The sequence below is a fragment of the Cannabis sativa genome, chromosome 1 (assembly GCF_029168945.1).
Source record: "Cannabis sativa cultivar Pink pepper isolate KNU-18-1 chromosome 1, ASM2916894v1, whole genome shotgun sequence".
Lineage (NCBI taxonomy): Eukaryota > Viridiplantae > Streptophyta > Magnoliopsida > Rosales > Cannabaceae > Cannabis > Cannabis sativa.
This window is the reverse complement of record NC_083601.1, coordinates 57,593,199-57,737,377: the sequence shown is the minus strand read 5'-3', so window position 1 is coordinate 57,737,377 and position 144,179 is coordinate 57,593,199. Positions and strand designations below refer to the sequence as shown.

Here is a 144,179-nt window from a genome sequence, read left to right as displayed (position 1 = left end):
TTGAGGGAGTGTTTTGCTTCAGCCAACATCAACTTTCAGAGCTAAACTCCATCTCCAAGTTAACCTTGCACCCTAGGTAAGTTCATCCTTTTAGTTTTGGTGTTTTCTTAGGTTTTCAAGCTAGGTTTTGTTATTTTTTTGAAAATTTTCAAAGCTGTAGGTTTGGTGAAGGTGTAGGTTTGTTATCCAAGTTAAATAAGGTCTGTTAATGCATGTTTGGATTGAATTCATGGCTGTTGGGATTGATTGGTGAGTGAGAAAGCTAAAAGAAACTTGATTTCTTCACTTGAGTGTGTGATTTCAAGCTAGAGATTGAACCATTGTGTTTTGCAGCTTAGGTTATGTCATATGTATGTTAATAAACTGTTCTGGAAAGTTTGGATAGGTTTGGAGGGGTTTTGGTTCGATTTTGGTGAAAAGGAACTTTTGTTCCTGGTCTGCCAGAACCGGTCGACCGGATGGGTTCTGGTATACCAGAACCGGTCGACCGGTTACTGCAGGGGAGATTTTCTTCGGGTTTGTTTTATGTTCAGTTTTGACCCGGGGAGTTGTGTACTATCTGTTTTAAATTAAATATGGGATGATTGACCTAAATTGGGGTTGTTGGGAGTTAGGTTGCATTTGATTTCTAAATTAGGGTTTTAATCCGGAATATTATGTTAAGGTATTTATTGTGTTTCAATTGTCGTGACATAGGACCGGGATTGCCTAGCTTGTTTTTCCACCCAGGTCGGCCATATTCTTGACTTCTGAATTAAGGTAAGAAAAGTGGTAAGCACCATATGTGGTTAAAAATCAATGAATGAATGGAGGTGATCTTGATTATTATCATGATGTTGATTAAAGCTTATTAAGCCTAGGTTATTACCTAGGGTTGGAAACGGTTATTACCGTTATGAGTAATTACTCTTGAAACCGCGGTTAGGTTTCTTACTTATCGTTTGCGTTATCGGGCAACGATAGTGACATATTCAGCTCGTATGTAACGAGTGGTAAAAGTGGTACTTTATTAAGTACCAGGAATGTATGATGTTTAAGGAAATGCTTATTATTATTGAATAGTGAGTAAACATAATGGCATGAGAATAAGTTGATAATTATTTTCTTTCGATTACTGTTTTGATCACTTTCTTGCTGAGTCTCTGTGACTCACTGGTGCTTTATGGTGCAGGTAAAGGAAAAGCTAAAGTCGAACAACCATGAGTTATGGTCACAAGAAGAATGTACATACCAGGCCCCGCAAAATTTCAAATTTTTACAGGATGCTCTATTTTGATTGTATTTTGGAAAAATATAAAGTTTATGTTGTAAAATACTTTGAAACCAGTTTGTAAATATTTTGGAAACAGGGGGATCCCATAAATCATGTTACTTATCTTTTGTTAAACAATTTAAAGGTTGAGTTTTAACTATCAAAATTTTAATTACCCACACTTTTAGTATAATTACATCTTATATAATTATTGGTATTTTAAATAAAGTGCACACACGTGGCGTCCCTGTTGGACAGGGCGTTACAGGTACAAAAAAATTACCAAGGGTGCTATTCAGACTGCTTTTATTGCTGACAATCTTAAGGATAACGACGATCTTGCAGTCAAGTTGGTTGTATTGTATTTTGTGCAGTGTTATTTGTTAGGTGGTCCCCCGGGTAAAGTTGTTTCGTCTGAGGAAATAGATGTTGTCGATAGTGGTCGATATAATAAATTTGGTTGGGGCAAGCATTGTTTTGATATCACTATGCATTCTTTGAAGGGTAAGATAGATTCTGGTTATAAGAGGGTAGTTCGTAGTGACGAGGATGGTGGGTATTACAGGTTATTGGGTTTTCCTTTGGCTATTCAATTCTGGTTTTTCGAGTGTTGCCCGTATGTTATTCGGAAACTGGCGTTGTACTCAAATGTTGGCATTCCAAGGATTTTGAATTGGCCTAAATTACCCAAGGACAAGGAGGGTCAGGTGAAAATGGATGTCATGAACACCCTCATTTTCGATCGGTCTTTGAAAGAGGTAATTCTGTTGTTTTTTACACTATTTCCACTGTTGTTTTAATGTTGTTTTTGTGTACATTATTTATACTTTATGTTTTGATTGTTGTTGTTATTTTATAATTTCAGTTTCATGTGGATATTGTTTTTTGTTGGTTTTTGTTGTTTCAGTTAAAATTAAGAAACATCACTCCAACTTCCGTTGAGAGATTGAGTTTGAGCCTCACTGATTTTTTCTCTGGTGAGACTACTCTCGAAGCTGTAAAATTCAAAATTAAAGGTGGTTCCAAGCCTGCTGGTCAACCTGGCTTGATGGGTGCTTCTTCATCATCTGCTCATGAGAATGTCTCCCGAGTTGAGTTTGAGGAATTTAAAAAGTGTTTATCTGTTGTTGTCAGCCAGCAAGGGATACTTATGAAATCTGTTGCTGAGATGAACAAGAAGCTGGACATTCTTATTGAGGTGTTTTTTTTAATTGTCATTACTTTTTCTGTTATTTTTTTAGTAGTGTTTTTATGTTGTTTTATACAGTAAATTAATTTTTTAAGTTTTTTTTGTTCTCAGTCATCCCAAGGTGGTCTTACTCACAATGGATCTCAGTCTGAAGATGCTCTTCGTACTTCAAAAAATGAGGATGATGAAGATTCCACTTCGGAGGAAGACGAGGATGATAAATTCGACGATGACAAAGGAGATGATCATCATGACGATGAAACTGATGATGATGATGATGATCTGGGTGGAGATGGTGTTGGTGCTGGTCAGGATGAGGCTCACACGGGCAATGTTCGTAACGATGAGGGTGTTGTTGTCCCCGAGGTTGTTTCGAGGGATGATGATATCGGCAAGGTGGATGATGCCAAGAATTCTGACCCTGTGGAACCTCTTGCAGAGATCAAACAGGTGTATTTCTTGTTTGGACATCATTTTTTTTGTGCTTTTTGTGTGGATTTCTGTGTTTTGTGTTTGTTTTAATAGTTTTTTACTGTTTTTTTTGTTGTCAGCCTGAACAGTCTCAAGGTGGGGAGGAGAACATTGATGTTGATGCAACAATTGCATCTGCTGTTAAAGCTGTGGAGAATTTGGTTTGTGTTTCTGTTTTTGTTCCTTTGTAATTTGTATTTATATGGTATTCTATTGTTGTTTTTATGGTGTTTTGATTGTACTATTTGAAATTTAAAAAAAATCTTTTTTTTTTCCTTTTTCTTTTTTAGATTGGTTCCTCAACTCATGCCCCTGCTTCTGTTGAGACTTCTGAGAAGACTGATCTTGAAATGGTTGTTTTTCAAGAGACTCCTATTTTACGTCCTCAAAAAAGGGATCAGAAGAAAGGAGCTGTTTTGAAATCCCCATTCATTGAGATTGCTTCTGGTGCATCTAAATAAGGTTCATCCTCAGTTTCTCCTGACGATTCTGTGTATAAGGTCGTTAAATATGTGCGTGGTTTGTGCCCGTTGTACAACAAGATTGGTGAACCTGTCGATCCGCAATTGGAAGCTGAGTTTGTCAAGTGGGTTGATACAGGTCTTAGAAAGCATAAATCTAAGTAAGTATTTTTGTAGGTGTTTTCAGTTATATATCTCTTATCGTTTTCCATTTATTTTTTATTTTTTTATTTGTGTTTTGATATTTTTTTATTTGTTTTTTTTTTAGCACAACAACTAATGTGTATTGTAAGGGTAAGGACACAATATTTCCGCCTTTTCGTTTTGGTGTTGAGGACATTAGCAACAAGATGTGGTTTCACAACCTTGCCTACCCTAATTGTTTCCTTACCAATTCTGTAAGTTTTTTATTATTATTATTATTTACATATTGTTTTTTTTTATTTATTTTTTTTAATGTTTTTAAGTGTTGTTCTGTTAGTTTTTTTATAAGTTTGAATGTTTTTTTACTTATTATTTTTTTTTTGTTCAGCACATTGACATCATTTTCTATTATCTCCGTAAGAAAATAATGTACTCAGCCGAGCCGAAAATCAAAGTCACCACAACTGATTGCCTCTTTTGTTCTAGCATAACAAGTTTGTATGAGAAGTTTGTTGAGAAAAACAACGATATATCTGTGTTGTCTCTTTCTCACAATGTGGCCCAGTACATTCAAGGTGGTAAGATATTATGTGCCACTCCTTGGCATTTGGTTGATCATATTGTTATGCCTATCAATGTAAAATTACAGGATCATTGGATTTGTGGTCGTCTAAACATAGTTGACAGGCGGATATATCTGTACAATTCATTGCGTTCTGGAAGGTATATGACAGCTGCAAAAGAGGCTTGCAAGCCTTTTTCTGTTATTTTACCATATTACTTCTCTATGTTAGACTTCAAAGGCCTTCGCAACGAAGCTAAGTTTAGCACTATGGAACCGTTCCCTATTGTTGCTGTTGATGGTTTACCCGAGCAGGTCACAGCGTAAGTTTTATGTTTAGTGTTCAATGTTTTTCACTGGTTTTTTGTATTTTTATTTTATTGTTATGTGACTTTGTTTTTTATTAGTGTTCTCATAGTGTCTGTTTTTGTGTTTTCTTGTTGTTTTTTTTCCAGTGATTGTGGTGTTTTTGTAGCATCATTTGCTGAGTATTTCATTGATGGCAAACCCATCCCATCCTCTGATTTTGATGTGGAAATTCACCGCGATCGTTTGGCTGTGTTATTTTATCAATATGGCATGAAGAAGCAAACTGAGAACATTGAAAGTGAATCCGAGGCCCCTCCCAGCCTTCCCAAGAAGTGATTTGTTTTTTCAATCAGACTGTCATTGTTCTTATAGTTTTTTAATGTTGTTTTTATGTTTTTTTATGTTGTTTTTCGTAAACAAACATAGGTGTTCTGTTATGTTTCCTTACGTTTTGTGTGGACAATATGTAATCTTTATTTTTGTATGTTTTTTCTTATTCTTCTTATGTACAAACAAGTTGGTATGTTAAAGTTGTTAGTTTTTTCATTTCACATCCCTTCTTTTTTTGTTTTTTTTTTCTTATAGTTTCTCTGTTTTTTTGAATACAGATATTCATTTCAGTATTAAAAACACAAACTGTTTCAATAACAAACTTCATATATATATTCAATTTAGTATCCAACATCTTTTAATATCCAATCTAAAGTATCAACAATTCCCAATGTAATCAAAGTTTTTTAAATAAAAACTGTATTCCCTTTGTATTTCAGAAATTTAAATTCCTCAATATATCATTCTCAAAACGTATGTGTAGTTTTCTTTTGTTTTTCCACTGTTGTTCTGTTGTTGTTTTTATTCCCTTCTACGTCTTCTGCTGCATGTTCTTTTGTTATGCCCCAGTTCACCACATTTGCTGCACTTGTTGTGTTGATCTTTTTCCCATCCAGCCTTCCTTCTTAATGTTTTTGGTCTTCCTGATTTTACTCTTTCATGTGGAGGCAAGACTATAATATTCTTCACTTCTTCCGGTACCTCCCACTCACTTTGGTGTCCTATTGGGTAAACTGTCCCTGAATAAGTTGCCAGCCAATTTTTTTTTGTGTAGTAATCTGAACAGTAGGTGTACGGGTCCATGTTCATCTCCTCATCACGGCCACGCGTGCTCCGCATGGCATTTCATCTATTTGGAACCTGTTGCACGTGCATGTTCTTTTTTCGAGGTCTACTTCCCACGATTCTTTCATTCTTGTTACCTCAAACAAGTAATCTGTTGTTGCTTTAACCTGTTTTAAATTTTATTACAAAAAAAAAAAAACAAACATAGCTGTAATTCCTACAACAACAATACAAAACTATTAAAACAACACTACAACAACACCTTCTACTTACTGTTTGTTTTTTTTTTTTTTACAAAAAAAAAAAAAGAAGCATAATTAATATTTTACCTCCAGATTCAATGAGTATGTGTAATTTTTCAACAGTATGTCTTCTCCAGTTGGTGATAGCTTAGTGAAGGTGTTTTGTGCTTTTGTCCTATTAGTATGGGTCCATTGTTGCACCAATGCTCTCAAGCATTCTAGCAGCGTTGTAATTGGTAGCTCCCTTGCTGCCAAATTTGCAGCGTTCAGTGATTCTGATATGTTTGAGGTCATTGTGGAATACCTCTTGTTTTGGCTATGAATTCTTGACCACTTTTCATAACCGATTTTTTTTAGGTAAGGTCTTATGCGTTTGTCCAATCCATCCAATTCAGCCATGTGGAACTCGAATTGCTTTTCTGTGTAGGCTTTGACTGCTCCAAAGAATAGCAGATTGTATTTGGCAGCATGTTGTTTGAAGCTTGTTTTAAGGTTGCTCAAAATGTGGTAACCGCAGTAACTGTGTGCAATTTCTGGATAGATTTCTCTTGCTGCTTTGATGAGGCTTTCATTCCTGTCTGAAATTAGGCATTGGTGTTCCCGTACCCCATACGCTTCTTTAAATTTTTTGAAGAACCATTTCCAAGATTGGTCATTCTCAGAATCTGCAACACAAAACGCTAGTGGAAAAATATGACCTGCTGCATCTTGTGTGCATGCGCACAACAAAGTTCCCCATAAGCCGCTTTGAGGAACGTTCCGTCCACAACAACTATCGGTCTGCATGCTCCCCACCCTTTTATGGATGCATCCAACGCCATGAAAACAAAGAGCAAGCTGTTGTCTTCTGCCGTTTTCAGATCGACAAATGATCCAGGGTTTGTTTTTTCCACCATGTGTAAGAAACTCGGTATTAGGCTGTACGAGTCACTAGCATTACCTCTCAAGTCGTTTACTGCATGTTCCTTACTTCTCCAAGCTTTCATATAGTTCATTTTGATGCCAAATCTGTATTTCAACTCCCCTTTTATGTCCATCGCTGTTGCCTTGGTCTTTATGTTCAAGAACTTCGGTTTTATGCATTCCCCTATCAGTTTCGATGTTGCTTGCCTTTGGTCTTCATGCCTAATATTTATGGGGCATGTGTGCATATTTGAGAACCTATTGAAACAAAAAAACAACAAAAACAACATTAAAAAACTATTAAAACAAACCTGTTGCAGATATCAAACATGTGTATTTCAGTACAAATTGTGGAAAAAGGGCATTTGTTCAGGCTGACAACAAAAACAACATTAAAAAACTATTAAAAACAAACCTCCTGATTATGAATGTGTTTGTTGGGCCATTTCTCGATGCTCTTAGTGACCAATTGCAGCTTTCGTAAACACATTTCAGACTGTACTCTTGAGAGCACGACTTCCACACTTTGTACTGAAAGTTGTTTTTGATTGCGTAGTAGCTGAGGACATTTTTTAGAGTTTCTTTGTCTTTGTATGCCTGTCCTTTTTCCACTTCGGGGTGTTGCTTGTCTGTTATTAACTTTGCATTGTTGATGTCGATTTCTGGATCCAGTTTTTTACTGGTGTTTTCAAGTTGTTCTACCATTTCTTCAGCAACCAGATTTGCATAGTCAATTATGTCGAATTTGTCCTCCTCATCTTCTATTGTTTCTGACTGTTCCCCTTCTTCTGTTTGCTGTCCCGTTGTGTATGATTCTGTTGTTGTTATGTTATTTTCAAGCGTTGTTGTGTTGTTTTCGATCATTGCAACATTATATTCATACGGTGTTGTTGTGGATATCGAATTTGGTGTTGCAGCAGGTGTTGTGTTGCTGTTTTGCTGGTTGACACATAGTGGATATGTAGTGAAATGTGTTTCCTTCATTTTCAATTCCAAGTAAAAGTAGAGGCTTCGATCGTTGCATATTTTGATCGGTGGTATTCCTTCTTTAGCTTGGTACTGTATTTGTAGTGTTGTGCTGCTGTTTTCGCACCCCAATGAAGTAAGCAGTATTTGCAGTAGCTCTTCGTACTTGCATTTTGTTGGTATGAATTCTCCACTAGCCACATAGTTCACATAATTGTGATCTTCATTCCATTGTCCATTGCTCTTGATGAGTACTGGTAGACGTTCCATTACCTGTCATTCCAGGGTCTTATTTAATGTTAAAACAATAGTACAACAACAATAAAACAATAGCAAAACAACAAAAAAATAAAACAACAACAATAAAACAACACAAAAACAACCAAACAGAAATACCCATTATATTTTTTGTTAGTTTTTATTATTATATTTGTCTGATACATATATGTAGGAATGTTTTTGCATTACTAACCGCAAAACAACATTAGAACAACCCTAATTTTTTGTTTGAATAATTGTAATAATTTATCAAATATTTTTTTCGAATCATTTTGTGTTACAAACGTCAAATTAACAATAGAACAACCCTCATTTATCTTTTTGCATCATAAATTAAAGAATATCACATTTGTGTTTTCGTTTTTTTTTTTAAACTTCAGATCTAAATCTGTTTTTTTTTTATTATTTTTTTTTGGTTTCTTAAGAATTAAATTATTTTTTGGGTTTTGTTGTGTTTACCTCTGTTATTTTGGGGGGACAGTTTTCTGTACGTCTTGTTCTTCAATTCTGATTCCTTTACAAAAAACTCTTCGCCGGATTTAATGGTTTTTTTTGGTGATGTCCGTCTCCGGCGACTCCCCACACACGAAGCAGGTTGTTTTCCCGTGTGTTTTACTGTTCACAATATAAATGTTATGTTGTTGGGCTTGGGCAGTACAAAAGTAAAGAAATTGGGCTGGGGCAGTAAAAATGTTGTTTTTGCCGTGTCCCAGTATATTTGTAAAGTTTTGGTCCAAAAACAGTATTTTTGTAAAATTCCCTTTTATTTTAGCAACCTAGTCCATGTACTTAGTAAAACTTAAATGGGCTTCCTATATGCATCTAAGCCCAATAGCAAACATATAGGCTCACACAGGTCAAATGATTTGGATGGGCCCTATCATGTTACTAGGTTTACACAAATGAAAGAAGTACAAAATTTACCTGTTACAAATTATTCATAAGATCTATTCACAATTGGACTATGATTAAAATCAGATCATTGGATATATCAACAAGTTAATCATAGCAATTTAGATCAAATAAATAATAGGTTTGTTAAAAAAAATTGAATAAAAAATATAAATAAATAAACAAACATTGTCCATGTAACAGATGTGAAATAAGATATTAATATAATTAAATTATTATACTTAAACTAACCAATTAAATTTTGAAAATTTAGGGTTGTTAAAAACAAACCTCAAAATCTCAAAATGAAGAAACTACTTTTAAAGTATCTAGGTTTATTTGAATCAAATTAAATTAAATATCAAATAAGATCAATTATTTGAAAGAAAGAATCTTCAATATCACTTTCAAATCTTATAATTTAATAAAATAAACCAATTTTAAAATAGATTTGGTTAGATAATTATTATTTTAGAAATAAAATAATAAATAAATAATAATTACCACAATTATATGTCAAAATATCTCAAATTAAGCAATATTCAAATTTCTATAAAAATATCTAAATTATTTAAATATTTAAGATATGATTTATAAATTTTCAATAAGGAAAAAATGATATATATATATATAGAAAAATATCATTTTTAATTAACAAAATAACAAATTTTGAATTTGAAAATATTATGGTAAGTATATCAATAAAAATATCTATGTTAATTTCAAATTTATTAATTATTTAATTTGTCATATAAGATAATTTTAATATAATATTTCAAATAAAAAGATAAAGTTATCTTTTAATTTAAAATATGTTAAATATCAAAATATCTAATCTTATAATTAAATAATATATAAATATTAAAAAAGTTAACAAATTTTTAAATCTGACCATAATAGGAAATATTTAAAATTTGAAATATTCCAAATCAGAAATATTTGAAAAAAGAAAATCTTTAAAATTGAAAATATTTCAAATTGGAAAAATATGATTTTGGGAAGTAATCCCATAAAAAATTGGATTTTTGGGGAAAAACACCAAAAAAAAACGCAATTTGTGGGGACACCATTGAACCCCGATTTTCCAAAAATCATAACTCTTTCAATTTTTATCGGAATCGAGTTCCGTAAAAATGAAAATTGCTCATTTTTTCACAAGAAATCCAAATAAAATATTTTCAAAAATGGAAAAACTATTTTTCATGGAAAAAATTCATACAACATATACATTCATCACATAAGCACATAAACCAACATGAAACCATCCAAATCAACACAAAACATATAAAACATCGTTTTAATTCATATTACATGAAAGTAAATCATTACCATGGCTCTGGTGCCAGTTGTTGGAAATATTTTACCAGGATCTAGATTTACTACCAAGCATGTTTTATTAACACCCTAATATGAATTCTAAAACAATAAAATAAATACATAAGAGTTTAAGAAAACCTTACATTGGGTGCAACGGAATATTATGACTCCTTCCATTCAGATCTCTAGCCCTTGATTCCTTTCAGTAGCAGAGCATAATCAAGATCTGAATCTGGATCTCTTTCTCTCCTTCTTGTTGGTGCTGATTTTCCATAGTCTTACATACTATGATTGAGGTACCACTTGATGTGTGTGGGCACTACTCATTCACTCAAGAGATTTCGAAAACAGAGAAGAAAAGAGAGAGGAAAGTGGTGGCTCAGGAATTCACTCTGAAAAGAATGAGATCTAATTCTGTGTGAAACCTGAAGCCTTTACCTTCTATTTATAGAATACCACACAGGGTTAAGGTTGAATTACTTCACATTTAAAAATGAAAAATAAAATGATAAAAGGGAAGCAAAGTGGCCGGCCATAGAAAAATGGAAACAAACCTCTCACTTTTGCAACTTTCCTATTTTATCATTCCTAGTTTCCCATTCTCTAAAATTACCAATTTTCTCATTCAACCACATAAATGTCAAATCTAATTATTTAATAACTATAATTAATTATTAAATAATATATTGTCATTTATTTTATTTATTAATAAAAACTAATCAAAGTTTCCCAATTAATAAATATACCTATAAACTCTCTATTTACTGTTTTACCCTTAATAAGTGATAAATTCACAAATAGACATAGTCTAATTTGAGAATTATAATTGATTAATTAAAACCAATTAAATGAGTCTTACAAGCAGTATGGTCTCAACTAGTATGGGGACCATGGGTCTATATAATCGAGCTTCCAATAAGTTGAATCGAATTTACCAAGTAAATTCCCTAACTTATTAATTCCTTATTGAATCCACTCTTAGAACTTGGAATTGCACTCTCAGTCATATAGAACGCTCTATATGTTCCACGATATAGTTGTTGGAAATTATTTTACCAGGATCTTAGATCTACTCACAAGTATGTTGTTTAAACACCCTAAATATGAACTTTCTAAAACGATAAATTAAACACATATAAAGTTAAGAAAACCTTACATTGATGCAACGGAATTAATGTCTCCTTCCACTCAGATCTCTAACCCTTGTATCCTTTCTGTAGCAGAGTATAATCAAGATCTGAGCCCGAATGTCCTTCTTCTTCAAGTTTGATCCTTCACAGTCTTCCAATCTATGATTGAGTTACTGCTTGCTGTGTGTGGGCACTTACTCTTTCACTAGGGTCGAAAAAGATGAAGGAGAAAAGAGAATAAAGGGTTTCGGCCAAGGTATAGAAAGTAGGGAAGGCTCAGTTTTTCTGAAGAGAGAAATTTCTGTCAGATTACTAATGAAAGCATGTTTTGTGACTGAGCCATCACTTTCTATTTATAGGCAATTACTAGGTTTAGGTTAGGATTTATTTGGCATTAAAATAATGAAAATATTAATTTGAAAAACCAACTTAAGTGGCCGGCCATGGTGTAGTATTGGGCCTCACTTAATTTTGCAGTTTTACCAAATTTTATCTCTATTTTCTCAAAAACGCCAATTTTCTAATTCTAACCTTTTAAATGCCAAAACTAATTATTTAATAACTAAAATAGATTATTAAATAATATTGTCATTTAATTTAATTATTAATTAGACATATAAAGTCCATTAATAAATAAATAAACCTAGAAACTCTATTCTTTACAATTTCACCCCTGCTTAGTGAAAATTCATAAAATTAGACATAGTCTAACTTTAGAATTATAATTGATCAATCACGAATCAATTAATGAGTCTTACAAGCAGAATGTTCTCAACTAGAATGGGGACCATGGATCTATATGCTGAGCTTCCAATAAGTGAACCAAATTTACCAAGTAAATTCCTACTTATTAATTCTTCGTTGAATCCACTCTTAGAACTTAAAATTGCACTCTCATACTTATATAGAGCATATTGTATGTTTCACGATATCAATACACTATCTCATTTAACCATTGTTATAATCTTATTGTGATTTAAAGATCCTCTATATAGATGATCTACATCGAGATGGGATTTCTTTACCGTTCTCACCCCTCAATGTATTTTGCCCCTTAAAACACTTAGCTACCTGTAAATGGTGTTTAGTGATCTAATAATTAGTCAGTTAAACAAGAGCTCATCCATTTACTTCTATTTGCTAAGCTCGAAGGGAATCATCACTTGACTTCTATACACCAGTAGAAGCTATAGATTCCATATTTATGTTCAGCACTCCCACTCAATCATACTATCATGTTCCCAAAATATACGTATCACCCTGACCCAAAAGTAGGCTTAACTAATAAATCAAAGAACATGAATAGCACTCCTGAGTTGAGCCCAAGCATATCAGGATTTAGATTCTTTTAATCTTAAGATCAACTACTGATATTGACTTGGAAAGATATGTATAACGGTAAGTTTGTAATATCTTAACTTAGTTGCAATATCGGTCCAGTCCAATGTATACTCCATACATTCGAAACTAGTATACTTTACTAATGTCCTGGAAAGAACATAACACTTACTCCAAGTGTAAGTACACATCATCGTTGATTATCACATTAGTGTAAATCCAATAACACTGATGAAACAGGGACCAAAACTTTTGATTCATATGATCACAATCACATTCCACTGTGTTGACGATACTGTAATTGTGAATAAACATATGATCTGGATTTAACTGATTTTGTGTGTATGAATGTAATAAACATATTAAACATATTAAACCATTAGCATGTAAAATTCATGCAAACATCAATCACTTCAAATTTCTTATATTGATAACTAATCAGATTGTAAAGAGTTTTATTTAGGGCATAAAACCCAACAGACACATCATTAGTTATCCATTGTTATAATCCTAATGTGATCAATGATCCTTTATATAGATGATTTACACTGTAAAGGGATTAAATTACCGTAACACCCTACAATGTATTTTATCCTTAAAACACTTAACCCTGTATAAATGATATTTCAGCTAAGTGAAATGAGTACTCCACCATTTATTTTCGTTTGGTTAAGCTCGAAGGAAATCATCCTTTACTTTCTATTCGCCAGATAGAAGCTATAGATTCTATATTTATGTTAGCGCTCCCACTCAATTCCACTACCGTGTTCCCAAAATGTACGTATCACCCTGATCCAAAAGTAGGCTTAACTAACAAATCAAAGAACACTAATAACATTCTTGAGATTGAACCTAATCATATCAGGATTAAGATCATTTGATCTAGGATCAACAGGTGATATTGAATTGAATAGATATTACGGTAAATTCTAATATATCTAATCAAAGTTCAATATCGGTCCCTTCCGATGTATACTCCATACGTCCAATACTGGTAAACTTTGCCAATGTCCTGGAAAGGACATAACACTTTTCCAAGGTGTAAGAATACCTATCGCTGATTATGCCATGTCAGTCTAAATCCAGTGTTCTGACTGTTGGATATCATTTTGCCAGGATCTAGATTTACTACCAAGTATGTTTCATTAACATCCTAATGTGAATTTTAAAACAATGAAATAAACACATATAAAGTTTAGTAAACCTTACATTGGGTGCAGCGGAATATAATGACTCCTTCCGTTCAGATCTGTAGCCCTTGATTCCTTTCTGTAGCAGAGCATCACCAAGATCTGAACCTGGATCTCTTTCTCTCCTTCCTTTGATGCTGATTCTCCTTCTTGTTGGTTGATTTTCCACAGTTTTACACACTATGATTGAGATACCACTAAAAAGTGTTACACACTGTGATCGTATATGGAAACTCATGAATCAATGGCATGCTAAGCTCTTTTCTATTGGTGGCAGGGAAGTGCTTTTAAAAGCGGTTGTTCAGTCAATTCCAACTTATGCCATGAGTTGTTTCAGTCTTCCGAAGAAATTTTGTAACCAATTAGAGTCTATGATGGCTAACTTTTGGTGGGTTTCTAATACAAATAATTCCAAAATACATTGGAAGAAATGGAAAGTCATGTGCTCCTCAAAAGCTGATGGTGGCATGGGCTTTCGATCATTCATTCACTTTAATCAGGCCCTTTTAGCGAAGCAAGCATGGCGAATATTGGATATCCCTGACTCTCTTCTAGCAAGAGTGCTTAAAGCCCGGTGTTATCCCAATTTTTGCACTCTAACGTGGCATCACATGATGGTGACACGTGGAATCGACTTCGAGTATCTGCTCAGAAAATACAGTCCGAACAGGATGCCTCATATGCATGCCTGAAGCAAAGCGATCACCAATTCGCGCAGAGCGACCAACACTTAGCGAATTCAGCTTTCGCATCGTGAGTCATCAAAGAAATCCCTATAACTTGGGGATCAGATTGCAGAGATATGGCAAGCTGTCTAAATCCCACGATTAGTGTATTCTGTATTTATTATGCAATCTTTATGCTTATATCCATTGTAACGAGAAGGGAAATACTTCTTCTCCAAGCTCATAGCTTTATAAATAGTGATGCGTGTTCACTGGGCAAAGGGTCGAAAACATTCTGGTAGAGAGATATAATCTAAGAATTCATATTCAGAGATACTGTTGTAAGAGCTATAAGAAAAAGAATCTTTCTCCTTGTTCTTGAGTTAATACTAATAACGAGGATTAGGCTATTACCGAACTGCTCGAGATTGAACCTCTATAAAATTCATGTGTCTTTATATTGCATTACTATATATCAATCATTATAAACTACTTATCGCTTACTAAATAAGACTCACTGTCGTTGGCTAAAAGCGAGGTCAACACCTGGTATTTTAAAAATGGTGATTTCCTCTCGGCTCAGAAAGGCACTTTACCATCTCTCACTTGGCAGAGTATATGTGATGGTAAAGAGTTGTTGTTGAAAGGTCTAAGATGGAAAATTGGTGATGGGCGAAATGTTAGATGTGCAACGGATCCTTGGTTACCTGGGAATACTTCTTTTACTCCCTATTATTATGGTGGTGATCACCTCTTCACTGTTGAACACTATATCTCTACGAATAGGCAATGGGATATTCAGATTTTAGAGCAACATTTTGGAACTATAGACATTGAGCGTATCCTCTCTATTCCGCTTAGTCCTTTTCCCAAAGATGACAAGATTATTTGGCACCATTCTGATACTAGTTTTTATACGGTGAAATCAGGATATCACCTTGCTGTAAGTTCAGATTTAATGGATGATCATTCATCATCATCCACAAATAGACGATGGTGGAACCGGTTATGGTCTCTAAAGCTCCCTAAAAAAGTCAAAAAATTTCGTTTGGAGACTAGTTAATGATGAACTCCCTACCTCTGTTAATCTTGCTCATAGGAAAATCACTCCCTCTACTGCTTGTGCTCTTTGTAAATGTAGCTGGGAATCAGTCGGTTATGCCATTTTTCGTTGTGAGAGAGATAAGTCGGTGTGGAACAAGCTTCATTTTAATGTGTATATCCCGAACATTGGTAACATCAAAGGTTTTGATATTTATTCCCACCTTGCTGCTGCCCACAATGACTGATTTAGAACTAATTACATGTCTCATGTGGTGTATTTGGTCTGAACGAAACAAGGAGATCCATGGTACTAAACCGAAACCAGCAGCCATTCTCTGTTCCTTTGCTGCCCCTTATTTGTCACAATATCATAAGGCTACAACACAGCAGCCTGTTGATTCTGGCGTTACATCCAGTAGCAACAATCCTCAGGCTCATCAGGGGTCTCCACTTGCGAAGACAAGGCCTAAATGGCATCCACCTGATGCAGGGTGCTTCAAATTAAATGTGGACGCAGCTTGTAATAATGCAGGAGCAGTAATTGGTTTTGGAGCTTTAATCCGAGATCATTACGGCAATGTCCTTGCTGGTCTCTCAAAGCCTTTCCAAGAGTGTTTTTCTCCTAAAGAAATGGAAGTTGTAACATTGTTGCATAGTGTTCAATGGGCTCTTCATCATCAACTACCAATTAATATTATTGAGACAGATGATCTTGTGGTAGTTAATGCACTTAATAAGACATCTTCTACTAGATTTGTATCTCCTTTCTTTGATTTAGTAGATGATATTTCCTATCTTTTATCCTATTTTCCTGGAGTGAAAGTATCTCATGTTAAAAGAGATGCTAATGAAGCAGTTCATGCTTTAGCTAAATTTGCTCTTCGATTGGATGAAGATAACATTTGGTTGGGGGAAATTCCTTCTCCAATTTCTTCTGTTGTTATTAATGACTCTTATATTTAATAATAAAAGTTTCTTCTAAAAAAAAATAAATAAATAAAATATGAAAATGTCTCTAAACTATTGGAGGACTTTCAATTTATATGTATAGTAGTTAATTTTTAAAAAAATAAATAAAAATATCACAAAATTTTAAAAATACAAAAATTATGGTGGCGTTTTGTAACACTTTTTTAATCAGTTTTCTGTTTTTAAAAGTAGAAAAGTGAAAATATTTTTCAAAAACATGTTCTATAAAACTGTTTTTACTTTTCAATTTTATAATTAGAAATCAAAATTTTAAAAACAAAAAAAAATCACTTTCAATATTTTTTTAAACAGTTTCTTTTCTTAATCAATCTTTTAGATTACGACCAGACCCGGACCCAAATCCCCTCCCCACGGCCCTGGCGTTGAACCCGTCTTCTGACTTGAACTTGAATCCGACCCTGGACTTAGACCCGACTTAAATAAAATCAAAACATAAAAATAAAAATGAACTTTACAGAACACACTTTTGTTTTCTGTTTTTAAAATTGAAAAACAAAAGTGGTTATAGAACGCATTTTTGTTTTTCAAAAATAATTTTTTAAAAACAAAAATTTTACTTTCATTTTGTGATTAAAAAATTAAAAAACAAAAGTGTTACCAAACGGCACCTATATAAGCAACTTTAAGTTTGTATGTTTAGTAGTAATTTTTTTTCAAAAAAAAAAAATATGAAAATGTAATAAAATTTTAAAAATACAAAAAAAAAAAAAAAAAAAAAAATCTTTTCCTTTATATTTTTATACATATAGAGATGCTTATTGTTTTTGGCAAAGAGTTTCTCGTCATTTAGCACATAAACCCTAGCAGAGTTAAGCACGGAGAAATGGGGAAGAAAGCTAAGACGTCTAGAAAGGGGAAGAAGGCATGGAGAGCCAATATAAGCACGGAAGACATTCATGATTTCTTCGACAAGTCTACTAAAGACGCTCTCTCCGGTGGCTCTCTTGCCTCCGCTCCCGCCGAATCCCTCTTCTTCGTCGACAAGTCTAAAGGTATCTATTTCTCTTTCCATAGTATACATATGGGTACATACTTTAAATTTTAAGCGACAATAGATATATGCTCATTTGGTTTGTTTCTTCTTAATTGAGTTATTTGTTTTGTAACTGGGTTTATTGAAGTTCATTTAAATTGATTTTCATAATTAAAATAATGGTTGTGATTGTTAATGTAAGAAACATTGTGATATTCTGTGTACAATAATCCGATGCTATGGATGATAATGAAGGAACATTGGTAATGTGCACGGATATTGAACCGGTGGGTTAAGATGTCTGTCCCCACCGATGCCACCCGGCTTTTATCTGAGGGCCTGGTTAAGACCCACATCTCTATATTTTTTCCATTATGAAGGAACAACGAAGTTTTTTAAGCTAATGATGCTGAGTTTTGAGGGTTCTTTGTTTGTTGGATTGTCTCTTTGCATTTCTGTTATTGTTCATGTTCACATTCATTATCTTAAAATAAGCTACTTAACTAAGACTAATGAGAAAATTTGGTAGCATTTGTTTCATGGGAATAATGGCTTTGATATTAGAGGGCAATTAGATAATCATTTTATAGCCATCTAGAGTGTTTTATTTCTTTGTTCAGTTTCCATTAAATGACTGAACAAACCGGAATCTGTTCTGAAATGTTAGTCGGTCTTCAGAAAAAGAATGCAAAACCCAATAAATAAGAAGAACAGAATGACCTTCTGGGAATTAATCTTTTCCTGGATGGATTTCTAGCATATTAACCCCCAGCCCTAAATCATTTTTATTTTCTATGATCAGATCTCTCAGTGAAGCGCAAGATTGAAAAACAAAGGGACAGAGTACTTCGCCATGAAAGTTTGCTACAGAAGAACCCATTTGTTAAACCTGTATCATCTTCAATACCTAAGAAATTCAATAAAAAGCTTAAAAAGATACCAAATGCAAAGGAAGCTTTGAAGGTTAGCTAGAACTTCTGAGATTTATACATGAACATCTAATTTTCTTCTGGCTATTTGTTTTTTTAAAAACAAAGTGTTGATTTATTAACTTTTTTTTGGCATCTCAGGAAGAGTCTGCCACAGCTTCCGACATTATTGACATATGGGACAAGAAAGGTTTTCTCCACATAAATTGTTTTGCAATGTTACTTACTTACTACAATGAGTACATCAGTAGTTTTGTATTCCTTTTCACAGATCTGATAGTTTGTCTTTTAATGTACTTGCAGGTGATAACCATGGCAAGGTCAAAAAGGTAATTTCATGTAGTTCATATATGGACCTGGTTAAGTTCATAAAGATGATCTTGTATGTCCTGTTGGCCATTGCTCTGACTTTGATATCAAAAGAGGATTTTGACATTCCTTCAGGGTTGTTTATCTTGCATGCCAAGCAGGGTTTTGTTAATTTTCGTTTACTGTACTCGTTGTGCTTATTAGTGAACTTTTTTGCAGGTAGTAATGCCTTCTCTTATACCTGCTGTAGAGGTTGATCATCCAGGGTGCTCATTTAATCCCTCCTTTGACAGTCATCAGGTATTCTTTTGATATGATTGCCTCCACAATTTTTCCATGGGAGGACTCTTAAGTCATTTGTACATATTTGACCATCTTTTTCTTTTTTTTTTTTCCTATTCAATCCAGGATGTGTTGGCTTCTGCTGTTGCAGAAGAAATGCAGAAAGTCTACAAAAAGGAGTTGGGACCTCAACCAGTTCCATTGACAGTTTTAGGAGAAGCTGTGAATGAAGAAGATGTGAGTCCCTTTTTTCTTTTTTTAATGATGCTAAGTAGGCCCCCTTTTGCTTATTTTGGTGGATACGTTTTCCCACGACCCTTATAATTTATTATTGCATGTCTATATAATATTTTAGATGTAAATAACCACATTTTTTTCAAGGTCTTTGTTATTTATTGTTGCATTTTCTAGTTTTGTTTAGATATGAATACCCACATTTTTCTTAGACTTTTTTTTTTTTCTTAGATGTATTTTATTGATGCTGATGATGGGAGTGATGATGATATGGATCCAGAGAATGACGGTGAGACTGAGGATGGTGCAGCTGAGAAAAGGTTAACTTCATCTTCTTGAAAGGGATGTCATTGCTCACATTTGTTTACTACTGCTCTTGAAAGTTTGATCATGCAAATTGATTTCCTAATAATTGCATAGAGGATTGTGCTGATGAAGATTGTTCCTTAGATGTTGCTCATGTGGTTATTTTATGCTATATTTGAAAGTCTTCTGGAACAGTGCTCATTTAAATTTCTTTTGCGTCTTGTTTTCCCTTTCTATTTGTCATCTATGGCACAGTACTCCTGTACTCATCTTTTTGAATTCACCCTGCTATAGGTCTGCTAAATCTAAGAAGGTGACACAGGTTGAGCTAAATAAGAGGGCTAGACGTAAAGAACAGCTTAAAAAGGATGCAGAGTCAGCAAAAGTTGTGAATCTTTCTCGAGAAATTGACAGGTGATTCTATAGACAGTTTGTCAAGTAGCCTTGTGAAGAGTACATATTAATACTGTTTGCTCTTTTGATCAGTGTACAAGATATCCTTCAAGAAATAGCCAAAGAAGATGAAGAGAAGCAAAAAAGACATACCAGGCGTGTTGTAGCTAAACAAGAAAGATTAAAGTCATGTCCACCCCGCTTGGGGAAGCACAAGTATGTAGTTTCTTGTGGGAAATTTTGAATATTTTGAAATTTAAGTAGTGGATGGACTTCTTCTTCCATTAACTTATGCAGATCTACATTTTCTTCGGGTGCTTGGATTGTAAAGTTTAAGTGTAATTTGATTGTTTATTTCCATTTTTCTTACTATCTTCTCAGTCACAGATAAGATTTTTTCAAACTAGTTTCTGCATGAACACATGAAATTTGTAATGGTCTGAAGATTGCTGTGCTTAATACTGAGATTTTAACTCTCTTGGTATTTCCTTTGCTGCAGATTTCAGCCTGCCCAAACGCAAGTCTTATTATCTGAAGAAATAACTGGATCTCTTCGCAAGATCAAGGTACATTAGATTTAGGGCTTCAATAAATATGTACAATCAAATTGCAATACTAGTTGAAGAATTCTGATTTTTTTTTTTCTTTTGCACAAGGCGTGTTCCAACCTTGCTAAGGATCGCTACAAAAGCCTGGAGAAAAGGGGTCTGATTCCTCCAAGAGCCAATAACGGAAGGTTAGTAACATAGCTGAATCTTCTCTTCTCTCTTGATTTTTTTTTTTCAGAATTCTTTATAAAACACATTCAAGCCTCTGAAGTCAACATTGATATTGTTCTTCAATGAGCTTTGTTTACACACATAAATGTACACATATATCAGTGGAACCTGTGCTTGGATTTTGATTAATGACTTGTTCTTGGACAGGAAATAGAGTGGTCTTGCTTCAGCTTACAACAACATTTCTTTGTTTTCGGAACCTACTGATATCTTCAGATGATTCATGCTTTAATATTTTTTTCACTTTTTTACAGCTTCTCATATCTACTATAGGTGGTATGAGACAAATTTTGGAATTACCTTTCTTCCTTCTAAATGTTTCTATTTCTTCCTTAAAAAGAAGCATAGTGTAATTTTATTTTATTTCCAATGATAATTTCTTTTACATCTTAAATCACTGATTAAAATATCATGTCCTATAATTATAATATATTTCAGAATATTGTCATTATAAATGTATTTTTAATTGTTGCTGTAAAATTTTGTTATTTTTGACGGCCTCTACTTTAAAGTGTAGTTGGTACTTATTGATTGTTAAATGTTAAATAGATTATTGAAAAACTAGTAAATGTCGTTTTTTTTTTTCGCCCGGCGGATATATAAAATATTTTAAATTAAATATAAAAAAGAAATTGTGTATTTTAATTAATAATGATAATTACTTAATAAAATTATATTAAAATTTTAACTTTACTACTAAAAAATTTGTGACATAAATACTTAAAATATTAAATTTGTTGTTAATAAATACTGATATTCAAAAAAAATAGTAATATAAATTCTCATTTATGGTTTAATTTTTATTCTGATGTGTGTGTTAAGTCATGCTTCAAATTTTATTGTATTTTTAATGTTTGAGTTTTAGTATTTTATTGGGGTTCAAATTTTATTGTGTTTTCAAGTAATAATTCTTTGATATGAGTATATTGTTTATTAATTTTTATAACATCTAAAGTAATTGGAGAAAAGAAATCAAAGTGTATAGACAACTATACTGTTGAGGTGTAACTCAAATATCTATCATATAAAATAAAATTTTTAAATAATTGGGGTTTTAAAATAATCTTCTATGACATGTTATAGGTTTTCAAAAATAGTTATGTCTTTTTTTTAAAGTTGGTAATAGGTTAATTTATAGAATTACAAGTTGAAAATACGAGTTTTTGTGTTAGAATGTCTTGATAAATTTAAAATTAAAGGGGTGGGTTTGAATAAAAAAGAGGATGAATCTTATAATATTATTAATAAGTATGTGGATAGGTATAGTTTAGAATTAATACCAAAATTATTTTCTATTAAATGTGAACTTAAGTTCGGTCAGTTCGTTTTTTAATTTTGTATTTTATGAAGTCATTCTTGTAATTGGTGTAACAAGTACTTGAAAACTAGCATAACTCTTTTCAATAGAAAAAACATGCTAAACTAAATCATGGGCTATAGAATTAATTAATTAAATAATATTTTAAAGTTAAAGTTTGTATCTAGGGGTTAATATTTATAGTATAAAATTAAAGAGGAAAATTTTTTAATTATATGCAGGCATATACACAATTTTGATAAAATTGAATACAACTATTAAAAAAATAAATAAAATAAAAAATAATTTTCTACAAATTGATAAAGCTTGTGTAATCATAACACTAGTTATTGGATCTAAAATGTTAGATCTAGTTGTATTATAAATTAATGTTTTTAAAATTTGTTTCAATGGGTATTATTTTACAAATTATAACACCAGTATGTGTTTCTACTCTAAACACATAAAAAACCAAATTAAATTTTCCTAGAAAAATTTTATTGCCACAAGATTAAATTTTTTGTGAATTTAATTCAAATTGTCTTTGAAATTTTAAAGATTATTTTTACTAATAAAAATTCAATGAAGAATAATGTAAATAAATTACATAGTATATTTTGGTAGGATTCTCGGATAGTATATAGTTTTGGCGTTTGTGAATTGAGAAAGTTTTTTAAAAACTATGTAACATTAATTTTGTTTCCTTAAGTGTTAATATTTGTTTTCATGGTAGGCCTTTTAAATAGGGATAATGAATTGTGCTCGAAAGTTAAAGATATGATCAAGATTATCACAGGTTTTTATGGACAGTTATTCACAATGGGAACCCCATCTTTACCAAAGTTTGAGGAGTTACTGTTGGGTTTTATGCCCTAAATAAAACTCATTTCAATATAATCAGATTTGTTTATTAATATAGATCAGAAATAACATTTAATGTTGCATGGTTCACATGATTTATTTCATGATTATATGTACATAATGTATAAATTCATCTGAAACCCTTTTCACATACTTGATCCTGTTTATTGTGCCGTCAACACATTGGAAAGTAAACATGACTATGTGAATAAAGTTTCCTAGATTTATCAGACACAGGGTTTTACTGATATGATAATCTACAACAAGAGTTTACTTGTATTTGGAGAAATACTATGTTCTTTCCAGAACATTGGTTAAAGTAAAGCTCAGGTTGGATGCGTGGAGTATGCATCGGAAGGGACCGATATTGAACTTTGACTTAGATTTATTAAACTTACCGTAATATCTATTCAAGTCAATATCGCCTAGTTGATCCTAGATCAAATGATCTTAATCCTGATATGATTAGGCTCAATCTTGAAAGGCTATTCGTGTTCTTTGATTTGTTAGTTAAGCCTACTTTTAGGTCAGGGTGATACGTACATTTTGGGAACACGGTAGTGCAATTGAGTGGGAGCGCTATCATAAACATGGAATCTATAGCTTCTATCTGGCGAGTAGTAAGCAAAGGATGATCTCCTTCGAGCTTGACCAAAAGAACATAAATGGTGGAGTACTCATTTCACATTAGCTGAAATATCATTTATACGGGGTCAAGTGTTTTAAGGAATAAATACATTGTAGGGTGTAACGGTAATTTAATCCCTTTACAGTGTAGATCATTCATATAGAGGATCATTGATCACATTAGGATTATAACAATGGATAACTAATGATGTGTCTATATGGTGGAACATATAGAGCATTCTATATACTGAGAGTGCAATTCTAAGTTCTATGCGTGGATTCAACGAAGAATTAATAAGTTAGTGAATTTTAGTGCTAAATTCTTGATCTACTTATTGGAAGCTCGGTTATATAGACCCATGGTCCCCCCACTAGTTGAGATAATATTGCTTGTAAGACTCATGTAATTGGTTTTGATTAATCAATTATAATTCTCAAATTAGACTATGTCTATTTGTGAATTTTTCACTAAGTAAGGGCGAAATTGTAAAGAAAGAGTTTATAGGGGCATATTTGTTAATTATGATACTTTGTATGGTTCAATTAATAAATATGATAAATGACAATATTATTTAATAATTATTTATAGTTATTAAATAGTTAGAATTGGCATTTAAATGGTTGAATTAGAAAATTGGCGTTTTTGAGAAAATCAGATGCAGAAAAGATAAAACTGCAAAATTGCAAAAAGTGAGGCCCAAATCCACTAAGCATGGCCTAGCCACTTTTGTAGGCAATTTAATCTGATATTTTCATTATTTTAATGCCAAATAATTCAAATCTAACCCTAGTGGAATGCTATAAATAGATAGTGAAGGCTTCAGAAAAATTACACTTAAATTTTCTATTTTTCCTTCAGAGAAAAACCTGAGCCTTTCTCTCTCCCTATCTTTAGCTGCCACTTCTTCTTTCTCTTCCATCTTGATAATTTCGAAATCCTTAGTGTATGAGTAGTGCCCACACACATCAAGTGATACCTCAATCATAGTGAGGAAGATCGTGAAGAAAGATCATCAGCAAAGGAGATTCAGCATCAAAGATTCAGAGAAAGAGATCCAGGTTCAGATATTGATAATGCTCTGCTACAGAAAGGAATCAAGGGCTAGATATCTGAACGGAAGGAGTCATTATGTTCCGCTGCACCCAATGTAAGGTTTCTTAAACTTTATATGTGTTTAATTTATCGTTTTAGAAAGTTCTTATTTAGGATGTTAATAAACATACTTGTGAGTAGATCTAAGATCCTGGTAAAATAATTTCCAACAACTGGCCTCAGAGCCATGGTAATTGATTTACTTGCAAGAAATTTGGACTTTAAAACGATTGTTTGTATGTTCTTTGGATGGTATCATGTTGTATTGAGTGTTATTTGATGATTGATTGATGATTGTGAAATTTTCGTGAAAAATAATTGTTATTTCGTTTCTGGAATTATTTTTATTGGATAGTATGGAAAAAATTAAGCAAGTTAGCCTTTTACAGAACTCAATTTGGATTTTATTTGAATTAGTTATGATTTTTTGAAGATTTGACAAAATCGGGGGAAATTTTGTCTTGATAGTTTTCTGCGATCGCAGAACTGTCCGTACAGTTTCGAATTTTTCCTATTTTCTTCAATTTTTCATACTTTTTCATGGAATTAGCTTCCAATTTTTTGTATGGTTTTGTATATATACTATTACTATTCCTAATTCAATTCTAATTATCATTTTGAATTAATTTAATTTTTTTTTAATTTAATTCAAGATATTAGTGTAATTTGAATTTGAATAGAATTAGTATTTATCTTTTTGCTTAAAAATCTATCTTATTTTTAAATTTGATTATATTTTTTTTAAATTTAAGGTCAGATATTTTAAGATATTTATAATATCTTTTAAGATATTTATAATATCTTTTAAGATATTTAAAAATATCTTATCTTTTAAGATATTTATAATATCTTTTAAGATATTTTAAAAATATCTTATCTTTTAAGATTTTTTAATTAAATCTTTTTAGATATTTTGACCTTATTTAAATTTAAAATAAGATATTTATAATCATGTAATTTTAAATAGATGTAAGATATTTTGCTAATTTTTTTTAAATTTTGTTATTTTATTTATTTAAATTACATTTAAAATTTGAAAAAGATATTTATTTATCTTTTCTAATTTTTTATTTAATTTTTATTTATAAAATAACATTTAAAATTTAAAAGTAGTTAGCAAATTTTTGAAATGATATTTAGGTTGGTTGAAACCTAATTTTTCAAAAATTGTAGGTTTAATTTTAAATTTAAATTTTTTTAAAAAAAAAATTCGAAATTTTTTTTAATTAATTAATTATTTCGAAATTAAAAATTTAATTTAAAATTAAATAAATCCTACATCCAACTATCCAGCTAACCTTGTTGCAGGAGTATGTGGTTTTAGCTTGTATGTAAGTTTTTTAAAACCTATTATTACTTGATTGCAAATAGCCATGGTTACCTTTTGCCAGATCTAATGATCTGATGGCTCCCTTGGTCAAGATAATAATTTGTAACAGGTATATTTACAATCTTCTTTCATCTGTGTATAACCTAGCAACATGATAGGACCCATCCAAAGTGTGCCTGTGTGAGCCTATGTGTTTAATTTTATTATAGATACATATAGGTTGTTGTTGCTAAAATAAATTATCATAGTTGATTTTATCATCATACTTAAATATTTCTTTTTCATGACATTTAATTAAATAGAAAATTATTTTTAGTTGAAATTTAATTTTTCAACTAAATTTAAATAATTTTCAAAATATATTTTTTCTTTATTTTATTAATCAATTTTCGAAATTGCATTTCTTAAATGCTAGAATTTCGAATTTTATCTTGAAAAATAGATTAAGTTGTAAATTAATTATTTTAATTAATTCTTGGATCAACTTAAATCAATGATTTTTTCATTTATTGATTAATTTAAAATAAATTGAATTAAAGTATATTATTAGAAATTGAATTAATTAGTCAAAGAAAAATCTAGATAGATGATATTTTTGCTTGAAGTATTTTTCTAGTGTATTTAATTAAATAGAAAATTAATATTTAAGTTGATTTTCATCATCATACTTAAATATTTGAAATTTTTCTTATATATTTAATTAAATAGGAAAATTATATTTTTTGTTGTAAATTAATTTTATTAATTAATTTTGGGCCAACATTAAATTAGAATAATTTTTCCAGGATTTATTTTTTATTTTAATATGCATTTTTCGAAAATTGTATTCTTAAATACTTTAATTTTTCGAAATGCAATATATATTTATAGAAAATTAAATTTGAGTTGTAAATTAATTTAAATTAATTTTGTAACAACTTAAATTGAATATTTTTCTAAATATTTATTGGAAATTATTACTAAGATGGAAATAATTCATATTATTTTCATATCCATCTAAGTAAAATTTATAAATATTAAATTAAAATTTATATTTAGAATTTTTCATTCTAAATTGAAAATTTTAAATAAATATATATTTAAAATAAATAGATTAAATAAAGAGAATCAAAGAAAATACAACTCACTTTAAATAATGAGCTTGATTATTATTAAGATATTCGATCTCCATTGTTGGTCTTACAAAAGTTAAATGTTTTCAATATAACCTCGAGACGCCAGACTTCGTCCCCCTATGGATGGTTATTCGTTGAACGCATTTAACACCGTAAGATTTCATTTGATAAGTGTTTTGTAAGTTTTCGTCTCTATTAGACTCTCCCCTACGGTGACTACTTAGAGATAAACTTATGAAACATGAAACAATGGTGGAAGCTCATAAAATGAGAATAACCTTGACTCTCGCCTACCGGGACAACGTTGGATTCTTATTTTGATCGAATAAAAGGTTGCTAGAATGGTTTCTATTTTAGAAGAGCTGACAACTCTATTCAATAAATGATGCTTTGACTCTCGCCTACCGGGACACTGTATCAGTTTGTTGAAAACCTTGGAAATTATTTAGGATTGTATGTTTTAGTATTTTCACTAGTCATTCCTACTTGCTATATGCTTATAATTTCTGAATTGTGTATGAATTTATATTGAACCATGTTATTTTCTGTTATTAAGTTGTAGTTTGATTTCGAATCTTCATTGTTGGTCTAACTTGGCTTGTTTATCTAATGAGATAAATCCCTAGTGGATTTTCACCATTAGACATACATAATAGTGTTAGATTTCGAAAGATAAATATTGTACATGCGACATCTAGCTGTTCATCAATTGATGACACCTTAGACTAGTATTTTTACGATATGAAACAAGAAGATTATATAAATAAGATTACTTTGACTTTCGCTAATCGAAGCATCGTTGGATTCTTATTTTAAACGAAATTATCCTAATTCCTCTTAGCTTATTCATTTCGAATTAGCTTTCAAAACATATCATTGGATGAATGGTCTATAAATCATTTCATGTCATTTTATATGACGCATATGATTATAATCCCGAAATTCTATTCCCAATTGATATAAATCCTCAATCTTAGAAATTTCCTACTTGTATGGGCAAATCTGACTTAGAGTTTGTATTAGTAGTGCTGGTCCAAGATAGAATTACTCATTATATTTGGTATAAATTTAAGTCTTTGACTTTAATTTTAGATTCCAAATAGAAATTTTCTTAAATTTCTAATTCCAGAATACAATACAGTTACACTTTCTCAAGTGTTTAATATCCATATTTTATTAATGGATTAAAACTGTATGGAATGTGAGTTAGGTATTCTGTGACCAGGATCCACTTGAAGTATTCTAAGAACTCTTTGATGTAACTAAACCTATGTCATCATAGACACTACCACATTTTCTTAATCTATGGCATTTGTATCTTGTTCATAGTGGATTTGACAAGATCAATCTCTGCAAAGAGTTAATATGCCTATATCCACTGAAAGTAGTTCATCTCATTCGCAGATGAATGTACATTCAGGGGTGGATATGAGTTTTTCGTTGTATTCTTAAAACGATAACTCTAGATTATACCTTATAGCAAGAAATTTGAAATGTTTGAAAAATTTCATTAATTTCTAGCAATGGTTAAAACCATTAAGGTAAGTGGTTAAAGATCTTGCGAACTGATAGGGTGGAGAAATAGTTAGTAGATATGCAGTTCAAAGATCATTAAATTGATTTTTGAATTATATCCGAACTTACCTCCCCAGAAATTTCGAGTTGCATATTGATGATTAGTTACTAGTCGTTGCCTAATTCCTTCTATGGTAATACAATTTCAGAATGATGTAATGGTTGTATACTTAATGTAAATCATTACTAGATTCATGGATGACCTAATCAAAATCTTAAGAAAAGCTAGAACTGTTAACCATGGTTTCTTAGCTATTCTAAGTGATTAGGGGTGGACCATCCCATTGTCAATAGATAAGAAAGTGTTTGTTCAAACAAATACTACTTTTCTAAGAAAATGACTAAGTCTGAAAAACAAGTAGCAAATAAAGGAGATATTTAATTCTTGATTCCAAAAGTGTTCTATCATCTTATTTAACATATGATGATCCCACTGCCTCTGTTGTCTTGTCACAACCAAAGAGGTTAATACCATTTAGTTTTCTTCGACATAATTCACGGTACATCGTCGTAGTGGGAGAGTTTCTAGGAACTCACCTTCTTATGACTTGGGAGACACTAGTGATTAAAATCCATTGTGAGTTTAAACAAGTAATGGATTGTCAAGATAAGAAACTAAGAAGAAAGCCAATAGAACTGTGGTTTAATCCATTCACATGGAGTAACCTAAAGTTTTCTATTACAAGGACATAAAAGGAAATTTTCGTTTATAAGTCTATTCAATGGACTTAACAAAACTTCCTGTTCCTAGTATTACAGGTTTGAGTTTATCTAAACCTATGGCTTGTGGTATACCTGGTAATTACTTACTCTAATGCAAGCAACTTACTTTAGTAAAATGCTGAAGCATTTTCTTTCTAATGGCAATCTATAGAAGCTTCACAACTTCTTAGGTATAGATTTTATTTATCTAAGGAAAAGTCTCAACTATTCCAGAAAAGATAAAGCCATGAAAGAATTTCTTATATCAACAGTGAGAGGTCTTAGACATGCTTTTGTATGCCTTAGACCAGACACCTGCTGTTGAGTGGGAGTAATGAGTAGGTATCAGATTAATCCAGGAGAAGAACATTGGAAGACAATCAAGTAAATCCTAAGATTAAGAAGAGGAACTATATGTTAGTCAATAAGGGTGTGTTTAAAACTCTTAGACTACACCATATCAGATTTCGAAATTTGCCTATGTGCTAGTAAATATTTCTGATAAGATGGTGGTTACTCTGGGGGTGGAATAGTGATTTTGGAGAAGTGTAAAAACCTATCTGAAGTCTCTAGGTCTACCAGAGAGAGACTGAATGTTAAAGCTGCAGGAAAGGTACTTATTCAGTCTAAGGAAAGTTCTATACATCTTTGGCACCATTCCAAATTGCCTTAAACTACTAGTGTTAATTTCCTGATTAACCAAAAGTAGTTGCCAAAGATATAGAATCCAGTATCCCAAGAGAGTAAACATATAGAGAGGAATTTCACATTATCAATGATTTTGTGATTAAGGAAGAGTAATAGTGGAGAAAAGGTTGTGGTTAATTCAACCTTTCAGATCCTATTACGAGGAGTTTACTACTACTACACTTGATTTGCATATCAAGGTGTTGAGATTATTTGAAACGCACTTTTTGTTTTATATTAGTGCAAGTGGGAGTTTGTTGGGTTTTATGCCCTAAATAAAACTCATTTCAATATAATCAGATTTGTTTATTAATATAGATCAGAAATAACATTTAATGTTGCATGGTTCACATGATTTATTTCATGATTATATGTACATAATGTATAAATTCATCTGAAACCCTTTTCACATACTTGATCCTGTTTATTGTGCCGTCAACACATTGGAAAGTAAACATGACTATGTGAATAAAGTTTCCTAGATTTATCAGACACAGGGTTTTACTGATATGATAATCTACAACAAGAGTTTACTTGTATTTGGAGAAATACTATGTTCTTTCCAGAACATTGGTTAAAGTAAAGCTCAGGTTGGATGCGTGGAGTATGCATCGGAAGGGACCGATATTGAACTTTGACTTAGATTTATTAAACTTACCGTAATATCTATTCAAGTCAATATCGCCTAGTTGATCCTAGATCAAATGATCTTAATCCTGATATGATTAGGCTCAATCTTGAAAGGCTATTCGTGTTCTTTGATTTGTTAGTTAAGCCTACTTTTAGGTCAGGGTGATACGTACATTTTGGGAACACGGTAGTGCAATTGAGTGGGAGCGCTATCATAAACATGGAATCTATAGCTTCTATCTGGCGAGTAGTAAGCAAAGGATGATCTCCTTCGAGCTTGACCAAAAGAACATAAATGGTGGAGTACTCATTTCACATTAGCTGAAATATCATTTATACGGGGTCAAGTGTTTTAAGGAATAAATACATTGTAGGGTGTAACGGTAATTTAATCCCTTTACAGTGTAGATCATTCATATAGAGGATCATTGATCACATTAGGATTATAACAATGGATAACTAATGATGTGTCTATATGGTGGAACATATAGAGCATTCTATATACTGAGAGTGCAATTCTAAGTTCTATGCGTGGATTCAACGAAGAATTAATAAGTTAGTGAATTTTAGTGCTAAATTCTTGATCTACTTATTGGAAGCTCGGTTATATAGACCCATGGTCCCCCCACTAGTTGAGATAATATTGCTTGTAAGACTCATGTAATTGGTTTTGATTAATCAATTATAATTCTCAAATTAGACTATGTCTATTTGTGAATTTTTCACTAAGTAAGGGCGAAATTGTAAAGAAAGAGTTTATAGGGGCATATTTGTTAATTATGATACTTTGTATGGTTCAATTAATAAATATGATAAATGACAATATTATTTAATAATTATTTATAGTTATTAAATAGTTAGAATTGACATTTAAATGGTTGAATTAGAAAATTGGCGTTTTTGAGAAAATCAGATGCAGAAAAGATAAAACTGCAAAATTGCAAAAAGTGAGGCCCAAATCCACTAAGCATGGCCTAGCCACTTTTGTAGGCAATTTAATCTGATATTTTCATTATTTTAATGCCAAATAATTCAAATCTAACCCTAGTGGAATGCTATAAATAGATAGTGAAGGCTTCAGAAAAATTACACTTAAATTTTCTATTTTTCCTTCAGAGAAAAACCTGAGCCTTTCTCTCTCCCTATCTTTAGCTGCCACTTCTTCTTTCTCTTCCATCTTGATAATTTCGAAATCCTTAGTGTATGAGTAGTGCCCACACACATCAAGTGATACCTCAATCATAGTGAGGAAGATCGTGAAGAAAGATCATCAGCAAAGGAGATTCAGCATCAAAGATTCAGAGAAAGAGATCCAGGTTCAGATATTGATAATGCTCTGCTACAGAAAGGAATCAAGGGCTAGATATCTGAACGGAAGGAGTCATTATGTTCCGCTGCACCCAATGTAAGGTTTCTTAAACTTTATATGTGTTTAATTTATCGTTTTAGAAAGTTCTTATTTAGGATGTTAATAAACATACTTGTGAGTAGATCTAAGATCCTGGTAAAATAATTTCCAACAGTTACTTCAAGTAGTTAAACCTGTAGTAACAGAAGAAATGAACTCAAACACTATCATACACTTAAATTTTACTCACATTCAAATTAGTTATTAACAGAGTGAACCATTCAAAATTATAACATGAGCCACAAACAATGAATGTGAGACCATTCAAAGTCTATAAATGATTACCTAAAAGGTAGATACTATATACCCAATTCAAAGTCTATTAAGTGCCAGAGAACTTAAGTTGGTATCCAATTCGAAACATAGCATAGCATCAAGTGCTTACTTGAAAGACAGATACTAACACAAAAAGGTCAGAGAAAAGAAAAAAAAAATAGCTAACCATTCACATAATACTCAGTTCACACACACTTAATACTCCTGCAATTCCATCAATCAAGACCACAAAATACATTACAATCAGGCAAAAAGGAAAATAGAGATTATGTAAAATAAATCTTTAACATCTTTGTTTAATCGATGGATGTTCTAATAAATAATTTTTTGCAATGGTAACACAAAATTAATACATGTAATAAATTATTCATCTTAAAAAAAAAACAGAAACTTATTTTGAGTCTTCCAATAATTAATTTAACATTGTAACTCTTCATTTTAGAAGTATTAAAATAAGAGTATAGAAATTGAAAATATTAAGATACAAGAACTCAATTCTTTTCCTTATGCCATAAGACTTGGTTATCCAGAATGACACAACTCACTTAAAAAGTCGCTACAAAACACCAATTTCATATACGAAATAAATAGAAAATACAAGCATATTTTTTGCTCCCATGGTGAGGTGTTGAGATATCAACTTTCTAAGATTTCTTAGTACTACAGAGGCATCTGCGATATTGTTCGTGGTTAGTTCAGTTATTCCTTATGGAGAAGGGTGGCCAGGAAGATAGAGGAATGTGTTCTGAGACGACAGAGAATCATCCTACGGGTGGTTCAAGGGAAGTGGAGATGACGGAACCGATCTTAGATGGAGAGGTGGTGGCAAGCCCACTGACGGGGACTCACGAAGATACTCTTGACGGAGTGAATGAAGAAGATGCTGAGATGGAAGCAGTTCGACAACAGTTCTTGGATTCCATGTCCATGGAACTGGAAGCGGACTTCGAGCTTAGTGATGATATCGTTAAGAAAGGCGTGTTAGCAAAAATCTTTGGAAGAAGGAGCCTGTCCAAGAGCAAAGTTAAGGAAATACTAGGGGGGATATGGCGTTTAAAAGGAAATTGGAAAATGAAGACTCTAAGTGCCCGTGATGGTATATGGGGTTTTTTCTTTGATAATGAGGAAGACAAAAGCTTTATCCTCAAGCAGAGACCGTGGCTGGTAAACGGGTTGCTTTTAAACATCAGAGATTGGCCAGCCAATGGTATATGGCAAGAAGTAAATATGGCGGAAGCAAGGTATTGGGTAGAAGCTCATGGGCTTCCCACCCCTTATCTTACGTGGGAAAATAATGATGTAGTGGCAAGAAAGGTTGGCGTCTACATAGACTTCGACCGTGCTCCAAGAAGTACAATAGCGAGGAGAGGGTTTCTCAAGTTCATGGTCGACTTAAGAATCGATCAAAAGCTAGTGGCCGGATTTTATTTGAACATTTCGAGGGATAGAAAGGAGTGGATACAATTCAAGTATCATAAGCTCCCGGCCATTTGTTTTAACTGCGGAATGGTAGGCCATTTATTCAAATGTGAAAAACCTACAGAATTTGCTTTCCCTCCTATTGGCAAAGCAGTTCCTTTGTATGGGGCGTGGATAAAGGCAGGGGTTCCTATTCGCAGCTGTTTCGACTCAGCTTTACCGCAGCTACGAAGAGGAAGACCGGAGACCAGTAGACCGACGAGAGCTCCGACGAGTTCAAAGATTGATAAGGGTAAGAAAGTCATTTCGGCTAATGATAATGACCCTTCTATGGTTGCAGACCATGGTACAATGCAGCAGATTAACGTTGGGGAAGTGGGAAGCAATGAGGCAGCAACAAACTCAGAAGGGAAAATTCAGAAGCTTAAGAAAGTTGGTGGAAACCAAAGTTTAGATGGTTGCTCCTATTTGAGAAATACTAGTACGATGCATGGAGAGAAAAGGGGACGTAGACCTCGGGCCCACCCCATGAACAGAATTAACAATGACAAAAGAGATGAAGGAGTGATCATGAGTTTTATGGCTGATATAGGGCCCACCAGAGACCAAATGGTAGAAATACCACATGAAGAGGTATGTAAGTCTAGAAAGCCCCATTCTTTTCCTGAGCCCACTTTAGTAGAATGGCCCATTAACAAAGGCCTTGTTGAGGTGGTAAATGAGATAATGGACCCTTCCAAGGGAGTGAATGCTTCGGCCCATCAGACTATCACCTGTAATGATATTACCTTGGCTTCTAATGGGCCTATCCTAACGGGTCAAAAGAAGAGAAAGGCTGCTGAATGGGTTATTCCTATAGTCCAAAGCCCAAATGCTGAGAAATCATCATGTTCTTTGCCTTCTTTGGAAATTGCCTGTTACTCGGCTGGAAGCAAAGGGGGAGTAGATAGTGGTTCAACGTCGAAACAGAGGCAGAGCAAGAGAATTTGTGCTAGTAAAGGAAGAAAGAAAGCTACTGGGAGAACGAAAAATCAGGTGGGAAGCCCAGTGAAATTCGATTTAAGCCATGAGACAATCCCAAATGAGGGAAAACGGGAAGTGGAGAAAGACAGTCTGGTGGAGGTTGCGATTGAGGAGATTCAGAACTTTAAAATGGGCGAGGAGGCAGCCCTTATCAAGCCCCCACACTCGCCATGAGACTACTATCGTGGAATTGTCGGGGTTTACTCAGGGCCCCGACATCCCAAGCTTTGTATGCTTGGATTCAAAGGTACAAACCTGAGTGTGTTTTCCTCATGGAAACGAAATGTGTTGAGGAAGGAATTAAAAAGGTAGGTAATTCATTGGGTTTTAGGAACTTTAGTGTAAGCCCAGCAGCAGGAAATGCGGGAGGTTATGCTTTGTTGTGGAATGAGGAAATAAATTTATCTATAAAGATGGTGGAAGATGGAGTATTTTATGCTACTGTGTGGGATCCTGGGAAACAATTTGAATGGACCCTTATAGCTGCATATGGTACTCCGTATGAGAACCAAAGGAGAGTATTCTGGGAGATTATGGCTAGTGAAGTTTTGAATTTGAATCAGCCGTGGCTATTGATGGGAGACCTTAATGTCCTTGCAAATCCTGACGAGAAGATGGGAGGGCGAAGGTTAGTGGATAAAGATACGAGGTACTTACGTGACTTTTTCAGGTCTACCGGGGGAATAGACCTTGGATGTAAGGGATGTAGATTTACTTGGCAAAATAATCAGTTTCATGGGATGCTGACTCGAGAAAGACTTGACCGTGCTATTGCTTCACACGACTGGTTGTTGGAGTATCAATTTGCTGAAGTTACTAATCATCCGATTACTGTTACGGATCATGGCTTTATTGTGTTGGATACAGGAAATGGTAGAAGGAAAAAATTCAAACCATTTCGGTATTTTGATGCCTGGAGTAGAGAGGCGTCTTGTAATGAAGTCATTAAAGAAGCTTGGAAGTCTGATCTTGAAGCAAGAAATGAGAGTCTCACGCAGCGTTGTCAACGAACTAGGAAAGCCCTCCAATCTTGGAAGATCACAACTTTTGGCAATTGCGATCGAAGAATCAAGGAGACTGAAAACCGGTTAGCTTGGATTCAGAATCAAACCATCTCTCCCAGGTTATCTGCTGCAGAAGATAATCTGAGGAGAAGCTTGAGAGAGCTGTGGTATAGGAAGGAGAGTATGTGGAAGCAACAGTCGAAGGAAAATTGGCTGAAGTTGGGCGATCGTAATTCGAAGTTCTTCCACACCTCAACAATCATCCGGCAAAGGCGAAACAAGATACAAGAGATTCGAGACAAGCATGGTCATTGGGTGTATGATGAAAAGGAAGTGGCTGGGGTGTTCTTTCAATTTTACAAGGAATTGTTCACGTCCTCCAACCCACAAATAGATGAACCCTTTGAAGAGCTTTTTGAGTCGAAAGTTACAGTGGAGGAGAACATGGATTTAAGGAAAGTCCCTGACACTATGGAAATTGAGAATGCAATTGCTAATTTGCACCCTCTAAAGTCCCCTGGACCCGATGGTCTCCCAGGGTGTTTTTATAGAAGACATTGGAAAGTTGTTGGAGATTCAGTAATCAAGATGGTCCAACTGTTCTTCTCGCAAGGGGTAATGGACAATACTTTGAATTTTACTCATATATGGTTGATTCCAAAAGTGGAGAAGCCGGAATCGGTTGAGAAGTTTCGACCTATAAGTTTGTGCAACTTTGGGTACAAAATCATCTCCAAAATCCTAGCCACTAGATTGAGGGCGGTCATGGACAAGCTTGTTTCTCCGGTACAAGCGGCCTTCATTCCGGGAAGATGGATAGCGGAGTCTTCCATTCTTACTCAAGAGTTGGTCCAAACCATTCGGAAGAAGAAAGGGAAGGGAGGTTTGATGGCAATTAAGCTAGATATGCACAAAGCATATGATAGATTGGAGTGGAGCTTTATTCTCAAAGTTCTTCAGGCGAATGGTTTCGATGAACAAGTTTGTAAGCTGTTAATGAAATGTGTGAAATCCGTAACTTACTCCATATTGATTAACGAATTTCCACATAGGAAGATATACCCGAAAAGAGGGATCCGCCAAGGAGACCCCTTGTCGCCTTTCTTGTTCCTTCTCTGTCATGAGGTGCTGGCTAAGCTGTTGGCCAAAGCTCAAGGAGAAGGTAACCTTCACGGCATCAAGATTTCTCGATCGGTCCCGACAATCAGTCATCTCATGTTCGCGGATGATACGATACTTTTTGCAAGGGCTAATATGGAGAATGCTTTGACAATTATGAGATGTTTGGAGATGTACGAAACTTGGTCGGGGCAAAAGTGTAGTAAGCCTAAAACTAGTGTCTTATTCTCCTCAAATATGGAGGCTCCGAGGAAAGCAGCAATTCTGAAGGCTCTTCAAGTTCAAGAATGTTCGGGGAATGAGATGCATTTGGGGAACCCTTTTGTTTTCAAGAGACGGAAAAGGGAGGAGTACAAACGATTGAAAGAGAGTCTGATGAAGAGATTAGAGGGTTGGAAGCTCAAGCTTCTATCCTTTGCCGGTAGGGCCACTCTTATTCAATCAGTCACTTTGAGTCTACCAATTTACACTATGAGTTCCTGCAAGGTACCTTTAACGAATTGCCGGGAACTAGACGCGTTGATTCGGAAGTATTGGTGGACAGGGGATGCTACGAAGGATAGATACCATGCAGTGATCAGTTGGGATAAGCTGTGCAAACCGAAAGTGGATGGTGGTTTGGGGTTTAGGAGACTTGAAGACACAAACCAAGCCCTCATCTCCAAACTTGCTTGGCATGTGGCTAGCAATAGCAACAAGTTATGGGTCCAATGTCTAAAGGCTAAGTACTGCAAAGATCAATCCTTCTGGAGCATTGAACCACGAGGGAATGATTCTACAATATGGAAAGGCACACTACAACACTTTTAACTTTTAATTACATTCAGCAATAACGTTTTTAAAAAAACGTTATCTAATAGTTATTGGGTCTTATTAATTATTGGGCCTTAGAGAGTTATTCAAAATTGGGCTCATTTGAATTGGGCATTCTTATTGTTGGGTACAGTAGCCTTGAAGAAGAAAGGCTAGGTTTCTTCGTGCTTCAGCTCAGCGCCCCCAAGGATAATCGCTGGTGCTTCGTGCTCAACTCCTCCGACGACATGAATTTCGAGTGTCTAGGTCTCCTCCGGTGAACGACGATCCAAGGTATTTACTGTAAACTTTTTTTCAGTATGTGTGAAATTATTTCAGTATTTACGGTAAGCTTTCTCACCCATTCTTCTATTTCCGTTGATTGTACTCTGCCGCGGTTCATTTCCAATCATCTACTCCGGTTGAAAATGGCTTCCGCCCAATCATCTCTCTGGCAAAGCATCTGAAGACCACTCCACTGGAATCACCGCTCACTTCTCCTTCTCAATTTACTCTACCTCTCTGATCACTAAAGCCCTCCTCCCAAGGTTTTCTCCTTCTTCCCATTCCTAATTTACTCTCCCTCTCTTTTCGTCTTTTAATTTCAATTTCTTCTCTGCTTTTTGCAGGTTGATCATTCTCTGTTCGTGGAAATCGATCGGTGGGGCAATCGATTCATTCACGGTTACAACTTTTGACGCCAATCATTGCCCTGGTATTTATTTCATTCACTTGTCACAAGTTTTTGATAGGTTTCTTTCCTTTCCTGTTGTTTTATTTTAATATATATTTGCTTATACCAATTTCATGGAAGCAATGGATTTTGTATTCAAACCATAATTTTTGTCGTATTCTCAAGTATCTAGGTTCTATTCTCAATTGTTGTGTTGCTGGTTTGTCTTTTGGTGTTATGTTCACTCTCTTTTTCTCATCATCAAAGTGATAACTTTTGTTTTTGGGTTTATTGATATTATTGTGAGTTGAATGTAACATGTCTGAATAGTATTGAATTGCTCAAGGGCATGGATGGCTAAGGCCTGCAATCAGTGTAGTTGAGCTTTCTCAGTGTATCATTCAAGTTATGTTGAACTTTTCATATTACATTTACATCCAGCTGCAGTTTATATCGCTTTCAAACTTGACTTTTTCATACTTATTCATTTACTTGTAAGTTGAATAGCTATGCAATTTTTTTTAACTCTATTTTATACAATAAATGTTATGCAGGTTGTTGGATTTGGAATTTGGATAGACATGAGTTACATTTGTTTTGTCGTGTACTTAATGTACAGTATAGAGTGTATAGACAAGAGTCAGTGGGAAGAAATCTACATTCAAAATCAAATTGGATTAATCAACCCTACCCATAACTTTAATTGCCAAATCTTTATATATATTATCATCGTTCTTTTTCCTTTTTATTAGTCTACAAAGTAGCATATAGGAATAAATTATTTAATTCCCTTTTTTCTTGATGGGTCCTCAGTAAAGAAAACAGGAATGTAATATATACATTCATTAATTTGTCTATTATCGTTATTCTATTAATTAAACTGAAAAACATAATTTAAATTTATATATATATATATATTAATGAAACTTATATTATATACATAGTTGCCAAAATAGACTGTCATAAAATTATATTTTTGGGATCCTTTCTAAGTGTACTTTTTCAGCTATATTGTTGTCTCTAAAGTTTTAACTAGGAACTTGCCATAATTATATTATCTCCTTAGGCCCTAATCTTCTAAATTTAGCTAAAATCAAATTGGATATTTGATTCTCTTATTATATTTATCTGTTAGATTCTAAGGTGCATTGGTTCTTATTGATTCTTTTGTGATTGGTATATTTTGTTTTGTGTTGTATGCAATGTCTTAGAACGAGGTGACCAATTGGTATACAATTCAGTATAACAATCATTAAATTGTCTTATTTTTATATTTCATGATATAAACGAAATATAAAAATAATTCCTATATAGACACTGCTCCTTACTGCAATGATTCTAATTATTATGTGGTGGATGGTGGGTTTAGTGTTTCACTCTCTAATGAAACACCACACTACGAAATCAAGACTTGATATAGTTAGCATTTTTCATGTTTAGCCACAGTTACTCTCACATGGATGGGAATTCGAATCCTATTATTAGTGAGACACCACACTAATTTTTTTTTTAATTTTTAATATTTAAATAATTAATTTATGCATGCTAAGTTTATTAGGAGACTTTTGGCAGGTGGTTTAAGTGTATAATCGTGGTGGTATCATTTAAAGATTTTGCTTGAAGGCTAGTTTGTAGCTGGTAAGTTTCCTAAATTTTTATATTGTTAATTATTGTTTTATTTGATTGTATTGTTGTGGATTGCTTTAATACAATTTCTTGGTCCTTAAATTTTTTCAATTAAAATGCTTATGTGAGAAAATTATATGCTATTCCTATCTCACTTTGGTTGAGATACTAAGTTCTCCATAATTTTTATTTTATATATGTTAGTTTTTGTTGTCTTTTCTCAGAGAAAAAATAGTTAAATAATTTGGACATCATGTTTGATAAAAGTTGGTTACGCTTCAACAGGTAATAAGAATTAAGGGTTTAGTTAATATCAACTTATTAAATGTATAGATTCAACTAGATTGTGCATTTCTCTAATATTTTTTAATATATATATATATATATATATATATATTTCATTCAATTGTAGAGCCTTAAATGAGTATAAGGAAGGTGCTAGGAGTTTTGTAGAGACAATAGAGAAAGAGGCTAATTATCCAGAAAAGTTATTATGTCCATGTAAATTTTGTCGAAACTTAAGTCACCAAAAGGTCAATTTGCTTTATGAGCACTTGGTCATAAATGGAATTGATCCTACATACACAATTTGGTTTCATCACGGGGAAGAAGCACCTAGAAGTGATGATATTGAGGAAATGAATTCTTTTGATGCTTTTAATTTGTTTAGTGCTACAAATATTGATGTTTGTGATTCTGAAGAACCTGTAGAAGGCCCTGATGACAACTTCATCAAAAAATTAGAAGATGCACAAATCGCATTATATCCACAGTGCACAAAATACACTAAGTTGTCAGCTATTATTGCTTTATATAAGGTTAAGACAACTAATGGATGGTCTGACAAGAGTTTTGATGAGATTCTCAATCTTTTTCATGATATGCTTCCATGTGATAACGTGCTTCTCAAGTCCACGTACTCAGTTAGGAAATATCTTCAAACATTTGACTTAGGATATGAAAAGATTCATGCTTGTGTAAATAATTGTTGTTTGTTTAGAAAAGATAAGGAGAAGTTAGAAGAATGTCCAACATGTGGAACTTCTCGTTGGGCGACAGATAAACTTACTAACAAGGTTCGAAAAGGTTTTGTGGAGATCAATTCAGGTATGTTGCTTGTGCTTAATTGATTTAAAAATTATTTACTTATTTTAATATATTTTTAACATGTTTCAATTTCTTAGGCACGATATATAGTTGACAAAGAATGGAAGAAAAACTATATATTTCAGTCCATGGGTGATCTTTGGAGAGCTTCTAAATCAAGGTTGGTTGCTAAAGTCAAAAAAGCGCCAAATGAACACGAAAGGCTGAAATTAAAGCCTGACAACATCAAAACTGTAATTGAGTGGAGGGCGTTCATCAAAGAGAAAACCAGTTTGGAATTTCAGGTTAATAGTAGCTTAATCAATATATGGGTTATTATAATTGTTTAAGATTGAGATAAAATCTTAATTGTTTTAATTTTTAGGCCAAAAGTGACAAGTTCAAAGAGATAAGAAATAAACGACTTCCCCATACTTGTAGCCGCAAAGGATATGCTCGATTAATCGATGATATGGTAAATAATTAATTTTCTTGTATCATTTAATATTAATCATAGCTAATATACTATATTTATAACATGTTTTCTTCTCCATGTAGATGAATAGTAGTGCAAAAAATGAAGAACCTTCGAGAGTTGATGTGTGGACTAAGGCACACAAAAAAAAAATGGAGAACCTGTCAATTCCTTTGTTGCTGAAACTTTCGTATGAATCATCAATTTCAGCTTATATTTTATTTTCGATTATATTTAATTATTTTTTGAAATATGAATTTACTTATATATTTTTCAAATCTGATTATTTTGTTAGGATATATTAGGTGATTCTTCATTACCTTCTAAGACTCCAAAGGAAAAAGGAGATCTTCTTTCAAATATATTAGGTCCTGAAAAGGGTTCCTATGTGAGAGGTTATGGTAAAGGAGTTACCAAAACTAAGTTAGCAATTGCATCGGAAAAAGAAGAACATATATGTAGAATTGAAAATGAGTATAAAGAGTTAAAAGAAAAAGTGGCTGTTATGGAGCAATTGATTAACTCTTTCATAAATTCCAAGGTAAATTAAAATATTTTTACTTTTATCTATTGTTAGATTGATTAAACAATGCTAGGTTATTTGTTTCTTTTGGTGCTGAGAATTGATTAATGGGTTGATTTTTGTTGTCCCATTCTAACTTATTGTATCTAAACTTTTGTTTGTGATGTTTAGTCTCATTCTAACTTGAGCGGAGAGCAGTCCAATGCACATAATCGTCCTACACGGGTAAGATTTTAGTATTATCATTTATTTATATATTTCTAAGTTGATTTATTGTTGCCAAACTATTGTAATATTTGGATAATTATAGGGTGATGTTGGAATTCAAGGCCAAAAGTGCGACCTTTTGGATTGGACTGGTTCTGGGAATATTGTTGTTGTTGGATATTTCATTTCAGATGATCCACAAGATTCAGTTCTTGGTGTTCCTCTTGGACCATTTTCCATGAAGGTTGGTGTTGATTTTGTAAGGGAACCTAATGCATTTCTATGGAGGCCTACTTCAGGATTAACTTGCATTGAAGAAAGCGTTGGAAATATTATTGCTTGGCCGGCTGACAAAGTTATAATGAGGTAAATTACTTAAACTGCTGTATGGGATATTTGGTTCTGTTTATTTTTTGGTTGCTTTAGTTGTTTAGTTGTTTTTGTTGTGTTTCTTCTACTTACCATAATTCATGCCTGCTTTCTTTCTTTTCAATGAAGTGTCTTAAAAAATAAAAATTATAGCTTTATTTTATTTTTATGTTTGGTGTTCTAATCAAAGAAACAACTACCTATATGCAACTGTTAATTCATTGCTCAATTTGATTTAAAAGGCTTTATGAGCAGAGTCCCCTGCTTTATGCTCTAAATAATCATGAGTGTTTACAGTATGCAATTTATATTTGAGGTATGAAATAGTTTCAATACTCTTTAAATCTTTTTTCTTTTAAACATTAGTATTTAGACCATTTTTTTCAGTTAAAGCTTTGTATTAACTTCCAATCATTGACACATATTTTTACACACACACATCTAATTATGTGTGAAAAGCTCTTGTTAATCACTAAATTTACTCAAGAATTTATAAATTTAATCACTATGGCATTTTCGCAATCATGGTTGACCACTTGTGCAGGAAGGAGGTAGCTTCCTATTTCTCTTCATTTACTGTTTTGTTGATATTCTTTTGATAGCTTATACTGTTCTGGTTTTATGTGTGAAAAGCTCTGGTTTTATGAATTACTTATACTGTTCTGTTGATAGCTTCCCTAATGCAGGAAGGAGGTAGCTTCCTATTTCTCTTCATTTACTACCGTTCTATTGATATTCTTTTGCTGTGTGGGAATTCTGATATCTTTATGGTGTTTAAATACTGGTTTTATGAATTACTTGATTGAGTTGATATCTTTCTTTCCCTTTAGCTGGTTTACTCTTGTTGATATGCAGAGTTTGTTGTTTATTGTTGTACCTTGAACTTGGGTTCCTGTTTCGTTTTCTAATGCATCAGGGTGTCTTTGGTTTAGAAACCCAATTCTCCATAAGAGAAAAATGAATTATTTCAAGTCTTAAATTTAGAGTATCATGTATTAAATGTTTACATTTTATTTATTTGGGTTTCAGAACTTGAATTGGTCTCTTATGTTGATGAGGTGTAAACAAGCAGTTTGGAAAGGATTTTACATTGTCAAGATAATGAACGATGGGGATTCCGCAACAATGGTGCAATTTAACTTCAAGAAGATTAATGTGGTGTTTGCTTGGAAGAACCTAATAGACATTACATAATAAGTTTTTATTATATTTTTTTAGTAAGGAGTTTTTATTATGTTACAATTTCATTTGTGACATAGATATTTTGGTTAATATAAGAATTATATTAGATTTTATTTGTAAAATAATAAGCATTATTTGATTTAATAATTTCATTCTAGAAATGTTAATTAAAAGAACATACAAAAGTTAACACTAACAAAGTGTTATCATTAAGAAATTATAACATTAATAAATAGTTATTGTTAAAAAATTATAACATTAAAATGTAACATTTCTTAATATGTAACATAATAATAATGTAATTAAAAATTATATGATTACATTTTTAAAATGTTATTAAATAAATATAACATAAGAGAAACGATAACATTAAAAAATAATTATTATTAAAAAATTATAACAATATTAAAATGTAATATTTCTTTATATATAACATAATAATAATGTAATTAAAATCTATACAATTACATTTCACAAATGTTATTAATAAATGTAACATAATGAACCATAACACTAAATTAATGTTAACTATTATAACATATAACACTAATATAATGTTATAATATGCTATTTAATAACACTGAAAAAATGTAATTAAATGTCAATTGTAAAGGCCCCTTAGTTAATTTGGAAATTAGCAGTTATTTATGTTAATCATGAAATTATTTATAGCTATTTAAATAATTTATTATGGATATTTATGGAATTCAAATATGCATGAGTATGTTATCGGTAGCTTTTATGTTTCGCATTTCCGGTGTCCGGTATTTGGAACGCGGCGTTTGGCTCAGTAGAAATCACAACTTAGTATGTTAGTAATTTGGGGACGGGTTTTAGACATTGGGAATGTCGGGAATGGCCGGGAATTTAGAATGTCCCAAAAATACCCCTTTAGTATGATTTTAGTGATTTTATGGTGGAGGGGCAAAATGGTCTTTTTGCCCCATTAGTGTTTTGTCTTTTAGTGATTTTATTTATTTGAAAAGGATTTGCTAAATGCTTATTACCTTGCTGAAATAAGGTTAATATATGTTAAATGATTTATTAGTTTATTTTTCAAAATTTCAAAGTTTGGAAAAAATAGAAAAATTGGAAGCTTTTTCTCTCTTTTCTCTCTCTCTTTTTCGGCTGAGAACTTTGGGGTTCAAGAGCTGGATTTTGTGGTGATTCAAGCTTTGGTTTGCAAACTTTATTGATCTCTTGTGTGGTATGTGTTTCCTAGTCCCTTTCTCCTTAAATTCTTGAAGAAAAATGATGAAATTGGAGGATAATGCATGTGATTTTTGAGAGATGTTTCTGCTGTGTTTTGTTGTTGATTTAAGTTGTTTAAAGCATGATTTTTGATGTTAAATGAGCTGTGTTGAAAGCATATTAGTTAGGTTGTTCAAGCTTTTAAATTATATGTGAAAATAGGTGATTTTGTGAGAAAAATACTTTGTTTAGTTTCTGTGTTATTGCTGGATGTTATTGTTAGTTTGCAGAGGTGTTTTAATGCTTAGTTAAGTAGAATTAACTAGGCTAGGGTGCATGCTAGTGGGTTTAACCAAGTTTGAGTTCTTGAACTCAAAGCTTGGTCTTCAATGGTGAAATTTGCTTGTGAGGTTTCTGGGTAGGTTTGAGGCCTTGGAATGGTCATTTGGGACCTATGGAGGAGGTCTGGAAAGTTTGGGATCAATTGGGTTCGAATTGGTCAAGATATGTGATTTTTAGGTTGCTGCCTGCGAGGAACCGGAATTCCGGTTGAGCATCCGGAATTCCGGATGGGGTCCTGAATTTTCCCAGAACCGGAATTCCGGTTGGGCAACCGGTCTTCCGGTTGGGGATTTTTCAGAACCCTAGTTTTCCTCGTTTTTGGGTTTTTAGGGGTATTGCCATGCTTTTTATCGATAGGGAAAGTTTTAGTTTCAAGTTTTAGTCCCCGGGAAGTGATTTAGCGTGTCACTTATAGCGTTGTGATTTTTATGGTTTAGGAGCCGCAATCCGCCGTTCGCCTTTCGGGGCCTAACAAGTTGACGCACACTCGAAATCGGAATCCGGAGTAAGATTAGTATAACAGTATGCATATGTAGATTACATGTTTAGCGTGCATGTAGGAAGCCTGTTAGATTACATTAGATATGTATTTAGGCTTCGAACCACCCAACCCTGTCACGTCGGTACAGGCTGGAGTATGACCAGCAGCCGGAGTATGACCGGTTCGACCGATCAGCCGACACCGGTTGGTGGTTCGGTGGCTATTGACCTATCCGTCGGTACAGGTGGAGTATGACCAGCAGCCGGAGTATGACCGGTTCGACCGATCAGGAGGATACTTGTCAATAGTACCGTCCCCTGAACGTTCAAAACTCAGTACCATGTTGGACATGGCAGTAGTGCTCAGTACCATGTTGGACATGGCAGTAGCGGGACTCAGTATCGTGTTGGACACGGCAGTCAGTTTTATGTATGATATTAGTATGCTTTTCTTACTGAGTCTGTCGACTCACAGTTTACGTTCATGTGTAGGTAAAGGCAAGGCAGTTGCTGATGGACCGTGAGCGAGCTTATGGGATTGTACATGTCGGGGCGGTTAGGCCTGGAGCGTACGATCCTCGGGACAGCAGGGCTGAGATTTTTGTAACGGTCGTTAGATGACCTTATTTTGATGTAAAAGTTGAATAGTAAAAACGTTTGTAAATATTTTTATAAATCGGGATCCCGAGACTTTTTGGTAAAATGGTTTATAAGTTTAATGAAAAAGCAAAATTTTAATTAATCACGTTTTTCCATAAACCTCGTTGATTAGCAACGAGCTGCACAGTACGTTTAAAAATCACGTAATACGCCTAAATTAGTTAGGGTGTTACAACTTGGTATCAGAGCCGCCAGGTTGTCTTCCGAAGATCGTCACGACATGTACAATCATCATCAGCAGTTAGCTCGGTTCACGGTTCAGTAAGCCTTTATTGCTTTAGTAGTTTATTTTATTCAGTTATGAAAAAGAAAAGCCTGTTAGGAAGCATGTTAGTAGCCTGATAGTAGAATAGGCGCATGTTTCATTTCTAATTTCCAAATTAAGCGGCATTAGTAAGCTCGCCTTGAATACGACCTGATATGCCAACTCTTGGTTTCGCAGGCGGTTCTAACTAGATGGACGCCAGGCGGACTACCAGGAGTCGAGGCAACTCCGTGGGGTCGAATCAGGGAGAGGGAGCTCGGTTTCCCCCACCTGCTAGGGGCCGAGGTAGAGGTCCCCGAGGCAGGGCTCGTGGTCGGGGTGATGAGAACCCGCCACAGGCTGCCTGTGCTCCCGCCCGATCAGGGAGCCCCGAACTGGGAGTTACGGTTTGCGGAAATGCAAGCCAGGATCGAAGAGCAAGACCTCGAGATTCAGAGGTTGAGACAGCAGGGTGCTCCTGCGGTTCTGTGCCGCAGTTCCGGTGGCACCGCCCCGCCGCCTGTGCCGAGATAGTGGTGGCGGCCCACAGATTGGAACCTTTATATGAGCGGTTCCGGAAGCAAGCACCTCCGGTATTCCTGGGAGGTCCAGATGTGTCGAAAGCCGAGCAGTGGCTTACGGTGATCACCAGAATCTTGAACTTCATGGGTGTCACCGGCAACGACAGAGTGGTGTGCGCCACATTTCAGTTCCAGGAGGATGCCCTGGTATGGTGGGACATGGTGTCTCAGATCCATGACGTCACCACCATGACCTGGGAGAGGTTCCAAGAACTCTTCAACGCGAAGTACTACAATGAGGCGGTTAGAAGCGCCAAGAGGAAAGAGTTCGTTCACCTGACCCAGCGGGAGAACATGAGTGTCACTGAGTATACTACTCAGTTTGACCGGTTGGCGAGGTTAGCCTCGGGAATTGTGCCGACCGACTTCAGCAGAAAGGAGAAGTATCTGGACGGGTTGAATCCCAAGATCAGGCATGACCTGATGATTACCACTGACGACAGCACCACCTACGCTCAGATGGTGGAGAAGGCACTGCGAGCTGAGGGCGCAGTGGGGTGTATGTCAGATTCAGCCAGTACTCCGGTTGGTGGCGGAGCTCCTACCCCTCCTGCATCAGGCTTTAGCAGGGGGAGTAGTGGTTCGGCCATTGATCAGAGGAAGAGGGCACCCACTGCTTCCGGCGGCTCGAGTCAGAACAAGAGGTTCCGGGGGAACCAGAACAGAGGGAGTCGTCCTGGTGGTAATGAGACTCGCTTCTCCTATCCCGAGTGCCCTAGCTGCAAGAGGCACCATCGGGGAGAGTGCAAGGGGCAGGGATGCTTTCATTGTGGCATGCCCGGGCACTTCAAGAGGGAATGTCCCCAGCTCCGGTCAGAGGCACCGAGAGCTCCAGCGATACCCACTCCAGCCAGGGTATTCGCGATCACGCAGGCTGATGCAGATGCCAGCCCATCAGTTGTTACAGGTCAGATTCTTATTAACGACTCGTTTTATTCAGTGCTGTTTGATTCTGGGGCTACACGTTCTTATGTGGCGGCCAGAGTCTTTAGTAAGTTGGGTAGACCCTTTGATAGATATGAGTCAGGGTTTGGAACCCTGTTACCTGGCGGAGAATTGGTTATCTCCAATAGGTGGATTAGGTCTATGCCGATCAGGATAGATGGTAGAGAATTAAGCGCTGATCTGATAGAGATGAGCTTAGTCGAATTTGATATTATTCTAGGAATGGATTTCCTATCTAAATATTCGGCGAGCATTGACTGTAAGAGGAAGATGGTGGTCTTCCAACCGGAAAGTGAAGAACCGTTCGTATTTGTGGGTTCGGTTCAGGGATCTCGGATCCCGGTGATCTCGGCTATGTCAGCGAGAGAATTATTGCACGGTGGGTGCTTAGGGTTTCTGGCCGTGGTGGTGGACACCACTCGGCCAGACACCATTCGGCCAGAGGACATCAGCGTGGTTCGGGAATTTTTGGACGTTTTTCCCGAAGAACTTCCAGGGTTACCACCTCAGCGGGAGATTGACTTCGTGATTGACTTGGCACCAGGGGTGGATCCGGTTTCTAAAGCCCCGTATAGGATGGCTCCAGCTGAACTTAAGGAGTTAAAGATTCAGCTCCAGGGGTTGCTTGACATAGGGTTCATTCGGCCCAGTGTGTCACCTTGGGGAGCCCCGGTTTTGTTCGTCAAGAAGAAAGATGGATCTATGAGGATGTTCATCGACTACAGAGAGTTGAACAAGCTGACGGTGAAGAATAAATATCCATTACCTAGGATCGATGACTTGTTCGATCAGCTTCAGGGGAAGACGGTCTTTTCTAAGATTGATCTCCGTTCGGGTTATCATCAGTTGAGGATCCGAGAGGAGGACATTCCAAAGACGGCTTTCCGCACTAGGTATGGACACTACGAGTTCCTGGTTATGTCATTCGGACTAACCAATGCTCCTGCAGCATTCATGGACCTGATGAATAGAGTATTCAAGGATTTCCTCGATATCTGTGTGATCGTGTTTATCGACGACATCCTCGTGTACTCTCAGTCAGAAGAGGAGCATGAGTTACATCTTCAGATGGTACTGCAACGACTTCGAGAACATAGACTCTACGCCAAGTTCAAGAAATGTGAGTTCTGGTTGTCTCAGGTGTCCTTCCTAGGACACATTGTGGGTAAGGACGGGATCAAGGTGGATCCCGGGAAGATCGAATCCGTCAGGGATTGGCCGAGACCGAAGACAGTGACAGAGATCAGAAGCTTCTTGGGATTAGCTGGGTACTACCGTAGGTTCGTGGAGGGGTTCTCCAAAATTTCAATGCCCCTAACCGAGCTTACAAAGAAGAATCAGCGATTTATCTGGTCAGATAAATGCGAAGCGAGTTTTCAGGAGCTGAAACAGAGGTTGATTACTGCTCCGGTACTAGCTTTGCCTTCGGACAAGGAGAAGTTCGTGGTCTATTGTGACGCATCCAAACAGGGTTTGGGGTGCGTATTGATGCAAGCCGATCGGGTTATCGCTTACGCCTCCCGTCAGTTAAAGGATTATGAACAGCGATACCCGACTCATGATTTAGAATTGGCCGCAGTGGTTTTTGCACTGAAGATTTGGCGGCATTACTTGTATGGTGAGAAGTGCGAGATCTATACCGACCATAAAAGTCTCAAGTATTTCTTTACTCAGAAAGATCTGAACATGAGACAAAGGCGTTGGTTGGAATTAGTGAAGGACTATGATTGTGAGATTCTTTACCATCCCGGGAAAGCCAATGTAGTGGCCGATGCCCTGAGCAGAAAGGGTCCCGGGCAAGTGGCTAGCATGGTTCAGATCTCACCTCAGCTAGCAGAGGATATGGTGAGATCCAGCATTGAGTTTGTGGTAGGTCAGCTTCACAACTTAACGCTGCAATCTGATCTGTTAGAAAGAATAAAGATTGCTCAGACGACAGATCCGGAGTTAGTAAAGATCCGAGATGAGGTATTGGCTGGTCAGGCCAAAGACTTTTCAGTGTCAGACAGTGGAATGCTTTTGTATAAAGCCAGGGTTTGTGTCCCGAACAGTGTGGACTTGAGGAACGAGATCTTTGAGGAGGCTCATTCTACTCCATATTCTCTACATCCCGGCACCACCAAGATGTACCAAGACTTGAAACCGTACTTCTGGTGGAACGGTATGAAGAAGAATTTGGTAGAATTCGTTTCGAGATGCCTCACGTGTCAGCAGATCAAGGCTGAACATCAGAGACCAGCAGGGTTGTTGCAGCCTCTAACCCTACCAGAATGGAAATGGGAGGATATTACGATGGATTTTGTGGTCGGGTTACCTAGGACCACGGGTATGTATGACTCCATCTGGGTAGTGGTGGATCGATTTACGAAATCTGCTCATTTTCTGCCGGTTAGAACAACGTTTACAGTGGATCAGTTGGCAGAGTTATATGTCAGGGAGATAGTGAGACTTCGCGGGGTACCGAAGTCTATAGTTTCGGACAGGGATCCGAAATTCACCTCCAAATTTTGGCAGAGTTTGCAACGAGCAATGGGTACGAAGCTAAAATTCAGTACAGCATTTCATCCTCAGACAGATGGTCAGTCCGAAAGGACAATTCAGATATTGGAGGACATGCTGAGAGCCTGTGTTATGGACTTTGAGGGTTCATGGAATAAATACCTACCGTTAATAGAGTTCTCGTATAACAACAGTTATCAGAGTACGATAGGGATGGCACCCTATGAACTGTTGTACGGTAGGAAATGTAGATCCTATCCTTTGGGATGAGACAGGGGAGAGGAAATACCTAGGTCCAGAGTCAGTTCAGCGGACCAATGAGGCAATAGAGAAGATAAAAGCTAGAATGCTTGCCTCACAGAGCAGACAGAAGAGTTACGCAGATCCGAAACGTAGGGATGTTGAGTTCCGAGTAGGGGACCATGTGTTTTTGCGAGTATCTCCGATGAAGGGGATTAAACGTTTCGGGAAAAGAGGCAAGTTATGCCCTAGGTTTACAGGACCTTTCGAGATTCTCGAGAAGATAGGTCAAGTGGCATATCGGTTAGCATTGCCTCCCGGCTTTATCGGCGATGCACAACGTATTTCATGTCTCAATGTTGAGAAAATACGTTTCAGACCCCTCTCATATACTCAGTTATGAGAGCCTTCAGCTTCAGTCAGATATGTCTTACGAGGAACAGCCAGTGCAGATCCTGGATAGAAAGGATAAAGTCCTTCGGAATAAGACCATAGCGTTGGTCAAGGTTCTCTGGAGAAACAGTAAGGTGGAAGAAGCCACCTGGGAGCTAGAATCAGATATGCGAGCTCATTATCCAGAGTTATTCAGGTTAGATTTCGGGGACGAAATCCTTTTAAGGGGGGGATAGTTGTAAAGCCCGCTTAGTTAATTTGGAAATTAGCAGTTATTTATGTTAATCATGAAATTATTTATAGCTATTTAAATAATTTATTATGGATATTTATGGAATTCAAATATGCATGAGTATGTTATCGGTAGCTTTTATGTTTCGCATTTCCGGTGTCCGGTATTTGGAACGCGGCGTTTGGCTCAGTAGAAATCACAACTTAGTATGTTAGTATTTTGGGGACGGGTTTTAGACATTGGGAATGTCGGGAATGGCCGGGAATTTAGAATGTCCCAAAAATACCCCTTTAGTATGATTTTAGTGATTTTATGGTGGAGGGGCAAAATGGTCTTTTTGCCCCATTAGTGTTTTGTCTTTTAGTGATTTTATTTATTTGAAAAGGATTTGCTAAATGCTTATTACCTTGCTGAAATAAGGTTAATATATGTTAAATGATTTATTAGTTTATTTTTCAAAATTTCAAAGTTTGGAAAAAATAGAAAAATTGGAAGCTTTTTCTCTCTTTTCTCTCTCTCTTTTTCGGCTGAGAACTTTGGGGTTCAAGAGCTGGATTTTGTGGTGATTCAAGCTTTGGTTTGCAAACTTTATTGATCTCTTGTGTGGTATGTGTTTCCTAGTCCCTTTCTCCTTAAATTCTTGAAGAAAAATGATGAAATTGGAGGATAATGCATGTGATTTTTGAGAGATGTTTCTGCTGTGTTTTGTTGTTGATTTAAGTTGTTTAAAGCATGATTTTTGATGTTAAATGAGCTGTGTTGAAAGCATATTAGTTAGGTTGTTCAAGCTTTTAAATTATATGTGAAAATAGGTGATTTTGTGAGAAAAATGCTTTGTTTAGTTTCTGTGTTATTGCTGGATGTTATTGTTAGTTTGCAGAGGTGTTTTAATGCTTAGTTAAGTAGAATTAACTAGGCTAGGGTGCATGCTAGTGGGTTTAACCAAGTTTGAGTTCTTGAACTCAAAGCTTGGTCTTCAATGGTGAAATTTGCTTGTGAGGTTTCTGGGTAGGTTTGAGGCCTTGGAATGGTCATTTGGGACCTATGGAGGAGGTCTGGAAAGTTTGGGATCAATTGGGTTCGAATTGGTCAAGATATGTGATTTTTAGGTTGTCGTCGCGAGAACCGGAATTCCGGTTGAGCATCCGGAATTCCGGATGGGGTCCTGAATTTTCCCAGAACCGGAATTCCGGTTGGGCAACCGGTCTTCCGGTTGGGGATTTTTCAGAACCCTAGTTTTCCTCGTTTTTGGGTTTTTAGGGGTATTGCCATGCTTTTTATCGATAGGGAAACTTTTAGTTTCAAGTTTTAGTCCCCGGGAAGTGATTTAGCGTGTCACTTATAGCGTTGTGATTTTTATGGTTTAGGAGCCGATCCGCCGTTCGGCTTCGGTTCCGGTCGGGTTGACGGCACACACGAAATCGGAATCCAGGTAAGATTAGTATAACAGTATGCATATGTAGATTACATGTTTAGCGTGCATGTAGGAAGCCTGTTAGATTACATTAGATATGTATTTAGGCTTCGAACCACCCAACCTCTGTCACGTCGGTACGAGTGGAGTATGACCGACGGCGGAGTATGACCGGTTCGACCGATCAGGCTGACACTGGTTGGTGGGTCAGGGCTATTGACCTATCCCGTCGGTACAGGCTGGAGTATGACCGACGGCGGAGTATGACCGGTTCGACCGATCAGGAGGATACTTGTCAATAGTACCGTCCCCTGAACGTTCAAAACTCAGTACCATGTTGGACATGGCAGTAGTGCTCAGTACCATGTTGGACATGGCAGTAGCGGGACTCAGTATCGTGTTGGACACGGCAGTCAGTTTTATGTATGATATTAGTATGCTTTTCTTACTGAGTCTGTCGACTCACAGTTTACGTTCATGTGTAGGTAAAGGCAAGGCAGTTGCTGATGGACCGTGAGCGAGCTTATGGGATTGTACATGTCGGGGCGGTTAGGCCTGGAGCGTACGATCCTCGGGACAGCAGGGCTGAGATTTTTGTAACGGTCGTTAGATGACCTTATTTTGATGTAAAAGTGGAATAGTAAAAACGTTTGTAAATATTTTTATGAATCGGGATCCCGAGACTTTTTGGTAAAATGGTTTATAAGTTTAATGAAAAAGCAAAATTTTAATTAATCACGTTTTTCCATAAACCTCGTTGATTAGCAACGAGCTGCACAGTACGTTTAAAAATCACGTAATACGCCTAAATTAGTTAGGGTGTTACATCAATACTTTTAATTACATGGGCTGTCTTAACAGTTGCTAAAATGTTATAAAATACATTTAATTACATTTTTTCAGTGTTATCGTAAATGTTTTTTCTTGTAGTGGCATTCTCCAATCAAGAGGAATTTTGAGGTCGTCTTCAACATCAATCCCAGCAAAAGGGGAGTCAATTGATATATGGACCCAGCCGTGGATTCCATGGCTATCTTACAATGAATTTAGAGATTTGTTGGAGGGATGTCGGGATCGTTTTCCTACTTTGCAAACAGTGGCTGATCTATCATTGAATGGGAATGAATGGAATTGTGATATCCTTCACCAGATTTTTGGCCAACAAATGGGAGATAGGATTTGTAAAATTAAACGTCTCCCGTGTGATTACAACGATATGCTTATTTGGAAGAATGCTCAAGATGGAAGATTTACAACAAAGAGAGCTTACTCAGAATTGGTTAAGCTCAACACAAGTCAGAGAAGTGTCAAATGGGAGATGATTTGGAACAACAAACTACACCCAAGGGTCTCGATGATGCTTTGGAGAGTGATGGGAGGTTGTATTCCAGTCAGGGCGAATATGAAGTTTCTCTCGGACAAAGGTTGTGTTTTGTGTGATGGAGAACTTGAGTCGACCAAACACTTATTCTGGGATTGTCCATTTGCTAGAGCATTATGGTTTTCGGGTCCTTTTCCTGTTGGAAGTATGAACTCGGGAGATCATGATCTAAGTCAAATTGTGGGTCATCTCGGGGATCAGTGCAAGGAAGAGGAGAGAGGGAAGTTCCTTACTTTCGTTGGAACTCTGTTTGATACAATCTGGTTCTCTAGGAATGCAGTCCTTTTTAGAGGTAATCAGGTGAATGTGCTGTCTGCGAGACACAAGATGCTCCACAAAATGGAGGAGTGTTGGGTTTTATGCCCTAAATAAAACTCATTTCAATATAATCAGATTTACTTATTAATATAGATCAGAAATAACATTTAATGTTGCATGGTTCACATGATTTATTTCATGATTATATGTACATAATGTATAAATTCATCTGAAACCCATTTCACATACTTGATCCTGTTTATTGTGCCGTCAACACATTGGAAAGTAAACATGACTATGTGAATAAAGTTTCCTAGATTTATCAGACATAGGGTTTTACTGATATGATAATCTACAACAGAGTTTACTTGCATTTGGAGAAGTGCTATGTTCTTTCCAGAGCATTGGTTAAAGTAAAGCTCAGGTTGGATGCATGGAGTATGCATCGGAAGGGACCGATATTGAACTTTGACTTAGATTTAATTAAACTTACCGTAATATCTATTCAAGTCAATATCGCCTAGTTGATCCTAGATCAAATGATCTTAACCCTGTTATGATTAGGCTCAATCTTGAAAGGCTATTCGTGTTCCTTGAATTGTTAGTTAAGCCTACCTTTTGGTCAGGGTGATACGTACTTTTTGGGAACACGGTAGTGCAATTGAGTGGGAGCGCTATCATAAACATGGAATCTATAGCTTCTATCTGGCGAATAGTAAGCAAAGGATGATCTCCTTCGAGCTTGACCAAACGAACATAAATGGTGGAGTACTCATTTCACATAAGCTGAAATATCATTTATACGGGGTCAAGTGTTTTAAGGAATAAATACATTGTAGGGTATAACGGTAATTTAATCCCTTTACAGTGTAGATCATTCATATAGAGGATAATTGATCACATTAGGATTATAACAATGGATAACTAATGATGTGTCTATATGGTGGAACATATAGAGCATTCTATATAACTGAGAGTGCAATTCTAAGTTCTATGCGTGGATTCAACGAAGAATTAATAAGTTAGTGAATTTTAGTGCTAAATTCTTGATCTACTTATTGGAAGCTCGGTTATATAGACCCATGGTCCCCCCACTAGTTGAGATAATATTGCTTGTAAGACTCATGTAATTGGTTTTGATTAATCAATTATAATTCACGAATTAGACTATGTCTATTTGTGAAATTTTCACTAAGTAAGGGCGAAATTGTAAAGAAAGAGTTTATAGGGGCATATTTGTTAATTATGATACTTTGTATGGTTCAATTAATAAATATGATAAATGACAATATTATTTATAGTTATTAAATAGTTAGAATTGGCATTTAAATGATTGAATTAGGAAATTGGCATTTTTGAGAAAATTAGATACAAAAGGTGTTAAAATTGCAAAATTGCAAAGCCCAAGGCCCAATCCATTAAAGGCATGGCCGGCCACCTATTGTAGCATTTTAAATTGATTTTTTCATTATTTTAATGCCATATAATTCAAATCTAACCCTAGTGGAATGCTATAAATAGATAGTGAAGGCTTCAGAAAAATTACACTTTTCTTCTGACTTTTTCTATTCAGAAAAACTGAGCCTTCTCTCTCCCTATCTTTAGCTGACCACTCTCTCTCTTCTTCCATTGAAATTTCGAAATTCCTTAGTGTATGAGTAGTGCCCACACACATCAAGTGATACCTCAATCATAGTGAGGAAGATCGTGAAGAAAGATCATCAGCAAAGGAGTTTCAGCATCAAAGATTCAGAGAAAGAGATCCAGGTTCAGATATTGATAATGCTCTGCTACAGAAAGGAATCAAGGGCTAGATATCTGAACGGAAGGAGTCATTATATTCCGCTGCACCCAATGTAAGGTTTCTTAAACTTTATATGTGTTTAATTTATCGTTTTAGAAAGTTCTTATTTAGGATGTTAATAAACATACTTGTGAGTAGATCTAAGATCCTGGTAAAATAATTTCCAACAACTGGCCTCAGAGCCATGGTAATTGATTTACTTGCAAGAAATTTGGACTTTAAAACGATTGTTTGTATGTTCTTTGGATGGTATCATGTTGTATTGAGTGTTATTTGATGATTGATTGATGTTTGTGAAATTTACGTGAAAAATAATTGCGATTTAATCTCTGGAATTATTTTTATTGGATAGTATGGAAAAAATTAAGCAAGTTAGCCTTTTACAGAACTTAATTTGGATTTTATTTGAATTAGTTATGATTTTTTGAAGATTTGAAAAAATCGGGGCTGTGCTGATTTTTTCCTGCGATCGCAAATCTGTCCGTACAGTTTCGAATTTTTTTGTTTTTCTTCGATTTTTCATGCTTTTTCATGGAATTAACTTCCAATTTTTTGTATAGTTTTGTATTTATACTATTACTATTCCTAATTCAATTCTAATTATCATTTTGAATTAATTTAATATTTTTTAAATTTAATTCAAGATATTAGTGTAATTTGAATTTGAATAGAATTAGTATCTATCTTCTTGCTTAAAAAAATCTATCTTATTTTTAAATTTGATTATATCTTATTTTTAAATTTAAGGTAAGATTTTATAAGATATTTATAAAATCTTTTAAGATATTTTTAAGATATCTTATCTTTTAAGATATTTTTAATTATATCTTATCTTTTAAGATTTTTTTTAAAAATTAAATCTTTTTAGATATTTTGCCCTTATTTAAATTTAAAATAAGATATTTATAATCATGTAATTTTAAATAGATGTAAGATATTTTGCTAACTTTTAAATTTTGTTATTTTATTTATTTAAATTAAATTTAAAATCTGAAAAGATATTTCATTTATCTTTTCTAATTTTTATTTAATTTTTATTTTTAAAATGACATTTAATTTTTAAAAGTAGTTAGCAAATTTTGAAATGATATTTAGGTTGGTTGAAACCTAATTTTTCAAAATTGTAGGTTTAATTTTAAATTTTTTTTAAATTTCGAATTTTCAAATTTTTTTTTAAAATTTTCGAAAAATTATTTTTTAATTAATTAATTATTTCGAAATTAAAAATTTAATTTAAAATTAAATAAACCCTACATCCAACTATTCAACTAACCTTGTTGCAGGAGTATGTGGTTTTAGCTTGTATGTAAGTTTTTAAAACCTATTATTACTTGATTGCAAATAGCCATGGTTACCTTTTGCCAGATCTAATGATCTGATGGCTCCCTTGGTCAAGATAATAATTTGTAAGAGGTATATTTACAATCTTCTTTCATCTGTGTATGACCTAGCAACATGATAGGACCCATCCAAAGTGTGCCTGTGTGAGCCTATGTGTTTAATTTTATTATAGATGCATATAGGTTAATGTTGCTAAAATAAATTATCATAGTTATTGATAGAATTTATTTAGGCCCATTTAGTTTTTGGGCATATTCAATTAATAACAGTTGTTCTTATTAAGGTTAAATTCCTCTCTTTTGGGCCTTGTGTGAGAGTTGGGAGCCATAGAAGTGGGTACGACATACTGAACCCAGCACCCCCTCACATGAACCACCCCAATTGTGAAGGCCCATTTGCCTGATTTGAACAACTGTACTAGGTTAATTACACTAGTTTAACCTAATAAAATTGATTAGCAACATAATTAATTTCATTTATTTTGAAATTAATTTAAGAAAATTATAGTTTAAAGAATTCTTTATTCTAAGCTAAACTATATGTATTTTCTTGTATTTAATTAAATATAGAATTATAACCATCTAGATTCTTTCTGGAACTTAATTTAAATTTTTCATTAAATATTCTTATTTAAGTTGATATTTAGTTATCTACAACTAACCAACTTAAATCTGAATATCTTTTGAATTTCAAATTTCAAAATTAAGTTGAGGAATTTTAGGCATTGGTTATTAAGATTCTTTAGATATTTTTTTAAGTTAATATCTTTTCGAATATTAACTTAAAATGGAATATTTTCAAATTAAGTGGTTACAACTTAATTTTTTTGATATTTAATTAAATTTAAGTTTGAAAATATTTAAGTTCTAGATTTTTTCTATTACAACTTAAATTAGATATTTTTTCAAATTTTGTGGAAAAGATACTTAGTCAAATAAGATATTTTCTAGATAGTTATTTCTAGACTACTTATTATTTCTAATATTAAATAGGAAAATATTATAAATTGTGAAATTAATTATTTAATTAATTTTGGTACAATTTATTTTAAGTATATTTTTCCTAGTATTAAACTAGAAATTAATAATTAAGCCTTCTCTACACTTAATTATTTATTTCTTGAATTTAATACATTTAATTAATTTGAAAATTAAATATCTAAGTTGATTTTTATCATCATACTTAAATATTTCTTTTTCATGACATTTAATTAAATAGAAAATTATTTTAGTTGAAATTTATTTTTTCAACTAAATTTAAATAATTTTCAAAATATATTCTTTATTTTATTAATCAATTTTCGAAATTGCATTTCTTAAATGCTAGAATTTCGAATTTTATCTTGAAAAATAGATTAAGTTGTAAATTAATTATTTATTTTAATTAATTCTTGGATCAACTTAAATCAATGATTTTTTCATTTATTGATTAATTTAAAATAAATTGAATTAAAGTATATTATTAGAAATTGAATTAATTAGTCAAAAGAAAATCTAGATAGGTGATATTTTTGCTTGAAGTATTTTTCTAGTGTATTTAATTAAATAGAAAATTAATATTTAAGTTGATTTTCATCATCATACTTAAATATTTGAAATTTTTCTTATATATTTAATTAAATAGGAAAATTTTATTTTTTGTTGTAAATTAATTTTATTAATTAATTTTGGGCCAACATTAAATTAGAATAATTTTTCCAGGATTTATTTTTTATTTTAACATGCAATTTCTAAAATTGTATTCTTAAATACTTTAATTTTTCGAAATGCAATATATATTTATAGAAAATAAAATTTGAGTTGTAAATTAATTTAAATTAATTTTGTAACAACTTAAATTGAATATTTTTCTAAATATTTATTGGAAATTATTACTAAGATGGAAATAATTCATGTTATTTTCATAACCATCTAAGTAAAATTTATAAATATTAAATTAAAATTTACATTTAGAATTTTTCATTCTAAATTGGAAATTTTAATTAAATAAATATATATTTAAAATAAATAGAATAAATAAAGAGAATCAAAGAAAATACAACTCTCTTTAAATAATGAGCTTTATTATTAAGACATTCGATCTCCATTGTGGGTTTTACACCGCGTTTGTTTTAGTGAGTAATCCTCCCTAATGGAGGAACGTTCATTAGCAATTTCGCACCGTTTAACCTCGCATGATAAGTAGTTTGTAAGTGTTTTGTATGGTATGGATCACCCTAATGGTGGCGACCATACTTGACTTGCAAATTATGAAACAATGGTGGAAGCTCATAAGATAGAATTGCCTTGACTCTCGCCTAAACGGGACAACGCTGAATTCCAATCTTGATCGAATAAAAGGTTGCTAGAATGTTTAACATTTTAGACGAGCTGACAACTCTATTCAATGAATGGTAGCTTTGACTCTCGCCTAAACGGGACACTGATATCAGTTTGTTGAAAACCTTGGAAATTATTTAGGATTGTAAGTTTTAGTATTTTCACTTGTCATTCCTACTTGCTATATGTTTATAATTTCTGAATTGTGTATGAATTTATATTGAACCATGTTATTTTCTGTTTTTAAGTTGTAGTTTAATTTCGAATCTTCATTGTTGGTCTAACTTGGCTTGTTTATCTAATGAGATAAATCCCTAGTGGATTTTCACCATTAGACATTCATAATAGTGTTAGATCTCGAAAGATAAATATTGTATATGTGACATCTAGCTATTCATCAATTGATGACACCTTAGACTAGTATTTTTACAATATGAAACAAGAAGATTACATAAATAAGATTACTTTGTCTTTCGCTAATCGAAGCATCGTTGGATTCTTATTTTAAACGAAATTATCCTAATTCCTCTTAGCTTATTCATTTCGAATTAGCTTTAAAAACATATCATTGGATGAATGGTCTATAAATCATTTCATGTCATTATATTTTCTCTTAAGAAATTAAATGACGCATATGATTATAATCCCGAAATTCTATTCCCAATTGATATAAATCCTCAATCTTAGAAATCTCCTACTTGTATGGGCAAATCTGACTTAGAGTTTGTATTAGTAGTGGTGGTCCAAGAAAGAATTACTCATTATATTTGGTTGAATTTAAGTCTTTGACTTTAATTTTAGAATCCAAACAGAAATTTTCTTATATTTCTAATTCCAAATACAATACAGTTACACTTTCTCAAGTGTTTAATATCCATCTTTTATTAATGGATTCAAACTGTGTGGAATATGAGTTTGGTATTCTGTGACCAGGATCCACTTGCACTATTCTAAGAATTCTTTTATAAACCTATGTCATCAAAAGACTCTACCACATTTTTTTAATCTATGGCATTTTTATCTTGTTCATAGTGGATTTGACAAGATCAATCTCTGCAAAGAGTTAATATGCCTATATCCACTGAAAGTAGTTCATCTCATTCGCAGATGGATGTACATTCAGGGGTGGATATGAGTTTTTCGTTGTATTCTTAAAACGATAACTCTAGATTATACCTTTTAGCAAGAAATTTGAAATGTTTGAAAAATTTCATTAATTTCTAGCAATGGTTAAAACCATTAAGGTAAGTGGTTAAAGATCTTGCGAACTGATAGGGGTGGAGTAATAGTTAGTAGATATGCAGTTCAAAGATCATTAAATTGATTTTTGAATTATATCCAAACTTACCTCCCCAGAAATTTCGAGTTGCATGTTGATGATTAGTTACTAGTCGTTGCCTAATTCCTTCTATGGTAATACAATTTCAGAATGATGTAATGGTTGGCTACTTAATGTAAATCATTACTAGATTCATGGATGACCTCATCAAAATCTTAAGAAAGGCTAGAACTGTTAACCATGGTTTGTTAGCTATTCTAAGTGATTAGGGGTGGACCATCCCATAGTCAATAGATAAGAAAGTGTTTGTTCAAACAAATACTACTTTTCTAAGATAATGACTAAGTTTGAAAACAAGTAGCAAATAAAGGAGATATTTAATTCTTGATTCCAAAAGTGTTCTATCATCTTATATAATATATGATGATCCCACTGCCTCTGTTGTCTTGTCACAACAAAAGAGGTTAATACCATTTAGTTTTCTTCGACATAATTCACGGTACCTCGTCGTAGTGGGAGAGTTTCTAGGAACTCACCTTCTTATGACTTGGGAGACACTAGTGATTAAAATCCATTGTAAGTTTAAACAAGTAATGGATTGTCAAGATAAGAAACTAAGAAGAAAAGCCAATAGAACTATGGTTTAATCCATTCACATGGAATAACCTTAAGTTTTCTATTACAAGGACATAAAAGGAAATTTTAGTTAATAAGTCTATTCAATGGACTTAACAAAACTTCCTGTTCCTAGTATTATAGGTTTGAGTTTATCTAAACCTATGGCTTGTGGTATACCTGGTAATTACTTACTCTAATGCAAGCAACTTACTTTAGTAAGATGCTGCAGCATTTTCTTTCTAATGGCAATCTATAGAAGCTTCACAACTTCTTAGGTATAGATTTTATTTATCTAAGGAAAAGTCTTAACTATTCCAGAAAAGATAAAGCCATGAAAGAATTTCTTACATCAACAGTGAGAGGTCTTAGATATGCTTTTGTATGCCTTAGACCAGACACCTGCTGTTGAGTGGGAGTAATGAGTAGGTATCAGATTAATCCAAGAGAAGAACATTGGAAGACAATCAAGTAAATCTTAAGATAAAGAAGAGGAACTATATGTTAGTCTATAAGGGTGTGTTTAAAACTCTTAGACTACACCATATCAGATTTCGAAATTTGCCTTTGTGCTAGTAAATCTTTCTGATAAGATGGTGGTTACTCTGGGGGTAAAATAGTGATTTTGGAGAAGTGTAAAAACCTATCTGAAGTCTCTAGGTCTACCAGAGAGGGACTGAATGTTAAAGCTGCAGGAAAGGAACTTATTCAGTCTAAGGAAAGTTCTATACATCTTTGGCACCATTCCAAATTGCCTTAAACTACTAGTGTTAATTTCCTGATTAACCAAAAGTAGTTGCCAAAGGTATAGAATCCAGTATCCCAAGAGAGTAAACATATAGAGAGGAATTTCACATTATCAATGATTTTGTGATTAAGGAAGAGTAATGGTGGAGAAAAGGTTGTGGTTAGTTCAACCTTTCAGATCCTATTACGAGGAGTTTACTACTACTACACTTGATTTGTATATCAAGGTGTTGAGATTATTTGAAACGCACTTTTTGTTTTATATTAGTGCAAGTGGGAGTTTGTTGGGTTTTATGCCCTAAATAAAACTCATTTCAATATAATCAGATTTACTTATTAATATAGATCAGAAATAACATTTAATGTTGCATGGTTCACATGATTTATTTCATGATTATATGTACATAATGTATAAATTCATCTGAAACCCTTTTCACATACTTGATCCTGTTTATTGTGCCATCAACACATTGGAAAGTAAACATGACTATGTGAATAAAGTTTCCTAGATTTATCAGACATAGGGTTTTACTGATATGATAATCTACAACAGAGTTTACTTGCATTTGGAGAAGTGCTATGTTCTTTCCAGAGCATTGGTTAAAGTAAAGCTCAGGTTGGATGCATGGAGTATGCATCGGAAGGGACCGATATTGAACTTTGACTTAGATTTAATTAAACTTACCGTAATATCTATTCAAGTCAATATCGCCTAGTTGATCCTAGATCAAATGATCTTAATCCTGTTATGATTAGGCTCAATCTTGAAAGGCTATTCGTGTTCCTTGAATTGTTAGTTAAGCCTACCTTTTGGTCAGGGTGATACGTACTTTTTGAGAACACGGTAGTGCAATTGAGTGGGAGCGCTATCATAAACATGGAATCTATAGCTTCTATCTGGCGAATAGTAAGCAAAGGATGATCTCCTTCGAGCTTGACCAAATGAACATAAATGGTGGAGTACTCATTTCACATAAGCTGAAATATCATTTATACGGGGTCAAGTGTTTTAAGGAATAAATACATTGTAGGGTGTAACGGTAATTTAATCCCTTTACAGTGTAGATCATTCATATAGAGGATAATTGATCACATTAGGATTATAACAATGGATAACTAATGATGTGTCTATATGGTGGAACATATAGAGCATTCTATATAACTGAGAGTGCAATTCTAAGTTCTATGCGTGGATTCAACGAAGAATTAATAAGTTAGTGAATTTTAGTGCTAAATTCTTGATCTACTTATTGGAAGCTCGGTTATATAGACCCATGGTCCCCCCACTAGTTGAGATAATATTGCTTGTAAGACTCATGTAATTGGTTTTGATTAATCAATTATAATTCACAAATTAGACTATGTCTATTTGTGAAATTTTCACTAAGTAAGGGCGAAATTGTAAAGAAAGAGTTTATAGGGGCATATTTGTTAATTATGATACTTTGTATGGTTCAATTAATAAATATGATAAATGACAATATTATTTAATAATTATTTATAGTTATTAAATAGTTAGAATTGGCATTTAAATGATTGAATTAGGAAATTGGTATTTTTGAGAAAATCAGATACAAAAGGTGTTAAAATTGCAAAATTGCAAAGCCCAAGGCCCAATCCATTAAAGGCATGGCCGGCCACCTATTGTAGCATTTTAAATTGATTTTTTCATTATTTTAATGCCATATAATTCAAATCTAACCCTAGTGGAATGCTATAAATAGATAGTGAAGGCTTCAGAAAAATTACACTTTTCTTCTGACTTTTTCTATTCAGAAAAACTGAGTCTTCTCTCTCCCTATCTTTAGCTGACCACTCTCTCTCTTCTTCCATTGAAATTTCGAAATTCCTTAGTGTATGAGTAGTGCCCACACACATCAAGTGATACCTCAATCATAGTGAGGAAGATCGTGAAGAAAGATCATCAGCAAAGGAGTTTCAGCATCAAAGATTCAGAGAAAGAGATCCAGGTTCAGATATTGATAATGCTCTGCTACAGAAAGGAATCAAGGGCTAGATATCTGAACGGAAGGAGTCATTATATTCCGCTGCACCCAATGTAAGGTTTCTTAAACTTTATATGTGTTTAATTTATCGTTTTAGAAAGTTCTTATTTAGGATGTTAATAAACATACTTGTGAGTAGATCTAAGATCCTGGTAAAATAATTTCCAACAAGGAGTTCATTTCAGTGCAGGGTAATTTTCATGATTGTAATGACTTACACCACTTCAGCAGGGAAAAAGTATGGTGTGTTCCGAATTCGGTTCATGGTTTCTTCGTCACGGACGCTTCTTGGAAAGAAGGTAGGGCTGGTATTGCTGTTGGGTGCCAAGATAGACAGAGTGGTAAGTGGTTATGGTCTGCTAAAGCTATGGATGCTGACTCTGCTATGGAAGCCGAAGCTTTAGCAGTTTTTTGGGCATTGCAAATGGGATCAGAATGTGGTTTCCGTTCCATTGCAGTCGCGTCTGATGCCCTGCTTTTGGTTCAATCATTGACTGCTCGAAAACTTCCTCCTTGTTGGAAGTCAAGGGCTGTGGTTGCTAAGATATGGAGTTTGTTTGATGTCTTTACTAGTTGTGTTTTCATCCATTTGAATAGGATTGACAATGGTCAAGCTGATGCACTTGCAAAGCTTGCGCGAAACAATGAGTCTTTTCTGGATTTTAAGTTAAGGGAGGGATCCCCTTTTGTGATTCCCAACTATGTTTTCTTTAATTAAATGAACATCTTTTCTCTCAAAAGAAAAAAAAAATTGAAAATAATTTTTAATAAAAAAATAAATAATATGAACAAATTTATTATTAATTGTAATAATTAATTATATATATATTTTTTTGAATAAAGATTAAATTTCATTAAACTAAATCATCCAAAACCAAGAATGTAAAAACAAAAGGTAAGGAGTCCCTACTAAAAGAACGATCAGCCTCAAAAAGAGAAGATCGCGCCAAGGCATGCGCAACCTTATTAGCAGACCGCTTAGCAAAATTAAAAGAAACCACATCAAAATCAGCAACCAAAGTCATACAATCATAAAGAATATGGCCATAAGGAGAAGCCATATGTTTGAACTTTTGCAAATCATTAATGACCCTTAAACAATCCGACTCAACAACAATCTGTGACCATCCATTCGCTTTACTCCAAGAGAGAGCTTCCTTGATACCAATGGCTTCGACAATATGAGGTTGCAAAGAGCCCTCTCTAGACAAACTTCTGGCCCCCAAGACCAACCCCGCAGCAGACCTTGCAATCAAGCCCAATCCATACTGCCCTAGGGCAGAAAAAAGTGCACCATCCACATTAACTTTGACTAAAGGAAAACCGGGAGCTGTCCATCGCTCCACTGGTAATGTCGTTGTCCAGGTTAAGCTTGCATCTGTGACATTAACTTTTTGAGCATTAAACCACTCAACATAATTTAACTTTTCCATTGCCACTACCTCACTTGCATCAGGGTGCTTGAAGTTCCAAACTAACTCGTTCCGACGATGCCAAATCGACCAACAGACCATACCAGCCTCAAGAGCCTCGGCCGAGTTCCACGATACCAACCCCGCTTCTAACCAACTCGAGAACAACATTGCATCAGGCACCACACCAGTAATTGGAACCTTGCTCCAGCAACTTCTAGCAAAAGAGCACCGCACCAGCACATGCAGAATCGTCTCAGGCACAGCAAGGCAGAACGGACACGTTGCAGCAATTGGAACATGTTTTATGGAGAGATTAAACCGAGTTGGAAGACTGTTGGTAGAAGCTCTCCACAGAAAAATTAAGAACCTTTGGAGGGAGCTACAACTGCCATAACAGCGGCCAAATCCCAGAGTTATCTGGACTATCTCTGTTGGTTTTCATTGATTGAAGCAGAGAATATGCACTCCTAACAGTGAAAACTCCTAACGCATCATGTAACTAGTACCACAAATCAGTACTCAAATGACTACTAAGCGGAATCTTCCACACCAAAGCTCGATCTCTATCAGTGAGCAGATCAGCTAAAACTTCCCCATCCCATTCAACCTGCTCGACTTTCATTAAAGAGGCGACCGACTTCCCCACAAGGCCTGGATGGACAGATTCAATGAAAGGGTTCATCTCATCAGGAAGCCAAGGCTTAGACAAAATATTGACGGTAGAACCATCACCCACCAACCGCCGAACCCCAGCCCGAACCAACTCTTTAGCCTCAAACACACTTCTCCAAATATAACTTGGGTTACTCCCCAAGGTCGATGTAAGAAAAGACCCTGACGAAAAGTATCTAGCTTTGTAAATTTGCCCCATCAAGCTATCCCCACAAGTCAAAAGCCTCCACCCTTGCTTAGCTAACAGAGCTAAGTTGAAGTCCCTTAAATCTCGAAATCCCATACCACCATTGCTCTTATGTTTCGTGAGCTTGTCCCAGCTGAGCCAGTGTATGCCTTTATTCTTGTTCGACCTCCACCAAAACTTGGTAATAGCACGCTCAATGTCTTGAGAAATCCCGACAGGAATGAGAAACACATTCATTGTATAGGCCGGAAGAGATTGAACAACTGATTTAATAAGAACTTCCTTTCCTGCACGAGAAAGAAATTTGTTGTCCCAAGACTGGATCCGCTTCTGAACTTTGTCCCGCAAATAGCTAAAGATGACATTTTTATTCCTGCCAACAGCACTCGGGAGCCCTAAATACATACTGTTCTCAGTCGCTTCCTAAATGCCCAGAGTAGCACAAATGGCCCTCCGCAAATCAAATGAAGTATTAGAACTAAAGAAGACCGAAGACTTCCCAAAATTAATTATATTTAGGTTTAACTAACTGCATGCTGACCTTTCCGTGGAAACATCTAATAATTTGTTATCTTTTTATAAAAATAGATATATTGATATTGATTGATATATTGATTGATTATGTCAAGTTTACTGAGATATGAGATGTCGTGTGTGTGGCATTAGTTTAGGAATTTCATTAATGATTATTAATTTAATTTAATTAAAATACAAATTTTAATATATATTATTATTTTTGTTTGATTTTAAAATATTTTTATTTAATTTTTAAATTTTCAAATGAATTTTTAATTAAAAAATACAAATTAATGATGTGAACCAATAAGAGAATGGCAATTAGACTGTGTCGGGTATCTACAGAATTTCCAAAACTTTAACAGAAAGTATTTTTAATGCTAAAAATTTTTATTAGATATTAATCTGTAACTTTAAGTTAAATTTAAGTATTTTTGCCGTACATAATTTTTTTTTTATTTTATATATATATATATATATATATATACTAGGTGAATGTACGTGCCGAGCCACGTATTGCTAGTTTTATTTAAGATTTTGGTATTTTTAAGATTTTGAATGTATTTTATTTTTAAAGATTACAAATTTTTTGTTTGAAAAAATTAAATATTTATATTTGAAATATTATTTAATAATGTATTAAAAATAATATTAGTGTAATTATAAAATTGTAAATAAATTTATTATTGGAGTAGTAGATTATTCTATTTAGTTCTTTTTTTAACATAGCATTGTAATGTAAGTTTATATTTATAAATATTCTGTAAAGTGTTAATATTATATGAACATCTCCATTTATAAAGCTAAAAAGTGGGTCAATGACAGAAGTGGTATATCTGCAATCACACAAAGATAGAAGTGGTATTTCTGATTCTGCTTCCTATGCTTATCCAGAGAAAATATTAGATAACGTAATGTTAACTTTAATATATAAAGATTTTTCTTTTTAAAAAAATAAATAAAAAAAAATATTAATATTCTCCCAAAATAGGTTTGTTAGAGAGATATGTGGGTAAAATGATTTTTTTCATTTAAAAAAAGATTATTAATATTTAAAAGATTGTTTAATTTTTTGGTTTAATTATTGGGTTTATTTGTTAACGGGAGATCAAACCTAATCGTTAAATTTAACAGAATATTCTTTTTATTTTTAAGAATATTCTGTTAAACCAAGAATTGCCGTTAGATAGGCACTTTTAATATATAAAGATATATATTTAATCATACCAAATTTTTTTCGCCCAAATTTTCTTATTTTTCTCATACTACATTTGGGTCTTCCGCTCTCTCCGTCGTCGGGCATTCATGCGCAAGTTAGCTGCCCAACTCGTCACTGTAAGCTTCATCTACAATTTCCTTTATTCATATTCTTTCTTTCTCTCTACTTTTAGTATATCTCAAGTATTCAAAAAAAAAAAAAATGAGACTTTCAGATTACAAATTTGGTGATCCTTGTGCAGCATTATTGCAGAAAAAACCCTATACGAAATGGGCAGAATCGAAAATTTTCAACCCACAGTGAAGCAGGTTAATCACTCTTATCCTTTCAACTACTTAATTTGGGTTTTTACTTTTCTTGTCAAGGTTGTTCATTTCTGGAAATAATTTACCAAATTAAAATGTTTATTTTTAATTGAGATCGATTTTTTATGTATTGAGTGGCAGATGACCTTGCCTTGGAAAAAGATGCTGAAAGAAAAATTGGATGGGTGTTGAAACTGTTCTTTGCTGGGACTGCTACGTTTTTTGGTTGCCAGATTTTTCCATACTTGGGTCTGTACTTGGATGTTTTCATTTCATCATTTACTATCTCAGTTTATTTCTTTCTTTTGTTACAGCATTTTAATATTATTTATATAATTATCCATGTAATGTACCAGGGGATAATTTGTTGCAGCAGTCATTGTCTCTTTTGCATGTAAAGGATCCGTTGTTTAAAAGAATGGGAGCTTCAAGATTAGCCCGTTTTGCTATTGATGGTAAGCTACTTGTTTGTGTCTCTGAAAGGACTTTTTATGTTTAACTAAATGCCAATGAAAACTTAAATGCCCAGTTCTTTTTTGTTATTTATGATTGTTTCTCTTCAATTTAACTTCTCATTTGCCTTTTTTATTTATCACAATGTTAATTGAAGTATTGGTTGGCTCATAAAGAAGTCAGGCAAGTGCTACCTTTGTTGTAGAGGGGAGAAAATGTTAGAGTTTGTGATGATACTGAATTATAGAGAAAATGTCTATTGACAAACTAGTTAGTCGTTGTCATTCACAAGACACTTGGTGCTAGCTCAAGTTTACTTTTGGGTGTGTGGGAAAGGGAGGGTTTCAAAAGAAAAAAAAGTTTCACTCAATTATCTAGACTATACTTTGTCGTCAGTCAATTGAGAAAAAGATTGATTCGTTCAATTATCTTTACTTTGTTATAGGTTATGTTGTTAGTTTCCTTTAGATACTTTTTATCTTAAGCTGGCTGTGCGTTGGATTGTAACAGTTGATTTCTTGGACTTTAGAATTTATATATAAAACTTGTTCTTTTCTTTTTAATGCTTAGATGAAAGAAGACTGAAAATTGTCGAAGTTGGTGGGGCTCATGAGCTCTTAAAGATGTTGGAGGCAGCTAAAGATGACCGCACTCGTAAGGAAGCTTTAAAGGCTCTCTCGGCTATCTCAAAATCAGGTCAGACTCAGTTTTCCACTTTTCTAATATGCCTACGGAGCCATGACTAGTTTTGAATTCTGTTCTCGCTACCAAAACTTTTCAATTTTTCATTTTTTATTTTTCTTTCTTCCAATGAGTTCCTTATAGTCCCTTAAAATGCTTTATACTAATAAAGATTTTCTAAGAGAACGATGGGCTTTGTGTAACTACACTTATGATACTCTACTTTCATTGTTGGTTGGAAAGAACATGTTAACTCTTGTATCAAGACAAGTTACAAGTACAATGGTCCTGTAACTAACTTATGATATGCTTGGCTTGGCTATATTTCAAAGCAAGTCCTTAACAATTTTCAGTTTTGTAATCTTTTTTCGCATTCCAGATAAAGCTGTTGAAGCATTACATCAAGCTGGCACAACTGCTATAATCAATTCTACCCCAAATTCCTCGCAGAATATTGAAATTGAGCAGTACAAATCTAGCTTGTTGAAGAGATTCCATGATCTGAAATATGATGTTCCCTCATGAATTGAAATTGATGAAATCTTTCTGACTCTATCTTCTCCCTCGGTTTTGTAAGGACATAGATGCAACAGCCAGCATGTCCTGCATGTTGGACAGTGAAACTGTAGTTTATTGTTTGAATTTTATGTAATCTGTTTAAAGAAATTAGCTTAGAGGTATGCTGGTGGCTTCTTTCTTACAGTGGCTGATCATTTCTTTTAAAGCACCTGGGGTTATAAACATGTATTCTCATACAGATTCTGTTCCTGTGGAAGAAATAAAAGCAACCTTATTGATTTTTTTTTTTTGATAATTAAGATGATTTTATTAAGAAAGCAAAAGCCAATTAAGGCAACATAGTGACCACAAAGGGGGCCACATCCCTTACCTAACCAGAGACTTTACATTTTTCCCTTCTCGCCCAAACAGCAAGAGAGTCAGCAATATAGTTATCTAGCCTGGGCACAAACGCAACAACAACCTCCTCAAAAGCAGAGTACAACTTCAAACAAGTAGTGAATAATGGGTAAATATTCCAGCCAAAGGGAATGGATTTTGCTTCAAAAGCCAGCACAGCCGCCATAGAGTCAGTTTCAACAATTCCCCCTCCAATACCCCCGAAACTATAGCATTGTCAACAGCTATCCACGAATCTCCAGGGATCTGCTGATTCAAGTTAACTACCGCAACCCCGGCTTCCTCCTTAACTACTGAGGCATCGACTCTACATTGCCAGAAGCCAGGCTTATTTGGAGCTTTGAACCTTGCTAAGTTTGGTGGAGCAACAACATCAAACTGTCCACCACCCAACTCGCGCCTGCTAAATTCCGCAAGTCTCGCCATTATATTCTTCCACACCTGATTGACATCCCAAGGAACTCCTTTAAAAATGTATGCATTTCTCGTATTCCAGATGGCTTTGCACATGCACGCTATAAACATAATCAACTCTTCATCCGCAACCATTGTCCACCACATTCCAAAGTCCGATAAATTCTGCCAATTAAGATTATCCACCATTATTCCCCAGCGATTCATAAACCATAAAAGCACGAGTGAAAGGACACTGGCAAAAAAGATGGAAGGCCGTTTCAGTGTCCTCATTATAGAAAACACAATTCCCATCCTGTATGGCACCAAGTCGAGCTTTGGTAGGGAGGATATCAAATACAATTTTCCAGCAGAAGAACTTAAGTCGAGGATGCATTTTAAATTTCCATAAGCGAACCCACATAACGTTTGGAGGAGAGAAACGTTGTTGATTGATTATCCAATAGGCACTTTTGACAGAAAATTCACCCGATTTTGCAGCATTCCAAAACACAATATCCCGGCCTTCCTGAATCAGTTTAATTCTGATTATATCCCTTGCTACCTCATTCACAAAACACTTTTTAATCAATTCTTCATTCCAGCTTCGGGTGCCTTCGATAAACAGGTCATTGACTTTCCAAAGGGCCTGGTTGTTTACAAACTGAAATTTGTCCTTAATCTCCGAAGGCTGTCTGTCAGGGATCCACGGTCTGTCCCAAATCTCACACTCCCCATCAGCTATCAGAATTCCAGCCCCTTGGAGGAAGATTTCCCTTGCCGCAAGCAAACTTTTCCAGCCACGGGAATCCTCACCTTTCTTATCCACTGTCCAAGCCGAAGTAGTACGACAATACTTATCCAAGAACATCTTTACCCAAAATTTCTCCTTCCCCTGCAGAACCAGCCAGAAAAGCTTGACGAGGAGAGCCACGTTCATGTCCGCAAATCGCCTGAATCCCAGCCCACCGGAGAGTTTGGGTTGGCAAATGTCTCCCCAACTCTTCAAAGCACAATAATGTTTTTTGTCAATGTTTCCAATCCACCAAAATTTAGCAATCACTCTGTCTAGCTCCATGCAAAGAGTCTTTAGAATTTGAACAGTGGACATAAAGTAGTTAGGTATGCTCTGAAGTACTAAATTTACCAAAACAGTTCTGCCCGCTTGAGATAAGTGGCGAGCTTTCCAACCCTCCAATCTTCCCAGCATTTTCTCCTTGAGAAAGAAATAATCCTCCCTTTTCCTAGCAGTGTAAAAGAAAGGGTTTCCCAAATAATTTTCGTTATTGCTCAGGCAATTCATTCCCAACAGAGCTTTAATCTCATTGCGGCTACAAGAAGGTGTGTTAGGATAGAAAATGATCCCACTTTTCGCTTTGTTAACCTGTTGGCCAGACCAACTTTCATATTTCTGGATACAACTCAAAATATTGCTAGCGTCTTTCCTTGAAGCATGACAGAAGAAAATTGCATCACCAGCATAAAATAGATGAGATATGGGGGGTCTCATTCCTAGCCACTCTAATGCATGCAATATTTCCAACCCGTTCCTCTTTGAGAATTAGTTTAGAGAGTACCTCACTACAGAGAATAAAGAGGAAAGGCGAAAGAGGATTGCCTTGACGGAGACCCCTTTTAGGATTGAAGGGAGCCAACGGAGCACCATTAAGAAGAATAGAGTATGAGACCGTAGACACACATTGCATCAATAACTTACACACTTGAGGGTTGAAACCATTCACTTGCAAGACACGGAGTAGAAATCCCCACTCAAGGCGATCGTAGGCCTTGCTCATATCCGTTTTAATGGCTAGAGTCCCCATCTTTCCTTTTTTGTTTCTCATGGAATGGAGAACCTCCTGTGCTACACAGGAACATTTAGCAATCCAACGCCCGAGAATGAAAGCCGATTGGAATGGAGACACCAGCCTGTCTACTACCCTTTTAAGTCTATTGGTGAGAATTCGGGAAATAATCTTATACCCAAAGTTGCACAAACTTATTGGCCGAAATTTGTCGAAATGAACTGCATGACTTCTTTTAGGGATCAAACATATAAATGAGTGGTTAACCTGGCTATAGAGAGTCCCAGTCAAGAAAAAATTCCTTACCATATCGCAGACTTGTTTGCCCACAGTATCCCAGTATTTTCGATAGAAGATGCCAGGAAAGCCATCCGGCCCAGGAGCTTTCAACGGATGCATCTGGAAAACCACATCTTTTATCTCTTCTTCCGAAGGAGTCCTGCATATGGCTTCATTTCTTCCTACATAACCTTGTCTTGGAATAAAGACTCGAAGTCCTCTCCAATATCATTTTCGGAAGACTCATACAGAGCCTTGAATTTTGTTTGGAAGTAGCCTCCTATTTCTTCTCTTTGTCTCAGCCACACTCGTTGATCATCTTCGATGCTGCCAATGAAATTACGTCGTCTTCGGATAATAGTTGATTTGTGGAAGAATTTGGTATTGTCGTCTCCATTTAGTAACCAATTTTCCCGAGATTTTTGTTTCCATATTCTATCCATTTTTGCCTCCATGTCAATAATGTCAAGCTGAATTTCCGCCTCTCTTTCAACATTGTACTGAGAAATTTGTGCCGATTGAATCGCCTGTAAATGAGCAGCAAGTTCCTTTAATCGTTTATCACAAAATCCAAAGACTTCACGATTCCATTTTTTGAGATCATGAGCCATTCCTTTAAGTTTCTTCTGAAGCTGTGCAGCCACTTCCCCTGTAACAGCTCTTCTCCACAAATTCTGGATGATCACATCATAGTCAGGTCTGGAAGTCCACACCTCAAGGAAACGGAACAGATATCTTAATCTAGTTTGATCACCCCAAATATTAAGAAGAATTGGGGCATGGTCAGATCCTTTAATGGGAAACTTGGATACTCGAGCGTTAGAGAATTCAATACACCATCGAGCATCAGCAATAGCCCTGTTCAAGCGCTTTCGAACTCGGGATTCCGCAATTCTCGAATTCTGCCAGGTACACATTCCTCCATCACAACCGAGATCAACTCCTCCCACTTCAAATAAAAAATTACTAAGGAACTCTCCTTCCTTTCTCTGAAAAGTTCTGCCTTCCTCTTTCTTCGAATCGTCAAGGATAACATTTAAATCCCCCAACAGAACCCAGGGCGAATTGCAATTAGATACCGTCTCAGATAACCACTTCCAATAAGAACCTTTTAGAGAATAGTATGGGGTCCCATAAACACAATAAAGACTCCAATCGGGGAAGTTCTCTCCCATGTGAATAGATAGATGAAGTCCTTCAGCAAATTCTTCCAACATATGACATTGTATTCCCCTTTTCCATGCCACACAAAACCCTCCAATAATACCGATCGATGGAATACAAACACAATGATCATATCCCAGCCGATTCATCACATTGACCATTCGCAACTCATCCACCTTAGTCTCAGCCAAAAAGAGTAAATCTGCATCACTATTACGAACCAAACTCCGAAGGGTTCGCTCCGCCGCGGGTCTACGAAGTCCGTGGCAATTCCAAGACAGAAACCTTATGGCGAAGGTGGGGGCATGGTATCGGCCGCCTCCTCGCCATTTCCAAAATTTTGATCATATACCACTTCCACCTCAACACAGTTAGCGAGAATTTCTGCCATATTTTCCGTAACCAACTCCTTCTCTTCCGCCAGGCATTTCTTTCTTCCACTCCTTGTCTTAACTCTAGATGATTTTTTACTAGAGATCGAAGATTTCCCCTTTGGTTTCCTTCCACTCTTGATTCTAGATGATGGACATTTCTGTTCCACTGCCCCAATACAGAACTTACCCTTGTCATTCGAATTTGGTGTCGAAGAAGATGAGCCATACTCAGGACATTGAGGTAAAGTAAATTTTGGAGATGCAGGGTACGGTTGATACCAAGTATGAGCCTTCTTATTGATTGATCAACCGTGCTTAAGGTTGAAAGAAACGCTTATATTCAAGACACATTCAGTGGTTTTATATAAAATATGTTGCTAGTCATAAAGTAGATATAGTTGTCACCTTCGAGTGCTTTCTGTTAGTTTAATGCGTCAAGATTGTTTATTTGCTTTTCTCCTGTTTTCTTACAAGTTGTGCCATCCTTTGTTTATCTGATTATGTTGGAAACCATGTTCGTATTTGTTTATGTTTTTGACCAGATTTCTTTAAGTTTTTGTGTTACACTGTAACCCTGTTGAGTTAAGGTTGGGATGTTCATCTAATCTAATCCCTATTGTTTTACTCATAATGCATTCAATTTGCACTAAGTGTAAATTTTATATTTTGGATCCAATCTAGTCTGTACAATAGTTCAAATCTAATCTAATCTTCATAAGTGCGGATTGGGTTGGTTATGTTGGATTTGTTACTTTTCAATATTAAATTATTTACTATTCATTAAAAAAATATTTTTTTCACATAACTAACAATAAAATAAATAAATTATTATTATTTTATGTCTCTAATAATGAATTAAAATAAATAAAATAAAAATAACAAATTCAAATAAAAAAATAATTGTATGTATAAATAAATGTTTAATTTTATTTAAATTGTATGTAAAAAAAAATTATATATAAGAATGGAATATATATTTGATTTATTAAGTTTTGTATTATGTGCATTAGATTTTTAAATTACTATTTTCTTACCTAAAATATTAGTTATATATATAATTTTTTTTTTAAAATTTATATAAATATGAGTGGATTGGATTGTGTTATCCCAAATTTTACACTCTGACGTGGCATCACGAGAATGGTGACACGTGGAGTCCACTTGGAGCATCTGCTCGGGAAGATAGACCGAGTAGGACGCCTCGCTGGCACATCCAGAATAAGATATTCAGCGATCCGTGCAGAGCACTCAACACTTAGCGAATTCAGCTTTTGCATCATGAGTCATCAGCTCAATCCCTATAGCTCAGGGATCAACTAACGTGGATACGACATACACACGATCCCACTATCAGTGTACTCAGCCTCAATCCCACGATCCTTGCATTCAGCATTGATCACACGGTCTTTCTGTTTTTAGCATTGTAACGAGAGAGGAAACTCTTCCTCCTCAAGTTTCTCAGCCCTATAAATAGTGAGGCATGTTCACTGGGCAGAGGGACCGAGAGATTGAAAGTCGATACGCAGCTAAGCTAAGACTATATTATTATCTAAGAATTATATATTCAGAGATACTATTGTAAGAGCTATAAGTAAAGGAATCTTCTTCCTTGTTCTTGAGTCAATACAAATAACGAGGATTAGGCTATTACCGAACTGCTCGGGGCTGAACCTCTATAAAATTCATGTGTCTTACAATTTTTTTTATTATATGTTCATTACGACATATCATTTATCACTTAAAAAGACTCATTGTCGTTGGCTAAAAGCGAAGTCCACATTTTGGTGCTTTCATTGAGAGAAGAATCACAAATCGCTCTTTTCGACACTCAACACGATGGTGCAAACTCGTAGAGGCTTGTCTAACCCAGCAAATTCACAGATGCTGGATTCGGCATTACAACCCAGGGAGTTCAAGGGTTCTGCCTGCTGTCAATTTCGGACAGACGGGAAGCGTGGTGAATGGTGAAACAACTCCTGTTACTGAAACTGCGCCTAGTGTGCAAGAGACTAGAAATAACAGTTCCGCACACAGCCAGGGTATTCATAACATGACTGTTCCGCCTGGAACCAACGCCCAAACGACCATCGGAGACGCAACTGAATTGCAAAATCTCCGTGCCGCTCTCGGACTCATGCAGAGTCATAACAACACTCTGCATCATGATCAGGATGAACTGCGTGCTGCAATAAATGTTCGCTGAATGGAGAGATAAAGAGATGGAGGCATTGAGGGCTCACCATGCAGAGATCGAAGATCGTAGTTGGCAAGCCACCGTGCTGATACGAAGAGCCTATCAAACTGTAGGCCAGCAAACGCCGAACGTCATTCCCCTGGGAGAAACGGAGGATGACCCGACGATGAATGCTTCCCAGAAAACTAATGGTCAGCCGCCCAATCCCCGGTTACGAGTTCCACTCATGAGCCAAGAGGTAGGCGGGCAGACCTTGTCCGGTAGTTCATCAGGAGGAGCCATACCTGACGGTTCCAACCAGAATAATGGTGTTATTCCACCTGTCAACCAAGTGAATCAATCGCTAAGGCAACCAGGTTCTTCTATGTTCGATAGGTTAGGAACAACCCATGACCTAAGGAACGATCTAAATAGAAGAAGGGGAACGAACGAGCAGAATACTACAACGATCGTGCAGCCCGGAACCCATACTCAAATCCTCGCTTAGAAAGACGCTGACGTAATCCAAGTCGACCAGAATGCCGAGCAGGTCAGCCTAGCCGTACAGGCCCAACTTGACGAGTTGAAAAATATGTTTCATGGCATGGCCGGACAACGTAACAATGATCTTGAGTTAGTCCGTGCTCGCGGAACTCCTTTCTCACCAGAGATCAATCTCCTGCCATCGCCTTACAAGTTTAAAATGCCAATGTGGAAGATGTATACTGGAAGAGAAGAACCTCTTTCCCATCTCAAGTACTTTGAGATGCAAATGGATTTGCAAGGAGTATGGGGGGACGTATGCTGTAGAATCTTCCCCGCCACTCTATCAGAAGTCGCACAACAATGGTATTTTAAGTTGGCTCCTAGAAAGTTTAGTTCATGGAAAACCTTTTCTTGGGAATGCCATGCGCAATTCTCTTCCTCACGTCAGCTCCGATTGCATTTGGGAGATTTGGTCGAGGTAAAGCAATGACCAGGCGAGCCACTTCGGGCATACATCAACAGATTCATGACGGAAGCGACCAAAGTCTCGCGTGTAATCGAGGATGGAAAGTTGTCCGCGATACTGGGGGGCATTGAAGTCCTTGGTGAACTATGGAAGGATATAAGGAAGAACGGGCCGATAGACTCAATGAGTGATTTCCTTGACTGAGCCGAAGGCTTCATCAAGCTTGAAGAAGCCATTCAACGAGCAGAAGGTGAGCAAAAGCCGGGCAAAATGAAGGCTCCTTCTGCTGGAACGTCTGCCCAACTTCCCAACTATTCCAACAATTCAAGTGGTAAGCGTTCAAGCAACAACCACAAGCAAGGAAACGAGAAGAAAGGAAAGTTCATCGATAAATCCGGATAGACTCCCCGTGATTATGCCAAACACACTGCATTCACTATTCTTACTGAAGATATAGAGAGTGTGTATATGGCAACTCAGTCGTTAATTCCGTACAAAAAGCCTGGGCCCATGAAGAAAGATACCAGGAAAAGGGACATGATAAAATTTTGTCGATTCCACGGAGACTACGGCCATGGCACCAATATATGTTATAGTCTGAAGCGGGAAATTGAATTTCTGATAAAGAAAAATAATCCGCATCTGCAGAAGTATGTCAAGACCAACCAAGGTCAAAACAACCAGAATCTGCTACCTCCACCCGTAGATGGACACTTACAAGTCATTATTGGAGTGCCGCACATCACTGGGGATTCAGGCAAAGCCCGGGAGAGATATGCCCGGACAGCTCAGCATGAGCAAGAAGAAGTCATCCTGGCCGTGGAAGAAAGGAAGCCCAAAGTTCCACGAGCAGAAGAGCCAACCATAACTTTCAACGCTGTCAAGATTAGATTTCCGCACAAGGACCCGCTGGTCGTGGAAGTCCAGATAGCAAATAAAATGGTGGCTAGAACCATGATCGACAATGGAGCTTCTTCAAACATTCTATTCAAGACTGCTTACGAGAAGATGGGGCTCCAGCTCAAGGATCTAACTCCATGCCTCCAGTCTGTCTATGGTTTCTCCGGTCAAGGAGTTGCACCTCTAGGACAAATCCGGCTACCCCTCACTGTTGGACAAGCTCCGACAAGCATAATTATCATGGCACAGTTCCTAATATTGGATGTTCCTTCAGCCTTTAACGTAATGCTTGGCCGACCAACCTTGTATGACTTAAAAGCTGTCACATCAATATTTCACTCGTGCCTGAAGTTCCCAACAAAGAATGGGGTAGGGTGTCTTAGAGGGAACCAGCAATCTGCTCGGGAATGATACAACCTTGCAGTGGCCAAGGCTAAGAAGGAAATATCCTCCAGCCAGAGCCCAGATAAGGGAAAAAACATTCCTAAGTAGGAAACCTCCCAAGGCGAGGATGAAGATGTGGATCCTCAACTTGGGGACCCAAGCAGTAATGTTGGACCTGTGGAAGAATTAGAAGAGATCGAGATCGATCCAGCTATCCCGGCCAGAAAGTTAAAAATTGGAAAGGGTTGTTGCTCGAAGTAAAATCGGAGTTGATAAAATTTCTGAGAGCAAACCTAGATGTTTTTGCCTGGTCACATGCGGATATGGTCGGAATCGACCCTTCTATTATTTCACACGTTCTGAATATCGATCCTAACATCCGGCCAGTTCAGCAAAAATGAAGACTGCTTGATAAAGAACGAGCAATAGCCTTGAAAGATGAAGTTGAAAAGCTCCGCAACAACAACTTCATAATTGAAGCTTTTTACTCGGCTTGGGTCGCGAATCCCGTATTCGTGCCCAAGCCGAACAAGAAATGGCGAGTCTGTATTGATTTCACAAACCTTAACAAAGCATGCTCTAAAGACTGTTTTCCACTTCCAAGGATCGATTAGCTCGTAGACGCAACAGCCGGGCACGAAATTTTAAGCTTCATGGACGCTTATTCGGGCTACAATCAGATCAAAATGCATCCGTCAGACCAAGAACATACAAGTTTCAGAACAGATATGGGTCTCTACTGCTACAAAGTTATGCCGTTTGGTCTAAAAAATGCTGGAGCTACGTACCAAAGATTGGTAAATAAGATGTTTAAAGACCAGATCGGGCGAAATATGGAAGAGTACATGGATGACATGCTCATCAATTCCAAAAAAGCTGGGGGGCACATAGACGACCTGGACGAATGTTTCAAAGTCCTCAAGAAATACAACATTAAACTAAATCCTTTAAAGTGCTCATTCGGGGTCAGCTCGGGAAAGTTTCTAGGCTTCATCTTCAATGCCCGAGGAATTGAAGCCAATCCAGAAAAATCCAAGCCCTCCTGGATATGAACTCGCCAACAAAAACCAAAGAGGTGCAAAGCCTAACTGGTCGAATCGCCCCACTTAGCAGATTCTTGTCAAAATCAATGGACAAATGTGTTCCATTCTTCAACATCCTGCGAGGAAACAAAAAGTTAGAGTGGATAGAAGAATGTGAAAGAGCTTTTCAAGATCTAAAGGCACAGCTCGCAAAACCTCCTGTACTTTCTAAACCTCTGGACGGTGAGGAGCTGGTGATATACCTAGCGGTCACAGAGCATGCCGTAAGTAAGAGACTCATCGAAGCCGAAGGCCGATATCCGTTGATAGAAAAGCTCGCTTACTGCCTTATTCTAGCAACAAGGAAGCTGAGGCCTTATTTCCAAGCTCAATCCCTATAACTCAGGGATCAACTTACGTGGATACAACATACACACGATCCCACTATCAGTGTACTCAGCCTCAATCCCACGATCCTTGCATTCAGCATTGATCACACGATCTTTCTGTTTTTACGCATTGTAACGAGAAAGGAAACTCTTCCTCCTCAAGTTTCCCAGCCCTATAAATAGTGAGGCATGTTCACTGGGCAGAGGGACCGAGAGATTGAAAGTCGATACGCAGCTAAGCTAAGACTATATTATTATCTAATAATTATATATTCAGAGATACTGTTGTAAGAGCTATAAGGAAAGGAATCTTTTTCCTTGTTCTTGAGTCAATACGAATAACCAGGATTAGGCTATTACCGAACTGCTCGGGGCTGAACCTCTATAAAATTCCTGTGTCTTACTATTGTTTTATTATATATTCATTACGACATATCGTTTATCGCTTATAAAATAGACTCATTTTCGTTGGCTAAAAGCGAAGTCAACAGATTGGATCGATTATTTTTAGAGTAAATTACACTCTCTACCCTTTTTTATATTGTTCTCTTTTATTTTTACCCTATTTTTTAAAGTCTATCATTTTTACTTCTTTTTTTTTTAACAGTACCAATTTTGTCCCTATCACTTCAAGATACTCTCCATGTGATTCTCTTATGTCAGGATATGTTAGGTATAATACATATAAAAAGAGGTATGTTTCAATTAAATATAAAATTAGAGGTAAATTTGATTAATTGATTAATAAAAGTGGTATTTTTCAACTTACCCCTTAGTTTTATATGTTAATCAATATCCAATCTGTACAAATATAGATATCTACACTTTATGGATTGGATTGAATCGTGCAAATTAAATTAAATTAGCTATTTTATGAATATCCCTAAATCACAATGACCAAGTATATCCTTAAAAAATAAATAAATAAAAAAAGCGACCAAGCATATAATAATGATAATAATAGTAAAGACCAAGTACAGCCTCTCCACCAATCAAAATTTGATACTTGTGTTAGGACTTAATTAGTACCATTTTTGAGTAGGTTTTTAAGGTGCTTTTCATTAGTTTTTAGTTGTGTTTGTGCAATTTTATGCTTTTGGTTGGTAATATTTTTAAGTTTTAGTATTAGAGAATAATAGAACAAATTCAAGAAAAAATGTGCAAGAAGAATTAGTTAAATTAAGTTTTGTCGCTAGAGCACCATAAAAACAATCCAAGAAAGAAATCCAAAAGATCTAGTGCAATTGGAGCTTCTAATGTTAAGAAATTGGAAAGTGGTAGCGACTCAACATTAAAGTTCAATCTCAGGGCACTAAAAGGCAAAAAATTGATAGGAGGGTTGTGTATAACAAGTTTATAGGCGGGCCTCAATATTGAGATTCAGTGTTCAGGCTTGGAAAAGTTAATTGCTCGCTGCCCAAAATTTTCGTTCAAGAGCCGCGACATGCTCCTACAGTGTTGCAGCACACCTCAAAAATTATAGAATTTCCTGGGTGCTTTAAAAAGGCACAGGCCGCGACACTCAATGAGCATGTCGTGGCCTGCCTATTTTAAAATGCCTAAATTAGGTTTTTTTTTTTCTTTTAAACTTTTTTGAAAGCTATTTAAGGAATCTTTTCAACACTTTTGAGGAGAACAATCATTTGTTGGGCTTTGTGCCTTAAATAATACTCCATTTCAATGTAATCTTTATTATTCAATTATCAATAAAGAGACAAAAGTATTTTCATCACTTATTTAATGTGTCATTTGGTTCATGTTATCATTTATATGTTTATTTGATTTATAAATTCATCCAAACCCTTATCACATTTATATTCTTGTTTATTGTGTCGTAGCACAGTGGAAAGTAATCAAGATTGTGTGATTAAATATATATTCCTAGATTTATCAGTACACTGGGTTTAACTGATATGATAATCTACAACATAGTTTACTTGCACCTTGGATAAGTGCTATGTCCTTTCCAGGGTATTGGTTAAAGTAAAGCATGGGTTAGATGCATGGAGTATGCATCGAAAGGGACCGATATTGAACTTGAATTAGATATGATAAATTTACTGTAATATCTATTCAATTCAATATCACCAAGTTGATCCTAGATCAAATGATCTTAATCATGACATGGTTAGGTTCGATCTCAAGAGTATTATACAAGTTCTTTGATTTGTTAGTTAAGCCTACTTTTTGGTCAGAGTGATACGTACATTTTGGGAGCATGGTAGTGCAATTGAGTGGGAGCGCTAGTCATAGATATAGAATCTATAGCTTCTATCTTGACATAGAAGTGAAATGATAATTTCCTTCGAGCTTGGCTAAACAGAGATAAATGGTTGAGTACTCATTTCAGTGATTATGTTAGCTTATAGAAATATCATTTATAGGTGGCTAAGTGTTTTAAGGATAAAATACATTGAAGGGTGTAACGGTAAATTAATCCCTATACAATGTAGATCATTTATAGAGGATCATTGGTTATTGGGATTATAACAATGGATAACTAATAGCGTATCTATATCGTGAAACATATAGAGCGTTCTATATAACTAAGAGTGCAATTCCAAGTTCTATGGTGGATGCAACGAGGAATTAATAAGTTAGTGAATTTACTTCGTAAATTCTAGATCTGCTTATTGGAAGCTCAGATATATAGGCCCATGGTCCCCATACTAGTTGAGACAATACTACTTGTAAGACTCAGTTAATTGCTTTTAATTAATCAATTATAATTCTAAAATTAGACTATGTCTAGTTTATGAATTTTCACTAAGCTAGGGCTTAATTGTGAAGAAAAGAGATTCTAGGGTTTATTTGTTAATTAAGAGACTTTGTTAAGTCTAATTAATAAATATATTAAATGACAATATTATTTAATAATAAATTTTTAGTTTTTAAATCATTGGAATTGACATTTAAGTGGTTAAATTGGAAAAATGATATTTTTGAGAAAATAAGATGAAAAATGAGAAAAATAGCAAAATTGCAAAGTGGGGCTCACAATCCTTGGCCAGCCACTTTGGAAGGGTTTTTCCACTTTATTTTTTCATTATTTTAATGCTAATGAAATTTAACTTAACCCTAAGTGGTTTCCTATAAATAGGTAGTGATGGCTTCAAAAAGATGATGCAAACTCTTTCCTTCAGTAAAATTTTGAGCCACCTTCTCTGTACCTATTTCGAAACCCTCGATCTCTCTTTCTCTCTTCAAAACTGAAATCCTAGAGTGATTAGAGTAAGTGGCCACACACATCAAGTGGTACTCAATCATAGTGTGTAAGGGTGTGAAGAATCCAGTTTCAAGAGAAGGAGATTCGGACTCAGATCTTGGTGATACTCTGCTACAGACAGGATACAAGGGTTAGAGATCTGAGTGGAAGGAGACATTAAATTCCGCTGCAACCACTGTAAGGTTTTTGAAACTTAATATGTGTTTATTTCATATCGTTTTAGAAGTTCATGTTTAGGATTTTAAAAACATACTTGTTACTAAATCTAGATCTTGGTAAAATAATTCCAATAAGATTATCTGCCGATTAGGAGGAACTCCGCGCTGCGATAAATCTTGTGTTCGAGGAACAAAGACGCATGTTTGCCGAATGAAGAGACAAAGGGATAGAAGCATTAAGGTCTTATCATGCAGAGATTGACAATCGTAGTCGGCAAGCTACTATGCTGATACGAAAAGCCTACCAAACTGTCAGGCAGCAACCCCCGAATGTCATCCCCCTGGGTGTAACAGGCGAAGATCCAGCGATGAATACTTCCTAGACAATAAGTGGTCAGCCGTCGAATATCTAGTCACAGTTTCTGCCTGTGGGCCAAGCAGTAGGTGGGCAGACCCTGTCTAGTAATTCATTAGGAGAAGTCATACCCGACGGTTCTGACCAGGCTAACAGTGCCATTCCACCTGTCAACCAAGTCAATCAATCACTGAGACAGCCAGGCATTTCTGTATTCGAAAGGTTAGGGATGACTCATGATCTCAGAAACGATCTGAACAGAAGGAGATGAGTAGACGATCAACTTGGCACAACGATCGTACAACTCGGAACCCGTGCTTAAATTCCTACTCAGAAAGATACTGACGTGACTCAAATTGGCCAAAATGCTGAACAGGTTAGTCCAGCTGTGCAAGCACAGCTAGACAAACTAAAGAGTATGTTCCAAAGCATGGCCCGGCAGAGAAACAATGATCTCGAGTTGGACCGCGCTTGTGGAACCCCTTTCTCTCCCGAGATCAATCTCCTGGCGTTGCCGCACAAGTTAAAAATGCCAACCTGGAAACTGTACATCGGAAGAGAAGATCCTCTTTCCCACCTCAAGTATATCGAGATGCAAATGGATCTGCAGGGGGTACGAGGTGACGTATGTTGCAGAATTTTTCCTGCTACCCTCTCGGAAGCCGCCCAGCAATGGTATTTCAAGCTGGCCCCTGAAAAGTTCAACTCCTGGAAAGCTTTCTCCTCGAAATTCCATGCACAATTCTCCTCCTCTCGCCAACTTCCGTTGCATTTAGGAGACCTGGTCGAAGTCAAGCAAAGACTAGGCGACTCTCTTTGAGCATACATCAGCACATTCATGACAGAGGCGACCAAGGTTATATGAGTAACTGAAGATGGAAAGTTGTCCGCGATACTGGGGGGCGTTGAAGTCCTGGGTGAACTTTGGAAGGACATAAGGAAGAACGGCCCGGTAGACTCAATGAGCGATTTTCTCGACCGTGCTGAAGGTTTCATTAAACTCGAAGAAGCTATTCAGCGAGCAGAAGGTGAACAAAAGCCTGGCAAGTCAAAGGCTCCTTCCATTGGAACGTCCGCCCAACTCCCCCATTACCCAAATAATTCAAGCTCAAATGGTAAATGTTTCAACAACAACAACAGGCAAGGGAATGGGAAGAAGGGAAAGTTCACCAACAAAACTGAGCAGGCTCCCCTAGAGAATCTGTGACAGTCAGTAGTCCCGTGATCCGTAAGGGGAAATACTGCGTAAGCTGTGCAATCCCACACTGCTTGGGGAAGGTCAAGTGAGATGATTCTGAAACTCTGTAGGTATGGGACTACATAGTTGAAGAGGGCTTAAATGGATTGATTGGTACTACCTATATCAACAAGATGCATCTTATTTTCTGGTAGCCCATCTCAAAAGAACTCCACAGTTAAGCGTGCTTGGCTTGGAGCAATTTCAGGATGGGTGACCTCCTGAGAAATTTTCCTAGGAAGCATGTGAGTGAGGACAAAGCACGCTGGAAATACTTGTGTTGGTCTGTAGGATCAGTCATCAATCCATGAAGCAGCTAGAGTGACGTACTCGTGTATAAGAGCCATTATTCTGTGGGTGTAAGGGCCCAATGAGGCTTGAAGCGGGGACCTTACAAATGGTATCAGAGCCTTGACCCAGCCGGAAGTGTGGTCGACGAGGACGTTAGACCCCGTAAGGGGGGGTGATTGTGACAGTCAGTAGTCCCGTGATCCGTAAGGAAAAATACCGAGTAAGCTGTGCAATTCTACACTGCCTGGGGAAGGTCAAGTGAGATGATTCTGAGACTGTGTAGGTATGGAGCTACACAGTTGAAGAGGGCTTAAATGGATTGATTGGTACTACCTATATCAACAAGGTGCATCTTGTTTTCTGGTAGCCCATCTCGAAAGAACTTTACTGTTAAGCGTGCTTGGCCTGGAGCAATTTCAGGATGGGTGACCTCCTGGGAAGTTTTCCCAGGAAGCATGTGAGTGAGGACAAAGCACGTTAGAAACACTTGTGTTAGTCTGTAGGGTCAGTCATCAGTCCATGAAGCAACCAGAATGACGTACTCGTGTAGAAGACCCATTATTCCGTGGGTGTAAGGGCCCAATGGAGGCTTCAAGCAGGGACATTACAGAATCAAGCAAAGTACACTGCATTTACCATCTTGACTGAGGATATAGAATCAGCAAAACAGACATGACAAAGTTTTGTCGATTTCATGGAGACTACGGCCACGACACCAACGAATGCAACAATATAAAGCGGGAAATTGAATTCCTGATAAGGAAAAACAAACCGCATTTACAGAAGTATGTCAAGACCGATCAAAATCAGAGGAATGACAATAACCAAGACTTGCTACCTCCACAGGTAGACAGACATCTGCAAGTCATCATTGGAGGCCCGCACATAGCTGGAGATTCGAGCAAAGCTCAGGAGAGGTATGCCGAAACAGGACAGCACGAGCAAGAAAAAGTGATCTTGGCCGTAGAAGAAAGGAAGGCTAAAATCCTACGGACAGGAGGGCCTACCATCACCTTCAATGATGAAGACGCTGTCAAAATCAGGTTTCCACACAACGACCCGTTGGTTGTGGGGGTCCATATAGCTAACCAAATGGTGGTCAGAACCATGATTGATAATGAAGCGTCTTCCAATATCTTGTTCAAGACTGTCTATGAAAAGATGGGACTCCAGCTCAAGTGTCTAACCCCATGTCTCCTGCTTGTCTATGGTTTCTCCGGCCAAGGAGTCGCACCTCTAGGACAAATTCGCTTACCCCTTACTATTGGGTAAGCTCCGACTAGCATGAATATCATGGCACGATTCCTGGTATTAGATGTTCCTTCAGCCTTTAACGTAGTGCTAGGTCGTCCAGCCTTGTATGACTTAAAGACTGTCAAATCGATATTCCACTCGTGCCTGAAGTTTCCAACGAAGAATGGGGTAGGGTGTCTGAGAGGAAACAAGCAGACTTCTCGGGAATGTTATAACCTTGCAGTGGCCAAGGCTAAGAACGAAGTATCCTCCAGCCAGAGCACAGACAAGGGAAAAAACATTTCCAAGTAGGGAGCTTCCCAAGGCGGGGGTGAAGATGTGGATCCTCGACTTGGGGACCCAAGAAACAATGTTGGACCTATAGAAGAATTAGAAGAGATCGAGATCGATCCAGATATCCCGGCCAGAAAGCTAAAGATTGGAAAGGGTTTGTTGCTTGAAGTACAATCAGAATTGATAAAATTTCTGAGAGCAAATCTAGACGTCTTTGCCTGGTCACATGAGGATATGGTCAGAATTGATCCTTTGATCATTTCGCACGTCCTAAAAATTGATCCCAACTTCCGACCAGTTCAACAAAAGCGAAGGCTATTGGACAAAGAACGAGAACTAGCCCTAAAAGAAGAAGTAGAAAAGCTACGCAACAACAATTTCATAATTGAAGCTTTCTACCTAGCTTGGGTTGCAAATCCCGTACTGGTACCCAAGCCAAACAAGAAATGGCGAGTGTGTATTGATTTTACAGACCTCAACAAAGCATGCCCCAAAGACTGTTTTCCGCTTCCAAGAATCGATCAGCTTGTGGATGCAACAACAAGGCATGCAATATTAAGCTTCATGGATGCTTACTCGGAATCAATCAGATCCAAATGCATCCACCAGACCAAGAACATACAAGTTTCCGAATAGATATGGGTTTATATTGCTACAAAAGTAATGCCGTTTGGTCTAAAAAAATGTTGGAGAAACATACCAGAGATTGGTAAACAAATTGTATAAAGACCAGATCGGGCGAAATATGGAAGTGTATGTGGATGAGATGCTCGTCAAATCCAGGAAGGCTGGGGGGCACATAGACGATCTAGATGAATGCTTCAAAGTCCTCAGGAAGTACAACATGAAACTGAATCCCTTAAAGTTTTCCTTTGGAGTCAGCTCGGAAAAGTTTCTGGGCTTCATTGTCAATGCCCGAGGAATTGAAGCCAATCCAGAGAAGATTCAAGCCCTCCTGGATATGAAATTGCTAGCTAAAACCAAGGAAGTGCAAAGTTTGACTGGTCGGATTGCCGCACTCAGCAGATTTGTTTCAAAATAACCAGACAAGTGTGTTCCATTCTTCAACATCCTGCGAGGAAACAAGCAATTCGAGTGGATGGAGGAGTGTGAAAAAGCTTTCCAAGAGCTAAAAGCACAACTCGCAAAACCTCCCGTACTCTCAAAACCTCTAGACGGAGAAGAAAACAACATACAACACCCGATCTAGTAAAAGACTCACTGAGGCCGAAGGCCGGTATCCATTGATATAGAAACTTGAAATGTTTTAAAATTTCATTAATTTCTAGCAATGGTTAAAACCATTAAGGTAAGTGGTTAAAGATCTTGCGAACTGATAGGGGTGGAGAAATAGTTAGTTGATATGCAGTTCAAAGATCATTAAATTGATTTTTGAATCATATCCAAACTTACCACCCCAGAAATTTCGAGTTGCATGTTGATGATTAGTTACTAGCTGTTGCCTAATTCCTTCTATGGTAATAAAATTTCAGAATGATGTAATGGTTGTATACTTAATGTAAATCATTACTAGATTCATGGATGACCTAATCAAAATCTTAAGAAAATCTAGAACTATTAACCATGGTTTGTTAGCTATTCTAAGGGATTAGGGGTGGACCATCCCATTGTCAATAGATAAGAAAGTGTTTGTTCAAACAAATACTACTTTTCTAAGATAATGACTAAGTCTGAAAACAAGTAGCAAATAAAGGAGATATTTTTCTTGATTCCAAAAGTGTTCTATCATCTTATATAACATATGATGATCCCACTGCCTCTGTTGTCTTGTCACAACCGAAGAGATCAATACCATTTAGTTTTCTTCGACATAATTCACGGTACCTTGTCGTAGTGGGAGAGTTTCTAGGAACTCACCTTCTTATGACTTGGGAGACACTAGTGATTAAAATCCATTATGAGTTTAAACAAGTAATGGATTGTCAAGATAAGAAACTAAGAAGAAAGCCAATAGAACTATGGTTTAATCCATTCACATGGAGTAACCTACAGTTTTCTATTACAAGGACATAAAAGGAAATTTTTGTTTATAAGTCAATTCAATGGACTTAACAAAACTTCCTGTTCCTAGTATTATAGTTTTGAGTTTATCTAAACCTATGGCTTGTGGTATACCTGGTAATTACTTACTCTAATGCAAGCAACTTACTTTAGTAAGATGCTGAAGCATTTTCTTTCTAATGGCAATCTATAGAAGCTTCACAACTTCTTAGGTATAGATTTTATTTATCTAAGGAAAAGTCTTAACTATTCCAGAAAAGATAAAGCCATGAAAGAATTTCTTAAATCAACAGTGAGAGGTCTTAGACATGCTTTAGTATGCCTTAGACCAGATACCTGCTGTTGAGTGGGAGTAATGAGTAGGTAGCAGATTAATCAAGGAGAAGAACATTGGAAGACAATCAAGTAAATCTTAAGATTAAGAAGAGGAACTATATGTTAGTCTATAAGGGTGTGTTTAAAACTCTTAGACTACACCATATCAGATTTCGAAATTTTCCTTTGTGCTAGTAAGTCTTTCTGATAAGATGGTGGTTACTCTGGGGGTGGAATAGTGATTTTGGAGAAGTGTAAAAACCTATCTGAAGTCTCTAGGTCTACCAGGAAGGGACTGAATGTTAAAGCTGCAGGAAAGGTACTTATATAGTCTAAGGAAAGTTCTATACATCTTTGGCACCATTCCAAATTGCCTTAAACTACTAGTGTTATTTCCTGATTAACCAAAAGTAGTTGCCAAAGGTATAGAATCCAGTATCCCAAGAGAGTAGACATATAGAGAGGAATTTCACATTATCAATGATTTTGTGATTAAGGAAGAGTAATAGTGGAGGAAAGGTTGTGGTTAATTCAACCTTTCAGATCCTATTACGAGGAGTTTACTACTACTACACTTGATTTGTATATCAAGGTGTTGAGATTATTTGAAACTCACTTTTTGTTTTATATTAGTGCAAGTGGGAGTTTGTTGGGTTTTATGCCCTAAATAAAACTCATTTCAATATAATCAGATTTACTTATTAATATAGATCAGAAATAACATTTAATGTTGCATGGTTCACATGATTTATTTCATGATTATATGTACATAATGTATAAATTCATCTGAAACCCTTTTCACATACTTGATCCTGTTTATTGTGCCGTCAACACATTGAAAAGTAAACATGACTATGTTAATAAAGTTTCCTAGATTTATCAGACATAGGGTTTTACTGATATGATAATCTACAATAGAGTTTACTTGCATTTGGAGAAGTGTTATGTTCTTTCCAGAGCATTGGTTAAAGTAAAGCTCAGGTTGGATGCATGGAGTATGCATCGGAAGGGACCGATATTGAACTTTGACTTAGATTTATTAAACATACCGTAATATCTATTCAAGTCAATATCGCCTAGTTAATCCTAGATCAAATGATCTTAATCCTTATATGATTAGGCTCAATCTCGAGAGGCTATTCGTGTTCTTTGATTTGTTAGTTAAGCCTACTTTCAGGTCAGGGTGATACGTACATTTTGGGAACACGATAGTGCAATTGAGTGGGAGCGCTAACATAAACATGGAATCTATAGCTTCTATCTGGCGAATAGTAAGCAAAGGATGATCTCCTTCGAGCTTGACCAAACGAACATAAATGGTGGAGTACTCATTTCACATAAGCTGAAATATCATTTATACGGGGTCAAGTGTTTTAAGGAATAAATACGTTGTAGGGTGTAACGGTAATTTAATCCCTTTACAGTGTAGATCATTCATATAGAGGATCATTGATCGCATTAGGATTATAACAATGGATAACTAATGATGTGTCTATATGGTGGAACATATAGAGCATTCTATATACTGAGAGTGCAATTCTAAGTTCTATGCGTGGATTCAGCGAAGAATTAATAAGTTAGTGAATTTTAGTAATAAATTCTTGATCTACTTATTGGAAGCTCGGTTATGTAGACCCATGGTCCCCGCACTAGTTGAGATAATATTACTTGTAAGACTCATGTAATTGGTTTTGATTAATCAATTATAATTCTCAAATTAGACTATGTCTATTTGTGAATTTTTCATTAAGTGAGGGCAAAATTGTAAAGAAAGAGTTTATAGGGGCATATTTGTTAATTATGATACTTTGTATGGTTCAATTAATAAATATGATAAATGACAATATTATTTAATAATTATTTATAGTTATTAAATAGTTAGAATTGGCATTTAAATGGTTGAATTAGAAAATTGGCGTTTTTGAGAAAATCAGATGCAGAAAAGATAAAACTGCAAAATTGCAAAAAGTGAGGCCCAAATCCACTAAGCATGGCCAGCCACTTTTGTAGGCAATTTAAACTGATATTTTCATTATTTTAATGCTAAATAATTCAAACCTAACCCTTGGAATGCTATAAATAGATAGTGAAGGCTTCAGGAAAATTATACTTAAATTTTCTATTTTTCCTTCAGAGAAAAACCTGAGCCTTCTCTCTCCCTATCTTTGGCCGAACCCACTCTCTCTCTCTTCCTCTTGAATTTCGAAATCCTTAGTGTATGAGTAGTGCCCACACACAGCAAGTGATACCTCAATCATAGTGAGGAAGATCGTGAAGAAAGACATTCAACAAAAGGAGGTTTCAGCATCAAAGATTTAGAGAAAGAGATCCAGGTTCAGATATTGATAATGCTCTGCTACAGAAAGGAATCAAGGGCTAGATATCTGAACGGAAGGAGTCATTATATTCTGCTGCACCCAATGTAAGGTTTCCTAAACTTTATATGTGTTTATTTCATCGTTTTAGAAAGTTCATATTTAGGGTGTTAATCAACATACTTGTGAGTAGATCTAAGATCCTAGTAAAATAATTTCCAACAACTGGCCTCAGAGCCATGGTAATTGATTTACTTGCATGAAATTTGGACTTTAAAACGATTGTTTGTTTGTTTTTGGATGGTATCATGTTGTATTGAGTGTTATTTGATGATTGATTGATGTTTGTGAATTTTCATGAAAAATAATTGCGATTCTGTTTCTGGAATTATTTTTATTGGATAGTATGGAAAAAATTAAGCAAGTTACTTTCTTACAGAACTCAATTTCAATTTAATTTGAATTAGTTATGATTTTTTGAAGATTCAAAAAAATCGGAGTTGTGCTGAAATTTTCCTGCGATCGCGAAAACTGTCCGTACAGCTCACAATTTTTTCGTTTTTCTTCGTTTTTTCATGCTTTTTCATGGAATTAACTTCCGATTTTTTGTGTAGTTCTGTATTTATACTATTACTATTCCTAATTCAATTTTAATTATCATTTTGAATTAATTTAATATTTTTTAAATTTAATTCAAGATATTAGTGTAATTTGAATTTAAAAATAGTTAGTATGTATCTTATTTGCTTAATAATCTATCTTATTTTTAAATTTGATTATATCTTATCTTATTTTTAAGTTTAAGGTCAGATTTTAATATTTTAAATTAATTTTTTTTTTAAATAATTTGACCTTATTTAAATTTAAAATAAGATAACTATAATCATGTAATTTTAAATAGATGTAAGATATTTTGCTAACTTTTAAATTTTGTTATTTTATTTATTTAAATTACATTTAAAATATGAAAAAGATATTCATTTATCTTTTTTAATTTTTTATTTAATTTTTATTTATAAAATAACATTTAAATTTTAAAAGTAGTTAGCAAATTTTGAAATGATATTTAGGTTGGTTGAAACCTAATTTTTCAAAATTGTAGGTTTAATTTTATTTTTTTTTTAAATTTCGAAAAAAATTTTAATTTTTTTTAAATTTTTTTTACGAAAATAAATTTTTATTTATTTAATTAATTATTTTTCGAAATTATTTAATTTAAAATTAAATAAATCCTACATCCAACTATCGAGCTAACCTTGTTGCAGGAGTTTGTGTTTTAGCTTATGTGTAAGTTTTCAAAACCTATTATTACTTGATTGCAAATAGCCATGGTTACTCTTTGCCATATCTAATGATCTGATGGCTCCCTTGGTCAAGATAATAATTTGTAACAGGTATATTTACAATCTTCTTTCATCTGTGTATGACCTAGCAACATGATAGGATCCATCCAAAGTGTGCCTGTGTGAGCCTATGTGTTTAATTTCATTATAGATGCATATAGGTTGCTGTTGCTAAATAAAATGTCATAGTTCTTGATAGATTTTATTTAGGCCCATTTAGTTTTTGGGCCTATTCAATTAATAACAGTTGTTCATTTTAAGGTTAAATTCCTCTCTTTTGGGCCTTGTGTGAGAGTTGGGAGCCATAGTAGTGGGTACGACATACTGAACCCAGCACCCCCTCACATGAACCACCCCAATTGTGAAGGCCCATTTGTCTGATTTGAATAACTGTACTAGGTTAATTAAACTAGTTTAACCTAATAAAATTTATTAGCAACATAATTAATTTCATTTATTTTGAAATTAATTTAAGAAAATTATAGTTTAAAGAATTCTTTATTCTAAGCTAAACTATATGTATTTTCTTGTATTTAATTAAATATAGAATTATAACCATCTAGATTCTTTCTGGAGCTTAATTTAAATTTTTCATTAAATATTCCTATTTAAGTTGATATTTAGTTATCTACAACTAACCAACTTAAATCTGAATATCTTTTGAATTTCAAATTTCAAAATTAAGTTGAGGAATTTTAGGCATTGGTTATTAAGATTCTTTAGATATTTTTTAAGTTAATATCTTTTCGAATATTAACTTAAAATGGAATATTATAGATATTTTTTAAGTTAATATCTTTTCGAATATTAACTTAAAATGGAATATTTTTAAATTAAGTGGTTACAACTTAATTTTTGATATTTAATTAAATTTAAATTTGAAAATATTTAAGTTCTAGATTTTTTCTAATACAACTTAAATTAGATATTTTTTCAAATTTTGTGGAAAAGATACTTAGTCAAATAAGATATTTTCTAGATAGTTATTTCTAGACTACTTATTATTTGTAATATTAAATAGGAAAATATTATACATTGTGAAATTAATTATTTAAATAATTAATTTTGGTACAATTTATTTTTTCCTAGTATTAAACTAGAGATTAATAATTAAGCCTTCTCTACACTTAATTATTTATTTCTTGAATTTAATTAACTTGAAAATTAAATATCTAAGTTGATTCTCATCATACTTAAATATTTCTTTTTCATGACACTTAATTAAATAGAAAATTATTTTTAGTTGAAATTTATTTTTTCAACTAAATTTAAATAATTTTCAAAATATATTTTTTCTTTATTTTATTAATGAAATTTCGAAATTGCATTTCGTAAATGCTGGAATTTCGAATTTTATTTGAAAAATAGATTAAAGTTGTAAATTATTTATTTTAATTTTGGACCAACTTAAATCAATAATTTTTTCATTTAATGATTAATTAAAATAATTTGAATTAAATTATATTATTAGAAATTGAATTAATTAGTCAAAGGAAAATCTAGATAGATGATATTTTTGCTTGAAGTATTTTTCTAGTGTATTTAATTAAATAGAAAATTAATATTTAAGTTGATTTTCGTCATCATACTTAAATATTTGAAATTTTTCTTATATATTTAATTAAATAGGAAAATTATATTTTTTGTTGTAAATTAATTTTATTAATTAATTTTGGGCCAACATTAAATTAGAATAATTTTTTATTTTAACTTGCATTTTCAAAAATTGTATCCTTGAATACTTTAATTTTTCGAAATGCAATATATATTTATAGAAAATTAAATTTGAGTTGTAAATTAATTGAAATTAATTTTGTAACAACTTAAATTGAATATTTTTCTAAATATTTATTGAAAATTATTACTAAGATGAAAATAATTCATGTTATTTTCATATCCATCTAAGTAAAATTTATAAATATTAAACTAAAATTTATATTTAGAATTTTTCATTCTAAATTGGAAATTTTAAATAAATATATATTTAAAATAAATAAATTAAATAAAGAGAATCAAAGAAAATACAACTCACTTTAAATAATGAGCTTGATTATTATCAAGATATTCGATCTCCATTGTTGGTCTTACAAAAGTTAAATGTTTTCAATATAACCACGAGACGCTAGACTTCGTCCCCCTATGGATGGTTATTCGTTGAACGCATTTAACACCGTAAGATTTCATTTGATAAGTGTTTTGTGAGTTTTCGTCTCTATTTAGACTCTCCCCTACGGTGACTACTTAGAGATAAACTCATAAAACATGAAACAATGGTGGAAGCTCATAAAATAAGAATAACCTTGACTCTTGCCTACCGGGACAACGTTGGATTCTTATTTTGATCGAATAAAAGGTTGCTAGAATGGTTTCTATTTTAGATGAGCTGACAACTCTATTCAATAAATGATACTTTGACTCTCGCCTACCGGGACACTGTATCATTTTGTTGAAAACCTTGGAAATTATTTAGGATTGTATCTTTTAGTATTTTCACTAGTCATTCCTACTTGATATATGTTTATAATTTCTGAATTGTGTATGAATTTATATTGAACCATGTTATTTTCTGTTATTAAGTTGTAGTTTAATTTCGAATCTTCATTGTTTTTCTAACATGTTTGTTTTTCTAATGAGATAAATCCCTAATGGATTTTCACCATTAGACATACATAATAGTGTAAGATCTCGAAAGATAAATATTGTATATGCAACATCTAGCTGTTCATCAATTGATGACACCTTAGACTAGTATTTTTACAATATGAAACAAGAAGATTACATAAATAAAATTACTTTGTCTTTCGCTAATCGAAGCATCGTTGGATTCTTATTTATAAACGAAATTATCCTAATTCCTCTTAGCTTATTCATTTCGAATTAACTCAATAATATATCATTGGATGAATGGTCTATAAATCATTTCATGCCATTATATTTTCTCTTAAGAAATTAAATGACGAATATGATTATAATCCCGATATTCTATTCCCAATTGATATAAATCCTCAATCTTAGAAATCTCCTACTTGTATGGGCAAATCTGACTTAGAGTTTGTATTAGTAGTGCTGGTCCAAGATAGAATTACTCATTATATTTGGTATAAATTTAAGTCTTTGACTTTAATTTTAGATTCCAAATAGAAATTTTCTTATATTTCTAATTCCAGAATACAATACAGTTACACTTTCTCAAATGTTTAATATCCATCTTCTATTAATGGATTAAAACTGTATGGAATATGAGTTAGGTATTCTGTGACCAGGATCCACTTGCAGTATTCTAAGAACTCTTTGATGTAACTAAACCTATGTCATCAAAAGACACTACCATTTTTTTAATCTATGACATTTGTATCTTGTTCATAGTGGATTTGACAAGATCAATCTCTGGAAAGAGTTAATATGCCTATATCTAGTGAAAGTAAGTTCATCTCATTCGCAGATGGATGTACATTCAGGGGTGGATATGAGTTTTTCGTTGTATTCTTAAAACGATAACTCTAGATTATACCTTTTAGCAAGAAATTTGAAATGTTTTAAAATTTCATTAATTTCTAGCAATGGTTAAAACCATTAAGGTAAGTGGTTAAAGATCTTGCGAACTGATAGGGGTGGAGAAATAGGAAGTTGATATGCAGTTCAAAGATCATTAAATTGATTTTTGAATCATATCCAAACTTACCTCCCCAGAAATTTCGAGTTGCATGTTGATGATTAGTTACTAGTCGTTGCCTAATTCCTTCTATGGTAATAAAATTTCAGAATGATGTAATGGTTGTATACTTAATGTAAATCATTACTATATTCATGGATGACCTAATCAAAATCTTAAGAAAAGCTAGAACTATTAACCATGGTTTGTTAGCTATTCTAAGTGATTAGGGGTGGACCATCCCATTGTCAATAGATAAGAAAGTGTTTGTTCAAACAAATACTACTTTTCTAAGATAATGACTAAGTCTGAAAACAAGTAGCAAATAAAGGAGATATTTTTCTTGATTCCAAAAGTGTTCTATCATCTTATATAACATATGATGATCCCACTGCCTCTGTTGTCTTGTCACAACCGAAGAGATCAATACCATTTAGTTTTCTTCGACATAATTCACGGTACCTTGTCGTAGTGGGAGAGTTTCTAGGAACTCACATTCTTATGACTTGGGAGACACTAGTAATTAAAATCCATTGTGAGTTTAAACATGTAATGGATTGTCAAGATAAGAAACTAAGAAGAAAGCCAATAGAACTATGGTTTAATCCATTCACATGGAGTAACCTAAAGTTTTCTATTACAAGGACATAAAAGGAAATTTTCGTTTATAACTCCATTCAATGGACTTAACAAAACTTCCTGTTCCTAGTATTATAGTTTTGAGTTTATCTAAACCTATGGCTTGTGGTATACCTGGTAATTACTTTAATGCAAGCAACTTACTTTAGTAAGATGCTGAAGCATTTTCTTTCTAATGGCAATCTATAGAAGCTTCACAACTTCTTAGGTATAGATTTTATTTATCTAAGGAAAAGTCTTAACTATTCCAGAAAAGATAAAGCCATGAAAGAATTTCTTAAATCAACAGTGAGAGGTCTTAGACATGCTTTAGTATGCCTTAGACCAGATACTTGCTGTTGAGTGGGAGTAATGAGTAGGTATCGGATTAATCCAGGAGAAGAACATTGGAAGACAATCAAGTAAATCTTAATATTAAGAAGAGGAACTATATGTTAGTCTATAAGGGTGTGTTTAAAACTCTTAGACTACACCATATCAGATTTCGAAATTTGCCTTTGTGCTAGTAAGTCTTTCTGATAAGATGGTGGTTACTCTGGGGGTGGAATAGTGATTTTGGAGAAGTGTAAAAACCTATCTGAAGTCTCTAGGTCTACCAGGAAGGGACTGAATGTTAAAGCTGCAGGAAAGGTACTTATTCAGTCTAAGGAAAGTTCTATACATCTTTGGCACCACTCCAAATTGCCCTAAACTACTAGTGTTATTTCCTGATTAACCAAAAGTAGTTGCCAAAGGTATAGAATCCAGTATCCCAAGAGAGTAGACATATAGAGAGGAATTTCACATTATCAATGATTTTGTGATTAAGGAAGAGTAATAGTGGAGGAAAGGTTGTGGTTAATTCAACCTTTCAGATCATATTACGAGGAGTTTACTACTACTACACTTGATTTGTATATCAAGGTGTTGAGATTATTTTAAACTCACTTTTTGTTTTATATTAGTGCAAGTGGGAGTTTGTTGGGTTTTATGCCCTAAATAAAACTCATTTCAATATAATCAGATTTACTTATTAATATAGATCAGAAATAACATTTAATGTTGCATGGTTCACATGATTTATTTCATGATTATATGTACATAATGTATAAATTCATCTGAAACCCTTTTCACATACTTGATCCTGTTTATTGTGCCGTCAACACATTGGAAAGTAAACATGACTATGTGAATAAAGTTTCCTAGATTTATCAGACATAGGGTTTTACTGATATGATAATCTACAACAGAGTTTACTTGCATTTGGAGAAGTGCTATGTTCTTTCCAGAGCATTGGTTAAAGTAAAGCTCAGGTTGGATGCATGGAGTATGCATCGGAAGGGACCGATATTGAACTTTGACTTAGATTTATTAAACTTACTGTAATATCTATTCAAGTCAATATCGCCTAGTTGATCCTAGATCAAATGATCTTAATCCTGATATGATTAGGCTCAATCTCGAGAGGCTATTCGTGTTCTTTGATTTGTTAGTTAAGCCTACTTTTAGGTCAGGGTGATACGTACATTTTGGGAGCACGATAGTGCAATTGAGTGGGAGCGCTAACATAAACATGGAATCTATAGCTTCTATCTGGCGAATAGTAAGCAAAGGATGATCTCCTTCGAGCTTGACCAAACGAACATAAATGGTGGAGTACTCATTTCACATAAGCTGAAATATCATTTATACGGGGTCAAGTGTTTTAAGGAATAAATACGTTGTAGGGTGTAACGGTAATTTAATCCCTTTACAGTGTAGATCATTCATATAGAGGATCATTGATCGCATTAGGATTATAACAATGGATAACTAATGATGTGTCTATATGGTGGAACATATAGAGCATTCTATATACTGAGAGTGCAATTCTAAGTTCTATGCGTGGATTCAACGAAGAATTAATAAGTTAGTGAATTTTAGTAATAAATTCTTGATCTACTTATTGGAAGCTCGGTTATGTAGACCCATGGTCCCCGCACTAGTTGAGATAATATTGCTTGTAAGACTCATGTAATTGGTTTTGATTAATCAATTATAATTCTCAAATTAGACTATGTCTATTTGTGAATTTTTGACTAAGTAAGGGCGAAATTGTAAAGAAAGAGTTTTAGGGACATATTTGTTAATTATGATACTTTTATGGTTCAATTAATAAATATGATAAATGACAATATTATTTAATAATTATTTATAGTTATTAAATAGTTAGAATTGGCATTTAAATGGTTGAATTTGAAAATTGGCGTTTTTGAGAAAATTAGATGCAGAAATGATAAAACTGCAAAATTGCAAAAAGTGAGGCCCAAATCCACTAAGCTTGGCCAGCCACTTTTGTAGGCAATTTAAACTGATATTTTCATTATTTTAATGCCAAATAATTCAAACCTAACCCTAGTGGAATGCTATAAATAGATAGTGAAGGCTTCAGGAAAATTACACTTAAATTTTCTATTTATCCTTCAGAGAAAAACCTGAGCCTTCTCTCTCCCTATCTTTGGCCGAACCCACTCTCTCTCTCTTCCTCATTGAGATTTCGAAATTCTTAGTGTAAGAGTAGTGCCCACACACAGCAAGTGATACCTTAATCATAGTGAGGAAGATCGTGAAGAAAGATCATCAGCAAAGGAGTTTCAGCATCAAGGATTAAGAGAAATAGATCCAGGTTCAGATATTGATAATGCTCTGCTACAGAAAGGAATCAAGGGCTAGATATCTGAACGGAAGGAGTCATTATATTCCGCTACACCCAATATAAGGTTTCCTAAACTTTATATGTGTATATTTCATCGTTTTAGAAAGTTCATATTTACGGTGTTAATCAACATACTTGTGAGTAGATCTAAGATCCTGGTAAAATAATTTCCAACACAAGAAAGTTAAGGCCCTATTTTCAAGCTCATCCTGTTCGAATGTACACTGACCAGCCATTACGCCAAATATTTCAAAAGCCAGACGCGTCTAGACGGCTACTCAAGTGTGCGGTGGAGTTGGGTCAATACGAAATTTCTTTCCAACCCCGAACACTAATCAAAGGCCAAGCCTTAGCAGACTTTGTGGTAGAATGCACATGCAAAGAATAAAGCATACCAGAAAGCAACCCCGAGCTTGTACAAATACCTCAGCCAAGTAACAATGAAGACAAGCCGACTTGGAAACTACACGTGGACAGGTCGGCTACAGATAAGTTATCTGGTGCAGGAATTGTTGGAATTATTTTTCCAGGATCTTAGATCTACTCACAACTATGTTGATTAACAACCTAAATATGAACTTCTAAAACGATGAAAGGAAAACACATGTAAAGTATGAAAAACCTTACATTGGGTGCAGAGAAATAATATGTCTCCTTCCAATCAGATCTCTAACCCTTGATTCCTTTCTATTGTAGAGTATAATCAAGATCTGAGCCCGAATGTCCTTCTTTTGGATTTGATCCTTCACAATCTTCCAGACTATGATTGAGGTACTGTTTGCTGTGTGTGGGCACTACTCTCTCACTAGGATTTCAAAATTGTATCTTTCTTGTATGTGAGTTGTTCAAGAAGAAGAAGAGATGGGCGGCTATATATAAAGAAAAGGAAAAGCTCAACTTTCTGAAAGAGGCAGTTTCCTGAATTACTGAGTAATTGTTTAATTGCCTCATTTGGTTTGAGCCATCACTTTCCATTTATAGATAACTGCTAGGTTTAGGTTAGTAATTATTTGGCATTAAAAAATGAAAATAATAATTGGAAAATGCACATACAAGTGGCCGGCCATGATGTGATTGGGCCTCACTTGGTTTTTGCAGTTTCCATAATTTTATTTCTATTTTTTGCAAAAATGCCAATTTTCCAATTCTAACCATTTAAATGCCAAAAATAATTATTTAATAACTAAAATAGATTATTAAATAATATTGTCATTTAATATAATTATTAATTAGACATATAGAGTCTCTTAATTAATAAATAAACCTAGAATCTCTTTTCTTTACAATTTCACCCATGTTTAGTGAGAAATTCACAAATTAGACATAGTCTAACTTTAGAACTATAATTGATTAATCATAAATGAATTATTGAGTCTTACAAACAGTATGGTCTCAACTAGAATGGGGACCATGGATCTATATTATTGAGCTTCAAATAAGTCGAACCGAATTTACGAGGTAAATTCCCTAACTTATTAATTCCTTGTTGAATCCACTCTTAGAACTTGGAATTGCACTCTCAAACTTATATAGAGCATTCTATATGTTCCACGATATAGATATGCTATCTCATTTAACCATCGTTATAATCTTAATGTGATCAAAGATCCTCTATATAGATGATTTACATCGAGATAGGATAAATTTACCGTTTTCACCCCTCAATGTATTTGGCCCCTTAAAACACTTAGCTACTTGTAAATGATGTTTTAGTGATCTAATATATAGTCACTGAAACAAGAGCTTATCCATTTACTTCTATTTAGCTAAGCTCGAAGGGAATCATCACTTGACTTCTATACACCAGTAGAAGCTATAGATTCCATATTTATGTTCAGCACTCCCACTCAGTCATACTATCATGTTCCCAAAATATGCGTATCACCCTGACCCAAAAGTAGGCTTAACTAATAAATCAAAGAACATGAATAACACTCCTGAGATTGAGCCTAAGCATATCAGGATTTAGATTCTTTTAATCTAAGATCAACTAGTGATATTGACTTGGAAAGATACAACGTTAAGTTTATAATATCTTGACTAAGTTCAATATCGGTCCAGTCCAATGTATACTCCATACATTCGAAACTAGTATACTTTACCAATGTCCTGGAAAGAACATAACACTTACTCCAAGTGTAAGTATACTTCATCCCTGATTATCACATCAATGTAAATCCAAAACACTGATGAAACAGGGACTTAGTCTTTTGAATCATATAATCACAATCACATTCCACTGTGTTGACAATACTGTAATTGTGAATAAATATATGTTCTGGAGTTAACTGATTTTGTGCATATATTAAATATATATATATTAAACCATAAGCATGAAATATACATGCAAACATAAATCACTTCAAAACTCTTAAATTGATAACTAATCAGATTGTAATGGGTTTTATTTAGGGCACAAAACCCAACAAACTCCCACTTGCACTAACATGAAACAAGTTGTGCATTCCAATCAGTCTGTTGTCTTGATCTACATATCAAGTGTAGTATATTTGAATCCACCCAAACTTCTGGAACCAGGTTCATAAAACATTATGAAACATCCTTAACTATATGCTTTACTCATCAAGGTATACTGAAATCCTTACTGCTTATTAAGTACATCTGAACAAACAGAAGACATATCTCTCATATTTTAATATTTGGAACTGAGATAATGCAGTGTAGAATTTTTCTTCAGTAGAATAACTTTCTGGTAATTTTGAATTTACAAAGTTATATATATCTTCTCTGATGGAGCTTGAATTATTATAGATGGGTTTTTACGCTCTTCTAGAATAACTCCTCCACCCCAGAGTAACCACCATCTCAACATCTTAATGAGTTGGTGTGGATATTAGGATTACTAATATATAGTTCCTTAATATCTAATATATAGGTCACTTTCATAAATCTTTCTTGACTGTCCCCTAATGTTCCCCACTTGATTACATCTCAGATGGCTCCCACTCAATAGTAGATGTCTGGTTAAATTTTTTTTTTAACCTCTTATTATTGTTTTGAGGGATTTCTAGTTGTGACTTATTATCTTAGTCTGAAACTGTAAGTTTCTTTAAGACTAAGTCATCAACTTAGCAATCTAGTATTTGAAGTGTAAAATACTTGCTAGAGATTAAGCAATCAAATTAAGATACCATAAAATATTATGAGGATTAGAAATCTTGACTCAAGTCATTCGAATGGACTATGCAAGAATTCTTCTATCTTATTCTCATAATTCTGATAAGTTATTTCTATCCATATGAATGGTTAGATTTGCTTTATTAGTAGTGTTCTTAAGTTCCTATCACAAGTGTCAACCAAATGAAAATGGGTAAAGAATTTTAAAATTCTCCCACTCAATTAAGGTAGTGTGATACATTATCAAAGAACTTTATTGGTATCATTATCTATTACAACAGTAAATCTAAATTGGAACATATAATCAAGATCAAGGATTTATTCTGATAATAGCTAATTTATTATATTACTTCCATGTTTAAAATTTTGTGTCACAAAGAATACTGTGGAATATAGTCCACCCCTAAGTATATAGAGATTATGATCCACCCCTAAAGGTTATAGAGATCATGATTCTCTAAGTGTTATAGAGATTATGTGGAGTTGAATATAATCCAGAGTTCATTAGATATAAAAGATCGTTGAACTGCATATTATTCTTAACTTTTCTCCACCCCTATTAGATCAAAAGATCTTTTATTAAACAAATTCTTAATAATTGTTTTAGAATTAACAATTATTCATAAACATAGAAATAATTTCTAGTGTTTATGTAGTAAAAACTCTGTAAAGAGTTTAAATAGCTATAGAATTTGTATCAATAATAAAAACAAATACACATACAAACATAATAAATATAATAATTGGTAATTGATATATAAGATAAAGTAATGAAGCTCAACTCATAGATTGCAATTTATTTGTAAAAAAAAAAACTTAATTATAAATTCAAAGAAAAAAATGTTTGTAACATAATGAGAACAGGGAATAAAATCCCAAACTTGAAATCCAAATTGTTCTGAAACTGAAACATTTAATTCAAAAAAAATAAAAATAAATGAGCTTCATCTTTATCTTGGACGAACTCCAACCCTTTGTCCAGCTTTCCGATTCAACTCGCTAAGATAGCACCTGAGTTCAAGCAGCTTGGGCTGTAAGAAGGAAAAACAAATAAAAAAGGTTAGTAGTCCAGAATTAATAATCCAAATGGATAATAATTCACTAAAACACACCAGTTTATAGAAAGAAATACCTTGTTTCTTTGCAAGAAGCTTAGGACATTGGGGTTTCCAATGGCCTTTCTCATTGCAGTAGAAACACTTTCCTTTTGGTGTATCACCAGGAGCAGCAACCTTTTTGTTCGTAGCTATTTTCACAGCTTGAGCTCGCTTCTTGGTATTTTTCCACTTCTTCTTATTCTTGGGTTTGGAAGTAGAGGCAACATGTGCCTCAGGATTACTCATCCCATTACCATTTCTAGAATTCTGAGGTTTACTCCCTTTCTTCTTGGGTCCTCCAAGCAAATTTTCATATGTCTGAAGGTCATTGACTAATGTGTGAAAGTCTTGTTCCTTCTTATTCATGACATAATTTGATGTATAGGGCAGAAAAGCTGGAGTCAGACTATACAAGATAAGACTCACTTGAGTTGTCTGATCCATTTCAGCACCATGATTCTGGGCTTTCTGGAAATAACTTGCCATTTGGAGAAGGTGATCACGCACATTCTGATGGGGTTCCATCCGTGCATTGATAAATTTCTTAGTCGCGTCAAAGCGAGACTGGATAGATGCCATTCCGAATAACTCAGTTAACTGCGTCATTATTTCTGCAGCCGTGACAGCATGAGCAAACCTTGTTTTCAAGGTGTCAACCATGCTGGAAAGCATGAAGTATCGAGCTTTGTTGTTAGCATTTTGCCAACGCTCGAACTTCTCTTTAACAGCTTTAGTTGCATTGTCACCCGGCTGTTCAGGAGACGACTCAGTTAAAACAAACATGGCACTTTAACCTATGAGAGCAATATTGATGTTCTCTTTCCATTTAGGGAAGTTAGATCCATTTAGCCTATTTTTAGTCAACAGTGATAACATGGGATTTGACATGGCAATTCAGGATACTACAAAATAATAAATAGAAATCAATTATGGTTTAACACAAAATCTTATTCAGAAATTATTAGTACATAACAAGTAGGAATGACAAGAGAAAATACTAAAACATACAATCCTAAATAATTTCCAAGGTTTTCAACAAACTAATATCAGTGTCCCGTTTAGGCGAGAGTCAAAGCTACCATCCATTGAATAGAGTTTTCAGCTCATCTAAAATAATAAATATTCTAGCAACCTTTTATTCGATCGAAAAGAGAATCCGACGTTGTCCCGCTTAGGCAAGAGTCAAGGTCATTCCTATTTCATGAGCTTCCACCATTGTTTCGTATGTTTGTAAGTCAAATACAGTCGCCACCATTAGGGTGATCAATACTAATAAAAAAACACTTACAAATATATTTATCTTTCGAGATTAAACGGCGCTAACTTGCAAATGAACGTTCCTCCATTAGGGAGGATTACTCACTAAAACAATAGCTATGTAAAACCAACAATGGAGATCGAATATCTTAATAATAATAAAGCTCATTATTTAAAATGTATTTTCTTCTATTATTTATTTATTTTAAATATATATATTTATTTAATTAAATTTTAAATTTAGAATAAAATCTAAATAAAATGTAATTTAATATTTATAAAATTAAACTTAGATGGTTAAGAAAATACAATGAATTATTTTCATCTTAGTATTAATTTTCCAATAAATATTAAGAAAAAATTATTTAATTTAAGTTGTATTAATTTAAATTAATTTGCAACTCAAATTTAAACTTTCTATAAATATATATTGTATTTCAAAAAATTAAAGTATAAAATTATACAATTTTCGAAATAAAAAAAAATAAATTAATCTTTACTAGAAAAAATACTTCAATCAAAAATACTATCTATCTAGATTTTCTTTGACTAATTAATTCAATTTCTAACAAAAATATATTTTAGTTTCTTTATTTTAAGGTAATCATTAAATGAAAAAAATCATTGATTTAAGTTGATTCAAAAATTAATTAAAATAAATAATTAATTTACAACTTTAATCTATTTTTCAAGATAAATTCAAAATCATCTTGCATAATTAAATAAAATTTCAAAAATATTGATTAATAAAATAAATAAAATATATTTTTAAAATTATTCAAATTTAAGTTGTTTTGAAAAATTTCCAACTTAAAATAATTTTCTATTTAATTAAATGTCATGAAAATAAAAAAAAAATATTTAAGTATCATGATGAAAATCAACTTAGATATTTAATTTTTAATTTAATTAAATGTATTAAAATCAAGAAATAAATAATTAAGTATAGAGAAGGCTTAATTATTAATTTCTAGTTTAATATTAGGAAAAATATTCTTAACTTGAATTGTACCAAAATTAATTATTAAACAATTAATTTCACAATCAATGATATTTTTCTATTTTAATATTAGAAATAATAACTAGTATAGAAATAACTATCTAGAAAATATCTCAATTTAACTAAGTATCTTTTCAAGATTTGGAAAGTATCTAATATAAGTTGTTATAGAAAGAATCTAAAATAAGCAATTTAGAATTTTCCAAATAAAATTTAATTAAATATCAAAATTAAGTGGTAACTACCTAATTTAAGAATATTCCATTTTAAGTTTAAAATTAACTTAAAAATATCTTAAGAATCTTCAATAACAAATTCCTAGAATTCCTCAACTTAATATTAAATTCAAAAGATATTCAAATTTAAGTTTGTTGACTTCGCTTTTAGCCAACGACAATGAGTCCTTTTGATAAGCGATAAAAGATATGTCGTAATAAGAATATGTAGTAAAGCAATAATAAGACATAGAAATTTTATAGAGGTTCAGCCCCGAGCAGTTCGGTAATAGCCTAATCCTCGTTAGTTGTATTGACTTAAGAATAAGGAAGAAGATTCCTTTTCTTATAGATCTTACAATAATATTTCTGAATCTATAATTCTTAGATAGCCTTAGCTTATAGCGTTTCGGCGTACAATCTCTCAGATTACAGTTTTTCGATCCCCTTGCCCAGTGAACATTCCTCACTATTTATAGGGCTGGAAGCTTGAGGAGGAAGAGTTTCCTCTCTTGTTACAATGTGCATAAACAGAAAGATCGTGTGATCAATGCTGAATGCAAGGATCGTGGGATTGAGGCTGAATACACTGATAGTGGGATCGTGTGTATGCCCCACATCCACGTAAGTTGATCCCTGAGTTATAAGGATTGAGCTGGTGACTCACGATGCGTTTAGTTGAATTCGCTAAGTGTTGCTCATTCTGCACGGCTCGCTGAGTATTCTATTATGGACATGCCAGCGAGGCATCCTGCTCGGCATGTTGATCTGAATAGATGCTCTAAGTAGTGTCCACGTGTCACCATTCTCGTGATGCCACGTTAGAGTACCAAATTTGAGATAACATTTGCCCCCCAAGTCTGTACAGGACCTCCGAGGTTGCGTGTAGAATTTTTCCGAGCTGGCTCTGCCTTTGTATGGGGACACGTGTCGAGCATGACCGTTCGAGACTCGATGTGAAGCTGACTGGGCGTCCTTTCGGTATTCGACTAATTAATGCTCTGACAATTAATATTTTGAAAATCTTAATTTCTCTCTCCACGGCTGACGGTTGCACTCGATTACTTTTAATTTCCCATATTCGCTTTTAAGGCGGGAAGCAGAGGCGTGATTGAGATACCACTTGACGTGTGTGGGCACTACTCATCTCACAAGTATTTCGAAATTTTCTCTCTTAATTTCATGGGTTTGAAGCTTCCATAAGCATACCAGAGAAGAGAACAAGGGTTGCTTTATATAGGGAAAAGGGAGAGCATAACTTTCCAAATAAACAGTTTCCTCTTTTACTGTGTAATTGATTAACTGCCTTATTTAGTGTGATCCACCACTTTCCTATTTTTGCTAGGCTTTGATTAGCAATTACATGGCAATTAAAATTGAAAATAATAATTGGAAAAATCACAAAGGGAGTGGCCGGCCATAGAGGGAAATGGGCCTCACTTGGATTTTGCAGTTTCCTCAATTTTATTTCTATTTCTCTAAAAGTGCCATTTTTCCAATTCTAATCATTTAAATGCCAAAACTAATTATTTAATAACTAAAATAGATTATTAAATAATATTGTCATTTAAAATAATTATTAATTAGACATACAAAGTCTCTTAATTAATAATTAAAACTAGAAACCCTTTTCTTTACGATTTCATCCTTAAACTGTGAGAATTCATAAAGTAGACATAGTCTAACTTTTAGAATTATAATTGATTAATTAAAATCAATTAACTGAGTCTTACAAGCAGTATGGTCTCAACTAGTATGGGGACCATGGGTCTATATAACCGAGCTTCCAATAAGTCGAACCGAATTTACCAAGTAAATTCCCTAACTTATTAATTCCTCATTGAATCCACACTTAGAACTTGGAATTGCACTCTCAGTCATATAGAACGCTCTATATGTTCCATGATATAGACACGTCATTAGTTATCCATTGTTCTAACCCTAATGTGATCAATGATCCTCTATATAGATGATCTACATTGAAAAGGCACTACTGTTACCGCTACACCTTCAATGTATTTTATCCTTAAAACACTTAACCCTGTATAAATGATATTTCAGCTAAGTGAAATGAGATCTCCATCATTTATTTTGGTTTGGTTAAGCTCGAAGTAAATCATCCTTTACTTTCTATTCGCCAGATAGAAGCTATAGATTCCATATTTATGTTAGCGCTCCCACTCAATTGCACTACCGTGTTCCCAAAATGTAAGTATCACCCTGACCCAAAAGTAGGCTTAACTAACAAATCAAAGAACACGAGTAACACTCTTGAGATTGAACCTAACCATATCAGGATTGAGATCATTTGATCTAGGATCAACAGGTGATATTGAATTGAATAGATATTACGGTAAGTTTTAATATATCTAATCAAAGTTCAATATCGGTCCCTTCCGATGTATACTCCATACATCCGATACTGGTAAACTTTGCCAATGTCCTGGAAAGGACATAACACTTTTCCAAGGTGTAAGAATACCTATCGCTGATTATACCATGTCAGTCTAAATCCAGTGTTCTGACAAATCAGGGAATAAACTTTTGAACATATAATAAAGATTATATTCCACTGTGCTGACAACACTATAATCTTTAAGAAACTCATATGTTCTGGACTTCAAAAGAATTCATACATTATATACACATAATCATGAAATAAATCATGTGAACCATGCAACATAAAATGTTATTTCTGATCTTTATTAATAAGTAAATCTGATTATATAAAATGAGTTTTATTTAGGGCATAGTATTTGTCTGCTCTCTTCGTCCTCTACGCTTCCCAGGGATAGGATGCTCCTTCTCTCCCCACGAGATCGCTTGGTTCTTCGACCTGAAGTCTACCCCCAAGCAAGGCAGGTCGGGGTATTTTTACTTCTCTTAGCCAGGCTTCAAGTGGTTGAGCGGGACGGACCACAAGGCCATCAGTAAAATAGGCGTTTTGTTGATGAGTACTTCATGGTGAAGGATCCGAGCATCACCCGGACTCAGTTTCAGCAGATCCTGACATATCACCGTCCTCCCCTCACCCTTACTCTTAGGGATAGGGCTCAAAAACTTGCCTGGTTACCGGCGGAAGATAGGGATATCATCCAGTTGACCTCCGACGAAAATCTGGTACAGTACGGGCTTTACCCCGAGGACTTTTCTTCTAAGTCCGTGACGGGGAAGAAGAGCAAATCTGATGCTACCCGACCCGAACGAGCTAATAAGGAGGATGAGATCATTCAACTTAACCATGAAGCTAAGTTGAAGGGAGGTGCCCAGGCAAAGCAGTATGCTCAGGAGTCTATGAATCCTGAGGATGAAGCCGAGGCTGAGGCTGAGGCTGAGGCTGAGCAGGTGACTCCTTTGAAGAGGAAGAAGAAACTCCCGGCCACGCCCAGGCTCGTTGAACATGCCATTCGCATAAGGGAGCCCATTTCACGTGTTCGGCCATCTCATCCCTATGCTGGAAAAGGGAAGGCTGTTATGTCTGAGATAAAGTCGATGTCAGGTGATGATGAACTTCTGACTTTCTGGGCGGGCAGTCACTCTGCGCTTTACTTCTTTCTCAACTTCTTGATTTTCATGCTTTGTATTTTCTGCTAGTTTTTGCTAACCATGCTGTTTTTGTTTTGTGCAGGCATGTCTCGGCAAATGATTGATGCTCTAAGGAAGAGGATGGGCGGAAGTTCTAGCGCCTCCCCTCCGGCCAAGAAGTCTAAGGGCGGAGAAGGGGTCTTCAGAGAGGAGACCTTTTGGAGAGGTTATTGACCTTTCCGAGGAGCTGACTGCTGCGAATCCTTCCACTCCCAAATCTGCCAAGTCTAAGGAGTCTGGGCCACCAACAACTGGGCCCAAACTGGTCAGGAGGATTCCTGAGCGGGTGCAGGCACCAACTCCACCCGTGTCCGTACTGCCAGAGGCCAAGAAGGGCAAGGAGGTGATGGCTCATTACATAAACCGGCTGGTTCCTGAGGTCGGTGAGCAACTGGCTGGTGCCAACGACTCATCTCTGGATGTGTTGGTGGGCGGAGTCTTGAAGGAGCTCACAAGGGTTAGTCTTTTTTGATACTTCCCCTTTTAACTTCTCACACTTAGCTCCATATGCTGAATTTTTCCTTTATGCAGGCCGGTTTGAAGTTGGCTTACACCTACTCCCGGGCTAAATCTGCTACTTCCAAGAGTGCGACTCTGTCCGACATCTTGAGGGCGGAGGCGGACTCGGCCAAGAAGGAAGCTGAAGAGGCCAGGGCGGAGACTGCAGCACTTCGTCATGAGTTAGGTCAGGCCAACAAGAAGCTGTTTGCCGCCGAGAAGAAGATCACCGTGCTAACAAAGGACCTCGAGGCTGCTGATCGCTTTGAGGAAACCATCAAGACCTTATCTGCTCAAGTTGATTGTCTTTAGGATGAGAGGAGTTCTCTGCGGCAGGTCCTTCTTCGGCTAAAGGAAGATAAGGACGCTCAGGTGGCTGAGGCGGACCGTTCGAAGGAGAAGGTCAATGCTTTGGAGACTGTCGGCCTCGAGCTCTTCTTTGACTTTTGGAAGGCTAATCCCCAGGCCAACTTCGACTACTTGGGCAACGCGAAGGACATGTACCTCGAGTACTGTGTGGCCCAAGTTGCCTATGGTGGGAAAGAGGTGGCTGCTTCAACTTTTGGCCAAGCTTCTGACTAGGCTGCTGATGCTTCTCCTGCTCAAACAACAGATCCTCCTGCTCCAGTTGGCTCAGAAGAACCGAACCAAGATCCTCGGACTCCAGCTGTTTGAACACTGATCTTTTTATCTCTCATGTTTATATATATATATATATATTATATATGGCCTCAAGGCCTTTAAAACATCATGACCGGCCAAGTGGTCTTTAAACTTGGAATTATTTTTCAGTTTTTGGACAACGGGCTGGCTGGGCAGCTTTTAATCCCGGTACTATATGCTCTTGTTATCCTTAATGAATTTCATTCTCTCTTTATAATTGCAGTGCAATTGTGATTGTTTTATGTTTACCAAATGCTTTGTACAGGTATAGGTGCCCCCAAGTGACCGAGCAGACGTATGACTCTTGGTCACTTGTCTTTCGCAAATATATTGCTTTTCTGTTCGGTGTTTTGGGTTCGACCAAACCTTTTGTATGCACTTTAGGTAAATTATAATCATGCTGATTTTTTCGACTCAATAGAATTGGAAATACTATCTTTATTCTTTTATTGATCGAAAATGTATTTGTTACCGTATTAACTTACATCCGAGCTAGTGATCTAATATGATCTTTTTAGCTTAACATGACATAAAACAAATAAGAAACTGTACTTTAAAGTGGTCTACCCGACCTAAGTACTTTTGTTTCTGAAGCCTTTGCGCGTAGTCCGCCCAAGAGGCCATTCACCTATAAGCGAATGTTCAATAGTACTTTAATGTGGTCTACCCGACCTGAGTACTTTGAAATGGTCTATTTGACCTGAGTACTTTGAAATGGTCTACCCGACCTGAGTACTCATTGGTAGTATTTCCTTAAATGTTCTCCATTCCAGTATCGTGGTACTAGAATGAGTTGCATTTTTTCGTCATACTTACCCAGTTTGTATGCTCCGGAGTCGAGAACTTCGACCACCTGGTATGGTCCTTCCCAGTTGGGTCCCAGTACGCCTGACGTGCTGTCTTTGGTGTTTAGGAATACCCTTCCTAGGACCATATCTCCCACAAAGAATTTTTGAGCTTTCACTTGTTTGTTGAAATACCGAGCTACTTTTTGTTGATGAGCTATCAACTTTAAGTTTGCAGTTGCTCGTTTTTCTTCGATTTCATCCAGTGATTCTGCAAGGAGTATGTGATTGGTACCTTGATCGTACGTCAACCTTCTGTGGGATGGTGGCTCGAATTCGACGGGCAGCATAGCTTCATAACCATACGCCATTGAGAATGGTGTCTGACCGGTTGCTATTTTTTCCGTTGTACTGTATGACCATAGAACTTCGGGGAGTTCTTCCGGCCAATTTTCGTTGGCATCTTCAAGTTTCTTCTTTAGTGTGTCCTTCAAGGTCTTGTTGACTGCTTCAACTTGACCGTTTGCTTGGGGATGTGCCACTGCGGAGAAGCTTTTGATGATGCCATGGTTCGCACAGAAATCAGTGAAAGATTGACTGTCGAACTGTTTGCCGTTGTTCGAAACTATTTTGTACGGTAGTCCGAACCAGCATATGATGTTCTTCACTATAAAGTCTTGAACCTTTTTTGATGTGATAGTTGCAAGTGGTTCGGCTTCAGTCCACTTGGTAAAATAGTCAAGTACTACCACTGCGTACTGCACTCCGCCTTTACCTTTAGGTAACTGTCCAATTAGGTCTATTCCCCAAATGGCAAAGGGCCACGAACTTTGCATTTGTGTCAGCTCGTTGGGCGGAGCTCTTGGTATCTTTGAAAATCTCTGGCATTTGTTGCACTTCTTGACATAAGCTTTCGAATCTTCAATTATCGTCGGCCAGAAGTAGCCTTGCCTTAGAATTTTCTTTGATAAGCTCTGTCCAGCTTCATGATTTCCACAGAATCCGTCGTGAACTTCATATAGAAGCCGTGCAGCTTCATTTTGTGTGACGCATCTGAGTAATGGCATTGAGAATCCTCTTCTATACATGATCCCATCTACGATGATGTACCGTGCTGCGTTTCTTCTCATTTTTCGAGCTTCATTTCAGTTATCTGGGAGTTCCCCAGAGCTGAGATAGGCTGCTATTGGCGTCATCCAGTTCGGAGATGTGTCAATCATTTCAATTTTTTTCGTGCCACAGATGCTAGGCTATTCAAGAATCTGGATCGGGACCAAGTTTGCCTTGTCACCTATATTGTTGCTCGCCAATCGGGCTAGCGCATCTGCTGTTGTATTTTCCTCTTTTGGAATTTGCTTGAGGCTATAGGTTTTGAATTGTGCGAGCAGATCATGTATATTGCTCAGATATGCTATCATTTTTTCTCCCCGAGCCTCGTATTCACCAGATACATGATCCACCACTAGCTGTGAGTCACTCCAGATCTCGACGTGTTCGGCCTTCATCTCCTTCGCTACTTTGAGTCTAGCGATTAGGGCTTTGTATTCGGCCTCGTTGTTGGCGGCTTTTAAGCCGAATTTGACCGCTACATGCAGGTGTTGCCTCCAGGTGTGATAAGGGCAATTCCTGCGCTGGATAGTTGATCTGTGGCCGACCCATCCACATGCAGCTTCTGTTGGAAATTTTTTTTCCAGGATCTTAGATCTACTCACAAGTATGTTGATTAACACCCTAAATATGAACTTTCTAAAACGATGAAATAAACACATATAAAGTTTAGTAAACCTTACATTGGGTGCAGCAGAATATAATGACTCCTTCCGTTCAGATATCTAGCCCTTGATTCCTTTTTGTAGCAGAGCATTATCAATATCTGAACCTGGATCTCTTTCTCTCCTTCTTTAGTGTTGAAACTCCTTCTTGTTGAAAGTCTTTCTTCACGATCTTCCTCACTATAATTGAGGTATCACTTGCTGTGTGTGGGCACTACTCTAATCACTAAGTATTTCGAAATCTTAAGGAGGAAGAGAGAGAGACAGTGGGCGGCCAAGGTATAGAGAGAGAGGCTAAGGTTTTTCTGAATGAAAAGTCAGAAGTAAAGTGTAATTTTCCTGAAGCCTTCACTATATATTTATGGCATTCCACTAGGGTTAGGTTTGAATTATTTGGCATTAAAATAATGAAAATATCAGTTTGAAAAACCATCCCAAGTGGCCGGCCATGGTGTGTAATGGTCCTTACTTGGATTTTGCAGTTTTCACAAATTTTATTTCTATTTTCTCAAAAACGCCAATTTTCAAATTCAACCATTTAAATGCCAATTCTAACTATTTAATAACTATAAATAATTATAAAATAATATTGTCATTTATCATATTTATTAATTGAATCATACAAAGTATCATCATTAACAAATATGCCCCTAAAACTCTTTCTTTACAATTTCACCCTTACTTAGTGAAAAATTCACAAATAGACATAGTCTAATTTGAGAATTATAATTGATTAATCAAAACCAATTATATGAGTCTTACAAGAAATATTATCTCAACTAGTGGGGGGACCATGGGTCTATATAACCGAGCTTCCAATAAGCAGATCAAGAATTTATAACCTAAATTCAGTGACTTATTAATTCTTCGTTGAATTCACGCATAGAACTTATAATTGCACTCTTAGTATATAGAATGCTCTATATGTTCCACCATATAGACACATCATTAGTTATCCATTGTTATAATCCTAATTTGATCAATGATCGTCTATATGAATGATCTACACTGTAAAGGGATTAGATTACCGTTACACCCTACAATGTATTTTATCCTTAAAACACTTAACCCCGTATAAATGGTATTTCAGCTTATGTGAAATGAGTACTCCACCATTTATTTTCATTTGGTCAAGCTCGAAGGAGATCATCCTTTACTTACTATTCGCCAGATAGAAGCTATAGATTCCGTGTTTAGGTTAGCGCTCCCACTCAATTGCAGTACCGTGTTCCCAAAATGTACGTATCACCCTGACCCAAAAGTAGGCTTAACTAACAAATCAAAGAACACGAATAGCCTCTTGAGATTGAGCCTAATCATAACAGGATTTAGATCATTTAATCTAGGATCAACTAGGCGATATTGACTTGAATAGATATTACGGTAAGTTTAATAAATCTAAGTCAAAGTTCAATATCGGTCCCTTCCGATGCATACTCCATGCATCCAACCTGAGCTTTACTTTAACCAATGCTCTGGAAAGAACATAGCACTTCTCCAAATGCAAATAAACTCTGTTGTAGATTATCATATCAGTAAAACCCTATGTCTGATAAATCTAGGAAACTTTATTCACATAGTGATGTTTACTTTCCAAAGTGTTGACAACACAATAAACAGGATCAAGTATGTGAAAAGGGTTTCAGATGAATTTATACATTATGTACATATAATCATGAAATAAATCATGTGAACCATGCAACATTAAATGTTATTTCTGATCTATATTAATAAGTAAATCTAATTATATTGAAATGAGTTTTATTTAGGATCATAAAACCCAACAAACTCCCACTTGCACTAATATAAAACAAAAAGTGCATTTCAAATAATCTCAACACCTTGATATACGAATCAAGTGTAGTAGTAGTAAACTCCTCGTAATAGGATCTGAAAAGTTGAATTAAACACAACCTTTTCTCCACCATTACTCTTCCTTAATCACAAAATCATTGATAATGTGAAATTCCTCTCTATATGTCTACTCTTTTTGGGATACTGGATTCTATACTTTTGGCAACTACTTTTGGTTAATCAGGAAATGAACACTAGTAGTTTAGGCAATTTGGAATGGTGCCAAAGATGTATAGAACTTTCCTTAGACTGAATAAGTACCTTTCCTGCAACTTAGAATAGCTAACAAACATGCAAACCATGGTTAACAGTTCTAGCTTTTCTTAAGATTTTGATTAGGTCATCCATGAATCTCGTAATGATTTACATTAAGTATACAACCATTACATCATTCTGAAATTGTATTACCATAGAAAGACTTAGGCAACGACTAGTAACTAATCATCAATATGCAAATCGAAATTTCTGGGGAGGTAAGTTTGGATATAAGTCAAAAATCAAATTAATGATCTTTGAACTGCATATCTATTAACTATTTCTCCACCCCTATCAGTTCGCAAGATCTTTAACCACTTACCTTAATGGTTTTAACCATTGCTAGAAATTTATGAAATTTTTCAAACATTTCAAATTTCTTTGCATAAGGTATAATCTAGAGTGATCGTTTTAAGAATACAACGAAAAACTCATATCCACCCCTGAATGTACATCCATCTACGAATGAGATGAACAACTTTCAGTGGATATTGGCATATTAACTCTTTGCAGAGATTGATCTTGTCAAAACCACTATGAACAAGATACAAATGCCATAGATTAATAAAAATGTGGTTGTGTCTTTTTGATGACTTAGGTTTAGTTACATCAAAGAGTTCTTAGAATAGTGCAAGTGGATCCTGGTCACAGAATACTAAACTCATATTCCATACAGTTTGAATCCATTGATAGAAGATGGATATTAAACACTTGTGAAGATGTAACTGTATTGCATCCTGGAATTAGAAATATAAGAAATTTTTTGTTCGGAATCTAAAATTAAAGTCAAAGACTTAAATTTATACCAAATATACATGAGTAATTCTTTCTTGGACCACCAATACTAATTTTAACTCTAAGTCATATTTGCCCATACAAGTAGGAGATTTCTAAGATTGAGGATTTATATCATTTTGGGATAGAATTTTGGGATTATAATCATATGCGTCATTAAATTTCTTAAGAGAAAATAGAATGACATGAAATGATTTATAGACCATTCATCCAATGATATGTTATTAAGCTAATTCGAAATGAATAAGCTAAGAGGAATTAGGATAATTTCGTTGTTTAAATAAGAATCCAATGATGCTTCGATTAGCGAAAGTCAAAGTAATCTTATTTATACAATCTTCTTGTTTCATATTGTAAAAATACTAGTTTAAGGTGTCATCAATTGATGAACAGCTAGATGTTGCATATACAATATTTATCTTTTGAGATATTACACTATTATGTATGTCTAATGGTAAAAATTCATTAGGGATTTATCTCATTAGAAAAACAAACATGTTAGACCAACAATGAAGATTCGAAATTAAACTACAATTTAATAACAGAAAATAACATTGTTCAATATAAATTCATACACAATTCAGAAATTATAAAACATATAGCAAGTAGGAATGACAAGTGAAAATACTAAAACATACAATCCAAAATAATTTCAAAGGTTTCCAACAAACTAATACAGTGTCCCGGTAGGCGAGAGTCAAAGTATCATTCATTGAATAGAGTTGTCAGCTCATCTAAAATGCAAACCATTCTAGCAACCTTTTATTCGATCAAAATAAGAATCCAACGTTGTCCCGGTAGGCGAGAGTCAAGGTTATTCTCATTTTATGAGCTTCCACCATTGTTTCATGTTTTATAAGTTTATCTCTAAGTAGTCACCTTAGGGGAGAGTCTAATAGAGACGAAAACTTACAAAACACTTATGAAATGAGATCTTACGGTGTTAAATGCGTTCAACGAATAACCATCCATAAGGGGGACGAAGTCTAGCGTCTCGAGGTTATATTGAAAACATTTAACTATTGTTAGACCAACAATGGAGATCGAATATCTTAATAATAAAGCTCATTCTTTAAAATATATTTTCATCATTATTTATAATAAAATATATTCATTAAATATCGAATTTAGAATTAAAATTCTAAATTAGAATTTAATTTAATATTTATAAAATTATACATAGATGGTGATTGAAATAAATTAAATTATTTCCATCTTAGTAGTAATTTTGATATAAAAATATTAAGAAAATTATTTAAGTTGTATTAATTTAAATTAATTTGCAACTCAAAATAAATTTTCATGAGAATATATTTATTGTATTTTGAAAAAGAAAGTATAAAAACTTTATATTTTCGAAATACTTCAATAATGATTACTTAGAAAAAATACTTCAAGCAAACATATCACCTATCTAGATTTTTCTTTGACTAATTGATTCCATTTCTAATAATATACTTTAATTCATTTATTTTAAATTAATCAATAAATAAAAAAATCATTGATTTAAGTTGGTCCAAGAATTAATTAAAATAAATAATTAATTTACAACTTAATCTATTTTTCAAGATAAATTCAAAATCATCTTGCATTATGAAATACAATTTCGAAAATTGATTAATAAAATAAAGAAAAAATATATTTTGAAAATTATTTAAATTTAGTTGAAAAAATAAATTTTAACTAAAAATAATTTTCTATTTAATTAAGTGTCATAAAAAAGAAATATTTAAGTGTCATGATGAAAATCAACTTAGATATTTAATTTTCAATTTAATTAAATGTATTAAATTCAAGAAATAAATAATTAAGTGTAGAGAAGGCTTAATTATTAATCTCTAGTTTAATACTAGGAAAAAATATACTTAAAATAAATTGTACCAAAATTAATTATTTAAATAATTAATTTCACAATGTATAATATTTTCCTATTTAGTATTAGAAATAATAGGTAGTCTAGAAATAACTATCTAGAAAATATCTTATTTGACTAAGTATCTTTTTCACAAAATTTGAAAAAATTTCTCGTTTAAGTTGTTTTAGAAGAATCTAAAAAATCAACTTCAATATCTTTCAAATTAGATTTAATTAAATTTAAAATTAAGTTATAACCACTTAATTTGAAAATATTCCATTTTAAGTTAATATTTGAAAAAAATATCAACTTAAAAAATATTTAAAGAATCTTAATAACCAATTCCTAAAATTCCTCAACTTAATTTTGAAATTTTAAATCCAAAAGATATTCAGATTTAGGCTGATTAGTTATACATAACTAAATATCAACTTAAATAGGAATATTTAATGAAAAAATTAAATTAAGCTTCAGAAAGAATCTAGATGGTTATAATTCTATATTTAATTAAATACAAGAAAATACATATATTTTAGCTTAGAATAAAAATTCTTTAAACTATGGTTTTCTTAAATTAATTTCAAAATAAATGAAATTAATTATGTTGCTAATCGATTTTATTAGGTTAAACTAATTTAATTAACCTAGTACAGTTATTCAAATCAGGCAAATGGGCCTTCACAATAGGGGTAGTTCATGTGAGGGGGGGGGGGGGCTGGGTTAAGTATGTCGTACCCACTACTATGGCTCCCAACTCTCACACAAGGCCCAAAAGAGAGGAATTTAACCTTAAAATGAACAACTGTTATTAATTGAATAGGCCCAAAAACTAAATGGGCCTAAATAAAATTTATCTAAAACTATGATATTTTATTTAGCAACAACAACCTATATGCATCTATAACAAAATTAAACATATAGGCTCACACAGGCACACAATTTGGATGGATCCTATTATGTTGCTAGGTCATACACAGATGAAAGAAGATTGTGAAAATTACCTGTTACAAATTATTTACTTGACCAAGGGAGCCATGAGTCAAAATCAGATCATTGGATCTGTCAACAAGTTAACCATGGCTATTTGCAATCAAGCAATAATAGGTTTTAAAAACTTACAAACAAGCTAAAACACATATACCTGCAACAAGGTTAGCTGGATAGTTGGATATAGGATTTATTTAATTTTAAATAATTAAATTTCGAAAAAAATAATTAAATAATAAAAAAATATTTAATTTCGAAAATAATAATATAATAAAATATATATATATTCGAAATTAATAAAATAATATTTAAAATTAAACCTACAATTTTGAAAAATTAGGTTTCAACTAACTTAAATATCATTTCAAAATTTGCTAACTACTTTTAAAAATTTAATGTTATTTTATAAATTAAATACTCAATAAAAATAAAAAAAAATATAAATAAATTTCTTTTTCAGATTTTATGATTTAATTTAAATAAATAAAATAACAAAATTTAAAAGTTAGCAAAATATGTTACTTCTATTTAAAATTACATGATTATAGTTATCTTATTTTTTAAATTTAAATTAGGTCAAATTATTTAAAAAAAAAATATATAATTTAAAATTTAAAATCTGACCTTAAATTTAAAAATAAGATAAGAAATAATAATATTTAAAAATAAGATAGATAATTAAGCAAAAAAAAAAAAAATAGATATTTACTATTTTCAAATTCAAATTACACTAATATCATTAATTAATTCAAAAAAAAAATAATTAATTTAATTATGATATTTAGAATTGAATTAGGAATAGTAAATGACTAAATACAAAACTACACAAAAAATCGGAAGTTAAATCAATGAAATAGCATGAAAAATCAAAGAAAAACGAAAAAAGTGCGAGTTGTACGGACAGTATGCATTGCATACTGTCCATGGGCGCGAAAGGGAGTGCTTGGGCGAGGAAACACGCCGCAGCAAGGGTGCTGCATGATTTCCGCGCGCGCGTGGTGCAGTGACACCATCCCGATATTTTTCGAAACTTCAAAAAATCATAACTAATTCAAATTAAATTGAAATTGAGTTCTGTAAAAAAGTAACTTGGTTAATTTTTTCCATACTATCCAATAAAAATAATTCCAGAAACAAATATTCAATTATTTTTCACGAAAATTCACAAACATCAATCAATCATCAAACAACCATTTTAAGTCCGAATTTCTTGCAAGCAAATCAATTACCATGGCTCTGAGGCCAGTTGTTGGAAATTATTTTACCAGGATCTTAGATCTACTCACAAGTATGTTGATTAACACCCTAATATGAACTTTTGAAAACGATGAAATAAACACATATAAAGTTTAGTAAACCTTACATTTGGTGCAGCGGAATATAATGACTCCTTCCGTTCAGATATCTTGCCCTTGATTCCTTTATGTAGCAGAGTATTATCAATATCTGAACCTGGATCTCTTTCTCTCCTTCTTTAGTATTGAAACTCCTTCTTGTTGAAGTCTTTCTTCACGATCTTCCTCACTATGATTGAGGTATCACTTGCTGTGTGTGGGCACTACTCTAATCACTAAGTATTTCGAAATCTTAAGGAGGAAGAGAGAGAGAGAGAGTGGGTGGCCAAGGTATAGAGAGAGAGGCTCAAGTTTTTCTGAATGAAAAGTCAGACGTAAAGTGTAATTTTCCTGAAGCCTTCAATATCCATTTATAGCATTCCACTAGGGTTAGGTATGAATTATTTGGCATTAAAATAATGAAAATATCAGTTTTAAAAACCATCCCAAGTGGCCGGCCATGGTGTGTAATGGGCCTTACTTGGATTTTGCAGTTTTCACAAATTTTATTTCTATTTTCTCAAAAACGCCAATTTTCAAATTCAACCATTTAAATGCCAATTCTAACTATTTAATAACTATAAATAATTATTAAATAATATTGTCAGTTATCATATTTATTAATTGAACCATACAAAGTATCATAATTAACAAATATGCCCCTAAAACTCTTTCTTTACAATTTCACCCTTACTTAGTGAAAAATTCACAAATAGACATAGTCTAATTTGAGAATTATAATTGATTAATCAAAACCAATTATATGAGTCTTACCAGAAATATTATCTCAACTAGTGGGAGGACCATGGGTCTATATGACCGAGCTTCCAATAAGCAGATCAAGAATTTATAACCTAAATTCACTGACTTATTAATTCTTCATTGAATCCACGCATAGAACTTAGAATTGCACTTCGGTTGCAGCGCGGAGGTTTTGCAATTCGGTTGCATCTCCGATGGTCGTTTGGGCGTTGATGTCTGGTGGAACAGTCGGGTTATGAACGCCCTGGCTGTGTGCGGAACTGTTGTTTCCGATTTCTTGCACACCAGGCGCAGTTTCAGTAACAGGAGTTATCTCACCATTCACCACTCTTCCCGTCTGTCCAGGATTGACAGCGGGTGGAACCCTTGAACTCCCTGGGTCCTAAAACGTATGATCCAGCGTCTATGAGTTTGTTGGGTCGGACAGGCCTCAACGAGTTTGTACCATCGTGTCGAAAGAGCGATCTGTGATTCTGCTCTCAAATAAAGCACCAAAATGTAGACTTCGCTTTTAGCCAACAACAATGAGTCTTTTTGATAAGCGATAAACGATATGTCGTAATAAGAATATGTAGTAAAGCAATAATAAGACACAGAAATTTTATAGAGGTTCAGCCCCGAGCAGTTCGGTAATAGCCTAATCCTCGTTAGTTGTATTGACTTAAGAATAAGGAAGAACATTCATTTTCTTATAGCTCTTACAATAATATCTCTGAATATATAATTCTTAGATAGCCTTAGATTATAGCGTTTCAGCGTAGAATCTCTCGGATTACAGTTTTTCGATCCCCTTGCCCAGTGAATATTCCTCGCTATTTATAGGGCTGGAAACTTGAGGAGGAAGAGTTTCCTCTCTCGTTACAATGCGCATAAACAGAAAGATCGTGTTATCAATGCTGAATGCAAGGATCTTGGGAATGAGGCTGAATACACTAATAGTGGGATCGTGTGTATGCCACATCCACGTAAGTTGATCCCTGAGTTATAGGGATTGAGCTGGTGACTCACGATGCATTTAGTTGAATTCGCTAAGTGTTGCTCATTCTGCACGGCTCGCTGAGTATTCCATTATGGACATGCCAGTGAGGCATCCTCCTCGGCATGTTGATCCGAACAGATGCTCTAAATAGTGTCCACATGTCACTATTCTCGTGATGCCACGTCAGAGTATCAAATTTGGGATAACAAAGTTAATAAGGAAAATTAGTTCGAAATAACTAATTTATAACTTAAATAGGAACATTTAATGAAATAATTAAAGTAAGTTTTAGAAAGAATCTAGTTAGTTAAAATTATTTATTTAATTAAATACAAGAAAAATAAAAATAGTTTATCTAGAAATAATATCTTAAACTAAGAATGTTTTTCTTAAAATTAACTTTAAAATATTAAAATGAAAATAAATTTCATATATTTTAAAAGTTAATTATGTTGCTAATCAATTTTATTAGGTTAAACTAATTTAATTAACCTAATACAGTTATTCAAATCAGGCAAATGGGCCTTCACAATTGGGGTAGTTCATGTGAGGGGGAGCTGGGTTCAGTATGTCGTACCCACTTCTTGGCCCCCATCTCTCACACAAGGCCCAAAAGAGAGGAATTTAACCTTAAAATAAATAACTGTTATTAATTGAATATGTCCAAAAACTAAATGGACCTAAATAAAATCTATCAGGGTGTGACATTTTATTTGGCAAAAACCTATATGCATCTATAATAAAATAAACATATAGGCTCACACAGGCACACAGATTTGGATGGACCCTATCATGTTACTAGGTCAAACACAGATGAAAGAAGAATGTAAAATTTACCTGTTACAAATTATTTACTTGACCTATTGACAATTGAACAATGGGTTAAAATCAAATCATTTGATCTGTCAACAAGTTAACCATAGCAATTTAGATCAAGCAATAATAGGTTTTAGGAAAAACTTACAAACAATCTAAAACACATACTCCTGCAACAAGTTAGATTGGATAGTTGGATGAAGGATTTATTTAATTTTAAATAATTAATTATATTTTGAAAATAATTAAATAAAAAAATATTTTAGAATTTTTTTTAAATGAAATAAAATAATATTTAAAATTAAACCTACAATTTTAAAAAATTAGGTTTCAACTAACCTAAATATCATTTCAAAAAAAATTTGCTAACTTACCTTTTAAATTTCATGTTATTTTATAAATTAAATATTCAATAAAATAAGAAAATGATAAATAAATATCCTTTTCTGATTTTATAATTTAATTTAAATAAAAAATAACAAAATTTAAAAGTTAACAAAAATATCTTATTTCTATTTAAAATACCATGATTATAGTAATCTTATTTTAAACTTAAACAAGGTCAAATTACTTAAAATAGAATATTTAATAAGAAAAAATTTAATGTCTGGCCTTAGATTTAAAATAAGATAAAATAATCAAAATTTAAAAAAATAAGAAAAGAGGTAAGCGAAAAAAAAAATGATTTTTACCTATTTTCAAATTCAAATTACACTAATATCTAAAATTAATTTTGAAAAATTAAATTAATTTATTTCTGATAATTAGATTTGAAATATGAAAAATAAAAATCAAAATATAAAACTACACAAAAAATCGGAAGTTAATTCCATGAAGTAGAATGAAAAATCAAAGAAAACAGAAAAATTGGTGAGTTGTACGGATGGTATGCACAGTATACCATCCCCGCGCGCACAAGGGGAGGCTGGGCTATGATTCTTCGGCGCTGGAGGCTGCAAGCAGCCATTCCGCGCGCGTGAGGAAGGGCGATCACCACCCTGATTTTTTTGATTTTCAAAAATTCATAACTAAATCAAATAAAATCGAAATTGAGTTCTGTAAAAAAGTAAATTGCTTAATTTTTTCCAAACTATCCACTAAAAATAATTTCAGAAACAGAAAATCAATTATTTTTCCTAGAATTTCACAAACATCTATCAATCATCAATACAACACACAAAACAACATGATACCATCCAAATCACAAACAAATCGTTTTAAGTCCAAATTTCTTGCAACAAAATCAATTACCATGGCTCTGGTGCCAGTTGTTGGAATTATTTTACCAGGATCTTAGATCTACTCACAACTATGTTGATTAACAACCTAAATATGAACTTCTAAAACGATGAAAGGAAAACACAAATAAAGTATGAAAAACCTTACATTGGGTTCAGCGGAATAATATGTCTCCTTCCACTCAGATCTCTAACCCTTGATTCCTTTCTGTTGTAGAGTATAATCAAGATCTGAGCTCGAATGTCCTTCTTTTGGATTTGATCCTTCACAATCTTCCAGACTATGATTGAGGTACTGTTTGCTGTGTGTGGGCACTACTCTCTCACTAGGATTTCGAAATTGTATCTTTCTTGTATGTGAGTTGTTCAAGAAGAAGAAGAGATGGGCGGCTATATATAAAGAAAAGGAAAAGCTCAACTTTTTGAAAGAGGCAGTTTCCTGAATTACTGAGTAATTGTTTAATTGCCTTATTTGGTGTGAGCCATCACTTTCCATTTATAGATAACTGCTAGGTTTAGGTTAGTAATTATTTGGCATTAAAAAATGAAAACAATAATTGGAAAATTCACATACAAGGGGCCGGCCATGGTGTGATTGGGCCTCACTTAGATTTTGCAGTTTCCACAATTTTATTTCTATTTTCTCAAAAATGCCAATTTTCCAATTCTAGCAATTTAAATGCCAAAACTAATTATTTAATAACTAAAATAGATTATTAAATAATATTGTCATTTAATATAATTATTAATTAGACATATAGAGTCTCTTAATTAATAAATAAACCTAGAATCTCTTTTCTTTACAATTTCACCCATGTTTAGTGAAAAATTCACAAATTAGACATAGTCTAACTTTAGAATTATAATTGATTAATCATAAATCAATTATTGAGTCTTACAAACAGTATGGTCTCAACTAGAATGGGGACCATGGATCTATATTATTGAGCTTCCAATAAGTCGAACTGAAGTTACCAGGTAAATTCCCTAACTTATTAATTCCTTGTTGAATCCACTCTTAGAACTTGGAATTGCACTCTCAGACTTATATAGAGCATTCTATATGTTCCAGGATATAGATATGCTATCTCATTTAACCATTGTTATAATCTTAATGTGATCAATGATCAAAGATCCTCTATATAGATAATTTACATCGAGATGGGATAAATTTACCGTTTTCACCCCTCAATGTATTTGGCTCCTTAAAACACTTAGCTACCTGTAAATGATTTTTAGTGATCTAATGTATAATCACTGAAACAAGAGCTCATCCATTTACTTCTATTTAGCTAAGCTCGAAGGGAATCATCACTTGACTTCTATACACCAGTAGAAGCTATAGATTCCATATTTATGTTCAGCGCTCCCACTCAGTCATACTATCATGTTCCCAAAATATACGTATCACCGTGACCCAAAAGTAGGCTTAACTAATAAATCAAAGAACATGAATAGCACTCCTGAGATTGAGCCTAAGCATATCAGGATTTAAATTCTTTTAATCTAAGATCAACTAGTGATATTGACTTGGAAAGATACAACGATAAGTTTATAATATCTTGACTAAGTTCAATATCGGTCCAGTCCAATGTATACTCCATACATTCGAAACTAGTATACTTTACCAATGTCCTGGAAAGAACATAACACTTACTCCAAGTGTAAGTATACTTCATCGCTGATTATCACATCAATGTAAATCCAAAACACTGATGAAACAGGGACTTAGTCTTTTGAATCATATAATCACAATCACATTCCACTGTGTTGACAATACTGTAATTGTGAATAAATATATGTTCTCGACTTAACTGATTTTGTGCATATATTAAATTTATATATTAAACCATAAGCATGAAAAATACATGCAAACATAAATCACTTCAAAACTCTTAAATTGATAACTAATCAGATTGTAATGGGTTTTATTTAGGGCACAAAACCCAACAGGAATTTCCCTTGTCACACCTGTGGGGCAACACCTGCACGCTGCAGTCAAGTTTGGATTCAAGGCATCTAATAACGAAGCCGAGTATGAAGCTCTAATCGCTGGCCTAAAGTTAGCCCGGGAGATGAAAGCCGAGCACATTGAAATCTATAGTGATTCATAGCTAGTGGTAAATCATGTATCCGGAGAATACGAGGCACGGGGAGAAAAGATGATAGCATATTTGAGCAAAATACAGGACTTGCTCGCAAGATTCAAAAGCAACGGTCTCAGACAAATTCCAAGGGAAGAAAACACGACTGCAGACGCGTTGGCTCAATTGGCAAGCAGTAATGTAAGTGATAAGGCGAACTTGGTTCTTATCCAATTCCTCAAAGAGCCTAGCATCACTAGCACGGAAGAGATCAAAATGATTGATACTTCCCCAAATTGGATGACACCGATAGCCACCTACCTCAACACTGGGGAACTCCCAGATAATCGGAATGAAGCTCGAAAGATGATAAGGAAGGCTGCACGGTATATCATAGTAGAGGGAATTATGTACAGAAGAGGATTCTTTGTGCCGTTCCTCAGATGTGTTACTCAAGAAGAAGTTGCACGACTCCTATCTAAGGTGCACGATGTATTTTTGTGGAAATCATGCTACCGACAGAGTTTATCTAAGAAAATTCTAAGGCAAGGTTATTTCTGGCCAACGATGATTGAAGATTCAAAGGCCTATGTTAAGAAATGTGACAAATGCCAGAGATTTTCAAAGATACCTCGAGCTCCGCCCAACGAGTTAACTCAGATGCATAGTCCATGGCCCTTTGCCATTTGGGGAATTTACATGATCGGACAGTTACCCAAAGGCAAAGGAGGAGTGCAATATACAGTGGTAGCGGTTGATTACTTCACTAAGTGGACGGAAGCCGAACCACACCCAACTATTACATTAAAGAAAGTTCAAGACTTTATTGTGAAGAACATAATCTGGCAGTTCGGATTGCCGTACAAAATAGTTTCGGATAATGGCAAGCAGTTTGACAGCCAATCCTTCACTGATTTTTATGTAAACCATGGCATCATCAAAAGTTTCTCCGCAGTGGCACATCCTCAAGCGAATGGTCAAGTTGAAGCAGTCAATAAGACCTTGAAGGATACACTGAAGAAAGGACTCGAAGATGCCAAAGGAAATTGGCCGGAAGAACTTCATGAAGTTCTATGGTCGTATCGAACAACTGAGAAAACGGCAACCAGACAGACTCCATTTGCCATGGCATATGGATATGAAGCTATGCTGCCCGTAGAACTCGAGCCACCATCTCACAGGAGATTGAAGTGTTGGAAATTATTTTACCAGGATCTTAGATCTACTCACAAGTATGTTTATTAACACCCTAAATATGAACTTTCTAAAACGATGAAATAAACACATATAAAGTTTAGGAAACCTTACATTGGGTGCAGCGGAATTTAATGACTCCTTCCGTTCAGATATCTAGCCCTTGATTCCTTTCTGTAGCAGAGCATTATCAATATCTGAACCTGGATCTCTTTCTCTGAATCTTTGATGCTGAAACTCCTTCTTGCTGAATGTCTTTCTTCACGATCTTCCTCACTATGATTGAGGTATCACTTGCTGTGTGTGGGCACTACTCATACACTAAGGATTTCGAAATTTGAGAGAGAAGAGAAAGAAGAAGTGGCAGCTAAAGATAGGGAGAGAGAAAGGCTCAGGTTTTTCTCTGAAGGAAAAATAGAAAATTTAAGTGTAAATTTCCTAAAGCCTTCACTATCTATTTATAGCATTCCACTAGGGTTAGGTTTGAATTATTTGGCATTAAAATAATGAAAATATCAGAGGGAAAACCCTACAAAAGTGGCCGGCCCTATACATGTGGATTTGGGCCTCACTTTTTGCAATTTTGCAGTTTTATCTTTTCTGCATCTGATTTTCTCAAAAACGCCAATTTTCTAATTCATCCATTTAAATGCCAATTCTAACTATTTAATAACTATAAATAATTATTAAATAATATTGTCATTTATCATATTCATTAATTGAACCATACAAAGTATCATAATTAACAAATATACCCCTATAAACTCTTTCTTTACAATTTCGCCTTACTTAGTGAAAAATTCACAAATAGACATAGTCTAAATTGAGAATTATAATTGATTAATCAAAACCAATTACATGAGTCTTACAAGCAATATTATCTCAACTAGTGCGGGGACCATGGGTCTATATAACCGAGCTTCCAATAAGTAGATCAAGAATTTAGCACTAAAATTCACTAACTTATTAATTCTTCGTTGAATCCACGCATAGAACTTAGAATTGCACTCTCAGTATATAGAATGCTCTATATGTTCCACCATATAGACACATCATTAGTTATCCATTGTTATAATCCTAATTTGATCAATGATCCTCTATATGAATGATCTACACTGTAAAGGGATTAAATTATCGTTACACCCTACAATGTATTTATTCCTTAAAACACTTGACCCCGTATAAATGATATTTCAGCTTATGTGAAATGAGTACTCCACCATTTATGTTCGTTTGGTCAAGCTCGAAGGAGATCATCCTTTGCTTACTATTCGCCAGATAGAAGCTATAGATTCCATGTTTATGCTAGCGCTCCCACTCAATTGCACTACCGTGTTCCCAAAATGTACGTTTCACCCTGACCTAAAAGTAGGCTTAACTAACAAATCAAAGAACACGAATAGCCTTTCAAGATTGAGCCTAATCATATCAGGATTAAGATCATTTGATCTAGGATCAACTAGGCCATATTGACTTGAATAGATATTACGGTAAGTTTAATAAATCTAAGTCAAAGTTCAATATCGGTTCCTTCCGATGCATACTCCATGCATCCAACCTGAGCTTTACTTTAACCAATGCTCTGGAAAGAACATAGCACTTCTCCAAATGCAAGTAAACTCTGTTGTAGATTATCATATCAGTAAAACCCTATGTCTGATAAATCTAGGAAACTTTATTCACATAGTCATGTTTACTTTCCAATGTGTTGACAGCACAATAAACAGGATCAAGTATGTGAAAAGGGTTTCAGATGAATTTATACATTATGTACATATAATCATGAAATAAATCATGTGAACCATGCAACATTAAATGTTATTTCTGATTTATATTAATAAGTAAATCTGGTTATATTGAAATGAGTTTTATTTAGGGCATAAAACCCAACAAACTTCCACTTGCACTAATATAAAACAAAAAGTGCGTTTCAAATAATCTCAACACCTCGATATACAAATCAAGTGTAGTAGTAGTAAACTCCTCGTAATAGGATCTGAAAGGTTGAATTAAACACAACCTTTTCTCCACCATTACTCTTCCTTAATCACAAAATCATTGATAATGTGAAATTCCTCTCTATATGTCTACTCTGTTGGGATACTGGATTCTATACATACCTTTGGCAACTACTTTTGGTTAATCAGGAAATTAACACTAGTAGTTTAGGCAATTTGGAATGGTGCCAAAGATGTATAGAACTTTCCTTAGACTGAATAAGTACCTTTCCTGCAACTTTAACATTCAGTCCCTTTTTGGTAGACCTAGAGAGTTCAGATAGGTTTTTACACTTCTCCAAAATCACTATTCCACCCCCAGAGTAACCACCATCTTATCAGAAAGATTTACTAGCACAAAGGCAAATTTCAAAATCTGATTTGGTGTAGTCTAAGAGTTTTAAACACACCCTTATAGACTAACATATAGTTCCTCTTCTTAATCTTAAGATTTACTTGATTGTCTTCCAATGTTCTTCTCCTGGATTAATCTGATACCTACTCATTACTCCCACTCAACAGCAGGTGTCTGGTCTAAGGCATACAAAAGCATATCTAAGACCTCTCACTGTTGATATAAGAAATTCTTTCATGGCTTTATCTTTTCTGGAATAGTTAAGACTTTTCCTTAGATAAAGAAAATCTATACCTAAGAAGTTGTGAAGCTTCTATAGATTGCCATGAGAAAGAAAATGCTTCAGCATCTTACTAAAGTAAGTTGCTTGCATTAGAGTAAGTAATTACCAGGTATACCACAAGCCATAGGTTTAGATAAACTCAAACCTATAATACTAGGAACAGAAAGTTTTGTTAAGTCCATTGAATGGACTTATAAACGAAAATTTCCTTTTGTGTCCTTGTAATAGAAAACTTGAGGTTATTCCATGTGACTAGATTAAACCATAGTTCTTTTGGCTTTCTTCTTAGTTTCTTATCTTGACAATCCATTACTTGTTTAAACTCACAATGGATTTTAATCACTAGTGTCTCCCAAGTCATAAGAAGGTGAGTTCCTAGAAACTCTCCCACTACGACGAGGTACCGTGAATTATGTCTAAGAAAACTAAATGGTATTGATCTCTTCGGTTGTGACAAGACAACAGAGGCAGTGGGATCATCATATATCAAATAAGATGATAGAACACTTTTGGAATCAAGAATTAAATATCTCCTTTATTTGCTACTTGTTTTCAGACTTAGTCATTATCTTAGAAAAGTAGTATTTGTTTGAACAAACACTTTCTTATCTATTGACAATGGGATGGTCCACCCCTAATCACTTAGAATAGCTAACAAACCATGGTTAACAGTTCTAGCTTTTCTTAAGATTTTGATTAGGTCATCCATGAATCTAGTAATGATTTACATTAAGTATACAACCATTACATCATTCTGAAATTGTATTACCATAGAAGGAATTAGGCAACGACTAGTAACTAATCATCAACATGAAACTCGAAATTTCTGGGGAGGTAAGTTTGGATATAATTCAAAAAACAAATTAATGATCTTTGAACTGCATATCTACTAACTATTTCTCCACCCCTATCAGTTCGCAAGATCTTTAACCACTTACCTTAATGGTTTTAACCATTGCTAGAAATTAATGAAATTTTTCAAACATTTCAAATTTCTTGCTAAAAGGTATAATCTAGAGTTTTTGTTTTAAGAATACAACGAAAAACTCATATCCACCCCTGAATGTACATCCATCTGCGAATGAGATGAACTACTTTCAGTGGATATAGGCATATTAACTCTTTGCAGAGATTGATCTTGTCAAATCCACTATGAACAAGATACAAATGCCATAGATTAAAAAAAATGTGGTAGTGTTTTTTTGATGACTTAGATTTATAAAAGAATTCTTAGAATAGTGCAAGTGGATCCTGGTCACAGAATACCTAACTCATATTCCATACAATTTGAATCCATTAATAGAAGATGGATATTAAACCCTTGTGAAGGTGTAACTGTATTGCATCCTGGAATTAGAAATATAAGAAAATTTCTATTTGGATTCTAAAATTAAAGTCAAAGACTTAAATTCAACCAAATATAATGAGTAATTCTTTCTTGGACCACCACTACTAATTTAATTCTAAGTCTGATTTGCCCATAGAATTAGGAGATTTCTAAGATTGAGGATTTATATCAATTGGGAATAGAATTTCGAGATTATAATCATATGCGTCATTTAATTTCTTAAGAGAAAATATAATGACATGAAATGATTTATAAACCATTCATCCAATGATATGTTATTGAGCTAATTCGCAATGAATAAGCTAAGAAGAATTAGGATAATTTCGTTTATAAATAAGAATCCAACGATGCTTCGATTAGTGAAAGACAAAGTAATCTTATTTATGTAATCTTCTTGTTTCATATTGTAAAAATACTAGTCTAAGGTGTCATCAATTGATGAACACCTAGATGTTGCATATACAATATTTATCTTTCGAGATCTTACACTATTATGTGTGTCTAATGGTGAAAATCCATTAGGGATTTATCTCATTAGAAAAACAAACATGTTAGACCAACAATGAAGATTCGAAATTAAACTACAACTTAATAACAGAAAATAACATGGTTCAATATAAATTCATACACAATTCAGAAATTATAAGCATATAGCAAGTAGGAATGACAAGTGAAAATACTAAAACATACAATCCTAAATAATTTCCAAGGTTTTTCAACAAACTGATACAGTGTCCCGTTTAGGCGAGAGTCAAAGCATCATCCATTGAATAGAGTTGTCAGCTCATCTAAAATGATAACCATTCTAGCAACCTTTTATTCAATCAAGATTGGAATTCAACGTTGTGTCGTTTAGGCGAGAGTCAAGGCAATTCTATCTTATGAGCTTCCACCATTGTTTCATAATTTACAAGTCAAGTATGGTCGCCACCATTAGGGTGATCCATACCATACAAAACACTTACAAACTACTTATCATGCGAGGTTAAACGGTACGAAATTGCTAATGAACGTTCTCCATTAGGGAGGATTACTCACTAAAACAAACGCGGTGTAAAACCCACAATGGAGATCGAATATCTTAAGAATAAAGCTCATTATTTAAAAAGAGTTGTATTTTCTTTGATTCTCTTTATTTATTCTATTTATTTTAAATATATATTTATTTAATTAAAATTTCCAATTTAGAATGAAAAATCCTAAATATAAATTTTAATTTAATATTTATAAATTTTACTTAGATGGTTATGAAAATAACATGAATTATTTCCATCTTAGTAATAATTTCTAATAAATATTTAGAAAAATATTCAATTTAAGTTGTTACAAAATTAATTTAAATTAATTTCCAACTCAAATTTTATTTTCTATAAATATATATTGCATTTCGAAAAATTAAAGTATTTAAGAATACAATTTTCGAAAAATGCATGTTAAAATAAAAAAAATAAATCTTGGAAAAATTATTCTAATTTAATGTTGGCCCAAAATTAATTAATAAAATTAATTTACAACAAAAAATATAATTTTCCTATTTAATTAAATATATAAGAAAAATTTCAAATATTTAAGTATGATGATGAAAATCAACTTAAATATTAATTTTCTATTTAATTAAATACATTAGAAAAATACTTCAAGTAAAAATATCATCTATCTAGATTTTTCTTTGACTAATTAATTCAATTTCTAATAATATACTTTAATTCAATTTATTTTAAATTAATCAATAAATGAAAAAATCATTGATTTAAGTTGGTCCAAAATTAAAATAAATAATTTACAACTTTAATCTATTTTTCAAATAAAATTCGAAATTCCAGCATTTAAGAAATGCAATTTCGAAATTTGATTAATAAAATAAAGAGAAAAAAAATATATTTTGAAAATTATTTAAATTTAGTTGAAAAATTAAATTTCAACTAAAAATAATTTTCTATTTAATTAAGTGTCAAGAAAAAGAAATATTTAAGTATCATGATGAAAATGAACTTAGATATTTAATTTTCAAATTAGTTAAATGTATTAAATTCAAGAAATAAATAATTAAGTGTAGAGAAGGCTTAATTATTAATCTCTAGTTTAATACTAGGAAAAAATATACTTAAAATAAATTGTACCAAAATTAATTATTTAAATAATTAATTTCACAATTTATAATATTTTCCTATTTAATATTAGAAATAATAAGTAGTCTAGAAATAACTATCTAGAAAATATCTTATTTGACTAAGTATCTTTTCCACAAAATTTGAAAAAATATCTAATTTAAGTTGTATTAGAAAAAATCTAGAACTTAAATATTTTCAAATTTAAATTTAATTAAATATCAAAAATTAAGTTGTAACCACTTAATTTGAAAATATTCCATTTTAAGTTAATATTCGAAAAGATATTAACTTAAAAAATATCTAAAATATTCCATTTTAAGTTAATATTCGAAAAGATATTAACTTAAAAAAATATCTAAAGAATCTTAATAACCAATGCCTAAAATTCCTCAACTTAATTTTGAAATTTTAAATCCAAAAGATATTCAGATTTAAGTTGGTTAGTTGTAGATAACTAAATATCAACTTAAATAGGAATATTTAATGAAAAATTTAAATTAAGCTCCAGAAAGAATCTAGATGGTTATAATTTTATATTTAATTAAATATAAGAAAATACATATAGTTTAGCTTAGAATAAAGAGTTCTTTAAACTATAATTTTTTTAATTTCAAAATAAATGAAATTAATTATGTTGCTAATCAATTTTATTAGGTTAAACTAGTTTAATTAACCTAGTACAGTTATTCAAATCAAGCAAATGGGCCTTCACAATTGGGGTGGTTCATGTGAGGGGGTGCTGGGTTCAGTATGTCGTACCCACTACTATGGCTCCCAACTCTCACACAAGGCCCAAAAGAGAGGAATTTAACCTTAATAAGAACAACTGTTATTAATTGAATAGGCCCAAAAACTAAATGGGCCTAAATAAATTCTATCAAGAACTATGATAATTTATTTTAGCAACAGCAACCTATATGCATCTATAATAAAATTAAACACATAGGCTCACACAGGCACACTTTGGATGGGTCCTATCATGTTGCTAGGTCATACACAGATGAAAGAAGTTTGTAAATATACCTGTTACAAATTATTATCTTGACCAAGGGAGCCATCAGATCAATAGATCTGGCAAAAGGTAACCATGGCTATTTGCAATCAAGTAATAATAGGTTTTGAAAACTTACACACAAGCTAAAACACATACTCCTGCAACAAGGTTAGCTGGATAGTTGGATGTAGGATTTATTTAATTTTAAATAAATAATTTCGAAAAATAATTAATTAAATAAAAAAAATAATTTTCGAAAATTTAAAAAAAATTTGAAAAATTCGAAAATTTAAAAAATAATTTAAATTTAAACTTAAACCTACAATTTTGAAAAATTAGGTTTCAACCAACCTAAATATCATTTCAAAATTTGCATACTACTTTTAAAATTTAAATGTTATTTTATAAATAAAAAATTAAAAAAGATAAATGAATATCTTTTTCAGATTTTAAATGTAATTTAAATAAATAAAATAACAAAATTTAAAAGTTAGCAAAATATCTTATATCTATTTAAAATTACATGATTATAGTTATCTTATTTTAAATTTAAATAAGGTCAAATTATTAAAAAAAAGATTTAATTTAAAAATTTAAAATCTGACCTTAAATTTAAAAATAAGATAAGATATAATCAAATTTAAAAATAAGATAGATAATTAAGCAAAAAAGATAGATACTAACTATTTTAAATTCAAATTACACTAATATCTTGAATTAAATTTAAAAAATATTAAATTAATTCATAATGATAATTAGAATTGAATTAGGAATAGTAATAGTATAAATATAGAACTACACAAAAAATCGGAAGTTAATTCCATGAAAAAGCATGAAAAATCGAAGAAACACAAAAAAATTGTGAGCTGTACGGACAGTTTTCGCGATCGCAGGAAAAATTCAGCACAACTCCGATTTTTTTGAATCTTCAAAAAATCATAACTAATTCAAATTAAATCGAAATTGAGTTCTGTAAAAAAGTAACTTGCTTAATTTTTTCAATACTATCCAATAAAAATAATTCCAGAAACAGATATTCAATTATTTTTAACGAAAATTCACAAACACCAATCAATCATCAAATAACACTCAATACAACATGATACCATCCAAAAACAAACAAACAATCGTTTTAAAGTCCAAATTTCTTGCAAGTAAATCAATTACCATGGCTCTGAGGCCAGTTGTTGGAAATTATTTTACAAGGATCTTAGATCTACTCACAAGTATGTTTATTAACACCCTAAATATGAACTTTCTAAAACGATGAAATAAACACATATAAAGTTTAGGAAACCTTACATTGGGTGCAGCGGAATTTAATGACTCCTTCCGTTCAGATATCTAGCCCTTGATTCCTTTCTTTAGCAGAGCATTATCAATATCTGAACCTGGATCTCTTTCTCTAAATCTTTGATGCTGAAACTCCTTCTTGCTGAATGTCTTTCTTCACGATCTTCCTCACTATGATTGAGGTATCACTTGCTGTGTGTGGGCACTACTCATACACTAAGGATTTCGAAATTTGAGAGAGAAGAGAAAGAAGAAGTGGCAGCTAAAGATAGGGAGAGAGAAAGGCTCAGGTTTTTCTCTGAAGGAAAAATAGAAAATTTAAGTGTAAATTTCCTAAAGCCTTCACTATCTATTTATAGCATTCCACTAGGGTTAGGTTTGAATTATTTGGCATTAAAATAATGAAAATATCAGAGGGAAAACCCTACAAAAGTGGCCGGCCCTATACATGTGGATTTGGGCCTCACTTTTTGCAATTTTGCAGTTTTACCTTTTCTGCATCTGATTTTCTCAAAAACGCCAATTTTCTAATTCAACCATTTAAATGCCAATTCTAACTATTAAATAACTATAAATAATTATTAAATAATATTGTCATATATCATATTTGTTAATTGAACCATACAAAGTATCATAATTAACAAATATACCCCTATTAACTCTTTCTTTACAATTTCGCCCTTACTTAGTGAAAAATTCACAAATAGACATAGTCTAAATTGAGAATTATAATTGATTAATCAAAACCAATTACATGAGTCTTACAAGCAATATTATCTCAACTAGTGCGGGGACCATGGGTCTATATAACCGAGCTTCCAATAAGTAGATCAAGAATTTAACACTAAAATTCACTAACTTATTAATTCTTCGTTGAATCCACGCATAGAACTTAGAATTGCACTCTCAGTATATAGAATGCTCTATATGTTCCACCAAATAGACACATCATTAGTTATCCATTGTTATAATCCTAATTTGATCAATGATCCTCTATATGAATGATCTACACTGTAAAGGGATTAAATTACCGTTACACCCTACAATGTATTTATTCTTTAAAACACTTGACCCCGTATAAATGATATTTCAGCTTATGTGAAATGAGTACTCCACCATTTATGTTCGTTTGGTCAAGCTCGAAGGAGATCATCCTTTGCTTACTATTCGCCAGATAGAAGCTATAGATTCCATGTTTATGCTAGCGCTCCCACTCAATTGCACTACCGTGTTCCCAAAATGTACGTTTCACCCTGACCTAAAAGTAGGCTTAACTAACAAATCAAAGAACACGAATAGTCTTTCAAGATTGAGTCTAATCATATCAGGATTAAGATCATTTGATCTAGGATCAACTAGGCGATATTGACTTGAATAGATATTACAGTAAGTTTAATAAATCTAAGTCAAAGTTCAATATCGGTCCCTTCCGATGCATACTCCATGCATCCAACCTGAGCTTTACTTTAACCAATGCTCTGGAAAGAACATAGCACTTCTCCAAATGCAAGTAAACTCTGTTGTAGATTATCATATCAGTAAAACCCTATGTCTGATAAATCTAGGAAACTTTATTCACATAGTCATGTTTACTTTCCAATGTGTTGACAGCACAATAAACAGGATCAAGTATGTGAAAAGGGTTTCAGATGAATTTATACATTATGTACATATAATTGTTGGGTTTTATGCCCTAAATAAAACTCATTTCATTATAATCAGATTTACTTATTAATAAAGATCAGAAATAACATTTTATGTTGCATGGTTCACATGATTTATTTCATGATTATATGTTTATATAATATATGAATTCTTTTTAAGTCCAGAACATATGAGTTGGTTAAAGATTATAGTGTCGTCAGCACAGTGGAATATAAACTTTAATCATATGTTCAAAAGTTGATTCCCTGATTTATCAGAACACTGGATTTAGACTGACATGGTATAATCAGCGATAGGTATTCTTACACCTTGGAAAAGTGTTATGTCCTTTCCAGGACATTGGCAAAGTTTACCAGTATCGGATGCATGGATTATGCATTGGAATGGACCGATATTGAACTTTGAATTAGATTTTGAAACTTACCGTAAACATCTATTCAATTAAATATCATAAGTTGATCCTAGATCACATGATCGAAATCCTGATATGGTTAGGCTCAATTTCAAGAGTATTATTCGTGTTCTTTGATTTGTTAGTTAAGCCTAATCTTTAGTCTGGGCAATACGTACATTTTGGGAACACGGTAATGCAATTGAGTGGGAGCGCTAACACAAATATGGAATCTATAGCTTCTATTTGGAAAATAGAAGTAAAGGATGATTTCCTTCGAGCTTAACCAAACGAAGATAAATGGTGGAGATCTCATTTCACTTAGGTGAAATATCATTTATACAGGGTTAAGTGTTTTAAGGATAAAATACATTGTAGGGTGTTACGGTAATTTAATCCTGTACAGTGTAAATCATCTATATAGAGGATCATTAATCACATTAGGGTTATAACAATGGATAACTAATGGCGTGTCTATATCGTGGAACATATAGAGCGTTTCTATATGACTGAGAGTGCAATTCCAAGTTCTAAGTGTGGATTCAATGAGGAATTAATAAGTTAGGGAATTTACTTGGTAAATTCGGTTCGACTTATTGGAAGCTCGGTTATATAGACCCATGGTCCCCATACTAGTTGAGGCCATACTGCTTGTAAGACTCAGTTAATTGATTTTAATTAATCAATTATAATTCTAAAAGTTAGACTATGTCTACTTTATGAATTCTCACAGTTTAAGGATGAAATCGTAAAGAAAAGGGTTTCTAGGTTTAATTATTAATTAAGAGACTTTGTATGTCTAATTAATAATTATTTTAAATGACAATATTATTTAATAATCTATTTTAGTTATTAAATAATTAGTTTTGGCATTTAAATGATTAGAATTGGAAAAATGGCATTTTTGGAGAAATTGAAATAAAATTGAGGAAACTGCAAAATCCAAGTGAGGCCCATTTCCTTCTATGGCCGAGCACTCCCTTTGTGTTTCCCAATTATTATTTTCATATTTAATTGCCATGTAATTGCTAATCAAAGCCTAGCAAAAATAGGAAAGTGGTGTATCACACTAAATAAGGCAGTTGATTGATTACACAGTAATTAAGGAAACTGTTTTATTTGGAAAGTTGTGCTCTCCCTTCTCCCTATATAAAGCAACCTTTGTGTTTCTTCTCTTGCATGCTATCAGCCACGAAATTGAGAGAGAAAAAGAGAGAAAATTTCGAAATCCTTGTGAGATGAGTAGTGCCCACACACATCAAGTGGTATCTCAATCATAGTATGGAAGACTATGGAATTTCTACATCAAAGAAGGAGAAAAGAAGATCCAGGTTCAGATCTTGGTGATGCTCTACTACAGAAAGGAATCAAGGGCTAGAGATCTGAACGGAAGGAGTCATATTATTCCGCTGCACCCACTGTAAGGTTTTCTAACTTTATATGTGTTTATTTTCACTGTTTTAGAATTCATATTAGGTTGTTAATCCAACATACTTGTTAGTAAATCTAGATCCTGGTAAAATAATTTCCAACAACTGGTATCAGAGCCATGGTAATGATTTACTTTCATGTAATATGAATTAAAACGATGATTGCATGTTTCTGTGTTGATTTGGATGGTTTCATGTTGGTTTATGTGCATTTATGATGAATGTTAATGTTGTACGAAATTTTTCTATGATATATATTTTTTCAATTTTTGAAAATATTTTATTTGGATTCCTTGTGAAAAATTGAGCAATTTTTGTTTTTACGGAACTCAATTTCGATGAAAAACGAAAAAGTTATGATTTTTGGAAAAATTAAATTTCGGGTATGCATGGGTGCTCAATCGCACGCGTGGGCTGTGCATCCAGCCCGTGTGCACCCTGCACCTCCGCCCGTGCGCACCCTGTAGCTGACCGAGTTTTCTCGGTCAGGCATGCTGCAGGCGCCGAAGTTCCTCGGCGTCACCCCCTCCTCCGCGCGCGTAAGGGGCTGCTGGCAGCCTCCTGGGCTGGTGCATGCAGCCTCCTGGGCTGCTGCATGCAGCCTCCTGGGCAGCAGTTTCCCAAAATTGCGATTTTTGGGGTTTTTCCCCAAAAATCCAATTTTTTCATGGGATTGTTTCCAAAAATTTATTTTTCCAATTTAAAATATTTCTAAATTGAAATGTTTCCAATTTTAAACATTTTCAATTTGGAATTTTTCCAATTTTAAATATTTCTATTTTGGATTGTTTTCAATTTTTAAATATTTCCTATTATGGTCAGATTTAAAAATTTGTTAAGTTCTTTAATATTTATTTATTATTTAATTATAAGATTAGATATTTTGATATTTAAGATATTTTAAATTAAAAGATAACTTTGTCTTTTTATTTAAAATATTATATTAAAATTATCTTATATGACAAATTAAATAATTAATAAATTTGAAATTAACATAGATATTTTTATAGATATACTTACCATAATGTTTTCAAATTCAAAAATTTGTTATTTTGTTAAATATTTAATTATTTATAAATTATAAGTATAAAAATGATATTTTTTCTATATATATCATTTTTTCCTTATTAGAAATTTATAAATCATATCTTAAATATTTAAATAACATAGATATTTTTGTAGAGATTTGAATATTGCTTAATTTGAGATATTTTGATATATAATTATGGTAATTATTATTTAACCAAATCTATTTTAAAATTGGTTTATTTTATTAAATTATAAGATCTGAAAGTGATATTGGAGATTCTTTCCTTTTAAATCATTGATCTTATTAGATATTTAATTTAATTTGATTCAAACAAACCTAGATATTTTAAAATTAGTTTCCTTTATTTGGTTAGTTTAAGAATAATAATTTAATTATATTAATATCTTGATTCACATCTGTTACATGGACAATGTTTGTTTATTAATATTGTTTATTCAAAACTTTTTAACAAACCCATTATTTATCTGATCTAAATTGCTATGATTAACTTGTTGACAGATCATGATCCAATGATCTGATTTTAATCATAGTCCAATTGACGATAGATCTTATAAATAATTTGTAACAGGTAAATTTTGTACTTCTTTCATCTGTGTAAACCTAGTAACATGATAGGGCCCATCCAAATCATTTGACCTGTGTGAGCCTATATGTTTGCTTTTGGGCTTAGATGCATATAGGAAGCCCATTTAAGTTTTTACTAAGTAAATGGACTAGGTTGCTAAAATAAATTTTGACATAAGGAAATTTATTTAGGCCCAATTAGATTTGGGCTTATTCAATGAATAACAATTGTTTATTTTAAGGTTAAATTCCTCTCTTTTGGGCTTTGTGTGAGAGTTGGGGGCCATAGAAGTGGGTACGACATACTGGACCCAGCTCCCCCTCACATGAACTACCCCAGTTGTGAAGGCCCATTTGCCTTATTTAAATAATTGTATTAGGTTAATTATATTAGTCTAACCTAATTAAAATTGAATTAGCAACATAATTAACTTCTAAAATATATGAAATTTATTTTTCATTGTAATATTTTAAAGTTAATTTTTAGAAAAACACTTAGTCAATGATATATTCTAGATAGTTATTTCTAGTACTAGTTATTATTTCTAATATTAAATAGGAAAATATCATTGATTGTGAAATTAATTGTTTCCTAATTAATTTTGGTACAATCTAAGTTTAGTATATTTTCCTAGTATTAAACTAGAATTAATAATTAAGTTTCATCTTTACTTAATTATTTATTTCTTGAATTTAATACATTTAATTAAATTGAAAATTTCAATCTCTAAGTTGATTTTCATCATGATACTTTAATATTGTTATTTTCATGTTATTTAATTAAAGTTGAAAATTATTTTAAGTTTGGAATCTTATTTCAGAATAACTTAAGTTTAAATAATTTTCAGAATATATTTTATTTTATTTTATTAATCATTTCCCAAAATTTCGAAATTACATTTCTTTAATGTAGAAATTTCGAATTTTATTTGAAAAATAGATTAAAGTTGAAAATTATTTATTTAATTTTGGACCAACTTAAATCATTGATTTTTTCATTTAATGGTTAATTAAAATAAATGAACTAAAATATATTATAATTAGAAATTGGATTTATTAGTCTATGAAAGTCTAGATAGATATTATCTGTTTTGCTTGAAGTATTTTTCTAGTGTATTTAATTAAATAGAAAATTAATATTTAAGTTGATTCTTTATCATGATACTTAAATATTTGAAATTTTTCTTAGATATTTAATTAAATAGGGAAATTATATTTTTGTTGAAAATTAATTTTTATTAATTTTGGGCCAACATAAAATTAGAGTAATTTTCCAGGATTTATTTTTTTTATTTTAAAGCATTTTCGAAATGCAATATATATTTATAGAAAATTAAATTTGAGTTGTAAATTAATTTAAATTAATTTTGAAACAACTTAAATTGAATAATTTTCTAAATATTTATGGAAATTATTACTAAGATGGAAATAATTCACGTTATTTTCGTATCCATCTAAGTATAATTTATAAATATTAAATTAAAATTTATATTTGGAATTTTTCATTCTAAATTGGAAATTTTAATTAAATAAATATATATTTAAAATAAATGGATTAAAATAAATATTAGAAGAAAATACAACCCTTCATTAAATAATGAGCTTTACTATAAGGATATTCGATCTCCATTGTTGGTTTTACATAGCTATTGTTTTAGTGAATAATCCTCCCTAATGGAGGAACGTTCATTAGCAAGTTAGCACCGTTTAATCTCGAAAGATAAGTAATCTTGTAAGTTTTTTTATATAGTTTATGATCACCCTAATGGTGGCGACTGTATAAGACTTGCAAGAATATGAAACAATGGTGGAAGCTCATAAGATAGAATAGCCTTGACTCTCGCCT

At 33.9% G+C, this 144,179-nt stretch overlaps 6 protein-coding genes and 1 non-coding gene across 7 annotated transcripts; 6 read left to right on the top strand and 1 right to left on the bottom strand.

The window, feature by feature from the left end:
• The first annotated feature begins 1,525 nt into the window (after positions 1-1,525).
• On the top strand, positions 1,526-4,939 carry LOC115709289 (uncharacterized). The gene is made up of 6 exons (XM_061108645.1): positions 1,526-2,229; positions 2,993-3,073; positions 3,203-3,534; positions 3,642-3,771; positions 3,906-4,402; positions 4,535-4,939. Exons 4-6 carry the CDS (start codon positions 3,724-3,726, stop codon positions 4,722-4,724), a joined length of 735 nt encoding a protein of 244 aa, XP_060964628.1. The 5' UTR covers positions 1,526-2,229; positions 2,993-3,073; positions 3,203-3,534; positions 3,642-3,723; the 3' UTR covers positions 4,725-4,939.
• Positions 4,940-17,215: 12,276 nt separating this feature from the next.
• LOC115706595 (ribosome biogenesis protein NOP53) lies at positions 17,216-21,168 on the top strand. Its single transcript, XM_030634294.2, has 12 exons — positions 17,216-17,451; positions 18,235-18,395; positions 18,503-18,551; positions 18,665-18,690; positions 18,890-18,970; positions 19,079-19,189; positions 19,418-19,506; positions 19,787-19,906; positions 19,979-20,101; positions 20,385-20,451; positions 20,542-20,621; positions 20,812-21,168. Exons 1-12 carry the CDS (start codon positions 17,283-17,285, stop codon positions 20,816-20,818), a joined length of 1,083 nt encoding a protein of 360 aa, XP_030490154.2. The 5' UTR covers positions 17,216-17,282; the 3' UTR covers positions 20,819-21,168.
• Positions 17,680-17,790, top strand: LOC115708506 (small nucleolar RNA snoR100). The gene has a single exon (XR_004010001.1). It is a non-coding gene; the product is annotated as a small nucleolar RNA snoR100 (small nucleolar RNA).
• An 18,775-nt stretch (positions 21,169-39,943) lies between the features above and the next one.
• On the top strand, positions 39,944-44,008 carry LOC115696944 (uncharacterized). The gene is made up of 8 exons (XM_061108643.1): positions 39,944-41,028; positions 41,106-41,312; positions 41,393-41,482; positions 41,566-41,672; positions 41,778-42,023; positions 42,177-42,230; positions 42,316-42,578; positions 43,611-44,008. Exons 5-8 carry the CDS (start codon positions 41,988-41,990, stop codon positions 43,615-43,617), a joined length of 360 nt encoding a protein of 119 aa, XP_060964626.1. The 5' UTR covers positions 39,944-41,028; positions 41,106-41,312; positions 41,393-41,482; positions 41,566-41,672; positions 41,778-41,987; the 3' UTR covers positions 43,618-44,008.
• Positions 43,690-65,451, top strand: LOC133035337 (uncharacterized). Its single transcript, XM_061111105.1, has 3 exons — positions 43,690-43,709; positions 53,915-54,676; positions 64,965-65,451. The coding sequence occupies exons 1-3, from the start codon at positions 43,690-43,692 to the stop codon at positions 65,449-65,451; spliced, it is 1,269 nt and encodes a 422-aa protein (XP_060967088.1).
• Positions 65,452-68,760: 3,309 nt separating this feature from the next.
• Positions 68,761-70,989, top strand: LOC115708304 (uncharacterized). Its single transcript, XM_030636533.2, has 6 exons — positions 68,761-68,858; positions 68,984-69,050; positions 69,189-69,296; positions 69,404-69,502; positions 70,071-70,196; positions 70,561-70,989. Exons 1-6 carry the CDS (start codon positions 68,829-68,831, stop codon positions 70,704-70,706), a joined length of 576 nt encoding a protein of 191 aa, XP_030492393.2. The 5' UTR covers positions 68,761-68,828; the 3' UTR covers positions 70,707-70,989.
• Positions 70,990-73,758: 2,769 nt separating this feature from the next.
• Positions 73,759-74,901, bottom strand: LOC115704006 (uncharacterized). Its single transcript, XM_030631228.2, has one exon. It carries the CDS (start codon positions 74,899-74,901, stop codon positions 73,759-73,761), a length of 1,143 nt encoding a protein of 380 aa, XP_030487088.2.
• Positions 74,902-144,179: the final 69,278 nt, after the last annotated feature.

Coding starts and splice junctions, on each gene's coding strand:
- LOC115706595 (XM_030634294.2), top strand. CDS start 17,283: ATGGGGAAGAAAGCTAAGACGTCTAGAAAGGGGAAGAAGGCATGGAGA. Junction 19,507..19,786: donor GATGGTGCAGCTGAGAAAAG/GTTAACTTCATC, acceptor ACCCTGCTATAG/GTCTGCTAAATCTAAGAAGG. Junction 20,452..20,541: donor GATCTCTTCGCAAGATCAAG/GTACATTAGATT, acceptor CTTTTGCACAAG/GCGTGTTCCAACCTTGCTAA.
- LOC115696944 (XM_061108643.1), top strand. CDS start 41,988: ATGGAGCAATTGATTAACTCTTTCATAAATTCCAAG. Junction 42,024..42,176: donor ACTCTTTCATAAATTCCAAG/GTAAATTAAAAT, acceptor TGTGATGTTTAG/TCTCATTCTAACTTGAGCGG. Junction 42,231..42,315: donor CACATAATCGTCCTACACGG/GTAAGATTTTAG, acceptor GGATAATTATAG/GGTGATGTTGGAATTCAAGG.
- LOC115704006 (XM_030631228.2), bottom strand. CDS start 74,901: ATGGTCAATGTGATGAATCGGCTGGGATATGATCATTGTGTTTGTATT.
- LOC115709289 (XM_061108645.1), top strand. CDS start 3,724: ATGTGGTTTCACAACCTTGCCTACCCTAATTGTTTCCTTACCAATTCT. Junction 3,772..3,905: donor ATTGTTTCCTTACCAATTCT/GTAAGTTTTTTA, acceptor TTTTTTGTTCAG/CACATTGACATCATTTTCTA. Junction 4,403..4,534: donor TTACCCGAGCAGGTCACAGC/GTAAGTTTTATG, acceptor TTTTTTTTCCAG/TGATTGTGGTGTTTTTGTAG.
- LOC115708304 (XM_030636533.2), top strand. CDS start 68,829: ATGCGCAAGTTAGCTGCCCAACTCGTCACT. Junction 68,859..68,983: donor TAGCTGCCCAACTCGTCACT/GTAAGCTTCATC, acceptor ATCCTTGTGCAG/CATTATTGCAGAAAAAACCC. Junction 69,297..69,403: donor CCAGATTTTTCCATACTTGG/GTCTGTACTTGG, acceptor GTAATGTACCAG/GGGATAATTTGTTGCAGCAG.
- LOC133035337 (XM_061111105.1), top strand. CDS start 43,690: ATGGGGATTCCGCAACAATG. Junction 43,710..53,914: donor ATGGGGATTCCGCAACAATG/GTGCAATTTAAC, acceptor TTTTTCTTGTAG/TGGCATTCTCCAATCAAGAG. Junction 54,677..64,964: donor GGTAATCAGGTGAATGTGCT/GTCTGCGAGACA, acceptor CCACTTCAGCAG/GGAAAAAGTATGGTGTGTTC.